This window comes from Salmo salar, chromosome ssa18, assembly GCF_905237065.1.
Source record: "Salmo salar chromosome ssa18, Ssal_v3.1, whole genome shotgun sequence".
Classification (NCBI taxonomy): Eukaryota; Metazoa; Chordata; class Actinopteri; order Salmoniformes; family Salmonidae; genus Salmo; species Salmo salar.
Window position 1 is genome coordinate 70,626,962 of NC_059459.1, and position 134,618 is coordinate 70,761,579.

The 134,618-nt window shown below is 43.0% G+C and overlaps 4 protein-coding genes across 6 annotated transcripts; 1 reads left to right on the forward strand and 3 right to left on the reverse strand.

The window, feature by feature from the left end:
- Positions 1–20,029: 20,029 nt before the first annotated feature.
- Positions 20,030–24,160, reverse strand: LOC106578006 (protein mono-ADP-ribosyltransferase PARP14). Its single transcript, XM_014156522.2, has 5 exons — positions 23,000–24,160; positions 22,473–22,709; positions 22,110–22,334; positions 21,873–21,938; positions 20,030–21,777 (listed from the first exon to the last, which is right to left on the reverse strand). Exons 1-5 carry the CDS (start codon positions 24,158–24,160, stop codon positions 21,751–21,753), a joined length of 1,716 nt encoding a protein of 571 aa, XP_014011997.2. The 3' UTR covers positions 20,030–21,750.
- Positions 24,161–24,311: 151 nt separating this feature from the next.
- LOC123728630 (E3 ubiquitin-protein ligase DTX3L) lies at positions 24,312–32,057 on the reverse strand. 2 transcript variants are annotated; one of them, XM_045700503.1, is made up of 3 exons: positions 31,736–32,057; positions 26,906–27,030; positions 24,312–24,845 (listed from the first exon to the last, which is right to left on the reverse strand). In XM_045700503.1, exons 1-3 carry the CDS (start codon positions 31,905–31,907, stop codon positions 24,312–24,314), a joined length of 831 nt encoding a protein of 276 aa, XP_045556459.1. In that variant the 5' UTR covers positions 31,908–32,057. The 2 variants fall into 2 exon arrangements, with proteins under 2 accessions (XP_045556459.1, XP_045556457.1); XM_045700501.1 differs by having other exon boundaries at positions 24,312–24,887; positions 31,736–32,052.
- Positions 32,058–46,462: 14,405 nt separating this feature from the next.
- On the forward strand, positions 46,463–68,252 carry LOC106577829 (protein mono-ADP-ribosyltransferase PARP14). The gene is made up of 7 exons (XM_014156191.2): positions 46,463–46,815; positions 56,478–56,602; positions 60,004–62,184; positions 62,308–62,544; positions 62,659–62,883; positions 64,107–64,173; positions 64,269–68,252. Exons 1-7 carry the CDS (start codon positions 46,644–46,646, stop codon positions 65,474–65,476), a joined length of 4,215 nt encoding a protein of 1,404 aa, XP_014011666.2. The 5' UTR covers positions 46,463–46,643; the 3' UTR covers positions 65,477–68,252.
- Positions 68,253–81,322: 13,070 nt separating this feature from the next.
- LOC106577830 (uncharacterized) lies at positions 81,323–96,963 on the reverse strand. Of its 2 annotated transcripts, none has more exons than XM_045700499.1 (5): positions 96,816–96,963; positions 91,347–91,471; positions 89,465–90,943; positions 83,465–83,531; positions 81,323–83,375 (listed from the first exon to the last, which is right to left on the reverse strand). In XM_045700499.1, exons 2-5 carry the CDS (start codon positions 91,428–91,430, stop codon positions 82,165–82,167), a joined length of 2,841 nt encoding a protein of 946 aa, XP_045556455.1. In that variant the 5' UTR covers positions 91,431–91,471; positions 96,816–96,963; the 3' UTR covers positions 81,323–82,164. The 2 variants fall into 2 exon arrangements, with proteins under 2 accessions (XP_045556455.1, XP_045556453.1); XM_045700497.1 differs by lacking the exon at positions 96,816–96,963 and adding an exon at positions 95,904–96,210.
- Positions 96,964–134,618: the final 37,655 nt, after the last annotated feature.

Sequence of the window (134,618 nt, forward strand, 5' to 3'; positions counted from 1 at the left end):
TATAAATGGGGCTTGAATGACTGTCAGTGAGTGACACTGAATGTACAACACATTATGAACACCTGCTCTTTCCATGGCATAGACTGACCAGGTGAATCCAGCTGAAAGCTATGATCCCTTATTGATGTCACTTGTTAAATCCACTTCAATCAGTGTAGTTGAAGGGGAGGAGACAGGTTAAATAATAATTTTTAAGCCTTGAGACATGGATTGTGTATGTGTGCCATTCAGAGGGTGAGTTGGCAAGACAAAATATTTGAATGCTGTATGGTAGTAAGTGACAGGCACACCGGTTTGTGTGAAGAACTACAATGCTGCTGGATTTTTCACGCTCAACAGTTTCCTGTGTGTATCAAAAATGGTCCACCACCCAAAGGACATCCAACCAGCTTGACACAACTGTGGGAAGCATTGGAGTCAACATGGGCCAGCATCCCTGTGGAATGCTTTGGACACCTTGTAGCGTCCACGCCCCTGATAGACTGAGGCTGTTCTGAGGGGAAAAGGGGGAAACTCAATATTAGGAAGATGTTCTTACTGTTTTGTACACTCAGTGTATAACAAGGGGAAAACTGCTGATACACAACCAAGTTTCCTCATATGTATCTATGTATGTACGGCACTGAGTAGAACATGTCCTGTACAAAGTATACAAATATGCCTCTAATAATACATGCAAGACTGCTAATAAAGTGGCAATAATTGTATTATATTCTCAAATATCGACAGTAGTTCTTTCTGACATACATTTCAATTTCAAGTTTTACTGTTACGGTAATACCACCCTGCATCCAACTGCTGGCTTGCTTCTGAAGCTAAGCAGGGTTGGTCCTGGATGGGAGATCAGATGCTGCTGGAAGTGGTGTTGGAGGGCCAGTAGGAGGCAGTCTTTCTTCTTGTCTAAAAAAAAGATCCCAGGGCAGTTATTGGTGACATTGCCCTGTGTAGGGTGCTGTCTTTCAGGTGGTATGTTAAATGGGTGTCATGAGTCTCTGTGGTCACTAAAGATCCCATGGCACATATTCTAAGAGTAGTGGTGTTAACCCTGGTATCCTGGCTAAATTCCCAATCTGGCCCTCATACCATCACAGTCACCTAATCATCCCCAGCTTACAATTGGCTCATTCATCTCCTCTCCCATGTAACTATTCCCCAGGTTGTTGCTGTTCTCAGCCAACTTACCTGGTAAAAAAAAGTATTTAATAACTACGGTGGTGGTTGATGCCATTTAACGTGAGGGAGGATGATAAAAAAATGTAAGAGCATGTCCTTATTTCTTTAACAGCATATTGGATCACTGTCATTCATATTCTATTCACCCAGCTCAATGTAACATCGATAGGTTTAGCCTACTACATGATACTGGACATTTCCCTATACCCATCATGAGGTTGCTACAACCTAGCCTATGAATGAACGTTTACAATGTGGGTGCACAGCTCGAGAGAAAATTTGAGTAATCAAGGTGACAGACATTGACACATTCAATACCACCTTGCACAGTCTTGCCTGTATCTAGCTGATGTAGGGTGTAATCATTAGTCCAACAGATGCAAGCCAGAGTTTCTATTGAACAAATTCAGGTATGTTTATCCCGTCCTGTTTGCTTCCGTATAAGAAATGCTTTTCAACAGAATTGGTGGAATGAATACACCCCTGATCACAAGCAAAGACAGTTCACTTTCACGCGCTCTCCTCCTCTCACCCTTTCCCTTTCTTTGGTGGACTTCAGAGCACATATCAGCTATCTGTGACCATGCGAACAAACATTTACATGCCAAACCTTCATATCATAACCACTAACCGGTACACACAGCCTACATCGTTGTAACCATATTAACTTCATAGTCAACATCGCTACTAGAACTAATGTGTAAGTAAACACCCTACAAGCATGCAGTGCAGTCAGCAGCAAGCAGTTTAGCAGTTACACTGGCAGGCCCCTGTGGCAATAAATTAATAAAACATAAAGTTTACCTTGACTTTGAAGAGTTCCAGTGTTGGATAGCCATAGCCAGCTAGCTAACAAGTAAGTCTGCCACTTCAGCTACATAAGAATTATAGTTCCTACGGCCTTCTAGAATAATGCTAATATTGTTTCTGTAACAGAACAAAATCAGGACAAACCTAAAAACCTATTTGAAATCCAGACCGGCTACAACCTACAAAGTAAAATGGGTGAGATTGTAAGAGGTACAGAGTAGTATTTCATTTACGTACATGCCTACATTCAAAGATACATTCTCTAATTAATATTACACTTTTGTGTCAAATAACCTGCATAAACTGAAAATATACTTAAATTATTGCCACCTTGAACAGTATGTATATATACAGTTCTATGATAATCATTACTGTATTGTACTAATACTGTACAAAACATTCCCAATCTGTTCATGGTTGTAATCAACTACAGCTTGTTTACATTTTATTTTAACCTGTCTTTGAGTAAATAACATACATTTTATGTTATGTATGTACTGTACGTAGCAAAATATATTGGTCCCACTTTACAGTATATTAAGTATCCAGAACTCTATGTATTTACATGGTATTGTAGCTAAGTCAGCAGGTACAGTCTAATTAAACAGTGTAGGTACACATCCTGAAATGCAGTCTGTTTGTGCTAACATTACACTCTTTGCCACTCCTTGCCATGTCAAACATAAACAAAATTGTTGGCATGACAACTGGTGGAAAGGAATGGAATGCTAGCACAGAACAGACTGAACATTTCTATTGTACACAGTGGTTTGCGAAAGTGTTCACCCCCATGGCATTGTTCCTATTTTGTTGCCTTACAACCTGGAATTAAAATAGACTTTTGGGGGGTTTGTATCATTTGATTTACACAACATGCCTACCACTTTGAAGATGCAAAATGTGTTTATTGTGAAGCAAACAAGAAATAAGACAAATTAACAGAAAACTTGAGCATGCATAACTATTCACCCTCCCAAAGTCAATACTTTGTAGAGCCACCTTTTGCAGCAGTTACAGCTGCAATTCTCTTGGGGTATTTCTCTGTAAGCTTGTCACATCTAGCCACTGGGATTTTTCCCCGTTCTTCAAGCCAAAACTGCTCCAGCTCCTTCCAGTTGGATGGGTTCCGCTGGTGTACAGCAATCTTTTAGTCATACCACAGATTCTCAATTGGATTGAGGTCTGGGCTTTGACTAGGCCATTCCAAGAAATGTAAATGTTTCCCCTTAAACCACTCAAGTGTTGCTTTAGCAGTATGCTTAGAGTCATTGTCCTGCTGGAAGGTGAACCTCCATCCCAGTCTCAAATCTCTGGAAGACAAACAGGTTTCCCTCAAGAATTTCCCTGTATTTAGAGCCATCCATCATTCCTTCAATTGTGACCAGTTTCCCAGTCCCTGCCAATGAAAAACATCCCCACAGCATGATGCTGTCACCACCATGCTTCACTGTGGGGATGGTTTCTCGGGGTGATGAGAGGTGTTGGGTTTGCACCAGACATAGCGTTTTCCTTGATGGCCAAAAAGCTAAATTTTAGTCTCATCTGACCAGAGTACCTTCTTCCATATGTTTGGGGAGTCTCCCACATGCCTTTTCGCAAACACCAAACGTATTTGCCTATTTTTTTCTTTAAGCAATGGCTTTTTTTCTGGCCACTCTTCCGTGAAGCCCAGCTCTGTGGAGTGTATGGCTTAAAGTGGTCCTATGGACAGATACACCAATTTCCACTGTGGATCTTTGCAGCTCCTTTGGGTTATCTTTGGTCTCTTTGTTGTCTCTCTGATTAATGTTCTCCTTGCCTAGTCCATGAATTTTGGTGGGTGGCCCCCTCTTGGCAGGTTTGTTGTGGTGCCATATTCTTTCCGGTTTTTATAATGGATTTAATGGTGCTCTGTGGGATTTTATAAGTTTCGGATATTTTTGTACTTTTCCACAACTTTGTCCCTGACCTATTTGGAGAGCTCCTTGGTCTTCATGGTGCCGCTTGCTTGGTGGTGCCGCTTGCTTAGTGGTGTTGCAGACTCTGGGGCCTTTCAGAACAAGTGTATATATACTGAGATCATGTGACAGATCATGTGACACTTAGACTACACACAGGTGGACTGTATTTAACTAATTATGTGACTTCTGAAGGTAATTGGTTGCACCAGATCTTATTTAGGGGCTTCATAGCAAAGGGGGTGAATACATACTGTATGCACGCACCACTTTTCCGTTTATAATTTTTTTGAATAGTTTTAAACAAGTTATTTATTTAATTTCACTTCACCGATTTGAACTATTTTGTGTACTTCCATTACTTGCAATCCAAATAAAAATCTATTTAAATTACAGGTTGTAATGTAACAAAATAGGAAAAACGCCAAGGGGGTGAATACTTTTACAAGGCACTGTACAGGTAACTGCCAAAATAATGGAAACACAGGTGTGGTTCCTGAGTTAATTATGCAATTAACATCCCATCATACTTAGGGTCTTGTTTAAAAATGCTTGTCAGGCCATTATGTTGGCTACATAACTATGCCACCTTAGGATGAGTGGTCAATTAATGGTTTGATGAGCATGAAAATTACGTAAACCATATGCCATGGCCGTCTCAGTCACCAGATCTTAACCCTATGGAACACTAATAGGAGAGTCTAGAGCGGCACTGGAGACAGTGTTTTCCACCACCATCACCAAAACACCAAGTGATTGAATTATCTTGGAAGAATGGTGTCGCATCCCTCCAATAGAGTTCCAGACAATTGTAGAATCTATGTGACGGTGCATTGAATCTGTTCTGGCTTGTGGTGGCCCAATGCCCTATTAAGACACTTTATGTTGGTGTTTCCTTTATTTTGGCAGTTACCTGTAGTTTTCGTTATACCTGTATATCTACAAGGTGTTGAACTGTAATAACTCTTCAGTCACACACTTGGCCCAAAACAGTACACACACGCACACACACACACGCACACAAGATCTATTCTAATCCATCACATCAATTCAATTCTGATTAAATAATAGACCTAGAGATGAACACATGCATGTGTAGGCAAGGGCAATTTCAGTGTAGGAAAGGATGAAACAGTGTGCCACCAGTAAGTACAGATAGTAACGTTAGTATAAACCCCCTCGCACGGTCCTCGCATCCGGACAACTTTCTCATGGCTTCTGGAGGGAAACGCTGTAGGAATGCTCAACCGGTGTCTCTTATTCAGCCGACAGAAACTTTCAACCGGTTCTCCCCATTAAGCGAGTCGGAGTCGGAGGCCGAGACTTCTCTGGTCTCTACTCCTCCCGTTGTGGGGTCTGCGACGCCGACGGCTCCCACCATTAGCTCTGACAAATTGAAAACCCTAGTCATTGGCGACTCCATTACCCGCAGTATTAGACTTAAAACTAATGATCCAGCGATCATACACTGTTTACCAGGGGGCAGGGCTACCGACGTTAAGGCTAATCTAAAGACGGTGCTGGCTAAAGCTGAAACTGGCGAGTGTAGAGAGTATAGAGATATTGTTATCCACGTCGGCACCAACGATGTTAGGATGAAACAGTCAGAGGTCACCAAGCGCAACATAGCTTCAGCGTGTAAATCAGCTAGAAAGATGTGTCGGCATTGATTAATTGTCTCTGGCCCCCTCCCAGTTAGGGGGAGTGATGAGCTCTACAGCAGAGTCTCACAACTCAATCGCTGGTTGAAAACTGTTTTCTGCCCCTCCCAAAAGATAGAATTTGTAGATAATTGGCCCTCTTTCTGGGACTCACCCACAAACAGGACCAAGCCTGGCCTGTTGAGGAGTGACGGACTCCATCCTAGCTGGAGGGGTGCTCTCATCTTATCTACGAACATAGACAGGGCTCTAACTCCTCTAGCTCCACAATGAAATAGGGTGCAGGCCAGGCAGCAGGCTGTTAGCCAGCCTGCCAGCTTAGTGGAGTCTGCCACTAGCACAGTCAGCGTAGTCAGCTCAGCTTTCCCCATTGAGACCGTGTCTGTGCCTCGATCTAGGTTGGGCAAAATTAAAAATGGCGGTGTTCGCTTTAGCAATCTCACTAGTATAAAGACCTCCTCCATTCCTGCCATTATTGAAAGAGATTGTGATACCTTACATCTCAAAATTGGGTTACTTAATGTTAGATCCCTCACTTCCAAGGCAGTTATAGTCAATGAACTAATCACTGATCATAATCTTGATGTGATTGGCCTGACTGAAACATGGCTTAAGCCTGATGAATTTACTGTGTTAAATGAGGCCTCACCCCCTGGTTACACTAGTGACCATACCCCCCGTGCATCCGGCAAAGGCGGAGGTGTTGCTAACATTTACGATAGCAAATTTCAATTTACAAAAAAAAAACAATGATGTTTTCGTCTTTTGAGCTTCTAGTCATGAAATCTATGCAGCCTACTCACTCACTTTTTATAGCTACTGTTTACAGGCCTCCTGGGCAATATGCAGTGTTCCTCACTGAGTTCCCTGAATTCCTATCGGATCTTGTAGTCATAGCAGATAATATTCAAATTTTTGGTGACTTTAACATTCACATGGAAAAGTCCACAGACCCACTCCAAAAGGCTTTCGGAGCCATCATCGACTCAGTGGGTTTTGTCCAACATGTCTCTGGACCTACTCACTGCCACAGTCATACTCTGGACCTAGTTTTGTCCCATGGAATAAATGTTGTGGATCTTAATGTTTTTCCTCATAATCCTGGATTATCGGACCACCATTTTATTGCGTTCGCAATCGCAACAAATAATCTGCTCAGACCCCAACCAAGGAGCATTAAAAGTCGTGCTATAAATTCTCAGACAACCCAAAGATTCCTTGATGCCATTCCAGACTCCCTCTGCCTACCCAAGGACGTCAGAGGACAAAAATCAGTTAACCACCTAACCGAGGAACTCAATTTAACCTTGCGCAATACCCTAGATGCAGTTGCACCCCTAAAAATTTAAAACATCTGTCATAAGAAACTAGCTCCCTGGTATACAGAAAATACACGAGCTCTGAAGCAAGCTTCCAGAAAATTGGAACGGAAATGGCGCCACACCAAACTGGAAGTCTTCCGACTAGCTTGGAAAGACAGTACCGTGCAGTATCGAAGAGCCCTCACTGCTGCTCGATCATCCTATTTTTCCAACTTAATTGAGGAAAATAAGAACAATCCGAAATTTCTTTTTGATACTGTCGCAAAGCTAACTAAAAAGCAGCCTTCACAAATGGAGGATGGCTTTCACTTCAGCAGTAATAAATTTATGAACTTCTTTGAGGAAAAGATCATGATCATTAGAAAGCAAATTACGGACTCCTCTTTAAATCTGGGTATTCCTCCAAAGCTCCATTGTCCTGAGTCTACACAACTCTGCCAGGACCTAGGATCAAGGGAGATACTAAAGTGTTTTAGTACTATATCTCTTGACACAATTATGAAAATAATCATGGCCTCCAAACCCTCAAGCTGCATACTGGACCCTATTCCAACTAAACTACTGAAAGAGCTGCTTCCTGTGCTTGGCCCTCCTATGTTGAACATAATAAACGGCTCTCTATCCACCGGATGTGTACCAAGCTCACTAAAAGTGGCAGTAATAAAGCCTCTCTTGAAAAAGCCGAATCTTGACCCAGAAATTATAAAAAACTATCGGCCTATATCGAATCTTCCATTCCTCTCAAAAATTTTAGAAAAAGCTGTTGCACAGCAACTCACTGCCTTACTGAAGACAAACAATGTATACGAAACGCTTCAGTCTGGTTTTAGACCCCATCATAGCACTGAGACTGCACTTGTGAAGGTGGTAAATGACCTTTTAATGACGTCAGACCGAGGCTCTGCATCTGTCCTCGTGCTCCTAGATCTTAGTGCCGCTTTTGATACCATCGATCACCACATTCTTTTGGAGAGATTGGAAACCCAAATTGGTCTACATGGACAAGTTCTGGCCTGGTTTAGATCTTATCTGTCGGAAAGATATCAGTTTGTCTCTGTGAATGGTTTGTCCTCTGACAATTCAATTGTAAATTTCGGTGTTCCTCAAGGTTCCGTTTTAGGAACACTATTGTTTTCACTATATATTTTACCTCTTGGGGATGTCATTCGAAAACATAATGTTAAATTTCACTGCTATGCGGATGACACACCGCTGTACATTTCAATGAAACATGGTGAAGCCCCAAAATTGCCCTCGCTAGAAGCCTGTGTTTCAGACATAAAGAAGTGGATGGCTGCAAACTTTCTACTTTTAAACTCGGACAAAACAGAGATGCTTGTTCTAGGTCCCAAGAAACAAAGAGATCTTCTGTTGAATCTGACAATTAATCTGGATGGTTGTACAGTCGTCTCAAATAAAACTGTGAAGGACCTCGGCGTTACTCTGGACCCTGATCTCTCTTTTGAAGAACATATCAAGACTGTTTCAAGGACAGCTTTTTTCCATCTACGTAACATTGCAAAAATCAGAAACTTTTTGTCAAAAAATGACGCAGAAAAATGTATCCATGCCTTTGTTACTTCTAGGCTGGACTACTGCAATGCTCTACTTTCCGGCTACCCGGATAAAGCACTAAACAAACTTCAGTTAGTGCTAAATACGGCTGCTAGAATCCTGACTAGAACCAAAAAAATGTAGCATATTACTCCAGTGCTAGCCTCCCTACACTGGCTTCCTGTTAAGGCAAGGGCTGATTTCAAGGTTTTACTGCTAACCTACAAAGCATTACATGGGCTTGCTCCTACCTATCTTTCCGATTTGGTCCTGCCGTACATACCTACACGTACGCTACGGTCACAAGACGCAGGCCTCCTAATTGTCCCTAGAATTTCTAAGCAAACGGCTGGAGGTAGGGCTTTCTCCTATAGAGCTCAATTTTTATGGAATGGTCTGCCTACCAATGTGAGAGACGCAGACTCAGTCTCAACCTTTAAGTCTTTACTGAAGACTTATCTCTTCAGTAGGTCCTATGATTAAGTATAGTCTGGCCCAGGAGTGTGAAGGTGAATGGAAAGGCTGGAGCAACGAACCGCCCTTGCTGTCTCTGCCTTGCCAGTTCCCCTCTTTCCACTGGGATTCTCTGCCTCTAACCCTTTTACAGGGGCTGAGTCACTGGCTTACTGGTGTTCTTCCATGCCATCCATGTGAGGGGTGCGTCACTTGAGTGGGTTGAGTCACTGACGTGGTCTTCCTGTCTGGGTTGGCGCCCCCCCTTGGCTTGTGCCATGGCGGAGATCGTTGTGGGCTATACTCGGCCTTGTCTTAGGACGGTAAGTTGGTGGTTGGAGACATCCCTCTAGTGGTGTGGGGGCTGTGCTTTGGCAAAGTGGGTGGGGTTATATCCTGCCTGTTTGGCCCTGTCCGGGGGTATCATCGGATGGGGCCACAGTGTCTTCTGATCCCTCCTGTCTCAGCCTCCAGTATTTATGCTGCAGTAGTTTATGTGTCGAGGGGCTAGGGTCAGTCTGTTACATCTGGAGTATTTCTCTTGTCTTATCCGGTGTCCTGTGTGAATTTAAATATGCTCTCTCTAATTCTCTCTTTCTGTCTTTCTCTCGGAGGACCTGAGCCCTAGGACCATGCCTCAGGACTACCTGGTATGATGACTCCTTGCTGTCCCCAGTCCACCTGGCCGTGCTGCTGCTCCAGTTTCAACTGTTCTGCCTGCGGCTATGGAACCTTGACCTGTTCACTGGACGTGCTTGTTGCACCCTCGACAACTACTATGATTATTATTATTTGACCATGCTGGTCATTTATGAACATTTTAACATCTTGACCATGTTCTGTTATAATATCCACCCTGCACAGCCAGAAGAGGACTGGCCACCCCTCATAGCCTGGTTCCTCTCTAGGTTTCCTCCTAGGTTTTTGGCCTTTCTAGGGAGTTTTTCCTAGGGAGTTTTTCCTAGCCACCGTGCTTCTTTCACATACATTGCTTGCTGTTTGGGGTTTTAGGCTGGGTTTCTGTACAGCACTTTGAGATATCAGCTGATGTACGAAGGGCTATATAAATACATTTGATTTGATTTGATTTAGTGCCTCCTACCACAGAAGTTATGGTAATTTTGAGGTAAACTTGGCACAGTGGCAGTCTAGTGTAATAATGGGTCGATCAGCTAACTTGAAGTCAGTGACTTGCTCCGTGTCTTTAGGCTAAAAACCTTACCTTATAACATGGAAGTTTACACATACCCTATTTTGTTCGAGGGCTAGAATTTGGACCCATCACAAAAACGGAAAATAAAAAATTACTTTGAAATTCGCCGTAAATCCAGCAGAGATTGCGTACCAGTAGAATCAATTGGTGACAATGTTTACAGGATGACATTTATTGACCGGACTGGTATAAACATATTTACGCTAAGTGATCAGGTACTGAGGTCCTTATTTTTACTATATAGCCTACTCTTAACGAAGTCGGTACAAAAGTTAGTCATTTTTTTCACTATATTCTATACTATATGGATACAATTTCAATATTTATTATTTTAATATACTTCAGTAAAACAATAACATTTAAACCAATGAGGATTTGTTAAATCAGAATGTTTTGGCTGAAGTTTCACTTTTACATAACCACATTGCACATAAGCAGACAGGCATGCAGGAATGCATTACTCATCAATACATTTATAAAGTCTACAGTATAAGGAAACATGTCGTTTTAATATCTTTTAAGATGAATTAAGGACTTTAAAGTTGTACATAGTTTACTTTACATACTGCTACAACTCCTCTAGCGTCATTATGCATAACATTTCCAGTCCAGGAGAGGGTAGTTCAGAACCTTAATCATGTGTTGGTGATGCATGCAGGGACATTTCTTTGAGAGGTAGCCTGGAGACTCCACCCACAACATCCTCCACAGACACAACTTTACATTTAGCTCTTATCCAGAGCAACTTCCAGGAGCAATTAAGGTTGAGTGCCATGCTCAAGGGCACATTGACAGATTGATCACTTATTCGGCTCGGGATTCAAACCAGCGACATTTCAGTTACTGGCCCAATGCTCTTAACTGCTAGGCTACCTGCTGCCAAAACAGCACATACAGTACATACTGCCATGACAACAACAACAACTCATTATGATGCTGTAACTCTTCCAGTCCAGGAGAGGGTACTTCAGAAAGCTCATCATGTGTTGGAGATGCCTGGAGGGCCTCTCTCCCTCACTCTGAGAGACAGCCTGGAGCCTCCACCCACAACAACCTCCCCAGGCAGCAGTCAGTCGGTGAGGCCAGACTATACAGACACACCTATACAGTACATGCAGAGTCACATAACCTGTTAGATAAGACTTTTATGTTCCATAACATGAGGTCAAAACACACAGACGTCAATGCACTGTTGTTGTATTTACATACCAGTAAACACAAAGTTTAGTCATATATCATGGATCTGTCTGTCAGGTAATAACTTTATTATCCCTTCAAATGACGTCAAAATAGTCTGATTTTATTGCATGTTTGATTTATGTGATATTATAATAAGTAACATAATTTAAAATATGAGGAATGACAAGAACATACAGTCTAACCTAAAACAGCTGTATTAAACTAAATGGACAAATGCCAAACCAGTTGCTAGATTTATCAGATAATCTAGACACAGCTGTACATTCAACCTACAATAATAAATGAATAATAAACGTAGATAAAGAGAGACATAATAATCATGAATTATTGAATTTGAATGGAATTCCCCAGGACTTACATCTTTTTTCTCTGACTCTAGAGTCACCAGTCCCTCCCATTCCATCCCTCCCTCCCTGTCCAGACATCGCCACCTGGTGTCCTAGAGCATGAACTCCATCTAGACTCCTACCTCCTACGATACCTGAAGGAGAGCCCTGGGGCTGGAAGAGACCTGCAACAGCAGCTGTCCTCTCTGGGCTGCTCTGTCCACCTCTATCCAGAGGATGGGAGGGCAGTGGTCAGAGATTCAGGCCAAGCTGGGTCATGTGGAGATGAGATCCGGTTTAGGGTGGGACCATGGAAGGTACAGGTAGAGAGACTGTTCAAACAGCTCCAGGAGCAGTACAAATGCCACTATGAGGTAGACCCACGTAAGCTCCAGACTCTGCTGCAGAGCAGTATCCTGGGTTCGGAGGATGGGAGGGTTTACTGCGAGGCAGGGGAAGTGTTTGCGGTGGTGGTTAGAGATGGGGCCGAGGTTCAGGCCAAGCTGAAGGAGCTGGAGGCCTTCAAGGTCAGGGTCTGAGCTTAGCGAAGCAGGAGAAGATCAGCATCACCTGTTAAGCTCCGTCTTCTAGGGGAAGTGATAGAGAAGGATCTAGCTGAAGTTGTTGTTCCAGGGGTGAGGGTGACGTGGGGATTCAGTTTAGCTGGTACTGGAGGGTTCAATAAGTGAAATCCGGAAAGCCAGACAGTTGGTTACAGATGAAATCTCTCTGGTGCTAGAGCGGGTGGTGCCTGAGGTTTCCCTCCACCTCCTGTACTTCCTGAGGGAGGAGTATGGGAGGCCTGGGGCCCTGGGCAGCCTTCTGGGGTTGGAAGACCAAGTAGAGGTGGAGCTTTGGAACAAAGAGCTCCATCTGTTCGCCCTCCTGGAAAATGGACCAGGCTGAGAGGGATCTGCTAGGGGGAGTTTGGGGAAGAGAAGATCGACGTGCCCAACTGTGCCCCTTGCTGGCTGAACTGAAGTCGAAGCTTGAGAAGAAGGTGATGGAGATGAACCAAAGCCAGGTACGGTCCTGGGTGTAGAGTGCAGTTGCTGGGCCACATGAAGGAGGTTCAGGAGCTGAGGGAGGAGATCGGGGCCTTTCTGATAGTCCAGTCCAGTGTGGAGGAGACAGTGTGTCTACCTTACCCGGAGATATCTGACCACCTACCAGAACTGCTGGAGAGGATTGGTGTGGAACACACTGGGGTGACCCTCTACCCCTCAGCCTCAGCCATCCACCCCACTGTGGTGCTCTGTGGACCCTCTGTCCGGGTGGCCCAGGTTAGGGACAGGTTGGGCCCCGCTCTGGCCTCCCTGGTACACTAGACAGTGACCATAGATCAGCGGGGCGCGCCACGCTACTTCCAGGGCCTGGGAAAGGTGTACATGGGGGTAGTGAGCGGTTCGCAACAGCTGCACAACCACGGTGGCATTGCCGGTGAAGTGGTTTGATTGTTGATTGTCCAGTAAAAAAATACATTCACCCTATTTCAATATGCATATATTATCATATCAAGCTCTTATTCCAAATTAAAAGGTTGAATGGTTCAGAGGTAACACAATAAATTATTCTAAAACGGTCCTGATTGAAGGCAGTCATATCAGTAACTCTGTGAAAGCAACAAATTGCTGCAAAACTCTGAATAAAGTGTATACTATGGCTGCGATTCAATCAAAGGTGTATGATCTACAACCACACTGCACTATCGTCAATGCACCTTTCAACACAACTTCCCTGACATTCATGGAGATCCATGGTAAACCCTGTGATGTCGGCCCAAGTGTCAATTATCTTTAAAGTCAAGTTCAGTGCGCTTTTCATCAATGAGCCATTGATTATATCCCGGCCAATGCTAGAAGATGTCATATTGTCACGCCTGCTTCCGCTCCCCCTCTATGGCGCTTGAGGGTGCCAGGCTGCCCTTCATTACGCACACTTGTCACCATCATTATGTGCATCTGCGCTCATTGGACACACCTGGACTCCTTCACATTTGTTGATTGCCCCTATATATCTGTCTGTTCCTCAGTTGGTTCCTCATGTCAGCATTACTGTCGAAATGTCATTTTGTTCCCCCTGTCCAGACGATTTTCAATTAGATTTAAGTAAAAACTGTAACTCAGCCACTCAGGAACATTCACTTTCTTCTTGGTAAGCAACTCCAGTGAAAATTTGGCCTTGTGTTTTAAGTTTTTGTCCTGCTGAAAGGTTAATTAATCTCCCAGTGTCTGGTGGAAAGCAGACTGAACCAGGTTTTCCTTTAGGATTTTGCATGTGCTTGGCCCCATTCCTATTTATTTTTTATCCTGAAAAACTCCCCAGTCCATTTCAATTGCATCCATGCCCATAACATGATGCTGCCACCACTATACTTGAAAATATGGAGAGTGGTACTCAGTAATAATTTATGTTGTATTGGATTTGCACCAAACATAACAATTTCTATTCAGGACAAAAAGTTAATTTCTTTGCCAAATGTTTTGCAGTATTACTTCAGTGCCTTATAGCAAACAGGATGCATATTTGTATTCTGTACAGGCGTCCTTCTTTTCACTCTGTCAATTAGGTTATATTTTGGAGTAACTACAATGTTGTTGATCCATCATCAGTTTTCTCCAATCACAGCCATTAAATTCTGTAACTGTTTTAAAGTCCCCATTAGCCTCATGATGAAATCCCTGAGCGGTTTCCTTCCTCTCCGGAAACTGAGTTAGGAAGGACGTCTGTATCTTTGAAGTGACTGGGTGTATTGATACACCATCCAAAGTGTAATTAATAACTTCACCATACGCAAAGGGATAAAAATATATATATATTTTTTTTACCAATCTACCTATAGGTACCCATCTTTGCGAGGCATTGGAAAACCTCCCTGATCTTTGTGGTTGAATTTGTTTGAAATTCACTAAACAATATTATTGCACACAGAGTAAGACCATGCAACTTATTATGTGACTTGTTAAGCAACATTTTACTGCTGAACTTATTTAGGTTTTCCTTTCGAGGTGGCTGGTAGCCTAGTCATTAGAGCATTGGGCCAGTAACTGAAAGGTTGTTAGGTCAAATCCTTGTGCTGACAAGGTAAAACAGTTCAGCTTAGACATTTTTATTAATAATAAAAATTTAAAAAAAACATACCTGGACTTTGAGATTGTGGGGTATTGTGTGTAGTCCAGTGAAAATAATTCTCAATTTTATACATTTTCAATTCAGGCTGTAACAACAAAAATCTGGAATAAGTCAACTGGTGTGAATACTTTCTAAAAGCACTGTACAGTGCTTTCAGAAAGTATTCAAAATGTGTATCTAAATGTACGCTTCTCAACAAATGTGCCATTGATGAAGTCCCGACCTATGTAATAAGATGTCATATACAGTGCATTCGGAAAGTATTCAGACCCATTCCACACTTTGTTACATTACAGACTTATTCTAAAATGTATTAAAACAAAAAGGTCCTCATCAATCTACACACAATACCAGGAATGAACAAGCAGAAACAGATTTTTAGAAATGTTTGCTAATTTATAAGAAGGAATTGTCCGTAGAGCTCCGAGACAGGATGTGTCGAGGCACAGATCTGGAAAAGGGTACCAGAAAATGTCTGCAGCATTGAAGGTCCCTAAGAACACAGTGGCCTCCATCATTCTTAAATGGAAGAAGTTTGGAACCACCACGACTTCCTAGAGCTGGCCACCCAGCCAAACGGAGCAATCAGGGGAGAAAGGCCTTGGTCAGGGAGGTGACCAAAAACCCAATGGTCACTCTCACAGAGCTCCAGAGTTCCTCTGTGGAGATGGGAGAACCTTCCAGAAGGACAACCATCTCTGCAGCACTCCACCAATCAGGCCTTTATGGTAGAGTGGCCAGACGGAAGCTACTCCTCAGTAAAAGGCACATGAAATCCCGCTTGGAGTTTGCCAAAAGGCACCTAAAGACCATGAAAATCAAGATTATCTGATCAGATGAAACCAAGATTGAACTCTTTGGACTGAATGCCAAGCATCACGTCTGGAGGAAACCTGGCACCATCCCAACGGTGAAGCATGGTGGTGGCAGCATCATGCTGTGGGGATGTTTTTCAGCGGCAGGGACTGGGAGACTAGTCAGGATTGAGGGAAAGTTGAACGGAGCAAAGTACAGAGAGATCCTTGATGGAAACCTGCTCCAGAGTGCTCAGGACCTCAGACTGGGGTGAAGGTTCACCTTCCAACAAGACAATGCAGGAGTGGCTTCAGGACAAGTCTCTGAATGTCCTTGAGTGGACCAGCCAGAGCCCGGACTTGAACATGTCAAACATCTCTGGAGAGACGTGCAAGTAGCTGTGCTGCGACGCTCCCCATCCAACCTGACAGAGCTTGAGAGGATCTGCAGAGAGCAATGGGAGAAACTCCCCAAATACAGGTGTGCCAAGCTTGTAGCCTCATACCCAAGAAGGCTCGAGGCTGTAATTGTTGCCAAAGGTGCTTCAACAAAGTACTGAGTAAAGGGTCTGAATACTTATGTAAAGGTGATATTTCAGTTTTGGATTTTGAATAAATGTGCAAACATTTATAAAAACAGTTTTTGCTTTGTCATTATGGGGTATTGTGTGTAGATGGATGAGGGAAAAAAACTATTTAATACATTTTAGAATAAGGCTGTAATGTAACAAAATGTGGGAAAAGTAAAGGGGTCTGAACACTTTCTGAAGGCACTGTATATGTGTATCTAAATGTGTGTGATCTGATACACAACACCACAGTGCAGTGGTTCTCAAACCACCCCCAGACATTTCACAATGTTGTTGTAGCACTGAACTATTGATTTGAAACTGAATTGAATGAATATTGCATTCAGTTTTAAAATTCAATTGCTATTTAATAAAAAACATTCAATATTTATATATTCAACCACCTGTTGTTTACCTATATGCATAGGCCCACTCCCCATGCCTTACCAGAGGCTGCTGTTCTATCCTGCTGATACAGTGTATAACCCACGACTCGGTGAAACATAAGATATTACAGTTTTTAATGTCCCCGTTGGTAGGATATGCGTGCTTTCAGTTCCAGCGACTGAACGTTACCTAGCAGGACGGAAAGCAAAGGCAGATTAGCCACTCATCGCCTGATCCTCACCACGCACCCTGATCTCTTTCCACAAAACCTATGTTTCCTTCTCCAGCGAATGACGGGGATCTGGACCTTGTCGGATGTCTGTAGTATATCCCTTCCGTCCGACTCATTGAAGAAAAACTTTTAGTCTAATCTGAGGTCATTAAACCCCTTCAACTCATCCAGAACGCCGCAGCCCGTCTGGTGTTCAACCTTCCCAAGTTCTCTCACATCACCCCGCTCCTCCGCACACTCCACTGGCTTCCAGTTGAAGCTCGCATCTGCTGCAAGACCATGGTGCTTGCCTACGGAGCTGTGAGGGGAACGGCATCTCCGTACCTTCAGGCTCTGATCAGTCCCTACACCCAAACAAGGGCACTGCGTTCATCCACCTCTGGCCTGCTGGCCCCCCTACCTCTGCGGAAGCACAGTTCCCGCTCAGCCCAGTCAAAACTGTTCGCTGTTCTGGCACCCCAATGGTGGAACAAGCTCCCTCACGCCAGGACAGCGGAGTCAATCACCACCTTCCGGAGACACCTGAAACCCCACCACTTTAAGGAATACCTGGGATAGGATAAAGTAATCCTTCTAACCCCCCCCCCCACCTAACCCCCCCCCCCAATTTGTAAGTCGCTCTGGATAAGAGCGTCTGCTAAATGACGTAAACGTAAAATGTAAGGTCAGTAACCGCAGTTCTGATGTCCAGAAGCTCTTTTCGGTCATAAGAGACGGTAGCAGCAACATTATCTTCAAAACAAGTTCAGAACAACGAAAAAAATATATAAAAATATCATGGTTGGTTAAGAGCCTTCTCTTGCCGTAAGCATCAACATCGACAACACGGAAATAGTAGATAGCATCTACTACAGCCAAGAGTAAAACTGAATATCATTTTACATTTAAGTCATTTAGCAGACGCTCTTATCCAGAGCGACTTACAGTAGTGAATGCATACATTTCATAAATTTTTCCCCTGTACTGGTCCCCCGTGGGAATCGAACCCACAACCCTGGCGTCGCAAACACCATGCTCTACCAACATGCTCTACCAACTGAGCCACACGGGACCTACCCTTGTAGTTGTAGAATTTCGAACCTGAGCACGGTGGAGCCTGGATTACTACATGTTTCCCATCAATGGAGCCAAGACAGTTGGGGAAATTCCACCTATCCAGGAACTCAGCAGCGATGGCCCTCCAGTCGTCCTCCTTGGGGACAGGCATGTATTCACCAACCAGACAGTCCCAAATGGCTTGTGCCACAGAGGGGACAATGCCTGCCACCGTGGACTGTCCAACACCGAAGCTGAATCCAATGGTCATGTAGGAGTCCCCTGTCGCCAAGAATCTAAAATATAATACAAAATAATTATCAATATTGTGTGTAACTTGAATTCCACCCACATATTATATGTACTCATATAGCTACCTCATTACTGTTTATTCTGCTCTACTAATTATGGGTTATCCTATGTTGAAAGCAGGACACCTTTGGAACCTTTTTCTCTAAGAGTGTATATGAGTCCAATAAGAATGTAATGAATGACTGTAACTATCTTGAACAACAATGGGTCCTGGAGAAGACTAGCCTACCTTCATCAGGGCAGAAGGCACCTCAACGTTCTTTTCATTTGGTAACATTGCATAATTAAACAAGGATTACAAACCAACTTTGGGAAAAGTTATAGTCCTAATTAACATTCTGTAAAAGTACATCTGATGTCAAATAGGGACTTTTAACTAGAGAGCCCTTTAGCTAGCTAGGTTGCACATAAAAACAATGTATCAAATATCAATCAATTATGGTATCAAAGGCTTTAAAAATGTACTTGAATTTAGCTTACCTGAGACAAATCGCCAGGCGTTCAACTGGGCTGATGGACTCCCGGTAGTTGGTATCCATCCGGGCGATCCTGGCTCCAACCACCTGGAGCAGGTGATCGAACTGGCTTCGGTCCAGACAAAAGTAACTTCGGGATTTCCTCTCCAAACAGTCGAAGCTTTTGAATGAGACAGTGGAACTCCCCTGCCTGCTTTCGGGACTTTAACCACCTCTGGACCCACACAGACCTGGGCTTTCGGCAGGGCTGGTCCCGGCCCAACAGCGCGATCAAGACCACCTTCCTCAACGTTGGTCTCATTGTTGAAAGAGCCTACTCTGCTATCTTGACTATTTATTATTGCATTTCGCTCCAAAACTGCATTTTAGAGGGAAATTATATTGTAAGTGTTGATGATTAGTTATTTGAGAAGGAGACCAAGTCAAGACGTTGGACCGGGTGATTCAGTTTATAGTAAGGCAGTTTATTATGAGACAAAGATATTTGGCAAAGCATGCACGGACTCCTTCGTTTAGCTCATAGGGAACTAACAGAAGAGAGCCCCGAAACATAGTGTGCATCTAATTTATACAATGAAATGACAGTGTGTTGACGTTGAGTCTAGTAGGTCCGCTCTCCTGACTGGTCGATGAGTGGAGGGACGGTCCATTCTCCAGGTGGTGTCGACTTCCCATTGGCCGTTGGCAGTGTCCTTTGTCCTCGGAGTCCAACACACCTAAGGTGTGTGTGTGTGTGTGTGTGTATTTCTGGTAATTCGTGTCTGGGTGCTTGCGATATTCATGGAATGTTGTTCTTTACACCAGTGGTCAGTTCGTGTGGCTAGGGTGCTTTCATGTCTTGACATTTTTGTGTGAGTGCTTAGTCCGCCATCAGTCTCTGGGTGTGGTCGTGATTGGTATCAGTTGGTTGCTTAATATGTCTCTGGAGTTTTGTTGTGTGCTGTTGTGAAACATGTTGTGCAAATGCCCTCCTTATATATCATTAGGTAAAACGTTAGATTATCTTTATTACAAATGCTCTCATAATTAATTTGTGGATGTCACCGAATAAATAATATACTTGGCAAATAAATGAATAAAAAATGTAAAGAAATTCTACAGTCAATCTGTTTTATTATGTTATCCCACTTTTTTTTTTACTGGATATGTGTGCAACAAAAATTCAACATTCACATGTTGCTACTTTCTGTCAAGTTTACGCATACCATTTGATGGATACGTTCGATAAATCCAACATATGCACCACACAGAACGCACTGCAACTGCCTCTGAAACACAATGCTGCAAGGCAAACGCAGCGTTCCATCGGAAATGAATGTACTTCTGGTGTTTCAAAACGCAATGATACAGTCGGTGTGTTCGAACCGTTAGGCTGGGTTTCTAGATAACACTTGTGACATCGACTGACGTAAAAATGGCTTTATAAATACATTTGATTGATGGATTGATGTTCTGAATTCTGTCGCTGTAGATTTCAAAAGTGCTGATTTTTTTTTTTATATTGACTACATCCATCCTAATTCGCTCATTGTTTTAATCGAAATTACGGATTGCATCTTATCCGCTCGTCGTACCCTTATGCCATAGTTTGTACATCTCAATTGTCAGTAGAAACCACTGGTAAGGATTCACTCCATGGTGCTGAAAAGAAAGCTCTGCTGTTGGGACAGCTTTATGTAGGCCTCAACCGTTTGTGGGCACCGTTTGTCATAGTGCTATGAATCTATTGTTTAGTGTTGTGTTGTGGCTTTGCTGGCATGCATCAAAACATTTTTTGGTTTGTTTGCCCCACCAAGATTGACATGCTAAAACGGCACTGATTTGGAGAACTGAACTTGAAAACAGAATCTAAATGCATCTGTGAAGTTGAATATATTAAACTTTGATTAACTTGAAATGATTGTTTATAAACTTGATACACAGACAATGAATGCAATAATTACCAGATTGAAACTGAAAATATAAATATTGAACTTGAATGTTCAATTAATTGACATTTTGAACTGAATTACATATTTATTCAATACAGTTTCAAATGATTAAACACAGGTTCAAATGATCAATTCAATTATTCAATTTGTACATTAAACATGAAAAAATATTAAACTCAAATTGAATATCCTAATATTCATGCAGTTTAACCATAACCCTGTTGTCTGCTTTTAACAAAACAGAAAGAAAAAGAAATGGGACAAAGAGCTATTCAACAGTGGAATATAACTGACTGATGTCTACATAGTTAGTCAGATGTTGATACATACTTTTCCACCTTTTATTTCAATGATTCCAAGTTTATCTGTTACTATAACCTTTCAAAAGGTTTTCTTCTTGCACATTCAGAACCTTAGCTTAAAGCCTCCAGTACTGTCTCTGCCTCCTCTGCTGCAGTAACTCCTACTGACCCTCCACTGACTGCTCCTGTTGTTGTGGATGTCCCAAAGACAACTCCTGCAGCTATGCCAACCAACATCTGTTAGTGTCCCTGAGAGTTTGATCAGGAGTTTCTTCCTCACCATTTCTTTAGCCTGTTTTCTCATCTCTTCCTCTGACATCTGGCCTTTTGACTCCTTCCTAAGACTCTCTATCTCTGCTTGTATTAATCTCTCTGCCTCTTGTAGCATCTCGTTGGTGTAGAACCCTCCTCCGTTATCTCTCACCATCTTCTCTATGGTGCTGAGTAACTCTGCTACTTGGCACTGATTGTCCCTGTACTGACCCTGCTGATTGGTGTTCCAGTATTTGTTGTCGATGACGTGACAGCGGCCTCCACATTTCTCCAAGCTTGTTCAGTTCAGCATTCTGTTGGTCACCATGAGTGAAGAGGACTGTGGCATATTTGAAGGCCTCTGGTGAAAAATAAGTCTCGATTTTCGCCACGGCTTCGTTCTCGTGGACTGTGTACCGTTCAACTTTCAGTACAATGAGAAAGGCATGTGGCCCCGGAGCACACTCTGTTATACATTTGACTATTTTAGGTTTCAGCTCCTCTTCAGGGATGTCAGTGTCAAAGAATCCAGGTGTGTCAATCAGGGTGATGTTTCTTCCTTTGATGTTCTTGGTATGAGCTTTACATATCTGTGTTGAGGAGGTGGAGGAACTGTCTGAGAGGAACACATCATCTTGTCCGAAGATGGTGTTTCCAGCACTGCTTTTACCTCCTCCGGTTATACCAAGCAGCACAACCCTGCTGTCTATAGGGAGGGTTCATAATTATAACTTCAAATGGATCAATCACATACTAATAATGTATTTGATTTAAAGGTGGGGGTGAAGTGTTGTAACTCACCTTGCTCTGGTCGAGCGCCCAATGTGAACCCTCTGAGATGCAAAGCATTCTGGGTAGTTTGAAAAGCTGCAATGAAGGAATGTAATTGTTATTATTAAAAAATATGTCATTATGGATGTATTACACAGTATTATATAACGGCTTCAGATAATCTGCAAGGTGATTCGCTTAAACATATTGAAGTTAATGGACATTTTGTTTAATTCTTTGAGACCTTCTTTAAAAGTCTCTGCTCACCTTGGTAGAATCTCTGTCATTGGGATGGACGACAATGCGGACAAGGAAGGGAGTTCTGCTCGCTCGGTTCTGTTCATACCTATGGATCTCTTCTAGCAGAACCTGCGTTGCCACATTGTGAGGGAACTGGAGAACCTCACCAGTTCCAACTACAGGGAAGGCAACGGAACGGAAGCCCCGGTTCTCACAAGAAGTCAGGATTTTCCTCACGCCCTGCATCAGAGCCTGAGACAGGACCAGAGGTCAAGGGTTAATGGAGGTTCAAAGGTCATAACACACACACACACACACACACACACACACACACACACACACACACACACACACACACACACACACACACACATACACACACACACACACCTGTACTGCAGGTCCTTGGGGGTTGTTGTCCCAGTGTGCACAGCTGAGGAAGAAGACACGGCCAGAGCTGAGACCAGACAGTCCCTCCACCAGAACGTTGTCACCAGGTGCAGTCCGTCCCCCTGATTCCCTCAGAAACGCTGTTCTCAGCGCCGGTCCAGCTGCCTCCAACAAGACATTACCCACTCGGGAGGAGAGAGGGTCACTACCAACCATGGGTGACACCAGAGCATCCACCTTCAGAGAGAAACAGACACAGACAGACAGACAGACAGACAGACAGACAGACAGACAGACAGACAGACAGACAGACAGACAGACAGACAGACAGACAGACAGACAGACAGACAGACAGACAGACAGACAGACAGACAGAGGGGGGGAAAAGACAAATAAATAAAGTAAAAGGGGAAGAGAAAAAGAAAGTGTAAAAGAGAAAGGGAACATTGAGTCAGTATGAAGTCAACCTAATTCACAGAATGTTGTTGAATCAAGGCTGTGGCCATGTCAGTGTGTCTCTATCTTACCTCCTGCTTCTCTATGGTTCCCTGGATGATCTCCACCTGGACACAGACCTGTGGAGCAGCTGTTCCCCTGGCGGAGGCAGCAGTGGTGTCTCTCTGAGGAGCATGTGTAGTGGTGGTGCTGGACTCTACCTCCCACCCAGAAAACTCCCTCTTATCCTGTAACAGCCTATCACAGGCCTCCTGCATGGCTCTCACTGCCTCTCCACTCACATCAATCAGAGTGACCTTGGTAAGGATGCGCTGTTCCCTCCCAAAGTCCCTCACAGCAGAGACTATGGCCTCAGAGCACACCTTCAGAGGAACGCCGAAAATCCCCGAGCTGATGCAGGGTATGGCCAGGGTCTGGAGCTCCAAGGTCTCTGCCAGATCCAGGGCTGCCTTTACTGTCTTCTCCAGCAGAGGGCGCTCATTCCCACCTACGCTGCCCCCTACTGGTCCCACTGCATGCAGCAGCATCTTACAAGGCAGATTCCCTCCTGTAGTCTCTACCACTGTACCTGTAGGTACTCTCCCTATCTGCCTAACCAGATCCCTGCTGGCCCGCTGTACCTCAGGCCCCCCCGCCCGGCTCAGAGCTGCAGCCACGCCCCCAGCGTGATCCAGATACTCATTGGCTGCGTTCACCAGTGCGTCTGCCCGTTCCTTGGTGATGTCACCCTGACAAACAACTACCTGCAGCCCCCCCCGGAGGTGATAGCTGGCGGCTGCGACCGTCCTGTTAGATCTTGGTCCGGCGCCTGCTTCACCGACTACGCCACCATGGTTCTGTTGAGGGCGTCCCACAACGCTTACACTGGACTGGTCTATTAGAAAGGCCAAAATCTCCTCCCTCAGCTCCTGAACCTGCTTCAGGTGGCCCAGCAGCTGCACTCTACACCCAGGACCATACCTGGCCACCACCCTGCGTCTGCTCTGGTTCATCTCCTTCACCTTTGTCTCAAGTTTGGACTTCAGTTCATCCAGGAAGGCACTGTTGGGCACGTCGATCTTCTCCTCCCCAAACTCCACTAGGAGATCCTTCTCAGCTTGGTCCAGTTTCCCAGAGGAGAAGGAGAACAGATGGAGCTCTGTCTCCCCCAGCTCTACCTCCACATGGTGTCCCAACCCCAGCAGACTGCTCAGGTTCCCAGGCCTCCCATACTCCTCCCTCAGGAAGGACATGAGGTGGAGGGACACCTCAGGCACCACCCGCTCCAGCACCAGAGAGATTTTATCTGTAACCAACTTTCTGGCTGTCCGGACTTCACTTGCTGAACCCTCCAGCACCAGCTGAGCTGAGTCACCACGCGTCACCTTCACCCCTGGAACAACCTCACCTAGATCCTTCTCTATCACTTTCGCCTAGAAGACGGAGCTTGGACTGTCCAAGTTGACAGGTGGTGCTGATCTTCTCCTGCTGCACGGAGCTCAGACCCTGAGCCTGGAAGGCCTCCAGCTCCTTCAGCTTGGCCTGGACCTCGGGCCCCTCCCCAACCACCACCGCAAACCCTTCCCCTGCCTCGCAGTAAACCCTCACATCCTCCGAACCCAGGGTACTGCTCTGCAGCAGAGTCTGGAGCTTACGTGGGTCTACCTCACAGTGGCATTTGTACTGCTCCTGGAGCTGTTTGAACAGTCTCTCTACCTGTGCCTTCCATGGTCCCACCCCAACCCCATCTCCACATGACTCAGCTTGACCTGAGCCTCTGACCACTGCCCTCCCATCCTCTGGATAGAGGTGGACAGAGCAGCCCAGAGAGGTCAGCTGCTGTTGCAGGTCTTTTCCAGCCCCAGGGCTCTCCATCAGGTATCGCAGGAGGTAGGAGTCTAGAGGGAGTTCATGCTCTAGGACACCAGGTGGCGATGTCTGGACAGGGAGGGAGGGATGGAATGGAAGGGACTGGTGACTCTAGAGTCAGAGAAAAAATGTGTCAGTCCTGGGGAATTCGACTGTTAATGATTATTATGTCTGTATTTATCTAAGTTTATTATTAATTTATTATTGTGGGTCAACCGTACAGCTGCATCCATTTGTCCATTTAGTTTAATACAGATTTGTTTGGCTAAAATGTATGTTCTTGTCATTTCTCATATTGTACATTTATACACTGCTCAAAAACATAAAGGGAACACTTAAACAACTCAATCACACTTCTGTGAAATCAAACTGTCCACTTAGGAAGCAACACTGATTGACAATACATTTCACATGCTGTTGTGCAAATGGAATAGACAACAGGTGGAAATTATAGGCAATTAGCAAGACACCCCCAATAAAGGAGTGGTTCTGCAGGTGGGGACCACAGACCACTTCTCAGTTCCTATGCTTCCTGGCTGATGTTTTGGTCACTTTTGAATGCTGGCGGTGCTTTCACTCTAGTGGTAGCATGAGACGGAGTCTACAACCCACACAAGTGGCTCAGGTAGTGCAGCTCATCCAGGATGGCACATCAATGCGAGCTGTGGCAAGAAGGTTTGCTGTGTCTGTCAGCGTAGTGTCCAGAGCATGGAGGCGCTACCAGGAGACAGGCCAGTACATCAGGAGACGTGGAGGAGGTCGTAGGAGGGCAACAACCCAGCAGCAGGACCGCTACCTCCGCCTTTGTGCAAGGAGGAGCAGAGCCTGCCAGAGCCCTGCAAAATGACCTCCAGCAGGCCACAAATGTGCATGTGTCTGCTCAAACGGTCAGAAACAGACTCCATGAGGGTGGTATGAGGGCCCGACGTCCACAGGTGGGGGTTGTGCTTACAGCCCAACACCGTGCAGGACGTTTGGCATTTGCCAGAGAACACCAAGATTGGCAAATTTGCCACTGGCGCCCTGTGCTCTTCACAGATGAAAGCAGGTTCACACTGAGCACGTGACAGATGTGACAGAGTCTGGAGATGCCGTGGAGAATGTTCTGCTGCCTGCAACATCCTCCAGCATGACCGGTTTGGCGGTGGGTCAGTCATGGTGTGGGGTGGCATTTCTTTGGGGGGGCCGCACAGCCCTCCATGTGCTCGCCAGAGGTAGCCTGACTGCCATTAGGTACCGAGATGAGATCCTCAGACCCCTTGTGAGACCATATGCTGGTGCGGTTGGCCCTGGGTTCGTCCTAATGCAAGACAATGCTAGACCTCATGTTGCTGGAGTGTGTCAGCAGTTCATGCAAGAGGAAGGCATTGATGCTATGGACTGGCCCGCCCGTTCCCCAGACCTGAATCCAATTGAGCACATCTGGGACATCATGTCTCGCTCCATCCACCAACGCCACGTTGCACCACAGACTGTCCATGAGTTGGCGGATGCTTAAGACCAGGTCTGGTAGGAGATCTCTCAGGAGACCATCCACCACCTCATCAGGAGCATGCCCAGGCATTGTAGTGAGGTCATACAGGCACGTGGAGGCCACACACACTACTGAGCCTCATTTTGACTGGTTTTAAGGACATTACATCAAAGTTGGATCAGCCTGTAGTGTGGTTTTCCACTTTAATTTTGAGTGTGACTCCAAATCCAGACCTCCATGGATTGATAAATTGGATTTCCATTGATTATTTTTGTGTGATTTTGTTGTCAGCACATTCAATTATGTAAAGAAAAAAGTATTTTTAATAAGATTATTTCTTTCATTCAGATCTAGGATGTGTTGTTTAAGTGTTCCCTTTATTTTTTTGAGCAGTATATTTTACTCGTCATAACATCACATAAATCAAACATGAAATAAAATCAATGCAGACTATTTTCACCTCATTTGAAGGGATAATAAAGTTATTACCTGACAGGCAGATCCACGATATGTGTTTACTGGGATGCAATTACAAGTCTAGTGAATTGACGTGTATTTTGACCTCAAATTATGGAAGATAAATGTATTATCTAACAAGTTATGTGACTAAGCATGCACTTTATAGGTGCAGCTGTACTGTATAGTCTGGCCTCACCTCCTGACTGCTGACTGGGGAAGTTGTTGTGGGTGGAGGCTCCAGGCTGTCTCTCAGAGTGAGGGAGAGAGTTCCTCCAGGCATCTCCAACACATGATGAGCTTTCTGAAGTACCCTCTCCTGGACTGGAAGAGTTACAGCATCATCATAAGTTATTGTTATTATAGTAGTAGTAGGGATAATATAAATAACAACCCTAAAATTGACAACATATTTTTATCTTAAAAGCGCCAAATGGGGTCATATTTTACCACATTGTATTGATTGTAAAGAGACACGGTCAAGCATTTACATCTTATTTTATTAAACTTTAGCAATTTACAGAAATTGTTTTATTTCCCCAAAATAAGATTATTTTTTTTTCAATCACTTTTGGTTACATTTGTTGTTAAAAAATAGATGCTTTTGTATGTTTTTCATGTTTTGAACAGTTATTTTGATACATTTCATCCATAGCAACATGAACATTGTTCTGTTATTCATATAAAAAGTGTCTGCGATACTCAACGGGCTGAGAAATTAGCGTTTGAGCAACAAAAAAATTACGGGTACAACCTACAGTAAGAACGGCCGGCGATATGGGCAACGGTGCCATCAGACTTTTGACTCTGACATTGTAATGCTAGGCTATCAACTCAATTCCAATTTAATCTGAAAGATGAGACTCAATTTGGTACAGAGACACTGACTGGAATCTAAAAATGCATTTACATTTTTTTTTAGGAGGCTGCCACACCCCATAGGTACCAAAACTGCTCCATATCTAAATATTTTCAGGGTACATACAGTACATGTACATCTGCCTCTAAGTCAAATCTGGTGCTTTTATCACAAAGTGCACTACTGAGTCAACATTTTCAGTTTAGCTGCACATTACTATTATTCCAAATACATTCTTTTTCATGGCTCCATAATAACACAGACATCATAGTAAAAATGCTTTTTGTTGGTAACTAGTTGCTTGACAAAGCCCCGAAATCTCAAAATGTTCAAAGGGTGAAAAGAATTTACCCCTTAATAATAATAATAATATTTTTTTCACTTTTGAATGCATTCATTTGTTTTGACAACACATCCTATTATTTTTTCCAATAGACCTATGAAAATGAATTATATACAGTGGGGGAAAAAAGTAGTTGATCCCCTGCTGATTTTGTACGTTTGCCCACTGACAAAGAAAGGATCAGTCTATAATTTTAATGGTAGGTTTATTTGAACAGTGAGAGAGAGTATAACAACAAAAATATGCAGAAAAACACATGTCAAAAATGTTATAAATTGATTTGCATTTTAATGAGGGAAATAAGTATTTGACCCCCCCTCTGGCATTCTCTCAACCAGCTTCACCTGGAATGCTTTTCCAATAGTCTTGATAGTCTTGAAGGAGTTCCCACATATGCTGAGCAATTGTTGGCTGCTTTTCCTTCACTCTGCGGTCCAACTCATCCCAAACCATCTCAATTTGTTTGAGTTTGGGTGATTATGGAGGCCAGGTCATCTGATGCAGTATTCCATCACTCTCATTCTTGATCAAATAGCCCTTACACAGCCTGGAGGTGTGTTGGGTCATTGTCCTGTTGAAAAACAAATGATAGTGCCACTAAGCGCAAACCAGATGGGATGGTGAATCTGTCTTGTTATGGTCTAATGCAGAATGCTGTGGTAGCTATGCTGATTAAGTGTGCCTTGAATTCCCCCCCAAAAAATCACAGACAGTGCCACCAGCAAAGTATCCCCACACCATCACACCTCCTCCTCCATGCTTCCCGGTGGGAACCACACATGCGGATATCATCCGTTCTCATACTCTGCATCTCACAAAGACACGGAGGTTGGACCCAAAAAACACATCAGACCAAAGGACAGATTTCCATCGGTCTAATGTCCATTGCTTGTCTTTCTTGACACAAGAAAGTCTCTTCTTCTTAGTGTCCTTTAGTAGTGGTTTCTTTGCAGCAATTCAACCATGAAGGCCTGATTCAGGCAGTCTCCTCTGAACAGTTGATGTTGAGATGTGTCTGTTACTTGAACTCTGCATTTATTTGGGCTGCAATTTCTGAGGCTGGTAACTCTAATGAATTTATCCTCTGCAGCAGAGGTAACTCTTAGGGCTGGGCGATATGGCCAAAATATCATATCATGGTATTTTTCACATTTTTGTCAGTATGACGGTATTTGATGGTATTCATTAATAAAAGTTCTAAATTTGCTTTATGAGTAGTGCGTGACCCTAGGGTGGCAACACATATATTCTAAATTATTTCAATGGATCTTTCTCCATTATAATTGTTTTATACTGTTCAATTCAACTTCAACTTAAAATAATTTCCTGCATTTCCATCAATTTCTGCATTTCCTGCAATCATTTGAGATCATTTCCACACTGCCACGATATGGGAAAAAATACTCGGCCTTATTTTTAACCAAATGTTGCAATTGCGATTTAGATCAAAACACTTGGGTGAACTTTTGGAATCATGGAAATAGCGCCCGGCCCTAGTAACTCTGGGTCTTACTTTCCTATGGCAGTCCTCATGATAATAAGTTTCATCATAGCACTTCATAGTTTTTGCGACTGCACTTTAAGATGTCTTAAAGTAATGATGGACTGTCGTTTCTCTTTGCTTATTTGAATAATATGGACTTGGTATTTTACCAAATCTTCTGTATACCACCCCTACCTTGTTACAACTCAACTGATTGGCTCAAATGCATTAAGAAAGGAAGAAATTCCACAAATTAACTTTTAACAAGGCACACCTGTTAATTGAAATGCATTCCAGGTGACAAACTCATGAAGCTGGTTGAGAGAATGTCAGAGTGTGCAAAGCTGTCATCAAGGAAAAGCGCAGCTACTTTGAAGAATCTCAAAAACAAAATATATTTGTATTTATTTAACAATTTCTGCCCTTCTAGAACGGTCAACTATAAGTGTGGTTGTTGTGAAGTGGAAATATCTAGGAGCAACAACAGCTCAGCCTCCAAGTGGTAGGCCACACAATCTCACAGAACGGGATTGACTGAGTGCTGAAGCGAGTAGCATGATAAAAACAATCACCTGTCCTCAGTTGCAACACTCACTGCCTCTGGAAGCAACGTCAGCACAAGAAATGTTCGTCTGGAGCTTCATGAAATAGGTTTCCATGGCCGAGCAGCCGCACACAAGCCTAACATCACCATGCGCAATGCCAAGCGTCGGCTGGAGTGGTGTAAAGCTTAACGTCATTGGACTCAGAAGCAGTATAAAAAAAGCATTCTCTGGCGTGATGAATCACGCTTCACCATCTGGCAGTCTGATGGACAAATCTGGGTCTGGCTGATGCCAAGAGAACGCTACCTTCCCCAATGTAAAGTGCCAACTGTAAAGTTAGGTGGAGGAGGAAAAATGGTCTAGGGCAGTTTTTCATTGTTCAAGCTTCTTAATTCCAGTGAAGGGAAATCTTTACGCTACAGCATACAATGACATTCTAGACGATTCTGTGCTTCCAACTTTGTGGCAACAATTTGGGGAAGGCCCTTTCCTGTTTCAGCATTACAATGCCTCCGTGCACAAAGCAAGGTCCATTCAGAAATGGTTTGTTGAGATCGATGTGGAAGAACTTGACTGGCCTGCACAGAGCCCTGACCTCAACCCAGTGTTGCCAACTCATTTTCAGGGTAAGTTTCTAGAGGCAGGTTGATTTGTTGCTAAAAGTTGCTAAATGACGTTGTGATGTCATTGTGTGACAACGTAAAACTGCGTCATTACGTAGAATACACAAAAACGTTACTCAAATTGACTGGCCATCTCGGCAAAAAATATGATTTGACATTGGTTCAGGTACAGACGCCCACTCTTTTCTGTACAATTTTGATTGAGACATGTTGATTGATGTTGTAAGTTCTGTTCAAGATCAAACATTCCTGACCAACTATATTCATTGGGTTTGTCCCGTCGAACCCGTACTACTGCTGCTGCAGTCAGCCAACAATGATTTGCAATTTTCTGAAATTGCTGCTGGCCTGCTGCTGCCTGTGCACGAGCTGAGCGCCTGCTACTGACGTCACTCACAATGCACTTTTGCAGGCAGGCACGTGTGTTGTGACTGGGTGTGTGACAGAGAAAATCGTTTTTGTGTCATTTGGAGGGAAAATGAGTGCATTTTAGCATTTGAGTCACTTTTCAAAAGTTGTTAAAAGTTCCAAATACATTTTTAAAAGTAGCTAAATTTGTTGCTAGGTGCTGTTTGAAAAGTTGCCAGAGTAGTCTGAAAAGTTGCTAAATCTAGCAACAAAACTGCTAAATTGGCATCACTGCCTCAACCCCATCGAACACCATTGGAATAATTGGAAGGCCGACTGTGAGCCTAATTTAAAGTGCAATATGTAACGTTTTGGGGGACACACCCAAATTCCCATAGAAATGCGAGATATAGAGATATCATTGCGTTTGATAGCAAGTTTAAGAAGAGGTTGATCTGTTCGATGTGTGCTATTTCTATGCGTCCCATTCTTTCATGTAGTTTTTTCTTCTTTTACTTTCAGTTTTGTGCGCCAGCTTCAAACAGATGAAAATAAAATATTTTTGTTTATGGAAAATATATTTCACGGCGGTTTAGATGGTACAAAGATTCTCTACACTATTCATGTTTGTTTTGTCACAAACTGAAATTAGGCTAACTATTAGAACTTTAACAAAAAAACGGTGGAGGGATTTCTGCATAGTCCAGCTTTAAATATGAAAGTGAAACTGTTACACAATTATCTACAGGAAAACATTTAAATATACTTTTTTACGTTTCACCTCTAGTTTCAAGTACAGTTCAAATAGCAAACTCAACATTTCTATACCTGTCCGGTCAATAAATGCGATCTTGTAAACGTTGTCACCAACTTTGTCTATCGGTCCGCAGTCTCCACCACCAGATTTACGGCGAACCTGAAAGTACTTTTCTATCTTCTTTTTCTGTGCTGGATCCAGACTGTGAACCTCGAAGAAAACGGGGTATTTGTAAACTTCCATATTGTAACTTAAAGTAGCCTATTCGCTTTCTTATAATAGCTACTGTACAAGCGCTCAAATCAGTTTGATTCGAACAGCACGACTGCTGTAAACTTGTCAACGTACGCACCTGACAGATGACGCGCGCGACTACCCCTTCTTGCAAAAGGAATACACTTTTTTTGTATTGTACTTGGGACCACAGACCTTGGACGCGATCAAGCGGATCACTTTTGTCAATTCACCGCCTTTCAAAGTGTCCCTTACAACAAAAAGATTGCAACTGCAGTAAAAGTACATTAACAGTCGACTGAGGTATTTTGGACACAGTAATTGCGGTATAACTGAAGTGTACTGCAGTTGAACTGCAGCTATACTCCACTCGAACTGCAGTTACACTGCAAAATAATTACAGTAAAAAAAGTGTTTAATGCTACACTCTAACTGCAATCTTTTTTTCGAAAGGGATGCTGCATTATGGGGATAAAAATGGTCAGACTTGCACCAACAGGTGGAATGAATGAACTTTACAGAAATCATGTGATCAAAGGTCATGAAGTTTTGACTACAGTTGACTGCAAGTTTCTGCAGTTGCTCTTCACCAACTTCATCCTGGGGCCATCACCTGCATTGTGGGGCTCTATTGCAGGGGTCTCCCTCCTGTAGGTTTCCACTCCAACCCCAGGTGTAGCTAACCGGGTTAAAACAAATTTCTCATCAATCTACACACAATACCCCATAATGACAAAGCGAAATATAAAATTAACCTTAACTACATAAGTATTCAGACCCTTTGCTATGAGACTCACAATTAAGCTCAGGTCCATCCTGTTTCCATTGATCATCCTTGACATGTTTCTAGAACTTGCTTGGAGTCCACCTGTGGTCAATTCAATTGATTAGACATTATTTGGAAAAGCACACACCTGTCTATATAAGGTCTCACAGTTGACAGTGCATGAAAAAACCAAGATGGTGCCGGAGAAGAAGGCTGACATTTAACGTGTGCCTATCCAATTGTGTTTTTTCGTTCGTTTCTTTGCGTTGTTTGTAACTTATTTTTGTACTTATTTTGTACATAATGTTGCTGCTACCGTCTCTTACGACCGAAAATAACTTCTGGGCATCAGAACTGCGATTACTCACCACGATCTGGCAAAATCCTGTTTTGTCCTTTAATGAGTTCGACGAGCTCAACGTGAATGACATACTGCTTTCCCGGGAACAGGCCCAGATCTCATAATTTGCGTAAAGAGAAGGCCGAGAAAAAGGGTCCGGAGGGCGGGCTGACTTCTGAGAATTCGTAGGCAATCGAATAAACTCCCACTGCCTTCCATTCTGCTAGCAAACGTGCAATCTTTGGAAAATAAAATCGATGACCTACGTGGAAGATTAAACTACCAACGGGACATTCAAAACTGTAATATCTTATGCTTCCCGGAGTCGTGGCTGAACGACGACATTATCAACAAACAGCTGGCTGGTTATACGCTGTATCGGCAGGATAGAACAGCGGCGTCTAGTAAGACAAGGGAGGCGGACTATGTATTTTTGTAAATAACAGCTGGTGCACGATATCTAACGAAGTCTCAAGGTTTTGCTCACCTGAGATAGAGTTTCTCATTATAAGCTGTAGACCAGACTATCTAACTAGAGAGTTTTCATCTGTATTTTTCGTAGCTGTCTACATATCACCACAGACTGAGGCTGGCACTAAGACCGCACTCAATGAGCTGTACTCCGCCATAAGCAAACAGGAAAACGCTCACCCAGAGGAGGCGCTCCTAGTGGCCGGGGACTTTAATGCAGGGAAAATTAAATCGGTCTTACCAAATTTCTATCAGCATGTTAAATGTGCAACCAGAGGGAAAAAACTCTGGACCACCTTTACTCCACACACAGAGATGAATAGAAAGCTCTCTCTCGCCCTCCATTTGGCAAATCTGACGATAATTCTATCCTCCTGATTCCTTTTTACAAGCAAAAATTAAAACAGGAAGTACCAGTAACTTGATCAATAAAAAAGTGGTCAGATGAAGCAGATGCTAAGCTACAGGACTGTTTTGCTAGCACAGACTGGAATATGTTCCGGGATTCCTCCAATGGCATTGAGGAGTACACCACATCTGTCATTGGCTTCATCAATAAGTGCATCGATGATGTCATCCCCACAGTGACCGTACACAAAGTACATACCCCAACCAGAAGCCATGGATTACAGGTAATATTAGCACTAAGCTATTTTTGGACCCTTGTCTTCACTGAAAACAGGTACTGACAGGAGTAGCAATATGAGTCTGTCAGATGTCGTCACGTTGATGGGGATGGTGATGGAGGCTTTGGTGGTCCACACAACGAAGAAGCAGGTGTCCCTTCCAGTGATGTGGAGCTGACCTTGGACCTGGTGCCAGTAAGGATGGTCTTCATGGAGGCTGTAAGACCCTCCCTCCTTGATATATAAACTCTTCGACTTAACTGCCTTTTCAATGGTAAGGTCTCTTGCTCCATAGGGACACTTGACCTCCACCACTGCTGTGGTGCCCACCAGGCCATTCGATGAGGCACCCAGGATCCCAGACCCCGTGACCCAAAGCCCTGACTCCTGCATATGCAGCCTCCTGCTGCTCCACCGACAGTGCCATGCCAGCCAGGATGCCTGCATGCCCCAGGTGCCCTTGTTTTTTAATAATGTCCGCTACAGACAGGGATGTCGGGGAGAGTAGCGGTTGTTCTGGCTCAGGTTCAATTAGACATGCTATTTCACTGAATCTGAAGATCCTCCTCTGTGGGCTCTCGGGACAGACGGTTGTAGTCTTCAGCCGGGTACAGGTCCTCCACTGACTGCACCTGGTTTGTCACGGCTGGCTTCCTCCACTTGTATTCCTCATCTGTACAGCTGATATTGTGAACCTCCAAAATAGGCTGCATGGCTACACTAATGAGCTCCACGGAGGCATTCACATGTGGTAGAGAGAATCCCCTGATCACCTATTGAGACTTGCCAAGAGGAACGATGTTAAGTGGCACATGCCCTTCAATGCCTGACTTTGAAAACCTTGAAATACATTTGTTGTAAGAAATGTGCTATATAAATAAAGTCCAATTAGATTGATGACATTACAACTGTAGAATATTTAATAAACTGTCATTTTCACATGAAGTGCAGTTTTTCCATAAAATCCCAAGTTATCAATTCAAAGTTCATCACTTGACATATCATTCATATAGGGGGAAGCATCCTATAAATTAATACTGTGAATAAATAAATACTGTGCCTATGAAGATGTCCCTGGTCATTAATCTACAACACAGGCTGGATGTCTAAACAAAGTCAATTCTGAATATCAATAGATATTTAGATTCATTCTACTAAATTACAACATTCTAGAACTGAGTTATCGAAGTCTGGTATCCGGCGTAATCTGGTTAATGGTTATATAATTTAGTAATAGTCTTTTTCCTTGTAGAATGTTGACAGCTGTATAGAACACATTGTGTTGCTAAGATGCTCAAACCTAACTTAATAGCTACACTCACCGACACAGGAGAAACTTTATCCCTCATGCTGGCCCTGAGCAAACCTCTAAGTTGTCTCTCACTATAGCTGCACTTCTCCACATGGCCAGACTTAGTGATCTTCTCTCCTTTTAATGACAGGTAAAGTAGGTTATATTAGACATTCAACAGACATTTGCCATTAAATCTCTTGTTCACAATAACTTTTTCATTGATTGTCATAGAAACATCAAAACAAGTGGTAATTATTCTAAAAACATCAGGGAAAGACACTCAAAGAAGAGACTGATATTTTAATTGGAGAAAGGGGAAGGATGGACATCAAGAAGAGGACAACAGACTGCAGAGAATATTTAAAACATTTCATGATTAATCCTGTCATCATGGCTTCACCCTATAATTAAAATTGTCAACCTAAGTTAGTTTTAGTTCTGTAAACCATTTATCAACAGTATCTACTGAATATCAATTGCTTAAACAGTAGGCTGCATTAAATCTGCATTAGGCAATACACTCACACAGCTAATTATCAAAGCTTTGTGAAAAAATAAGAGCACGCCAGTGGGACTTTTGACAATGTGCATCACAGTCCACAACATTAGCTTAGATGTACAGCTGAGGGATGGGGCTGGGGAAATGTCACCCCTTTTCCAGTGAATGAATGTTGAATGTCAATACTTCATCTTATAATCCACCTACGGGGCAGTTTTTCAAACATTTAAAACATGTATTTTTCTATATTTTCAATAAAGCACTAACTCAAGTTGAACTGGAAGAGGTGGCTGACTGGAAGAGGTGGCTGACTGGAAGATGTGGCTGACTGGAAGAGGTGGCTGACTGGAAGAGGTGGCTGACTGGAAGAAGTGGCTGCAGCTATGATCCATGTTGTGTCTACAACCGTCTCCAGAATCCCAGTGAAGGGTCCAGGCTGACCCACCCTCCAATTTTCCTGGTAGCCTAATGCAGAATAAGAACAATGCATCTCCCACTAGTGGCCAAGACATGAAAAGCAGAAAAGTCCCATGAGTCCGCCGGTGGGATTTGGACATATTTAGAGGAAACGGGGGTCTGAACGGAGAAGGGCCGGGTGTACTGGAGCGGGTCGAGAGCTTCAAGTTCCTCAGTGTCCACATCTCTAAGGACCTGTCATGGTCCAAACACACCAACACAGTCGGGAAGAAGCCACGACAATGCCTCTTCCCCGTAAGGAGGCTGAAAAAAACTTGCCATGGGCCCACAGATCCTCAAAAAGCTAAACAGCAGCACCACTGAGAGCATCTGGACTGGCTGCAGCACCGCTTGGTATGGCAACTGCTCGGCATTCGACCGCAAGGCGCTACAGAACTTGACGTGTCCTCTTCACGACTGTCTTGGTGTGTTTGGACCATGACAGTTTTTTGTTGATGCGGACACCAAGGAACTTGAAGGTCTCAACCTGATCCACTACAGCCCCCGTCGATGAGAATGGGGGCGTGCTCGGTCCTCCTTTTTCTGTAGTACACAATCATCTCCTTTGTCTTGATCATGTTTACACCCGTTGTTTACAAAGGATGTGACAATTACAGTTGGATTTTGATTTGATGATCATATGAAATTGTATTTCGTGCCTATCCATATGTAACATATTTTTTTGGTGAAAGATGTCTAGACTAGGTATTAGTGGAACTAGATGTTTGTGCTGGTTAACCACTGACTTGAACTATAGACTGAAAGGAACATGAGACAGATTTCCAGTTTAATAGTGTTTATCAGTCAGACGTTGCATTACGTCTGTTGGCAGGAGTAACAAAGATACAGCAGTGGCAATTATCACAAAAAATACATAAGGGAGAATAACAAGATCTCATGGCAAACATAGGAGTTAACAGTTGAAATGTTATCATGCACTAAAATGTTTAATTATTCTTTTTTAGAGGGCAGGAATACGACTCTTCATTTGAAAAGATAGAGTCAATGTCCGTGTGAAAAAATTATATTAGCATAATCATAAAATCCCCATCAGAATCTGTCGGTTTAAGCTAGAGATATCAGTTTTTTTGCATGGGCTAAGTCTCAATCCTTGCATCCGCCGATGTCAGCCTTCCGCATCTGCGGTGAAAGGTGGCAGAGCTACAGAGGTGTTTGTCAGACCAGGAGACATTATGAAATTTGGTCTTCTCACGAAAATGTCTCTCGCGTCTGAACAGTTTGGGCTACAAACTATTATGACCCCTCTATGGAAAGATGAGACACTCACAAACACAATATATATATAGATAGGACAGATACTTCAAAACAAACTTCCTTTTGGTTTATTTTTTGAATATATTTTTTCCATGTATGAATCTGTTATTCAATTTGTTTCTATGGGATAATAGCAGTATATTTCATCCCAAAAACGTTTAAAACTTTTTTTATACCTACGGGGTCGTAATTCTAAAAGCTAAATGATCCTTGGTATTACCAAATAATTCAATATGTTAGATTAGTAGAAACCCAGCCCCGGGCCCTTAGACTCTAGGGGGTTAATGTTCCTCATCAACCTAACAAACCAAATCCCCTTATAGATACCTTGGTCCAGTTAAACTTGTAACATGTGGGATACAGCATTCATGTTTGTGGAGTTATTTTGGCAGGGACAGGTCACTCAGTGTTGTCTCCATAAGTACATCGAAACAAAACAGTGGTCCGGGCACTGGACAGATAAAGGGACCTATTCATTATATATTTATGTACATCACTAATTGCACACCATTGTGCTCAGTAATTACACACCATTTGAAAGAGCGACAAGGCTCTCAGTAATTTTGCTGGTCTGTGACCCACTAGCACCGCCCCCGGTCAGAGGAGATGGGGAATGATTCAACCTCAGAGTTAAACACAGGGAAACTTTATTGACATACATAGGCAGACATGGAAAGTAGAATGGTAGTGGTTCTGTAACAGAGGCAATGAATATAACTTTTTATTTAATTTTATTGAACCTTTATTTAACTAGGCAAGTCAGTTAAGAACAAATTATTTTTACAATGACAGCCTACCCCGGCCGAACCCGGACGACGCTGGGCCAATTGTGTGCCGCCCTTTGGGACTCCCAATCACAGCCGGATGTGATAAAGCCTGGAATAAAACCAGGGACTGTAGTGACGCCTCTTGCACTGAGATGCAGTGCCTTAGACTGCTGTGCAACTCGGGAGCCCCCATACCAAATGAATACACCAGGGCAAGAATGCACAGATACAGAACCTTACAGAATAGTGCAGATTTCCTCACAAATGGTTTACTTCTTTGTAAAACAATGTTTGGAATTTAATCGAATATGTCGGTAGCCTACAGCAGACATATTTGTTTTCTCTTATCAGCAGAAGCCATTTCAAATCAAGTCAAACTTTATTTGTCACATGGGCCGAATACAACAAGTGTAGACTTTACTGTGAAATGCTTACTTACCAGCCCTTAACCAACAGTGCAGTTCAATAAGAAAATATTTACCAAGTAGTCTAAAATAAAAAGTAATAATAAAATGTAACACAATAAGAATAACAATAACGAGGCTATATACAGGGGGCACCAGTACCAAGTCAGTGTGTAGGGGTACAGGCTAGTTGAGGTAATCTGTACATGTAGGTGGGGGCGAAGTGACTATGCATAGGTAACAAACAAACAGCGAGTAGCAGCAGTGTACAAAAGGGAGGGGGGGTTCAATGTAAATTGTCCGGTGGCGATTTTATGAATTGTTCAGCAGTCTTGTGGCTTGGGGGTAGAAGCTGTTGAAGAGCCTTTCGGTACTAGACTTGACGCTCCAGTAACGCTCGCCGTGCGGTAGCAGAGAAAATAGTCTATAACTTAGGTAACTGGAGTCTCTGACAATTTTATGGGCTTTCCTCTGACACTGCCTATTATATAAGTCCTGGATGGCAGGAAGCTTGGCCCCAGTGACGTACTGGGCCATTCGCAGTACCCTCTGTTGCGCCTTACGGTCAGATTCTGAGCAGTTGCCATACCAGGCGGTGATGCAACCGGTCAGGATGCTCTCGATGGTGCAGCTGTAGAACCTTTTGAGGATCTGGGGACCATGACAAATCTTTTCAGTCTCCTGAGGGGGAAAAGGTTTTATCGTGCCCTCTTCACGACTGTCTTGGTATGTTTGGACCATGATAGTTTGTTGGTGATGTAGACACCAAGGAACTTGAAACTCTCGACCCTCTCCACTAAAGCCCCGTCGATGTTAATTGGGGTCCTGTTTGGCCCGCATTTTTCCTGTAGTCCAGGATCAGCTCCTTAGTCTTGCTCACATTGAGGGAGAGATTGTTGTCCTGGCACCACACTGCCAGTTCTCTGACCTCCTCCCTATAGGCCGTCTCATCGTTGTCGGTGATCAGGCCTACCACTGTTGTGTCGTCAGCAAACTTAATGATGGTGTTGGAGTCGTGTTTGGCCGTGTTTGGCCAGTGTTAAGGATCAGCGTAGCAGACGTGTTGTTGCCTACTCTTACCACCTGGGGCGGCCCGTCAGGAAGTCCAGGATCCAGTTGCAGAGGGAGGTGTTTAGTCCCAGAGTCCTTAGCTTAGTGATGAGCTTCGTGGGCACTATGGTGTGGAACGCTGAGCTGTATGAACAGCATTCTCACATAGGTGTTCCTTTTGTCCAGGTGAGAAAGAGCAGTTTGGAGTGCCATTGAGATTGCGTTATCTGTGGATCTGTTGGGGCGGTATGCGAATTGGAGTGGGTCTAGGGTGTCCGGGAGGATGCTGTTGATGTGAGCAATGACCAGCCTTTCAAAGCACTTCATGGCTACCGATGTGAGTGCCACGTGGCGGTAATCATTTAAGCAGGTTACCTTCGCTTCCTTGGGCACAGGGACTATGGTGGTCTGCTTGAAACGTAGGTATTACAGACTCGGTTAGGGAGAGGTTGAAAATGTCAGTGAAGTCACTTGACAGTTGGTCCGCGCATGCTTTGAGTACATGTCCTTGTAATCCGTCTGGCCCAGCGGCTTTGTGAATGTTGACTTCTTTAAAAGTTTTGTTCACATTGGCTACCGAGAGCGTTATCACACAGTCATCCAGAACAGCTGGTGCTCTCGTGCATGCTTCAGTGTTGCTTGCCTCGAAGTGAGCATAAAAGGCATTTAGCTCGTCTGGTAGGCTCGTGTCACTGGGCAGCTCGCGTTTGGGTTACCCTTTGTAGTCCATAATAGTTTTCAAGCCTTGCCACATCCAACGAGCATCAGAGCCGGTGTAGTAGGATTCAATCTTAATCCTGTATTGACTCTTTGCTTGTTTGATGGTTCGTCTGAGGGCATAGTGGGATTTCTTATAAGCGTCCGGATTAGTCTCCTGCTCCTTGAAAGCGGCAGCTCTAGCCTTTAGCTCGATGCAGATGTTGCCTGTAATCCATGGCTTCTGGTTGGGATATGTATGTACAGTCACTGTGGGGATGACGTCATCGATGCATTTATTGATGAAGCTGATGACTTATGTGGTGTACTAAATGCCTTTGGATGAATCCCGGAACATATTCCAGTCTGTGCTTGCAAAACAGTCCTGGAGTGTAGCATCCGCGTCATCTGACCACTTCCGTATTGAGCGAGTCACTGGTACTTCCTGCTTTAGTTTTTGCTTGTAAGCAGGAATCAGGTAGATAGAATTTTGGCCAGCTCCATGCACCAGGCCTCCTGTGCGCCCCTGTCCAGTCCGTCCTGTGTCGGCCCCATGCATCAGGCCTCCAGTGCGCCTTCACAGTCCAGAGCTTCCGGCAACGGTTCCCAGTCCAGAGCTTCCGGCGACAGTACCCCGTCCAGAGCTTCCGGCGACAGTACCCCGTCCAGAGCTTCCGGCGACAGTACCCCGTCCAGAGCTTCCGGCGACAGTACCCCGTCCAGAGCTTCTGGCGACAGTACCCCGTCCAGAGCTTCCGGCGACAGTACCCCGTCCAGAGCGTCCGGCGACAGTGCCCCGTCCAGTGTCCGGCGACAGTGCCCCATCTAGAGATGGCCTACAGTCCGGAACCGAGTGAGACGGCCTACAGTCCGGAACCGAGTGAGACGGCCTACAGTCCGGAACCGAGTGAGACGGCCTACAGTCCGGAACCGAGTGAGACGGCCTACAGTCCGGAACCGAGTGAGACGGCCTACAGTCCGGAGCTCCCAGAGTACAGTCCAGGGTCTACAGTGACATGCTTCAGGCCAAGGTATTTAGTAGGGGTGGACTGGTCAGGTGGGGTTATTTGTTATTATAGTTTGGTCAGGACGTGGCAGGGGGTGTTTGTTTTATATGGTTCGGGGTGTGTGTGTATGTAGAGGGGTGTTTGATTTATGTAGTCCGGGGTTTTGGTCATTGTTCTATGTTTGTATATTTCTATGTCTGTTCTAGGGTGTTTTAGTTTTGTGTTTACATAATTGGGATTAGGACCTTTAATTGGAGGCAGCTGTCTATAGTTGCCTCTGATTGAAGGTCCTATAATTAGGAATGTGTTTGTCATGGGATTGGTGGGTGGTTGTTCTTTGTACTGCTGTGTGAGCCTACAAGAATGTTTGTTCGTGTATTGTGTTGTTTATTAGTCGTGTTCACAAGAAAAGTTAAGATGAGCACTCAACCCGCTGCGCCTTGGTCCATTCACTACGACGATCGTGACAGTGGTAGGCATGTTGTGTAAATCAAATGATACAAACCCCCCGAAAAGCAATTGTAATTCCAGGTTGTAAGGCAACAAAATAGGAAAAATGTCAAGGGGGGTGAATGCTTTCGCAAGACACTGTAGCAAGTTTGTATGAAGGTCTGGTTATTAAATGGGTAAATAGTTAAATACTAATGTGCTTTAAAACGCTCTGGTGACAAACAAACTTTGCTGCCTTGTTTCTAATCGTCCACATGGCTGGGATAACCCTATTCAAGTAAGTAAATACATTTCGAAAATGTTTAAAAAAACAATGTATTATTAGCTAACTAGCTTCAGTGCAGGCTAACTCAAATTAGCTGCTAACGTAGCTAGCTATCTAGACAACTGTACATACTGTATAGATAGCTACGTAGCTAAGTGAATTAAATATCACCAGCTACCTAACTTCATATTAGCTAGCTATCTTGATTTATTTATCACTGTAAAAAAAACTCAAAATGCATTTGTAGGTAGCTAGCTAACAGCAATGGAGGAGGGGAAAGAATAGCAGCCCCAAATGTCAAAGTGAGAGAGTAGGCTATTCTGGATAGGGCAGGTACTGTTGTGTAGTTCCAGTCCCTAGAGGTGAGGACAGAGAATACTAAAATAATATTCAGTGCGGTCTAATTTGAATATAATGAAGTCTGTATCTTGTGAGGTTTTCTGTCATCAGATACAGAGAGCTATGAAAGCCTGTCTGCAGATGAAGAGGTCCCAATGAAGAGGAGTGGTTCTCAGTCCTGGTCATGGGGACTCAAAGGGGTGCACATTTTTGGTTTTGTCGTAGCACTGCACAGCTGATTCAAATGATCAACTCATCATCAAGCTTCAAGTGGTATTTATGTATTCATTTGTTACGCTATCCTTGATATGATCCTGTTATTGTCACATGCTACACATGCACATGTGTGTGCACATGCGTCCATCAATCCAATGTTATCATGATTTGTTAAGGGATATTATACTTAAGTAATCCACAATGACCTGGTGATGTAAAAGTCTAATAATGACATTATCTTCCATATTCCTACAGATACCTTGTAACTGGAGATTCCTTCAAAACAATTGCCTACAGTTACCGTGTAGGGCACTGCAAGGATGGGTGACCAGCGCCATCTGGGACTGCTTCCTGGAGGAATTCAGGCGTGTGAAGGCTACCTGTGTCCTGCATAACTTCATGAGGATGGACACGAGGACCAGGAGGGGATCTGCAGGTATGTTAACATGACCTTTATGAATTATGAAGCCTTCATGCGTGTTAAGTTTTTGTTTTATCACATAAATGATTCAATATTCACAAAAAGTTACATTACCTAATGAACACCATCTCACAGAACAAAAAGTATAAGATCTCCTAAGCCCGTGTTTACAACATATCTTATTTTCTGTGTTTATCCAAAAACCCTACAAACACAAACATTTTCCAAAGGCTTTGTCCAACAGACCATGGCGGAGTTAGTGCCTACAAAAATACGCCATTACTATGGCCCTCTTTTGAAACATTTCTCTAACCATAACCTGCCTCCAACATCGTTTTAGAGAATTTGCCTGTTCATCCAACTGGCCACACAACCGCAGACTACGTGTAACCATTCCAGCCCAGGACCTCCACATCCGGCTTCTTTACATGCAGGATCGTTTGAGGGTGGGATGCTGAGGAGTATTTCTGTGGGGAATAAAGCCATTTTGTGGGGAAAAGCTCATTCTGATTGGCTGGGCCTGGCTCCCCAGTGGGTGGACCTGGCTACACCCCTGCCCAGTCATGTGAAATCGATAGTTTAGGGCCTAATGAATTTATTTCAAGTGACTGATTTCCTTATATGAACTGTAACTCAGTAAAATCTTTGAAATTGTTTCATGTTGCGTTTACATTTTTGTTCAGTCTAATAAAAACCACATAAAGGCTTCATAATTCATAAAGGTCATTGTATTATTTATTATTTCATAGAACAAAACGTATAAGATCTTGTAAGCCTGTGTTAACCTCAGACCTTATTTTTAGTGTTTATTCCAAAACCCTACTCATTCCTAATACATTTTTGAGTAGGGATGGCTGAACAAACCAGAAGTAACTCATTTCCAGGTTTTAGGACTACAAGCTGGCAAGCTCTATATGGCGTGCTTCAAACTCAAAATACGTCCGGCTCCATAGGAATATGAGGATGATGTCAGCACTACCACTATCTACCTGTTTTAATGGGCGCGTTTGAGTGGTAAGTCTAAAGCAACCTACTGTAGATGAAAGTTAAGGAGGGTGACTGAAACGCCCACCATTTGGTGCAACACAAACCTGGTGGAAAGTGTGGTGAAAAAGAGAACACGGTATGTACTACTGAGTTTTGATGAAGAGTTTTTACCAGATAAAGTAAAGTTAAGGGGTCAGTTATCCCGTGAAAGCTTTTGTCCTGAACTCATTACGGTGTTTTAGGTGTCAAGCTTATGGTCATGTGGCAGCAGTGTGTAGGTGGGAGATTCCTAGATTCGAGAAGTATGCAGGAGGACATGAGACAAAGGAATGTGCAGCATCGATGGGAAAAATTGTGTGTGTAAACTGTAGGGGTACCCAGGGTGCTGGAGATCAGAGGTGTCCAGTGAGAGAAAGGCAGGTTGAGGTTGCCAGGATCAGAGTAGTGCATGACGTGTCTTATGCTGAAGCAGTGAAGAGGGTGGTAGAAGAAGATGGGCCCAGGGTGAGGGATGCTAAAAGGATCCTTGTCAGTAGACCAAGGTCAATAGAGAGTGCAGGGCCGGTTCCAGGCATAAGCAACATAAGCGATCGCTTATGGTAGTGCTTCCCAAACTCGGTCCTGGAGCACGCCCTGGGTGCACGGTTTTGTTTTTTTACCCTAGCACTACACAGCTGATTCAAATAACCAACTCATCAAGCTTTGATTATTTGAATCAACTGTGTAGTGCTAGGGCAAAAACCAAAACGTGCAACCCCTGGGGGCCCCAGGACCGAGTGTGGGAAAACCTGGCTTAGGGCCCCCTAATCAAAAGAATAGTATAATATACTAGGTGCAATTTCGAAATTTGGTAATGCATCAGCAGTTTTTCTCTTGTTATGTCAAGTCAATGACAGTCACTCAATTAACTGTCAGCTAACAGTTTTTAGATTGGTAGTTAGTCTAGACAGCTATCTAAACTTGTACATTTTTCTCTCCACCCCATCACAAAATGGGTAGAATTGCACACAATTAGCTGAAAAACAGCAACAAATGATCTGTAAATGTGTAGAATTGCAGGAAATTGACTTTAAATCAAATGATTCTCTCCACCGTCAAGAGGGGGGCCACTAAAATGTTTTGCAACAAGATGAGGGGCCCCCCCAACCAAATCTCGCTTAGGGCCCCCAAAAGCCTGCAGCCGCCTCTGAGAGAGTGATAGGAATAAAGTGATTCACTATTATTATTTATTTTGTCATGGCCATGATTGTCAACTGTACCGCAGGAATGGAACGTGAATCACAGAGGATAGATGTTGTGGTGACAACTGCAGAGACGTGCTTGGGTGTATGAGAGTTTACTGCACATGAGTTACAAGATGTTTTGAACGATAGTGTCCTGTCCTCCCAGGTGTAGGATCAGATCGGGCCAGAGTAGTGTAATAGTGATTTGGTTTTAATGGGTGTAGGGTTAGTTGGTAGGGCAATTCTTTATAATAGAGAATATTAAGCTAAAACACCAGTGGAGGCTGGTGGGAGGAGCTATATCATTGTAATGGCTGGAATGGATTAAATGGAATGGAGTAAACATGTGGTTTCCATATGTTTGATGCCGTCCCATTTATTCCATTCCAGCCATTACAATTAGCCCGTCCTCCTATAGCTCCTCCCACTACCCTCCAATGTGATACACAGCCAAAACATTAGGTGGCTGCATGCACCTACAACATTTGTTTGCGGACAGCCATAATACCAAAGAGAAGAAGAAGAACGTCGAGGAGTGAAGTCAGGGGAGGTGCATCTGTGACAGCCAAAAGTCGGACACAAATGTAGTTTTCCAACAGCAAAGCTCAGATCAACATGATCTGAGCTTTGCTTTATAATGTTGACCCCCAAATCGCACCCTCACAAACTGAAATCATATGAGCGTTGAAGGAATTATACAACAAACAAAGTGATGAGGCTGTTTGTATGTGGCTGCCGCTGCTATGCAAGTGGACTGTGTATGCAGGTGTTCAGGAGTGTGTTAATTCCGCCGATTCTGTTGAAAAATGTTTCTTAAACGGAAGGAAACAAAATGGGGATAGACCTGCATGAATTTGTCCAATAGAAACTCTTGTTTTGTTTGCAAAACATAACGTTTTTCAACTGTTTGGACTAATGATTACAACCTAGATCAGCTAGGTGAACACTTGACAAAACTGCTCCGCTTGAATGAGCCCAGGTCTATGTTGCCAAGTAGAATCCAAAAAGGTGTGTTCCTTTTGCGAGAGACGTGCTCGCTTCAGCCTACATTGATTGGCAAGTTCACCAGCAAAAAAAATAAATGACAGTAGGCCTGATGATCGGTAAACGGTTGTGGTGTTCGAATGAAACTGATTTGAGCCCGTGTACAGTAGCTATTATAAGAAAGCGAATAGGCTACTTTAAGTTACAATATGGAAGTTTACAAATACCCCGTTTTCTTCGAGGTTCACAGTCTGGATCCAGCACAGAAAGAGAAGATAGAAAAGTACTTTCAGGTTCGCCGTAAATCTGGTGGTGGAGACTGCGGACCGATAGACAAAGTTGGTGACAACGTTTACAAGATCGCATTTATTGACGAAGCAGGTATGAAAATGTTGAATTTGAACTGTACTTGAAACTAAATGTGAAACGTAAAAAAGTATCTTAAAATCTTTTCCTGTGGATAATTCTGGAACAGTTTCACTTACACATTTAAATTGGCTACATGCGTAAACATAACACACCCTGCTCACCCCATCCCCATTATCTCTGTCATATCATAACGTATAGTTCACCCAAATTACAAATGTACATACTGGTTTCCATACCCTGTAAGCAGTCTAAGCAGTTTCCACAATGTTTAATATTTGTGGCACAAATCCCATTCAAGTCATGTGACCGATATTAACCAGTTGGTTTTATAGTCACACATTATGACATTCAACAGACAAACAGACATTCATCAGACATTCAACAGATATTCGCCAAAATCAATTTCAAATTGTAAAAGTCAATAACGAATTAATTGATTGTCACAGAAACATAAAAATAGATATGGTTTATTCTATAAATGTCTAGCATACTTTTACAACCTTTGTTTTGAATAAAAAATCCAGTTTTGATTTGATGGAAATACATCAAATCTTTCAAACAAAATGTTATAGCTGTATAAATCAATAACTAATTCACCCTTTGTCACAGAATCATCATACTAGGTGTGATTGATTCTATAAATGTCTAGCATACTTTTACAACCTTTGTTTTGAGGAAAAATTCCAGTATAATTAAATAAACTTCAAAGCGCTGGCAGTCTTCTATCTCCCGAAACATGCGCATAAGGTGAAAATACATGCAAGCCATGCATACTTGCAGAGCTTGTGCACCTGTTTACATGGTTCTGTTCCTGCTTCAGGTGATAGAAATACTACCATCACTTTGATAAAGTGATTTAATTATACTTTCCTGTGGATATATTGTCTCGCATTCCTACTGTTGAAAGGACCAACAGCGGTAACACAATTTTTTGCCCAACGTAGAATTAGATGCAATTCAGTGTCGGGTTTCGCGGGAAGTGGAAACAGTGCCAGTGAAACTAAACGAAAGCATGGATTTCTGTCATGCCTTTACCATAGACTGCTTACAGGCTAGCGAAACCAATGTGTCATTTTGTAATTTGGGTGAACTACCCGTTTAAGGAAGCTGTTGCGCTATCACCTTAAACATTTTATTATATATATATACACACTGTATATAGTTCATGGGATTCGATAGGTCTATTGCAAAAAATAAATGTGATGTGTTGTCAAAACAATTCAATGCATGCAAGAGGCTGAATAAATAGTTTAAATATTATGGTATATTATTATCCCTTAAAGCACCAACAAGGGTCAAGTTTGACCCCAAGTATCACGTTCACTGTCCTCAAACTCCCTGTCATAGATCAGCCAAGGCGCAGCGTGCCGGTAATTCCACATATTTTTATTGAAGTGAAACCGAACAAAACAAGAAACAGGTAAAACAGAAAACATTGTGACGCAACTGAGGCGCACACAAAACACTCACAGAAAGAATAACTACACCTGGGGAAAAGGCTGCCTACGTATGATTCCTAATCAGAGACAATGATAGACAGCTGCCTCTGATTAGGAACCATACTCGGCCAAACACAAAGAAATACATGACATAGAATGGCCACCCCACATCACACCCTGAGCTAACCATAATAGAGGAAATAAAACGTCTCTCTCAGGTCAGGGCGTGAAAGTACCCCCTCCCCCCCACCCCCAAAGGTGCGGACTCCCGGTCGCAAACCTGAACCTATAGGGGAGGGTCCTGGTGGGCATCTACCCATGGTGGCGGGTCCGGTTCGGGGCGTAGCCCCCACTCCGCCCGCTGATCCCTCCGCTTTTGTGTCACCGGAGGAACCAGACCGCGGATCTTTGCCGGAAGCTCCGAACCGTGGATCGTCGTAGAAGGAACCGGACCGAGGGTCATCGCCGGAGGTTCTGGACTGCAGACCGCCGCTGAAGACTCCGGACTGCAAACCGTCGCTGAAGGCCCCGGACTTCGGACCGTCGCTGAAGGCTCCGGACTGCGAGCCGTCTCAGGAGGCTCCGTACTGCGGGCCGTCTCAGGAGGCTCCGGACTGGGGACCGTCGCTGCAGGCTCCGTGCCATGGATCGTCACTACAGTCTCCGGGCCATGGATCATCACTGGAGGCTTCGCGCCATGGATCATCCCTACAGGCTCCGGGCCAGGGATTATGACTGGAGGCTTCGTGCCATGGATCATCCCTACAGGCTCCGGGCCATGGATTATGACTGGAGGCTTCACGCCATGGATCATCCCTACAGGCTCCGGGCCATGGATTATGACTGGAGGCTTCGTGCCATGGATCATCCCTACAGGCTCCGGGCCATGGATTATCACAGGAGGCTTCTTACGTGGAGCCGGAATAGGTCTCACCGGACTGGGGAGACGCACTTGAGACTGGGTGCGCAGAGCAGGCACAGGGTATACTGGGCCGTGGAGGCACACTGGAGGTCTGGAGCTTAGGGCTGGCACAACCCGTCCTGGCTGTACGCTTACTTTAGCCCGGCAAGTGCGGGGCGCGGGCACAGGACGAACTGGGCTGTGCAGGCGCACTGGCGATACAGTGCGTAGAACTGGCGCAGGATATACTGGGCCGAGAAGGCGTACTGGAGACCAGGAGCGCTGAGCTGGCACAACCCTTCCTGGCTGGATGCCAACTCTAGCACGGCAACTGCGTGGCGCAGGCACAGAGCGCACCAGGCTGTGAATGCGAACTGGCGACACCGTGCGAATCACCGCATAACACGGTGCCTGACCAGTCCTACTTTCCCCACGGTAAGCATGGGGAGTTGGCTGAGGTCTCCACCCTGACTCTGCCAATCTCCCCGTGTGCCCCCCCCCCCACAATTTTTTTGGGGGGTGCTTCTCGTGCTTCCGTCGATGTTGATTCTCCCCAGTCCAGCTCGTCTTCCCAGTAAGCGCACGCTGCTTGGCTTTCTTGTGGTGGGTAACTCTGTCACGTTCACTGTCCTCAAACTCCCTGTCATAGAGCAGCCAAGGCGCAGCGTGCCGGTAATTCCACATAGTTTTATTGAAGTGAAACCGAACAAAACAAGAAACAGGTAAAACAGAAAACAACGTGACGCAACTGAGGCGCACACAAAACACTCACAGAAAGAATAATTACCCACAACTACAGGTGGGGAAAAGGCTGCCTAAGTATGATTCCTAATCAGAGACAACGATAGATAGCTGCCTCTGATTAGGAACCATACTCGGCCAAACACAAAGAAATACATGACATAGAATGGCCACCCCACATCACACCCTGAGCTAACCAAAATAGAGGAAATAAAACGTCTCTCTCAGGTCAGGGCGTGACACCAAGGGGTAAAAAAAGGGGTCATTTTTTAAACCCTTTTCTTTTATTCTTTGAAAATTTGTCAAGAAACTAGTTACTGAAAAAATAAAAAACATCATTTGCCATAATGTCTGTGTTAATATGGTGGCATGAAAAAAATTATATTTTGTATAATAGTGGTGTGCAGCAAAGCTGAAAATGTGGACTCAGTTCACTTTCTGACAAAAGCACCAAATGTGGCACAGATGTAGAATATATATATATATATATAGTATGCACCCTGAAAATATATAGATATTGACCCACTCCAGATTTGACCCCTGGGGGGTCATGGTAGCGTAACTCAAAAATAACACTTTTTTAAAATTCTAGTTCATTTCTCTGTACCAAGTTGAGTTTCATATTTCAGATACATTTGGAACTAAGTTAAAAAGCTATAAAGTCTGATGGCACCACCACCTATATAGCCTATAATGCCCAACTTAGGGTGTACCGGTACTTCAGATTAGCTCAATTACCATTTACCTAGCCTCTGAGTATCACAGAAACTGTCATTTAGATGCAGGGAGTAGGAAGCAGGTGCAGTTAGTGAGTTTAATAACAATGAGCGATAACAAAACAAGAGAAGCATCTGACATGGAAACAAACAATACTATCTAATGACAAGAGTGCTATATAAAGGGTAAGTAATCCAGGGAGTAATGAAGTCCAGGTGTGACTGATAATGAGATGCAGGTGTGCGTTGCCAGGACTGGTGGTTAGTAGACCAGCGATGTCGAGTGCCGGAGAGGGGGAGCAGGAGTAGATGTGACAGTCCCCCCCAACACGCGGCTCCAGCCGCAGGACGACGGCGGCCAGGAGGACAGCCCCGAGGGAGAGGAGCAGCCTGGTCTGGACGTGAAGGTGGAACTCTCGGATGATGTTGGGATCTAGAATGTCGTCCACTGGAACCCAACATCACTCCTCTGGATTGTACCCCTCCCAATCCACCAGGTACTGGAGCTGACCCCCATGATGTTGGGAGTCCAGGAGGGATCTGACGACATAGGCAGGGCTTCCCTCAATGTCCAGGGGAGGGGGGGATGGCATCAGCCAAAGGAACAGGAACCACCGGCCTGAGGGAAACATGAAAAGATGGTGAGATCCGGAAGTTAGTGGGGAGTTGTAATCTGTAAATGACATTGTTGACCCTTTGGAGGACCTTGAACGGCCCCACAAACCAGGGACTCAGCTCCTTACAGGCCAGGTGGAGTGGGAGGGTCCTGGCGGAGAGCCAGACACGATCACCAGGATGGACCACGGTAGCCTCACTGCAGTGGGCATCCGCGTGCTCTTTCTGACAGCGCGCTGGAGTCTCACGTTAGCATCGTTCCATACCTCTTCTGCGTGGCTGAACCACTCGTTTACCACAGGAGATTCGGTCTGGCTCGGAGTCCATGGAGCCAGGGCTGGCTGATAACCCAGAACACACTGGAAGGGAGTCAGCCCGATGGAGGAGTGTTGCAATGAATTCTGGGTGTATTCAGCCTTAGGAAGGTATCGGGCCCACTCCCCCTGCCGGTCCTGGCAGTGGCTCCTCATTAACCTCCCCAGCTCCTGGTTCATTCCTCTCCAGCTGCCCATTAGACTGACGCTGGTACCCGGAAGTGAGGCTGACCGTGACCCCCAGCTTCTCCATGAAAGGCTTCCATACACGTGATGTGAATTGGGGGCCACGATCTGAGACGATATCCTCTGTAAAGCCATAGTGCCGGAAGACCTGCTGAAACAGTGCCTCAGCGACCTGTAGAGCATTATGGCGACAAGAGAGAAGGATGAAAGAGCATGATTTAGAGAATCTGTCCACTATCACCAACATGGTGGTAAAACCATCAGAAGAGGGGAGATCAGTGACAAAGTCAATGGACAGATGAGACCAGGGACGCTGAGGCACAGGAAGGAGTTTCCCTGCTGGAGCGTTCCCGGGGGGATTTGGATTGGGCACATACGGAACAGGAGTTGACATAACGAGTTTGGCGGAAAGTGATGAGGATGGAATACTCACGCCAAACCCAGGAGACGGATGATCACGTCGCTGTCCCTCTGCTCTTGTTGATCCCCAGTTAGAATGTACCGGACACCATTGAAGTTGGTGCCCCTCCTGTCTGCAACAAGGACAGAGCCCCAGCTGTCTACGACGGCATCGCTCAGCCGCGGAGAGACGTGTGGCCCCCACCTCCATGGGTTCAGGCTCTGACTCAGAACGATCAACGGAGGAGGGAGAGAGGCGATCCGGGTTTCGACGCTCACGAAGAAGGTTATCCAGACAGAGGACCATCGTGATGAAGGGGTCCAAGGATAAGTTGTCATCTTAGCGTGCCAACTCCTTCTGGACCTCTTCGCGCAATCCTTTTATGAAGAGGTTGCGGAGCGCCGGCTCATTCCAGCCGCTGGATGCTGCCACTGTCTGAAAGGTGAGCACCTACTCTTCTGCGGTCTGGCCATCCTGACGTAGTTGGAGTAGGCGCTCACCCCCCTCTCTACCCTCCTGTGGCTGGTCGAAGACCACCCTAAACAGAGCCATGAACCCCTCATAGGAACCCAGCACCCAGCTTATCCTCTCCTCTCTCCCAGATGGCCGTGGCCCACTCCAACGCTCATCTGGTCAGCAGAGAAATAACCGTGGCAACCTTGGACCTCTCAGTGGTGGAGGCTCCCATCTGATGAGCGAAATAGAGGGAGAACTGGAGTAGGGAGGGGTACACGGCATTTCAATGGAGTTCCGTCCCATTTGTCCGGGAAGGACAATCTGGCATTGCTGAACAGGACGGACAGCTGGATGGGCTGGGGTGCTGGCTCGCTGGGTCGACTTGTGATAGAGAATCTCCACTGTTTGGACATGATGCCCCTTGAGTAATGTTGACTCGTTGAAGAGGACCTCATCCATAGCCGTTCCCAAATGAGCCAGCTGGTTGAGGTGTTGACAAAGTATAGTCGTGGCCAAAAGTTTTGAGAATGACACAAATATTAATTTTCACAAAGTCTGCTGCCTCAGTTTGTATGATGGCAATTTGCATATACTCCAGAATGTTATGAAGGGTGATCATATGAATTGCAATTAATTGCAAAGTCCCTCTTTGCCATGCAAATGAACCGAATCCCCCAAAAACATTTCCACTGCATTTCAGCCCTGCCACAAAAGAAGGCTTCAGGGCGCCCAAGAAAGTCCAGCAAGCGCCAGGACCGTCTCCTAAAGTTGATTCAGCTGCGGGATCGGGGCACCACCAGTACAGACCTTGCTCAGGAATGGCAGCAGGTAGGTGTGAGTGCATCTGCACACACATTGAGGTGAAGACTTTTAGAGGATGGCCTGGTGTCAAGAAGGGCAGCAAAGAAGCCACTTCTCTCCAGGAAAAACATCAGGGACAGACTGATATTCTGCAAAAGGTACAGGGATTGGACTGCTGAGGACTGGGGTAAAGTCATTTTCTCTGATGAATCCCCTTTCCGATTGTTTGGGGCATTCGGAAAAAAAGCTTGTTCGGAGAAGACAAGGTGAGCGCTACCATCAGTCCTGTGTCATGCCAACAGTAAAGCATCCTGAGACCATTCATGTGTGGGGTTGCTTCTCAGCCAAGGGAGTGGGCTCACTCACAATTTTGCCTAAGAACACAGCCATGAATAAAGAATGGGACCAACACATCCTCCGAGAGCAACTTCTCCCAACCATCCAGGAACAGTTTGGTGATGAACAATGCCTTTTCCTGCATGATGGAGCACCTTGCCATAAGGCAAAAGTGATAACTAAGTGGCTCGGGGAACAAAACATCGATATTTTGGGTCCATGGCGAGGAAACTCCTCAGACCTTAATCCTATTGAGAACTTGTGGTCAATCCTCAAGAAGCGGGTGGACAAACAAAATCCCACAAATTCTGACAAACTCCAAGCATTGATTATGCAAGAATGGGCTGCCATCAGTCAGGATGTGGCCCAGAAGTTAATTGACAGCATGCCAGGGCGGATTGCAGAGGTCTTGAAAAATGTATTTCTTTGTCATTCTCAACTTTTGGCCACGACTGTAGGTGTCCCTGTTCACCGACCATCTGGGAGATGTCTTGATTAACTGCTGCTTCCATTTGTGGAGGTAGTATTCTGTAACATAGATGCCAGGAGTCAGGAAGCAGGTGCAGTTAGTGAGTTTAATAACAACAAACATGGATCGATAATAAAAAATGAAAAGTGTCTGACATGGAAACACAAACAACAATACCTGATGACTGACAACAAGAGTGTGATATAAAGGGTAAGTAATCAAGGAAATAATGAAGTCCAGATGTGACTCATAATGAGATGCATGTGTAGCTCAGTTGCTAGAGCATGGCGCTTGCAACGCCAGGGTTGTGGGTACGATTCCCACGGGGGGCCAGTATTTAAAATGTAATAAAAATGTATCCATTTTCTGTAAGTCGCTCTGGATAAGAGCGTCTGCTAAATGACTAAAATGTGAAATGTCTGTAATAATGGTTGCCAGGATTGCGTAAAGGTGGGTTGCCAGGACCTGTGGTTAGTAGACTGACGCTGGAGAGGGGGAGTGGGAGTAGACGTAACAGAAACACAACACTTTGAATGAATAGCCAAACATTTTTCATAAGTTTCTATTGATTACATTTATAAAAATAACTGTTAACCCCTGTGCGACATCCAGCGAAAAATCATATCGCCATTAGCATAACAAAATGTAATAAAAAAAAAATATCATTTTTTTTTTTCAAATTATATCGTTTTATAGATACACCTCTCCTGAATCAAACCACGTTGTCCGATTTCAAATGTTTTACAGCAAAAGCAAAACATTGGATTATGTTAGAGGAGTATATCGTTAAAGTAGCCACATAGCCATTTTCCGACCAACCACATGCATCACAAATAACCAAAAAACAGCTAAATGCAGCACTAACCTTTGACAATCTTCATCAGATGACACACCTAGGACATCATGTTACACTATACATGCATTCTTTTGTTCGATAAAGTTCATATTTATATATAAAAACAGCATTTTACATCGGTGCGTAACGTTGACTAACTATTTTCCCTCAAATGCATCCGATGAAACAGAGCTACAATTTACTAAATTACTATTCGAAAACATTTTTAAAATGTAATATTGTCATTCTAAGATTTATAGATGAATATCCCTTGAAAGCACCTGTAATGCCAGATTTAAAATTAACTTTACTGGGTAATCATACTTTGCGATGAAAGGGGATGCGATACTCTGAAAAATAGGCTAACGTTACAGGTCAGCGCCATCTTGGAACAATCGCATATCACATCTAGTCTTCTATACTATTGTCAATAATCCCTTACCTTTGGTTGTCTTCATCAGAAAGCACTTCCAGGAATCCCAGGTCCACAACAAATGTATTTTCGTTCGAAAAAATTACTCCTTTATGTTCCAAGAGCTTGTTCTTGTTAGCGCGTCTGAAGGCTGATCCAAATGCTCCGTCGGCCGCCGGACAGCCATTTCGAGAACATGCATTTTTTTCCCATTTAGGTTCGTTCAAACATGTCAAACGTTGTATAACATAAATCTTCAGGGCGTTTTTCAACAAGAGAGCCAATAAGATTCAAGGAGGATGATTGCATTGTCTTTCAAAACGTTTCGAAAGGGGAGGGAAGCCAGGGCCGCCGGCGTCATAATGGTGATGGCCCTCCTCATGTGACCAATTTCAACAGCGTCTCATTCATTCAGTTTTCACAGTAGGAGACTCAATCCACTTTGTAAAGACTGGGGACATCTAGTGGAAGCAATAGGAAGTGCTCAATGAACCATAGCTCACGGTGTGATTTAATAGGCAACGTGATGAAGTTGAGTTCGCAATTCAGAATTCCACTTCCTGTTTCGATCTGTCTCGGGGTTTTGACTGCCATATGAGTTCTGTTATACTCACAGACACCATTCAAACAGTTTTAGAAACTTTAGGGTGTTTTCTATACACAAGTATTAATTATATGCATATCCTAGCTTCTGAGTTTGAGTAGTAGGCCGTTTAAAATGGGCACGATTTTTTTTCAAAATGCGCTGTGGCGCCCCCTATCCTAGGCGAACGTCAAGAGGTTAAAAGCATGCAAAACATACAAAAACCGATGTGTGAAAATGTGAAAGAAAATATGCTTGTGTTACAAAAGGTTAATTAAATTATACGTGTTACTGCTTGACAGACAGTGTCTCTATGCAATCATTACCAATTTGGGGTAAAAAATGACCCCATTTGGTGCTTTTAAGATAAACATTTGTTGGTGATTTTAGTTTTTTTTTTTTTACCACTACTACTATAACAACAGCAACTACAAGTACAACAACAACTCATCCCTCTGTAACTCTTCCAGTCCAGGAGAGGGTACTTCAGAAAGCTCATCATGTGTTGGAGATGCCTGGAGGACCTCTCTCCCTCACTCTGAGAGACAGCCTGGAGCCTCCACCCACAACAACCTCACCAGTCAGCAGTCAGTCGGTGAGGCCAGACAATACAGACACACCTATACAGTACATGCAGAGTCACATAACCTGTTAGATAAGACTTTTATGTTCCATAACATGAGGTCCAAATACACAGACGTCAGTGCACTGTTGTTGTATTTACATGCCAGTAAACACAAAGTTTAGTCAAATATCATGCATCTGTCTATCAGGTAATGACTTTATTATCCCTTCAAATGAGGTCAAAATGGTCTGCACTGATTTTATTGCATGTTTGATTTTACTTGATGTTATAATAAGTAAAACATGAATTGACAATATGAGGAATGACATTAAAATAAATTCTAACGAAAAAAAATCGGTACTAAACTAACAAAATGGACAAATGTCAAACCAGCTACTAGATTTATCAGATAATCCAGACGCAACTGTATGGTCGACATACAATGATAAACGTAGATAAAGCCAAACATAATAATCATTAACCTCTATGGGGCAGGCGGGATGAATTCGTCCCACCTACGTAACAGCCAGTTGAATCCTGTGGCGCGATTTTCAAATACCTTAAAAATCCTATTACTTCAATTTCTCAAACATATGACTATTTTACAGCTATTTAAAGACAAGACTCTCGTTAATCTAACCACACTGTCCGATTTCAAAAAGGCTTTACAACGAAAGCAAAACATTAGATTATGTCAGCAGAGTACCAAGCCAGAAATAATCAGACACCCATTTTTCAAGCTAGCATATAATGTCACAAAAACCCAGAAGACAGCTAAATGCAGCACTAACCGTTGATCTTCATCAGATGACACACCTAGGACATTATGTTATACAATACATGCATGTTTTGTTCAATCAAGTTCATATTTATATCAAAAAACAGCTTTTTACATTAGCATGTGACGTTCAGAACTAGCACTTCCGGGGAATTTGCTAACAATTTACTAAATTACTCACGATAAACGTTCACAAAAAGCATAACAATTATTTTAAGAATTATAGATACATTACTCCTCTATGCACTCGATATGTCCGATTTTAAAATCGCTTTTCGGTGAAAGCACATTTTGCAATATTCTAAGTACATAGCCCGGCATCACAGGGCTAGCTATTTAGACACCCAGCAGGTTTAGCACTCACCAATATCAGATTTACTATAAGAAAAATGGTCTTACCTTTCCTGTTCTTCGTCAGAATGCACTCCCAGGACTTCTACTTCAATAACAAATGTAGGTTTGGTCCAAAATAATGCATAGTTATGTTCCAACAGCGACGTTTAGTTCGTGCGTTCTAGACACTATCCCAATGCTAAATATCGGTCGCGCGCACGGCGCATTTCGTGACAAAAGATTTCTAAATATTTCATTACCGTACTTCGAAGCATGTCAACAGCTGTTTAAAATACATTTTTATGCCATTTTTCTCGTAAAAAAGCGATAATATTTCGACCGGGAATCTGCAATTAGATAAACAGCTGAAGGAAAATATATCACTGGGTCGAATCGGGCACGCGCCTAATTCCATTGTCCTCTGATGGGCCACTTGGCAAAGGCGATTATGTGTTTCAGCCTGAGGCTGCCTCGTCATCGTTCAGGTTTTTCCCGGGCTCTGAGAGCCTATTGGAGCCGTAGGAAATGTCACGTTACAGTTAAGATCCTGACTCTTCAATAAACAGAAGCAAGAACAACAACACCTTGTCAGACAGGCCACTTCCTGCATGAAACCTTCTCAGGTTTTTGCCTGCCAAATGAGTTCTGTTATACTCACAGACACCATTCAAACAGTTTTAGAAACTTTAGGGTGTTTTCTATCCATATGTAATAAGTATATGCATATTCTAGTTACTGGGTAGGAGTGGTAACCAGATTAAATCGGGTACGTTTTTTATCCGGCGGTGTAAATACTGCCCCCTAGCCCTAACAGGTTAAAACCTCTTAGGGCTAGGGGGCAGTATTTTCACGGCCGGATGAAAAACATACCCAATTTAAACAGGTTACTACTCTGTCCCAGAAACTAGAATATGCATATTATTAGTAGATTTGGATAGAAAACACTCTGATGTTTCAAAACTGTTTGAATGGTGTCTGTGAGTATAACAGAACTCATATTGCAGGCAAAAACCTGAGAAAAATCCAAGCAGGAACTGGGAAGTCTGGCGCTTGTAGTCCTTTCAAGTGATTGCCTTGACTGTATACAGTGACTTAGGGTTCATTTTGCACTTCCTAAAGCTTCCACTAGATGTCAGCAGTCTTTAGAATGGTGTTTGAAGATTCTATGGTGAATTTGAAGGGAATACCAGCTGTGGTAAACTGGTGTCCCATGATAAGGCATGGGATCAAGTCACGTGCAATGACTTGGGAGCGAGCTGAGTTCATATTCACTCCTAAAGACAACGGATAGGTCCGGTTGGAATTTTATTCAAGGTATATGATAAAAGCAACCTAAAGATTGATTCTATACATCGTTTGACATGTTTCTACAAACTGTAGTATAACTTTTTTGACTTTTCGTCTGGACTAAGTAAGCATGCGCGTAGTGGATTTGGATACTGAACCCAACGCGCAAACAAAATGGATCATTTGGAAATAAATATGAACTTTATCGAACTTTTATTGTGGAGCTGGGATTCCTGGGAGTGCCTTCTGATGAAGATAATCAAAGATAAGTGAATATTTATAATGTAATTTCTTAGTTTTATTGACTCCAAGATGGCGGGTTTCTAGTTGTTAGTGTCATCTGGGCTGTACTCAGATTATTGCAAATTGTGCTTTCGCCGTGAACCTTTTTTGAAATCGGACAAAGCGATTACATTTAGGAGAAGTGTATCTATAATTCTGTGCATAACACTTCTATATTGATCAATGTTTACAATGAGAATTTACGTACTATGTGTGCTCATTGTGCTGATTCACCGGGAGGTTTGGAGGGAAAACATTTCTCAACATTACGTGCCAATGTAAAATGCTGTTTTGGGATATAAATATGAACTTTATCGAGCAAAACATACATGTATTGTGTAACATAATTTCCTAGGAGTGTCATCTGATGAAGATCGTCAAAGGTTAGTGCTTCATTTAGCTGTGTTTTGGGTTTTTGTGTTGCATCTAGTTGCTTGGAAAATGGCTGTGTGGTGTTTCTTGTGAAGTTTATGTCCTAACATAATCAAATTTTATGCTTTCGCCATAAAGCCTTTTTGAAATCGGACAATGTGGTTAGATTAACAAGAAGTTTATCTTTAAAATGGTGTAAAATAGTTGATTGTTTGAGAAAATGGAATTATAAGATTTTAGCTGTTTTAAATTTGGCGCTCTGATTTTCCACTGGCTGTTGTCAAACTCAATCCCGTTAACGGGATGAGAACGGGAAGGGGTCCCATAGAGGTTAACAGTGGAATTACCCAGGACTTACACCTTTTTTCTCTGACTCTAGAGTCACCAGTCCCTCCCATTTCATCCCTCCCTCCCTGTCCAGACATCGCCACCTGGTGGCCTAGAGCATGAACTCCATCTAGACTCCTACCTCCTGCGATACCTGATGGAGAGCCCTGGGGCTGGAAGAGACCTGCAACAGCAGCTGTCCTCTCTGGGCTGCTCTGTCCACCTCTATCCAGAGGACGGGAGGGCAGTGGTCAGAGATTCAGGCCAAGCTGGGTTATGTGGAGATGGGATCGGGTTTGGGGTGGGACCATGGAAGGCAGAGGTAGAGAGACTGTTCAAACAGCTCCAGGAGCAGTACAAATGCCACTATGAGGTAGACCCACGTAAGCTCCAGACTCTGTTGCGGAGCAGTACCCTGGGTTCGGAGGATGTGGGGGTTTACTGCGAGGCAGGGGAAGGGTTTGCGGTGGTAGTTGGGGAGGGGCCCGAGGTCCAGGCCAAGCTGAAGGAGCTGGAGGCCTTCCAGGCTCAGGGTCTGAGCTCCGGGAAGCAGGAGAATATCAGCACAAACTGTCGTCTGGGACAGTCCAAACTCCGTCTTCTAGGGAAAGTGATAGAGAAGGATCTAGGTGAGGCTGTTCCAGGGGTGAGGGTGACGCGCAGTAACTCAGCTCAGCTGGTGCTGGAGGGTTCAGCAAGTGAAGTCCGGACAGCCAGACAGTTAGTTACAAATAAGATCTCTCTGGTGCTGGAGCAGGTGGTGCCTAAGGTGTCCCCCCACCTTCTGTCCTTCCTGAGGGATGAGTATGGGAGGCCTGGGAACCTGAGCAGTCTGCTGGGGTTGGGACTCCATGTGGAGGTAGAGTTGGGGGATAGAGAGCTCCGTCTGTTCTCCCTCTCCTCTGGGAAATTGGACCAGGCTGAGAAGGATCTGCTGGGGGAGTTTGGGGAGGAGAAGATTGATGTGCCCAACTGTGCCGCCCTGCCATCTGGACTGAAATCCAAGCTTGAGAAGAAGGTCAAGGAGATGAACCAGAGCAGACGCAGGGTGGTAGCAAGGTATGGTCCTGGGTGTAGAGTGCAGTTGCTGGGCCACATGAAGGAGGTTCAGGAGCTGAGGGAGGAGATCAGGGCCTTTCTGATAGACCAGTCCAGTGTGGAGGAGACAGTGTGTCTCCCTTACCCGGAGATTGCTGACCACCTACCAGAACTGCTGGAGAGGATCGGTGTGGAACACACTGGGGTGACCCTCTACCACTTAGCCTCAGCCATCCACCCCACTGTGGTGCTCTGTGGACCCTCTGTCCGGGTGACCCAGGTTAAGGAGAGGTTGGGCCCCGCTCTGGCCTCCTTGGTCCACCAGACTGTGACCATAGATCAGCCGGGGGCGCAACGCTACATCCAGGGCCTGGGAAGTGAGTACCTGGGAGTGGTGGGCCGCTCTCAACACTGCCTCATGCCGCTGCACAACCACGGTGGTACTGCCGGCGAAGCTAGCACCGGCCCGAAACTGGAGGAGATGATCACATCCACCAGCTATCGCCTCCAGCGGGGGCTGCAGGTAGTGGTGCGTCAAGGTGACATCACCAAGGAACGGGCAGATGCACTGGTGAGCGCAGCCAATGAGGACCTGGATCACGCTGGTGGCGTGGCTGCAGCTCTAAGCCGTGTGGGGGGGCCTAGGGTACAGCAGGCCAGCAGGGATCTGGTTAGGCAGATAGGGAGAGTACCCACAGGTACAGTGGTAGAGACCACAGGAGGGAATCTGCCTTGTAAGATGCTGCTGCACGCGGTAGGACCTGTAGGTGGCAGCGTAGGTGGGAATGAGCGCCCTCTGCTGGAGAAGACAGTAAAGGCAGCCCTGGATCTGGCAGAGACCCTGGAGCTCCAGACTCTGGCCATGCCTTGCATCAGCTCGGGGATATTCGGCGTTCCTCTGAAGGTGTGTTCTGAGGCCATAGTCTCTGCTGTGAGGGACTTTGGGAGGGAACAGCGCATCCTTACCAAGGTCACTCTGATTGATGTGAGTGGAGAGGCAGTGAGAGCCATGCAGGAGGCCTGTGATAGGCTGTTACAGGGTAAGAGGGAGTTTCCTGGGTGGGAGGTAGAGTCCAGCACCACCACTACACATGCTCCTCAGAGAGACACCACTGCTGCCTCCGCCAGGGGAACAGCTGCTCCAGAGGTCTGTGTCCAGGTGGAGATCATCCAGGGAACCATAGAGAAGCAGCAGGTGAGAGAGATACACACTGACATGACCACAGCCTTGATTCAACAACACTCTGTGAATTATGTTGATTTCATACTGACTCAATGTTCTCTTTCTTTTTCTCTTTCCATCGCTCTCTCTCTGAAGGTGGATGCGCTGGTGTCCCCCATGGTTGGTAGTGACCCTCTCTCCTCCCGAGTGGGTAATGTCTTGTTGGATGCAGCTGGACCGGCGCTGATGACAGCATTTCTGAGGGAATCAGGGGAACAGATTGCACCTGGTGACAAGGTTCTGGTGGAGGGACTGTCTGGTCTCAGCTCTGGCCGTGTCTTCTTCCTCAGCTGTGCACACTGGGACAACAACCCCCAAGGACCAGCAGTACAGGTGTGTGTGTGTGTGTGTGTGTGTGTGTGTGTGTGTGTGTGTGTGTGTGTGTGTGTGTGTGTGTGTTGTGACCTTTGAACTTCCATTAACCCTTGACCTCTGGTCCTCTCTCAGGCTCTGAGGCAGGGTGTGAGGAAAATTCTGACCTCTTGTGAGAACCGAGGCTTCCGTTCCGTTGCCTTCCCTGTAGTTGGAACTGGTGTGGTTCTCCAGTTCCCTGACAACGTGGTAGCACAGGTTCTGCTAGAAGAGATCCGTAGGTATGAGCAGAACCGAGCGAGCAGAACCCCATTCCTTGTCCGCATCATTGTCCATCCAAATGACAGAGATTCTACCAAGGTGAGCAGGGACTTTTGAAGAAGGTCTCACTCAATGCATTGGGGAAAAAATCCTTTAACCTCTATGGGCTAGGTGGGACTCTTGCGTCCCACCTACGTAACAGCCACTGCCAGCCTGTGGCGCGATTTTCAAAACCTTAAAAATCCTATTACTTCAATTTCTCAAACATATGATATGACTATTTTACAGCCATTTAAAGACAAGACTCTCGTTAATCTAACCACACTGTCCGATTTCAAAAAGGCTTTACAACGAAAGCAAAACATTAGATTATGTCAGCAGAGTACCAAGCCAGAAATAATCAGACACCCATTTTTCAAGCCAGCATATAATGTCACCAAAACCCAGAAGACAGCTAAATGCAGCACTCACCTTTGATGATCTTCATCAGATGACAACCCTAGGACATTATGTTATACAATACATGCATGTTTTGTTCAATCAAGTTCATATTTATATCAAAAACCAGCTTTTTACATTAGCATGTGACGTTCAGAACTAGCATACCCCCCCACAAACTTCCGGGGAATTCGCTAACATTTTACTAAATTACTCACGATAAACGTTCACAAAAAGCATAACAATTATTTTAAGAATTATAGATACAGACCTCCTCTATGCACTCGATATGTCCGATTTTAAAATAGCTTTTTGGTGAAAGCACATTTTGCAATATTCTAAGTACATAGCCCAGGCATCACGGGCTCGCTATTTAGACACCCGGCAAGTTTAGCACTCACCATAATCATATTTACTATTATAAAAGTTTGATTACCTTTTGTTGTCTTCGTCAGAATGCACACCCAGGACTGCTACTTCAATAACAAATGTTGGTTTGGTCCAAAATAATCCATCGTTATATCCGAATAGCGGCCAGACAGGCCACTTCCTGTAAAGGAATCTCTCAGGTTTTGACCTGCCATTTGAGTTCTGTTATACTCACAGACACCATTCAAACAGTTTTAGAAAATGTAGGGTGTTTTCTATCCATATGTAATAAGTATATGCATATTCTAGTTACTGGGTAGGAGTGGTAACCAGATTAAATCGGGTATGTTTTTTATCCAGCCGTGTCAATACTGCCCCCTAGCCCTAACAGGTTAACTTCAATGTTTCAGCCAAGCCATTTTATAATACTGTCATACATCCATAATTACAGATTATTTTCAATAATAACAGTTACAGTCCTTCATTGCAGTTGTATTGTTTGTTCTAATCCACAGGCTTTTCAGACTGCCCAGAATGCTTTGCATCTCAGAGGGTTCGTATTAGGTACTCGACCAGAGCAAGGTGAGTTACAACACTTCACCCCCACCTTTAAATCAAATACATTATTAGTATGTGATTGATCCATTTGAAGTTATAATTATGAACCCTCCCTATAGACATCAGGATTGTGCTGCTGGGGAAAACCGGAGGAGGTAAAAGCAGTGCTGGAAACACCATCTTCGGACAAGATGATGTGTTCCTCTCAGACAGTTCCTCCACCTCCTCAACACAGATATGTAAAGCTCATACCAAGAACATCAAAGGAAGAAACATCACCCTGATTGACACACCTGGATTCTTTGACACTGACATCCCTGAAGAGGAGCTGAAACCTAAAATAGTCAAATGTATAACAGAGTGTGCTCCGGGGCCACATGCCTTTCTCATTGTACTGAAAGTTGAACGGTACACAGTCCACGAGAACGAAGCCATAGCGAAAATCGAGACATATTTTTCACCAGAGGCCTTCAAATATGCCACAGTCCTCTTCACTCATGGTGACCAGCTCAATGGTTTGACCATTGAGAAGTTTGTCCAACAGAATGCTGAACTGAACAAGCTTGTGGAGAAATGTGGAGGCCGCTATCACGTGATCGACAACAAATACTGGAACACCAATCAGCAGGGTCAGTACAGGGACAATCAGTACCAAGTAGCAGAGTTACTCAACACCATAGAGAAGATGGTGAGAGATAACGGAGGAGGGTTCTACACCAACGAGATGCTACAAGAGGCAGAGAGATTAATACAAGCAGAGATAGAGAGTCTTAGGAAGGAGTCAAAAGGCCAGATGTCAGAGGAAGAGATGAGAAAACAAGCCAAGGAAAGAGCGAGGAGGAAACTCCTGATCAAATTGTCAGGGATAGCAACAGGTGCAGTGGTAGGAGCTCTACTTGGGGTAACACTGGTGATAATGATTCCACTCACACTCGCTACACAACCATTGATCAATTTAGTCAAAAGTAATATAGCAGCTTCAATGACAATAGGGCCAGCAGCCGTGGCGGAGGTAGCATTACCAGTACTTACAGTAGAGTCAGGGCTGGGAGTGGGTTCAGGGATAGGCATAGGTGCAGGGGTAGGCATAGCTGCAGGAGTTGTCGTTGGGATGGCCGCAACAGCAGGAGCAATAAGAGGAGGGATAGTAGGAGCTACTGCAGCAGAGGAGGCAGAGACAGTACAGGAGGCAGCAGGGAAAGCAGCCAATGCTGTCTACCATGAAGCTAAGGGTCTTTATGACCAAGCAGGACACCTTTTGAAAGGTTACAGTAACAGATCAGATACAACTGGATTCATGCATAAGAATCATACGTGGAATAATTGAAAGAGTGATGGCAAAGTGTGTTTCAACATCTGACTAACTATGTAGACATCAGTCAGTTATATTCCACTGTTGAATAGCTCTTTGTCCCATTTCTTTTTCTTTCTGTTTTGTAAAAAGCAGATTACTGGGTTGTACATTCAGGGTTATACATAGGTGTGTTCAAACTTTTGTCTGGTATTAAACTGCATTGGGTTCTGGACCATGACCATCCATAGGCTTATGGTTCACACATGCGGTTGAGGGAGCAGGTTACCATTTATTGGGTTACCATTTATTTATCACAAAGCAGAAAACATTTTCATACGTTTCAGTAACTCTAAGTAGATGCTATATACCTGAAACTATTGAGTGATGGCAACGTGTGTTTTAACATCTGACTAATAACTATGTAGACACCAGTCAGTTCTATACCACTGTAGAATAGCTGCTTGTCCAAAATATGTAGCTGCTTGTCCAAATGTAAAAAAAAAAAAATACTTAGCATACATTTTTCATTTTTATAGTTTTGTAAAAATCAAGGGATATATATTGCAAATAGTTCTGTGGCAGTCATGAAAATGTGTCAGCTGGTTATTGACATGCAAAAGTCTGATTTTATAGTTTGAAGAATATAATTGAATGTCACAGGCGTCGAAATGAGTAGACCAAGGCGCAGTGTGTAAAGTGCTCGTATTTCCTTTATTTATGATAACACTTAAACAAAATAACAAAAACCACAGCCAACAGTTCCGTCAGGTACATAGACGAAACGGAAAACATCTACCCACAAAACCCAAAGGAAAAACAGGCTGCCTAAGTATGGCTTCCAATCAGAGACAACGATAAACACCTGCCTCTGATTGGAAACCATACCCGGCCAAAACATAGAAATAGAAATCTAGAAAAAGCCCACATATAAACGGAAAACCCCAAACCACCCAAAACAACCACCTGTCACGGCCTGACCACTCTACTATGGAAAATGTCCTCTTACAATGGTCAGGACGTGACATTGAACTTGATAGGATGTTTTTCCCATGTCAGATCGTGTGCGTATATGAAGTGGCTATATGTTGGGAGTAAAAGTGAACATTTCAAACAATACCAATAGAGTTATATGGTTAGAACCTTAGAATGTCTTAGAAATCAAAACGTATATTGGCGCATGATGCGACTATAGGCAATTGATGATTTGAGAAAGTCGCAAAAAAACTTGGCGCTTTGTTCCTTGCCTGATCACATTTTCTCCCATCAGACTAATCTCAGTTTAATCTTGTTTTTACCCAAATGTAAAATAACTTTAGATTTAGAATAGCTCTTTATCAAATGGGCAGGAACAGGGGCAGAGGGGAAATAAATGTAATCTGTATGCTCTGGGGGCCACTTCCCGCTATTCCGGTTATTTCACTCCACACAACAACCACTGTTTAGGGGCATGCAGCCTCTTGCTGCGCGACAGGTGATATTCCGCCCAAACTCAGAATACTAAGGGCACTCCAACCCTGTTCCTGCAGCTATCCAGTGCTTCATTTGGGGAACCAAGTTAAATCTGTTAAGAACATTGATAGTAACATGTTTTAACAACGAAATATATTTAATTAAACTGTTTACAGCCTCCCTCTCTGCGCGCTCAAGAACGGAATGATGGGGAGACGGAAACGCACGGTGGTGAGATATTCTGTAGCTAATCGTAATGCGTAAGCCTATTAATTATGAAAAAAAAAACGATTACTAGGATATTCAAAATCCTGTACACATTCCCTTTAATTGTTGGCTAACTCTGAATTCGTATAGGACCAATTATGTACCAAATACATCTTAAATCTGTTTTAAAATGTTATTCTGCCATGCACAATATGTGGTAGGCTATGTATAACGGCACAATCATTATTTTAATTCAGGTTTTTTTTTCAGGCTTGGGCTCAGATATAGGCTTATATGTATGCATAAGCTCTAATAGCATAAGGTTGTTGTTTAATTAATCATCACCTTAGATGGCGCTGTCCATTTCATTGTGTTGGGCTTTGAAACAACATCCATGTTTTCCATTGAGTTTCAACCTGTCGTTGAACTTCTTTCTTCAAAGTAATCAATCACAGTGAGATGAGTTTTAAAAGCACATACTGTTTTGATGATTTTGATTGTACTTGCATTGATGTCAGAGTGATTAGAGGAACAATAGACCGATCTGATTATGGTTAGCGAGGTACTACCAACGCATTTCTATTGGTACTACCAACGCATTTCCAGAGTGCATAAAAGGATATTACCATGACTCAAAGGTCACATGGAATTTTACTGCGGTCATGACTGATGACATGGTCATATGGTCACCTCAACAGCCCTAGAATATGATTAAACTGCATAGTATTTATTTGTGGGCCATGACAATCCATAGGCTTATGGTTTAAACAGCTGGAGGAGGAACACATGGGTTTTTATACTCTGACTTCATTGGAATGATTATTACACCGAAGCAAATAAAATATGACCCATTCATTGGACACAGAGAGTAAATGTTCTTAACATTTAATTATTTAATTTGTAGTAATGCATTTTCTGTAAAACATGCATATTTCAATTAGATATATTGATTGTTTGAACTGAAACTAGGTAATGTTCTGAATGTGAGAGAGCTTCTGCGAATAATTCCAATTCATGTCATCTATATTTTGAATCGTGAGCTTTGAAAATACAAAAGGTGGGGGGACTTTCTTATAACCAACTAGAAAACAGTGAGTGTGTGTGTGTGTGTGTGTGTGTGTGTGTGTGTGTGTGTGTGTGTATGTATATATAAGCAACATGGTCTCATTACAATACGTCAAAATAGTGACATTTAACCATTGTAGTTACATTGTAGTATCACCTATGCTTAATGTACATGTATGTCAGGAGGGAGAGAACGTAGGGTTGTTTAGGCATTGATTTTATGTTTTAAAAAGTGAAATATTACAAAAAAGTATTTAGAAGAAAAAAAATATTGCACAAACATTGATTTCCTTAAAATGTTCTTGACCTTCTCTCAATATTTTCTAAACATTACTATTTGTAGTAATTATCAAAAACGGGAAACATGCATATTAACCATAAATATGTCAGTAGGATTTTGACCTATTTTGTAAAATAAAATTATCCAAATGTAAATAAGGTTGAGTGAGATTTCATTGGTATGACATACACTTTAAGAATTTTAAATATACTTAAACTGTTTAATTACACCCATCATTTCTAGAAAATATTTATGTAATGCCTTTGTTAGTTATTGGATTGACCAAATCTGTAACAAACAGTCAACAACCATAATTATCAATACCCATGAATTATTACTTACGGGAAAAAAACATCTTAAAAAATACAAATATTATAATACAACAAAAACATAATTGTAATTATAGAAGCACTACACTTAAAAATTGACCCAATAAATTACAAAAATATAACTGTCACGACTTCCGCCGAAGTCGGTGCCTCTCCTTGTTCGGGCAGCGGTCGGCGTCGCCGGTCTTCTAGCCATCATCGATCTACTTTTCATTTTCCATTTGTTTTGTCTTGTCTTCCGACACACCTGGTTTCAATTCCATCATTACATGTTGTGTATTTAGCCCTCTGTTCCCCCATGTTCTTGTCCGGAATTGTTTATTGTAAATGCTTGTGCACGTTATGTCTGGTGTGCGACGGGTTTTGTACCCATTGATTGATTGTTCCGTTTCCGGTAGTTTTTATTATTAAACTGCGGCGTTGTAAACACAGTTTTTGCTCTCCTGCGCCTGACTGCTCTGCCGCCAGTACGCACCCCTTACAATAACTCTGTTCTCAATAATATTTCTCAAACATATGACCGTAATTTAATGTAAGTGATCAGTAATATTTAATCAAACATAATTACTATAATTTACCACCTGAAAATGATAAAACATATTTATCAAATATACTGTAATTTACAGTATGTGTATAAGATAAAAAATATTTATGAAATAAACTGTAGCCTATATCATTACTGTAATTTACATAATGAAAATATTCAAATCAGTTCTGGAAATCATCAATTACAACAGACTAAAATGTTTGGATATTAAAAGTAGAGTAAGACTTACTTGAAGGGGTCTATACATATAGTACTACGTATACTCAGAGACTGTTGCACCCGTATGATGACAAGATGGTACAGTCCAGAGCCATGCATTTAGAAAGTTGGGACATTGAGGCTCTGCATTATGAGCATTTACATGACACTACAACATTCTATGGAAGCCATGTTAACGCCCCTTTAGGAATATTTTGAAATGTACACTACCGTTCAAAAGTTTGGGGTCACTTAGAAATGTCCCTATTTTCCATAAAAACATACAGTTTGAGTTGCCAAATGAATAGGCAATATAGTCAAGACATTGACAAGGTTATAAATAATGATTTTTAATTGAAATAATAATTGTGTCCTTCAAACTTTTATTTTGTCAAAGAATCCTCCATTTGCAGCAATTACAGCCTTGCAGACCTTAGTTGTCAATTTGTTGATGTAATCTGAAGAGATTTCACCCCATGCTTCCTGAAGAACCTCCCATAAAATTGGATTGGCTTGATGGGCACGTCTTACGTACCATAGAGTCAAGCTGCTCCCACAACAGCTCAATAGGGTTGAGATCCGGTGACTGTGCTGGCTACTCCATTATAGACAGAATACCAGCTGACTGCTTCTTCCCTGAATAGTTCTTGCATAGTTTGGAGCTGTGTTTTAGGTCATTGTCCTGTTGTAGGAGGAAATTGGCTCCAATTAAGCGCCGTCCACAGGGTATGGCATGGCGTTGCAAAATGGAGTGATAGCTTTCCTTCTTCAAGATCCCTTTTACCCTGTACAAATCTCCCACTTTACCACCACCAAAGCACCCCCAGACCATCACATTGCCTCCACCATGCTTGACAGATGGCGTCAAGCCCTCCTCCAGCATCTCTTCATTTTTTCTGCGTCTCACGAATGTTCTTCTTTGTGACCTGAACACCTCAAACTTAGATTTGTCTGTCCGTAACACTTTTTTCCAATCTTCCTCTGCTGATGCTCCAGATACTCAACAATTCTAAAGAAGGCCAGTTTTATTGCTTATTTAATCAGAAATACAGTTTTGAGCTGTGCTAACATAATTGCAAAAGGTTTTCTAATGATCAATTAGCCTTTTAAAATGCTAAACTTGGGTTAGCTAACACAACGTGCCTTTGCAACACAGGAGTGATGGTTGCTGATAATGGGCCTCTGTACGCCTATGTAGATATTCCATATAAAATCTGTCGTTTCCAGCTACAATAGTCATGTACAACATTAACAATGTCTACACTGCATTTCTGATCAATTTGATGTTATTTTAATGGACAAAAAATAGATTCTTTCAAAAACCAGGAAATGTATAAGTGACCCCAAACTTTTGAACGGTAGTGTATATGAAACTGAATGCCTGGAATCAGACATATATTTGAAATTCATCAGGATGGTACGTTCCAGGGGCCTCATTTATCAATCATGTGTACACTTTAAAAAGAAAAGGTTCCTGGAGTATCCTTTAGGGGTTCTTCAAATTAAAACTGTTGGGGAACCCCTATAAGCTCTGAAGGACCCTTTAAATGGGTTCTTCAAATAACCCCTTTTAATGGATCCTCGAAGAACCTTTTGAAGAACCTATAAGCCGAAATCTGTATGTAAACCATGCATGGGATCATTTCCACCTCACACAACAAGTGTAAGATTTATCGATATGAATGTTTGCTTGAGAGTGTGCGTAATTGTCCGCATAATCACAGTGCCAAGTGGTGGAATAGGAAACTGCTTGTCAATTGTAGAATAGAGGAATTATACGCTGAGTGTACAAAACATTAGGAATACCTTCCTAATATTGAGTTGCATCCCCTTTTGCCCTCAGAACAGTCTTAATTGGTCGGGGCATGGACTCTACAATGTGTCCCAAGCGTTCCACAGGGATGCTGGCCCATGTTGCCTCCAATGTTTAACACAGTTGTGTCAAAATGGTTGAATGTCCTTTGGGTGGTGGACCATTGTTGATACACACGCAGTGGCAACCCACAGTGGCGATTTTAGCTTGTAAATCTTGGTGGGGCAAAAAAAAGTGTAATGCATGCCAGCAAAGCCACAATACTAAACAATACATTAATTGCACTATAACGGTGACAAACGGTGCCCACAAATTGTTAGGGCCTACATAAAGCTGTCCCAACAACAGTCCCAACATCTTACCACTGCTACACCTGGCTATCAGTGGAGCCTTGTCTGTCAGCGAAACAGTTAATTCAGCCTCATTTACTGCCTTTAAAAAAACATAACTGATATGGCTGACTTGCTAAACAAATATGGTTTCTAATGACAGTTGATATGTACAAACTATGGCATAAGGGGACGGCAAGCGGATAAGAGGCAATCCGTAATTTCGATTAAGACAATGAGTGAGCTAGGACGGACGTAGCGTTAGTCAAAATAACAATCTATTTAGCACTTTTGAAATTTACAACGACAGAATTCAGAACATGGCCATTCTTACAGTGTTCTCCCTGTACACCAAGTTAGAACCGTAGGATAATTAAAGGGGGCATAAAGCAGACAATGAAAACTCTCACAATATTCGATGATTACATTTCTCTAAAAACAGGTTATAGGCTACAGTCGAATAGTCACAACACTATGCACAATGAAGAGGGGTAAATAGACGAAATTATTAGGATGAGGCACATGGGCTACTAACATCGTACTACACACCATAAAATTAGTATTACTTTCTTAGCTACTTTTACATGATTTATGAAGTAGCATAAAAAAAAATGTAAACTCACATTGTTGTGCTCGGCTCACTTGAACAGAAAGGTGGCACAGCAGACCTCCGAGTAAACAGTTGTTTTGAGCGCGGCACAAGACATGCTTCATTGACAGCATGAAACTTGGAAAAGAGCCCCTTAATCCCAGATTTGGGACCACACAGCCACTGTCATTGATTCCTTCCAAACCACTCATTGAAGTTGCGATTTCCAACTTGTTGTGTAATGTTTAACCTCTCTAGGGTAGGTGGCACCAAATCGTCCCACCTACGTAACAGCCAGTGTAATCCCGTGGCGCGTTATTCAAAAACCTAAAAAATGCAAAAACTTCAATTTTTCAAACATATTACTATTTTACACCATTTTAAAGACAAGACTCTTGTTAATCTAACCACACTGTCCGATTTCAAAAAGGCTTTACAACGAAAGCAAAACATTAGATTATGTCAGCAGAGTACCCAGCCAGAAATAATCAGACACCCATTTTTTAAGCTAGCATATAATGTCACATAAACCCAAACCACAGCTAAATGCAGCACTAACCTTTGATGATCTTCATCAGATGACAACCCTAGGACATTATGTTATACAATACATGCATGTTTTGTTCAATCAAGTTCATATTTTTATCAAAAACCAGCTTTTTACTTTAGCATGTGACTAGCATTCCCACCGAACACTGCCGGTGAATTTACTAAATTACTCACGATAAACGTTCACAAAAAGCATAACAATTTGTTATGAGAATTTTGTTCCCAATGTTCATAAACTGAACTTCAATTAAACTACTCAGTCTGCACCCCAGAGTTTGTAAGGTTCTGGTTAAATGACACAGACGGAGGCCCAGCCTACAATAATCAACCAAGTTTATTCACGAGAGCTCTGAATATCATACAATGTACACAGCCTTTTATACCTAACATTTGGTCATATCATATGTCATACCCCTTACAGATGCCTCCTCCTCTTCTTTAACACTGTCAATGCTTATTTACAAGTCTTCTCCATCACATACATTGCTTATCATATCCTGCCCCATGTTACATAATCTACTGTAAGCCTAAAGGTTTCTCCCCTCCCTGGGTGGGGAGACCTTCTTCCTGTTATTAGTTTCACAGTGGTCACAAGTTGTCTGCTGTCTGTTAACAGTTCCCCTTTTTCCTTGAATGTCTTGCTTACATTGCTAAATCCTTAAGCTTAAAATTTTCTTACACACACACACACACAGTACCTTCATCTTATAATCACTCGGTTATACATTTTCAGGGTGAAATCATTTAGTCAAACCTTTAATCATAAAGTTTTCATTACACAATTATTTTAAGAATTATAGATACAGAACTCCTCTATGCACTCGATATGTCCGATTTTAAAATAGCTTTTCGGTGAAAGCACATTTTGCAATATTCTCAGTAGATAGCCCGGCATCACAGGGCTAGCTATTTAGACACCCAGCAAGTTTAGCACTCACCAAAGTCAGATTTACTATGAGAAAAATGTTATTACCTTTGCTGTCTTCGTCAGAATGCACTCCCAGGACTTCTACTTCAATAACAAATGTTGGTTTGGTTCAAAATAATCCATAGTTATATCCAAGCAGCGGCGTTTTGTTCGTGCGTTCAAGACACTATCCGAAAGGGTAAATAAGGGTGACGAGCATGGCGCAATTCGTGACAAAAAAAATCTAAATATTCCATTACCGTACTTCGAAGCATGTCAACCGCTGTTTAAAATCAATTTTTATGCCATTTTTCTCATAAAAAAGCGATAATATTCCGCCTGGGAATCTGCGTTTAGGTAAACAGACGACTCGGGCACGCGCCTAAGCCCATAGTACTCTGATCGGCCACTTGCCAAAAGCGATAATGTGTTTCAGCCAGAGGCTGCCTCGATATCGTTCAGCTTTTTCCCGGGCTCTGAGAGCCTATGGGAGCCGTAGGAATTGTCACGTTAAAGCAAAGATCCTCAGTCTTCAATAAAAAGAGCCAAGATGAAACACAACTTGTCAGACAGGCCACTTCCTGCATGGAATCTTCTCAGGTTTTGGCCTGCCATTTGAGTTCTGTTATACTCACAGACACCATTCAAACAGTTTTAGAAACTTTAGGCTGTATTGACACGGCTGGATAAAAAAACATACCCGATTTAATCTGGTTACCACTCCTACCCAGTAACTAGAATATGCATATACTTATTACATATGGATAGAAAACACCCTACATTTTCTAAAACTGTTTGAATGGTGTCTGTGAGTATAACAGAACTCATTTGGCAGGCAAAACCCTGAGACATTTTCTGACAGGAAGTGGATACCTGATGTGTTGTATTACCTTTAAACCTATCCCATTGAAAAACACAGGGGCTGAGGAATATTTTGGCACTTCCTATTGCTTCCACTAGATGTCACCAGCCTTTACAAAGTGTTTTGAGTCTTCTGGAGGGAGATCTGACCGAACAAGAGCCATGGAACGATGATGGCCCATTAGACACCTGGCGCGAGTTCATGTTGGGTACCCTCGTTCCAATACGTTATAAAAGAGTATGCATTCGTCCACCTTGAATATTATTCATGTTCTGGTTAAAAAAGGCCCTAATGATTTATGCTATACAACGTTTGACATGTTTGAACGAACGTAAATATATTTTTTCCCCTCGTTCATGACGAGAAGTCCGGCTGGCTTAGATCATGTGCTAACAAGACGGAGATTTTTGGACATGAATGATGAGCTTTTTTGAACAAAACTACATTCGTTATGGACCTGTGATACCTGGAAGTGACATCTGATGAAGAGAATCAAAGGTAATGGATTATTTACATAGTATTTTCGATTTTAGATCTCCCCAACATGACGTCTAGTCTGTATCGCAACGCGTATTTTTCTGGGCGCAGTGCTCAGATTATTGCAAAGTGTGATTTCCCAGTAAGGTTATTTTTAAATCTGGCAAGTTGATTGCGTTCAAGAGATGTAAATCTATAATTCTTTAAATGACAATATAATATTTTACCAATGTTTTCTAATTTTAATTATTTAATTTGTGACGCTGACTTGACTGCCGGTTATTGGAGGGAAACGATTTCCTCAACATCAATGCCATAGTAAAACGCTGTTTTTGGATATAAATATGAACTTGATAGAACTAAAAATGCATGCATTGTCTAACATAATGTCCTAGGAGTGTCATCTGATGGAGATTGTAAAAGGTTAGTGCATCATTTTAGCTGGTTTTATGGTTTTGGTGACCCTGTCTTTGAATTGACAAAACATTACACACAACTCTTGTAAATGTACTGTCCTAACATACTCTAAATTTATGCTTTCGCCGTAAAACCTTTTTGAAATCGTAAAACGTGGTTAGATTAAGGAGATGTTTATCTTTCAAAGGGTGTAAAATAGTTGTATGTTTGAAAAATTTGAATTTTGACATTTATTTGGATTCAAATTTGCCGCTCTTGAAATGCACCTGCTGTTGATGGAGTGCACCACGGGTGGGACGCTAGCGTCCCACCTAGCCCATAGAGGTTAACTGCCTCCTACACCAACTCAGAAGCTAGAATATGCATATTATTGTTCAGGTTTGGATAGAGAACACCCTAAAGTTTCTAAAACTGTTTGAATGGTGTCTGTGAGTATAACAGAACTCCTATGGCAGGCAAAAACCTGACAAGGTTTCATGCAGGAAGTGGCCTGTCTGACAAGGAGTCGTGCGTCTTGCATCTGTTTATTGAAAAGTAAGGATCTTAGCTGTAACGTGACAATTCCCAGGGCTCCAATAGGCTCTCAGAACCCGGGAAAAACCTGAACGATGACGAGGCAGCCTCTGGCTGAAACAGATTATCGCCTTATCCAAGTGGCCGATCAGTGGACCATTGAATGAGGCGCGTGCACGATTCGCCCCCGTGGAGAAATTTCATTCGGCTGTTTAGCTTATTGCAGATTCCCGGTCGGAATATTATCGCTTTTCTACGAGATAAATGGCATAAAAATTGGTTTTAAACAGCGGTTGACATGCTTCGAAGTACGGTAATGGAATATTTAGACATTTTTTGTCACGCCATGCGCCATGCGCACGACCGTTATTTACCATTCATATAGTGTCTAGAACGCACGAACAAAACAGAGGATATTTGGATATAACGATGGATTATTTGGGACCAAACCTACATTTGTTATTGAAGTAGAAGTCCTGGGAGTGCATTCTGACGAAGAACAGGAAAGGTAAGAACATTTTTCTTATAGGAAATATGATTTTGGTGAAGGCTAATCTTGCCGGGTGTCTAAATAGCTAGCCGTGATGGCTGGGCTATGTACTTAGAATATTGCAAAATGTGCTTCATCCGAAAAGCTATTTTAAAATCGGACATATCGAGTGCATAGAGGAGTAATGTATCTATAATTCTTTAAATAATTGTTATGCTTTTTGTGAACGTTTATCGTGAGTAATTTAGCAAACTGTTAGTAAATTCCCGGAAGTTTGCGGGGGTATGCTTTTTCTGAACGTCACATGCTAATGTAAAAAGCTGTTTTTTGATATAAATATGAACTTGATTGAACAGACATGCATGTATTGTATAACATAATGTCCTAGGTGTGTCATCTGATGAAGATCATAAAAGGTTAGTGCTGCATTTAGCTGTGGTTTGGGTTTTTGTGACATTATATGCTAGCTTGAAAAATGGGTGTCTGATTATTTCTGGCTGGGCACTCTCCTGACATAATCTAATGTTTTGCTTTCGTTGTAAAGCCTTTTTGAAATCGGACAGTGTGGTTAGATTAAGGAGAGTCTTGTCTTTAAATAGCTGTAAAATAGTCATATGTTTGAGAAATTGAAGTAATAGTATTTCAAACGATTCAAAAAATCGCGCCACTGAATTCAGGTGGCTGTTACGTAGGTGGGACGAATTCGTCCCACCTGCGCCAGAGAGGTTAATGAATGTCGCTTTGAAATATCCATTCTAACCGAGAGAGAGAGAGAGAGAGAGAGAGAGAGAGAGAGAGAGAACACGAGGACGAAACTTTCCAACAGAACCAAACTCTCCAATAAAGATCCCGACGACACACTGAGCGTAAATATATATATTGATTGCAATTGTTCCCGAATGAGTGAGCGTTCATGTGCAAAGGATTAGCATATCAATTGTTAATATTTATCAACTCTGTTGTGCCTCCTCAGCTGACCCTTATCACCCTTTGTTTAACAAGCCGCCATGCTGGTTTAGCCCACTAGGGCACATTCCTCTACCATTTCTTTGTAACGATACCTACTGTTTTGTATGCTTTCTGTGAATTACTTAGTTTAGTAAATAAATGATTTTAAGACAATTGATGTCTGGATGACTTAGTGAAGGCTGGGTTCGTGCAGATAACCAACAATTTACGACGTTTGGAATGAGACTGACGAGGTAAAGACACATCATTAATAAACATAAACATGTCTTCAAGTTAATGATGCCAAAGACATGACACTGCTCTTCTGGGACCAGGCCCAAATCCCCGTCATTCATAAGAAGAGGTCAGCGAGCAGGATACCTGACGAGTGGATAATCCGCCTTTACCCGCCATTCTACTGGCAAACGTGCAATCACTGGAGAATAAACTGGATGAACTCCATTCGAGACTATCCAATCAGCGGGACATAAAAAACGGTAATATCTTATGTTTCACCGAGTCATGGCTGAACAAGAACATGGATAATATACAGTTAGCTGGGTTTCCGTGCATCGGCAAGACAGAGCAGCCACCTCCGGTAAGATTGGGGGGTGGGGTGTGTCTCTGTCAACAGCAGCTGGTGCCTGATCTCTAATATTAAGGAAGTCTCAAGGTTTTGCTCGATTGACATAGAGTACCTGATGGTAAGCTTTTGACCACACTATTTACCGAAAGAGTGTTTTCATCTATATTAGCTGTCTATTTACCACCACAAACCGATGCTGTCACTAAGGCTGCACTCAACGAGCTGTATAGGGCCCTAAGCAAACAAGAGCATGCTCCTAGTGGCTTGGGATTTTAACTCAAGAAAACTGATATCTGTTTTACCTCATTTCTACCAGTGTGCAACTTGAAGAAAACTCCAGATCACCTTTACACGGAGACTCATACAAAGCTCCATTTGGCAAATCTGACCATAACTCTATCCTCCTGATTCCTGCTTACCAGAAAAAACTTAAACAGGAAGTACCAGTGACGCGCTCAATACGGAAGTGGTCAGATGGGGCCGATGCTAAGCTACTGGACTGTTTCGCTGGCACAGACTGGAACACACACACACACACACACACACACACACACACACACACGCATATGTTTTGGGATTCATCCGATGTCATTGAGTAGTTTAACACATCAGTCACTGGCTTCATTAACAAGTGCATTGACAACATTGTCCCCACATTGACCGTACGTGCGTATCCCAACCAGAAGTCCAGCCGCACAGGCAACATATGTACTGAGCTAAAGGCTAGAGCTGCCGCTGTTAAGGAGCATGACTCTAACCCGGAAGCTTATAAGAAATCCTACTACACCCTCCAACGAACCATCAAACAGCAAAGCATCAATACAGGACTAAGATCAAATCCGACTACTCAGGCTCTGACGCTCGTCAGATGTGGCAGGGCTTGCAAACTATCATGGATTACAAAGGGAAACCCAGTCGTGAGCTGCCCATTGACGTGAGCCTACCAAACGAGCTAAATGCCTTCTATGCTCACTTCGAGGCAAGTAACACAGCACCAGCTGTTCCGTACGACTGTGTAATCACGCTCTCCGTAGCCGATGTGAGGAAGACAGGTTAACATTCACAAGACTGCAGGGCCAGACAGATTACCAGGATGTGTACTCAAAGCATGCGCTAACCAGCTGACAAGTGTCTTCACTGACATTTTCAACCTCTCCCTGACCCAGTCTGTAATACCTACATGTTTCAAACAGACCACCATAGTCCCTGTGCTCAAGAACGCCAAGGTAACCTGTCTGAATGCTTACCATCCCATAGCACTCACATCTGTAGCCATGAAATGCTCTGAAAGGCTGGTCATGATTCACATCAACACCATCATCCCAGAAACCCTGGACCACTCCTATTCACATACCACCCCAACAGATCCACAGATGATCTCACATACACAAATCTATTACAGAGTACGCCCATCCCAAAGACGACTTTCTAACCCTGGACCATACCATCCTGACATCCTTCTAACACTGGACTGTACCATTCTGACCACCATACCATTCTGACATCCTTCTAACCCTGGACCGTACTATCCTGACCACATTCTAACCCTGGACCGTTCCATCTTGTCATCATACGGTCCAAAGGTCTTTAAGTATACAAATTATTATATAGTAATATATGTATAACACATCAAGTCTCACTCTATTTTTAAAATCCAAACACTTAACTCTGTTGTAAATGGATGATTTCCCGTACTGTAAATTAGTAAATTACAGTATATATTTGATAAATATGGTTTATTATGTGGTAAATTACAGTAATTTTATGTATTAATTGGGTCAGTCTTCAAGTCTGGTAATTCGATAAATACAATTATGATGTTAGTGTTGATCTTTGTATGTATTAAAATTCTGTCTTTTTTAACAATGTTTTTTTCTGTAAGTAATAATTCATGTGTATTGATCGTTATGTTGGTTGTTAGTTTGTTGATTTGGTAAATCAAATAACTAACACATGCATTACATAATTATTGTGTGTATGTTATACCAATAAAATCTCACTTAACCTTACTTTCTTCATTTTAAAAAATGGATCAACATCCTAATGACACATTTGACATATTACACGTTTTCCATTTTTATAAATAGGAATGTTAAGAAAATGTTTTTTTTCTTTTTCAAATCCTTACTTGTAATATTTAAAAAAAAATTACAACACCAATGACTAAACAACCCTAAGTTATTTTCCTCCGTACTCTTAGATGACATACACTGAGTCTACAAAACATTAAGAACACCTGCTCTTTCTGTGACATAGACTGCCTGGGTGAATCTAGGTGAAAGCTATGATCCCTTATTGATGACACTTGTTAAATCCATTTCCATCAGTGTAGATGAAGGGGAGGAGACAGGTTAAATAAGTATCTTTAAGCCTTGAGGCAATTGAGACATGGATTGTGTATGTGTTCCATTTTGCGAGTGAATGGGCAAGACAAAAAATTGAAGTGCCTTTGAACTGGGTATTGTAGTAGGTGCCAGACACACTGGTTTGTGTCAAGAACTGCAGCGCTGCTCGGTTTTTCACGCTCAGCAGTTTCCCGTGAATGGTCCTGTCACGTCCTGACCAGTATAAGGGGTTATTTGTTATTGTAGTTTGGTCAGGGCGTGGCAGGGGTGTGTTTGTTTTGTGTTGTCGGGGGTTTTTGGGTATTGTTCTATGTTTTGTATTTCTATGTTCTTTCTATGTTGTGTATTTCTTTGTGTTGGCCTGGTATGGCTCTTTATCAGGAACAGCTGTACATCGTTGTTGCTGATTGGGAGCCATACTTAGGTAGCCCTTTTTCCACCTGTCTTTTGTGGGAAGTTGTTTTTGCACTGCTATGGTTAGCCTGCAGAACTGTTTAGATGTCGTTCGTTTTTTTCGTTTTCTTGTTTTGTGTAGTGTTCTAAATAAAGTAAATATGAGCATTAAGTACCCGCTGCATTTTGGTCTACTCACTACGACGGCCGTGACAGGTCCACCACCCAAAGGACATCTAGTCAACTTGACACAACTGTGGGAAGCTTTGGAGTCAATATGGGCCGGCCTTCCTGTGGAATGCTTTCGACACCTTGTAGAGTCCATGCCCCGACGAATTGAGGGATGCAACTCAGTATTAGGAAGGTGTGCCTAATGTTTGATATACTCAGTGTATATGTACCATAATAGTATAAGCATAGGTCATACTACAATGTAACTACAATGATTAAATGTCACTATTTTTACATATTGTAATGAGACTATGTTGCTTAGATATACCACTCACTGTTACCCAGTTTGTCATAAGCAAGTTTTTTTCCCCCCCTTTATCATTTTCAAAACTCAAAATTAAAGATATAGAGTACATTTGCCTTTTGCAGGTTTAAAGATACATACATTGGAATTCTTTGCAGAAGCTCGAGCACATTCAGTGCATTACATAGTTTCAGTTCAAACAATCAGCACATCTCATTTAAAATGGTATGCATGTTCTGGAGAAAAGACAATGCTGCCAATTCTAATAAATGTTAAGAACATTACTCTCTGTGTCCAATGATTGCTTTGTTGTAATAATCATCAATGAAGTCAACAAGTAAAAAACCCATGTTGCTTGATGCAGGTTGACATTTATTGGTATGAATCTTGGCTTCGAAGCAGTGCTGAGGGGTCTCCGCTAGATGGGCCAGCCGCAAAATTAAAACTGGCTATATTGTAATAAATTTAAGGTTAAGGTTAAACTTAGGGTTAGGTGTAAAATCCGATTGTATGACTTTGTGCCTCATACAAATAAAAAATGATCAAATTCAAATACATTTTCTGTTGACACTGAAATCACTCCATGTGTATGTGGTTAAGGGTATAGTTAATATTAGAATCCGATTTGATGACTGTGGCTGTGCCAGCAAGTGACAAACCTGCAAATCTGCCTCCAGTACATGAGTCATCCCAATAAATGGTAACCTGCTCCCTCAACCGCATGTGTGAACCATAAGCCTATGGATGGTCATGGTCCAGAACCCAATGCAGTTTAATACCAGACAAAAGTTTGAACACACCTATGTATAACCCTGAATGTACAACCCAGTAATCTGCTTTTTACAAAACAGAAAGAAAAAGAAATGGGACAAAGAGCTATTCAACAGTGGAATATAACTGACTGATGTCTACATAGTTAGTCAGATGTTGAAACACACTTTGCCATCACTCTTTCAATTATTCCACGTATGATTCTTATGCATGAATCCAGTTGTATCTGATCTGTTACTGTAACCTTTCAAAAGGTGTCCTGCTTGGTCATAAAGACCCTTAGCTTCATGGTAGACAGCATTGGCTGCTTTCCCTGCTGCCTCCTGTACTGTCTCTGCCTCCTCTGCTGCAGTAGCTCCTACTATCCCTCCTCTTATTGCTCCTGCTGTAGCAGCGGTCCCAGCAACAACTCCTGCAGCTATGCCTACCCCTGCACCTATGCCTATCTCTGAACCCACTCCAATAAGCGCCGCTGTCTCTCCTGCAATGACTGGTCCTTCTGCATTCGCCATGACTGTTGGCACTGTTTTCATTGAAGCTGCCATCCGACGTTCGACTAAATTAATCAGTGGTTTTGTAGCGAGTGTGAGTGGGATCCCTGTCACCAGTGCCACCCCAAGAAAAGCTCCTACCACAACACCTGTCGTAATCCCTGACAGTTTGATCAGGAGTTTCTTCCACACTCTTTCTTTAGCCTGCTTTCTCATCTCTTCCTGTGTCATCTTTCCCTTTGACTCCTTCCTAAGACTCTCTATCTCTGCTTGTATTAATCTCTCTGCCTCTTGGAGCATTTCGTTGGTGTAGAACCCTCCTCCGTTATCTCTCACCATCTTCTCTATGGTGTTGAGTAACTCTGCTACTTGGTACTGATTCCTGTACTGACCCTGCTGATTGGTGTTCCAGTATTTGTTGTCGATCACGTGACAGCGGCCTCCACATTTCTCCACAAGCTTGTTCAGTTCATCATTCTGTTGGACAAACTTCTCAATGGTCAAACCATTGAGCTGGTCACCATGAGTGAAGAGGACTGTGGCATATTTGAAGGCCTCTGGTGAAAAATACGTCTCGATTTTCGCTACGGCTTCGTTCTCGTGGACTGTGTACCGTTCCACTTTCAGTACAATGAGAAAGGCATGTGGCCCCGGAGCACACTCTGTTATACATTTGACTATTTTAGGTTTCAGCTCCTCTTCAGGGATGTCAGTGTCAAAGAATCCAGGTGTGTCAATCAGGGTGATGTTTCTCCCTTTGATGTTCTTGGTCTGAGCTTCACATGTCTGTGTTGCGGAGATGGAGGAACTGTCTGAGAGGAACACATCATCTTGTCCGAAGATTGTGTTTCCAGCACTGCTTTTACCTCCTCCGGTTTTCCCCAGCAGCACAATCCTGATGTCTATAGGGAGGGTTCATAATTATAACTTCAAATGGATCAATCACATAGTAATAATGTATTTGATTTAAAGGTGAAGTGTTGTAACTCACCTTGCACTGGTCGAGCGCCCAATTCGAACCCTCTGAGATGTAAAGCATTCTGGGCAGTCTGAAAAGCCTGTAGATTAGAACAAACAATACAACTGCAATGAAGGACTGTAATTGATATTATTAAACAAATCTGTAATTATGCATGTATTACACAGTATTATATAACGGCTTCAGAGAATCTGCAATGTGATTGCCTGAAACATACTGAAGTAGTGTTGTCACTATACCAACATTTTACAAATGATTGTCACGTCCTGACCAGTAGAGGGTTAGTTGGGTCAGGACGTGGCAGAAGGGAGTGTGTATTTTTTATTGTTTCATTGATTTTGGCCGTGTGACTTCCAATCAAGCACAGCTGTAGAGGGTTGTGGTTGATTGGGAGTCACACATAAGTTGCCTACGTTTCCTTTGTGTTTCGTGGGTAATTGTTCTTGTCATTGTGGTAGTACCTGACAGGACTGTGGTGGCTGTCAGTTTGTTGTTTTTGTGAAATGCATAGTGTTCGTAAATTAAATATGACGAACCCTAACTCCGCCGCATTTTGGTCCACTCATTCCATAGACAGCCGTTACAGAATTACCCACCAAACCCGGACCAAGCGGCGGAAGAGGAAGGAGCAGCAGGAGTATAGCGTTATGGACCAATGGACTTGGGAACAGATCCTGGACGGAGAGGGACCATGGACTCAGGCTGGGGAATATCGCCTCCCCCAGTGGGAGATTGAAGCGGCGAGAGCGGAGAGGCGCTATTACGAGGAGAGAGAGCGCAACGAGCGCGAGAGGCAGCCCCAATAATTTTTTTGGGGGGGGCACACGGGACAGTCGGTGGAGCTGAGGTCGGAACCAGAGCCAGTCGGGATGAATTTGGAGGTGAGCGAGGGATATGAGACAGAGACTGTGACGGGATTAATGGGGAAATTAGGAGAGAGAGAGATGAGAGAGCTGCTAGTATGGTGCATTAAGTACGGCATTCGCCCTAATGAGCGTGTCGTGGGAATGATGTCACCTGAGGCAGCTCTCCATACTCGTCCTGAGGTGCGTGCTGGTTGTCTGGTAAAGACTGTGCCTGCGCCCAGAAACAGGCCTCCTGCATGTCTTCCTATCCTGGTCAAGCCTGTGTCTCCTCCACGGACCAGTACTCCAATGGGTCTCCCTATCTTGGTCAAGCCCGTTCCTCCTCCACGGACCAGTCCTCCAGTGGGTCTCCCTATCCTGGTCAAGCCCGTGTCTCCTCCGCAGACCACTCCTCCAGTGGGTCTCTCCACCCTGGTCTCTCCTGTGCCACCTCCTCAAACCAGGCCTCCAGCGGGTCTTCCCAGACTGGTGAGTCCAGGGCCTGCGCCCAGAGCCAGGGCTCCGTTATGTCTCTCCAGCCTGGTGAATCCTGAGCCGGAACTGCCACAGTCACCAGAGCTGCCCGCCAGTCAACAGTCACCAGAGCTGCCCGCCAGTCAACAGTCGTCAGAGCTGCCCGCCAGTCAACAGTCGTCAGAGCTGCCCGCCAGTCAACAGTCGTCAGAGCTGCCCGCCAGTCAACAGTCGTCAGAGCTGCCCGCCAGTCAACAGTCGTCAGAGCTGCCCGCCAGTCAACAGTCGTCAGAGCTGCCCGCCAGTAAACAGTCGTCAGACTGCCCTGAACTGCCGGAGTGGCCAGACTGCCCTGAACTGCCGGAGTGGCCAGACTGCCCTGAACTGCCGGAGTGGCCAGACTGCCCTGAACTGCCGGAGTGGCCAGACTGCCCTGAACTGCCCGAGTGGCCAGACTTCCCTGAACTGCCGGAATGGCCAGACTGCCCGGAGCTGCCGGAGTGGCCAGACTGCCCGGAGCTGCCAGAGGTGCCCGCCTGCCAGGATCTGCCAGGGTGCCCTGCCTGTCCTCCGGCCCAGCCCGAGTGGCCCTCCTGCCCTCCGGTACAGCCCGAGGGGCCCTCCTGCCCAGCCCGAGGGGCCCTCCTGCTCTCCGGCCCAGCCCGAGGGGCCCTCCTGCCCTCCGGCACAGCCCGAGGGGCCCTCCTGCCCTCCGGCCCAGCCCGAGGGGCCCTCCTGCTCTCCGGCCCAGCCCGAGGGGCCCTCCTGCTCTCCGGCCCAGCCCGAGGGGCCCTCCTGCCCTCCGGCCCAGCCCGAGGGGCCCTCCTGCCCTCCGGCCCAGCCCGAGGGGCCCTCCTGCCCTCCGGCCCAGCCCGAGGGGCCCTCCTGCCCTCCGGCCCAGCCCGAGGGGCCCTCCGGCCCAGCCCGAGGGGCCCTCCTGCCCTCCGGCCCAGCCCGAGTGGCCCTCCAGTCCTCCGGCCCAGCCCGAGTGGTCTGTCTGCCAGGGTCAGCCCGAGTGGCCCGTCTGCCCGGCGCAGCTATCGGCGCCACCAAAGTGGGCGACGCCGAAGGTGGAGCGAGGTCCACGTCCTGCACCTGAGCCACCTCCAGGATAGGTGGGTTGGGGAGGGAGGGTGTAGCACAGTGCCGTCGGTGACGGCAGCCACCCTCCCTTCCCTCCCTTATTGTTTAGGTGTTCCCGGGTCTGCACCTTGGGGGGGGTACTGTCACGTCCTGACCAGTAGAGGGTGTAGTTGGGTCAGGACGTGGCAGAAGGGAGTGTGTATTTTTTATTGTTTCATTGATTTTGGCCGTGTGACTTCCAATCAAGCACAGCTGTAGAGGGTTGTGGTTGATTGGGAGTCACACATAAGTTGCCTACGTTTCCTTTGTGTTTCGTGGGTAATTGTTCTTGTCATTGTGGTAGTACCTGACAGGACTGTGGTGGCTGTCAGTTTGTTGTTTTTGTGAAATGCATAGTGTTCGTAAATTAAATATGACGAACCCTAACTCCGCCGCATTTTGGTCCACTTCTTCCATAGACAGCCGTTACAATGATACGATACCAGGCCAAGTATCAGTGGCCTAGGATTCTGTTCACCCAGTCCCTCGGACACTTGTTCACATTTTCTAAACGTTCTCCAAAAACCTGTCACTGAAATTCACACTCTACTCAATTCAACCCATTAAATGTAACTTCACACTGTTCAGTGTATAATAGAATACTGCATAGAATGGCAGATTTGCTCACATTTGCCGAGGCCTAGCTGTGATTTGACTGGAGGAATGGCAGGAACATGCACATGCATAATGATCTGTCATTATGTCAGTAAGGGGAAAACACTGCATGAAACCTTCTTTACTCTTCAGTTTACACAGACACACACACACTTTCCCACCCTTCCTTACACTCTCTCGGTCTACCTCACTCTCAGAAACACACACATCATTCTCTCTCTCTCTCTCTCCCACACATACACACACGGCTCCCAACTTCTACAAAGTTATGCAACAAACAGAATAGCAGGTTGTTTGCTGGCTAGGTAACATGACTGAACAACGTTGTTTGTTATCAAACCAATAATTAGCGACCTGGGATTAGTTTAAAATGGCCCACAACATGTTTTTTTTTCAAATTATATAAAATCCTTGTGAAATCCGATAGAAAGAAAAAAGTAATTTCTGGTAATATGGGTCATATTTTCGTTAACCGCTTAGGCTAGAGACAAGCCATTTTATTTGCTGTAAAGCTGCAATCATGCCTGTTTCGAAGTGGTGCTCCATTTTCCCTCTCTGCCACTCGGAGGCTGCATGACAGTGAAGTTGCAAAGTCTACTCAGACTGGTCTCTGCTATTGGTTATAATAGGCAATGCAATTATACAATGTAACAACCATGCTCGCTTTGCACGCTGCTCCAATGTAATAAGTGTACAAATCTAACAACAGAAGACTCACCTGGGTCTTGATCCCCGCTCGCGGTCACGGCTAGGTTATCCTGTTGGGGCTACAGGTTAGCAATGAACCCCGAGTCGGGATTGCTAACAAGGCTGGAAATTCAAAACATCAAAAATCTAATAATTTCAATTTCTCAAACAATCAACTATTTTACACAATTTAAAAGATAAACATCTCCTTAATCTAACCACATTGTTCGATTTTCAAAGAGGCTTTACGGCAAAAGCATAAAGTTAGATTATGTTAGGACAGTACATAGCCACAAAAGTACAAACATCCATTTTCAATTCAAGGTCAGGCGTCACCAAAAGCAGAACCAGCTAGAATTATGTACTAACCTTTGTCAATCTCCATCAGATGACACTCCTAGGACATTATGTTATACAATACATGCATTTTTTGTTCCATCAAGTTCATATTTATATCCAAAAACAGCATTTTACAGTAGCGTGAAATTCAGATTTTTTTCTTCTCTGAAATGCTTCCGGTGAACATAACAAAATTACTTTTCGAAAACATTGGTAAATTATAATATTGTCATTCAAAGAATAATATATTATCATCTCGTAATTGCTACCGAATGGCCAGATCTCAAAATAACTTTACTGGGAAATCACATTTTGCAATAAACTGGGTGCTATGCTAAGAACAATAAACTATGCTATACAGTTAGCATCATCTAAAATCGATAATAACATTGTAAATATCCCCTTACCTTTGATTATCTCCATCAGAAGGCAGGCATCCCAGGTCCGGAACAAATGTGGTTTCTTTTGACAAAGTTCATAATTTATGTCCAAATAACACCAAGTACTTAGCGTTCATTATGCTCCCACAAAACGTGGTGGGGGGAGTGTAAAATCACGCCGAAAAGCTAAAAAAACCTAGTAAATAATCTATTTACGTTCGTTCAAACATATCAAATGTTGTTTAGCATTAATCTTTTGGTCCATTTTTAACGTTAAACATCAGTAATATTTTCACACAACCTATCCTATGTCTAGATAAACAATGATGACAAACTCACGCTTCTCAGATTTATGCGCAGGCGCAAAAAAATGAAGTGATGACATGTCAACTTCCTTGGATTCTAATTTGCTCTCTGTTTATCATAGACGCTTCAAACAACTTTATAAAGATCGTTGACATCTAGTGGAAGCCGTAGGTGTTGCGAAATGAATCCTTTCTCACTATGGTATCTATAAAACAATGACACTAAATAGTACAGTCACAAAATTCAAATTTTTTTAATCTGTTTTTCACAGGTTTTTGCCTGCAATATGAGTTTTGTTATACTTACAGACACCATTCAAACTGTTTTAGAAAATTCAGAGTGTTTTCTATCCGAATGTGTTAATAATATGCATATCCTAGCTTCTGAGTTGGTGTAGGAGGCAGTTAAAAATGGGCACATATTTTTTTCAAAATGTCTCAATACTGCCCCCGAGCCCCAACAGGTTATATATTTTTTAAACTGACGGAGGAATAGACGCGCAAGAAGTGTGGACAGAGAGAAGAAGGTGAGTGAGGGCTGGTAGGGGATGCTGAGAGAAGCAGGTGAGTGAGCACTGGTAGGGGATGCTGAGAGAAGCAGGTGAGTGAGGGCTGGTAGGGGATGAGGCTGGCTGATTACAGCTAACACACTGATATGCGCATGAAAGTGAAATGGATATAATTGGACCAGCACATATAAGAGACTAGTGGCTGTTGCTTCAATTCAACTGAATGTATAAACAAAACAAACTTTATAAACATTTTATACAGGCGCCAGCTGGTTCTTTAGATCGGTAGGGCTGAAAAAGTCAGTAGTATCGTATGAAACAGCACGAAGTTCTACTAAAACATTGGAATCATAAGAATCATGACAGAGGGAGACTGACAGACAGAGAAGGGGAGAGAGAGAGACAGAGAGGGGGAGAAAGAGAGACAGAGAGGGGGAGAGAGAGAGAGAGAGAGAGAGAGAGAGAGAGAGAGAGAGAGAGAGAGGGGGACGGACGGACGGACGGACGGACAGACGGAGAGGGGGAGAGAGAGAGACAGAGACAGAGAGGGGGAGAGAGAGGGAGAGAGAGAGAGACAGAGAGGGGGAAAGAAAGAGATAAAGAAAGAAAGGGGTAAGAGAAAACGGAAGAGAAAGTGTAAAAGAGAAAGGGAACATTGAGTCAGTATGAAGTCAACCTAATTCACAGAATGTTGTTGAATCAAGGCTGTGGCCATGTCAGTGTGTCTCTCTCTTACCTCCTGCTTCTCTATGGTTCCCTGGATGATCTCCACCTGGACACAGACCTCTGGAGCGGCTGTTCCCCTGGCGGAGGCAGCAGTGGTATCTCTCTGAGGAGCATCTGTAGTGGTGGTGGTGGTGCTGGACTCTAACTCCCACCTAGAAAACTCCATCTTACCCTGTAACAGCCTATCACAGGCCTCCTGCATGGCTCTCACTGCCTCTCCACTCACATCAATCAGAGTGACCTTGGTAAGGATGCGCTGTTCCCTCCCAAAGTCCCTCACTGCAGAGACTATGGCCTCAGAACACACCTTCAGAGGAACGCCAAATATCCCCGAGCTGATGCAGGGCATGGCCAGGGTCTGAAGTTCGAGGGTCTCTGCCAGATCCAGGGCTGCCTTTACTGTCTTCTCCAGCAGAGGGCGCTCATTTCCACTGACGCTGCCACCTACTGGTCCTACCGCGTGCAGCAGCATCTTACAAGGCAGATTCCCTCCTGTGGTCTCTACCACTGTACCTGTGGGTACTCTCCCTATCTGCCTAATCAGATCCCTGCTGGCCCGCTGTACCTCAGGCCCCCCCGCCCGGCTCAGAGCTGCAGCCACGCCCCCAGCATGATCCAGATCCTCATTGGCTGCATTCACCAGTGCGTCTGCCCGTTCCTTAGTGATGTCACCCTGACAAACAACTACCTGCAGCCCCCCCTGGAGGTGATAGCTGGTGGCTGTGACGGTCTCCTTACGTCTTGGTCCGGCGCCTGCTTCACCGACTACGCCACCATGGTTCTGTTGAGGACGTCCCACAACGCTTACACTGGACTGGTCTCTCAGAAAGGCCCTGATCTCCTCCCTCAGCTCCTGAACCTGCTTCAGGTGGCCCAGCAGCTGCAATCTAAACTCAGGACCATACTTGGCTACCACCCTGCGTCTGCTCTGGTTCATCTCCTTCACCTTTTTCTCAAGTTTGGACTTCAGTTCAGCCTGGAGGGCAGCACAGTTGGGCAAGTTGATCGTCTCCTCCCCAAACTCCCCCAGCAGATCCTTCTCAGCCTGGTCCAGTTTCCCAGAGGAGAGGGAGAACAGACGGAGCTCTGTGTCCCCCAGCTCTACCTCCACATGGAGTCCCAACCCCAGCAGACTGCTCAGGTTCCCAGGCCTCCCATACTCCTCCCTCAGGAAGGACAGAAGGTGGAGGGACACCTCAGGCACCACCTTCTCCAGCACCAGAGAGATTTTATCTGTAACCAACTGTCTGGCTGTCCGGACTTCACTTGCTGAACCCTCCAGCACCAGCTGAGCTGAGTCACCGCGTGTCACCTTCACCCCTGGAACAACCTCACCTAGATCCTTCTCTATCACTTTCCCTAGAAGACGGAGCTTGGCCTCTCCCAGACGACAGATGGTGTTGATCTTCTGCTTCCCTAAGCTCAGACAATGAAGTACATGTTCTTGACCACAAGGTGGTAATGTTTCCACTTGGAGCAAGTGGTGAATCTAGAGTTGAAAAACAATTGCAGGGTATTTGCAGGGTAATTCTACTGTAATACTGATTACAGTACTTTATTATTTTTCTACTTAAATAGGTTAATGGATTTATTATTGCATCCAGCTGCTTTCTGGGAAATCTGATGTTTTTCCATTTTAGTGACTGGGGTGGTATTTTTCATTTTACTTTAACATGATTTTATTTAGTTAAAATGACTTTTTCCTCAATATTACAAAACCACACATTTATAACTCACAAAGTGGCAAACATTCAAGTGTGGGCTAACAGTGCAAACTCAACAACAGTGCATTGACATCGGTGTATTTTGACCTCTTGTTGTGGTAGATAAACATCATATCTAACAGGATGTGGGACTCAGGGTATAGGTGTGTCTGTATAGTCTGGCCTCACCTCCTGACTGCTGACTGGGGAGGTTGTTGTGGGTGGAGACTCCAGGCTGCCTCTCAGAGTGAGGGAGAGAGGTCCTCCAGGCATCTCCAACACATGATGAGCTTTCTGAAGTACCCTCTCCTGGACTGGAAGAGTTACACAGTCAAAATGAGTTGTTGTTGTTTTTGTTGTTATTGTAATGTAGTAGTAGTAGTAGTAGTAGTAGTAGTAGTAGTAGTAGTAGTAGTAGTAGTAGTAGTAGTTGTAATAACAACAATAATAATAACAATAATAATAATGATATGCTTTACTGTATTTATTCATCATTTTGCATTTAGTCCATATCTTGAAGATTTAGAGGCATAGGAGATAGGCACCTGAGAAATGGCGATAATGGAGCAGCTGCATCCCCACTTTAAAAAATAGGGGGGCAAACATATGTTTTGCACCCCCACTATCTTAACAGAAATGTATTATGATCCATTGGGTAATTTGTCCTTTTCAATGAATAGTCATGTTTTGAGCTAGTCTGTATTAAACGATATACAGTACCAGTCAAAGGTTTGGACACCTACTCATTCAAGGGTTTTTCTTTATTTTTGACTATTTTCTACATTGTAGAATAATAGTGAAGACATCAAAACTATGAAATAACACATATGGAACATTTTAGATTTTAGATTCTTCAAAGCAGCCACACTTTGCCTTGATGACAGCCTTGCACACACAGGCTTAGGAGATCTTATTTATTTTTCATCAGCTAACGTCACTTTTGTGAATCTTTAAGCATTTATGTAATAAAAAAAAGCTAATAAAGCACAATAAAGGCTTCATAAATATTATCTCATACTATAGAACAAAACTTATAAGGTATCTTAAGCCTGTGTTAACCTCAGACCTTATTTCAACATTCTTTGCCCATTTATTTTCCAAGTAGGAATGGCTGAAAGAACCAGAGGTAACTCATTTCCGGGTTTTGGGATTACAATCTGTTGAGGTCTATGAGTAGCTATCAAGTAGATAATGAGAAATAATTAGTAGGCTTAACTTTAATATACAGTGCATTTGGAAAGTATTCAGACCCTTTGACTTTTCCCACATTTTGCCACGTTACAGCCTTATTCTAAAATGGATAAAAAAAAAAGAATAATCCTCATCAATCTACACACAGTAACCCATAATGTCAAAAGTAAAAGCAGGTTTTTTAGAAATTTTAGCTAATCTATTACAAATTAAAAACAGAAATACCTTATTTATATAAGTATTCAGACCCTTTGTCATGAGACTCAAAATTGAGCTCAGGTACATTAATTTCCATTGAAACTGGCTCTAACCAGAATAGAAAGAGGAGTGGGAGGCCCCTGTGTACAACTGAGCAAGAGGACAAGTACATTAGAGTGTCTAGTTTGAGAAACAGACGCCTCAGAAGTCCTCAACTTGCAGCTTCATTAAGATGGGCAACATAACACAGACACTGGACAGGGGAACTCTGCCTAGAAGGCCAGCATCCTGGAGTCACCTCTTCACGGTTGACGTTGAGACTGGTGTTTTGCAGGTACTATTTAATGAAGGTGCCAGTTGAGGACTTGTGAGGCATCTGTTTCTCAAACTAGACACTCTAATGTACTTGTCCTCTTGCAGTGTGTGTGTGTGTGTGTGTGTGTGTGTGTGTGTGTGTGTGTGTGTGTGTGTGTGTGTGTGTGTGTGTGTGCGTGCGTGTGTGTGTGTGTGTGTTCACGCAGGCTACCTGCTGTTTGTGTCTGTTATTGAAAGTGTGTTGATATTACTTGAAAATGTATTGGCTGGAACAGATTATGATGATGACTTAGCGTAAAATAATTATTTTCAAGATTACTGGTTCCATGACCCTCTCCCAGGAAACGGTCAGCTCGAAAAGGAGCAAACAAGAAGAAAGAAAACATCAGAGGACCACTAGCGGTTCTGGGGGGGGGGCAGTGCCCCTGTGACAACAACTTTGGACTCCCTTGTGGAGTATGAAATAGTTTTTACATAACTAATTTTTGCTATCGTTCTTTTTTTACATATGTTATTAGACAGTGGCAACGCATATCTCAGGTCCACAATATCAGATGACAGATTAAGCAATTTAGGTGAATTAAGTATTGAGTCAAGGAGGGCAAAGGCCTTGAGTCTAGATGAATTTGCTGATCTTTTTGCAAAAAACCCCACAAAAACCGGAGAATACAGTTGATGTGACCTGATACTGAATATGTAATGCAAATGAAAATTATAATGGAAATGCAAATCAATTGTTGAATGATTATGAACATGGTCTTTTGCCTGCTAATGCCTGCAATGCAGTGAAGAAAACAATATGACAACAATACCGTCTAATGTAACTGGCCCCTCTAACAGTACAACCTGCCCCAGCTTGGCCCCCCGAGTTTAAATGGTCTAGAACCGCCACTGCAGAGGACATCTTCATTATTTCCTTGATAGTGTCACGTCCTGACCAGTAGAGGGAGTATTTGTTACTGTAGTTTGGTCAGGACGTGGCAGAGGGTATTTGTTTTATGTGGTCCAGGGGTTGTGTGTATTGTAGAGGGGTGTTTTATTTATGTGTTCCAGGGTTTTGGGTGTATGTTCTGGTAATTGGTATTCTAGGGTTTTCTGGTTTGTGTATTTCTTTGTTGTCTGTGTGGCTCTCGATCAGGAACAGCTGTACTTCGTTGTTCCTGATTGAGAGTCATATATAAGGAGCTTGTTTTGTGGGTAGTTGTCTTTAGCACTGCTGTTGTTATTATAGCCTGTTAAACTGTCTTCTGTCGTTTTTTGGTGTTCACTTTATTTAATAAATAATCAAGATGAGCATCCACATTCCTGCTGCGTTTTGGTCTTCTCTACCCAACGACAACCATGGCAGATAGTCAGCAAATCTGCAGAGAAAACCTTTTAAAGTTCCTAATACTTTTTGTTAGATGAATATAACATTGTTTTAATGTTATTGCTGGGGCTTCAACAGCATAAAAACGTTAATGGGGTATTTAAGAAATAATTAGCAGTAGGCTGTATCAATATAAATACAGGAACTGCCTTTCACCACATATTAAAAATTTTTTTTAAAAAATATATTTTCTGCATTCAGAATTTCTATGGATAACTGACTGCAGTGATACAGTTCTATAAGGATCATGGTGTGGCCCCAAGGAAGAAGTGTGGTCGTTGTTTCGCCAGCAAACGGGTGAACTTCCTACGAGGACATTCAGCGAATTGTCCACTATGTCAACAACTCCGCTGATCTCCACACGATGTCGTTCCCAGGACTCTGGATTTAAGAGGGCAGACTGACATATGAGACCAAGGTCCCCTGTGTGGTTAACAACAAAACTTTGATGCATGATCATGGTTTTTTTCCTAAATCTTGATAATTACATTTGTCTCAAATTATTCCATCTTAGATGTTTTGCATATGCCATTGTGCAATGATTTTGTCCAATAAACAAACTGTAATCATGTTGTCTGATATTGATATATTTATCTTTCATCACTGTTTCAGATCAATGTAGTGCTGGCAACAGCATCTCCTGCAAAATCTGGACGCAGCTGCTCCCAAATATCGTAATTGGAAAACCAATGACCGACCACTACTGGTACTGCCAGCAAAACAACAACGCCATCTACAGCAACTCCACCTCTTCCTGACCATGTAAAATCTGTGAAGCTGCGATAAAAATAAAATAAAAATATTGGGCAAAACGATATTGTTCGTCAAATGTTCGATTTCATTTACTCATTGGCATGGGTTATTTTGGCCACATTCTTAAGTTTGGCCCGTCAATTGATGACTGTGGGTGGGATTGTCAGGGGAGAAGCAGGGTATTTGTTAGTTACAGAATTGGTAGGGTTTCACACCTGACAACTAACCACTATGGGTGGGGTTTTAGGGGAATGGAGTAGAATAGTAATCTAGTCATTAAAACAATTTTTTAAATGTTATATATTGTGGAAAAACCTAAGAAAAATAGTTGTGTGTTCTGTTCATAAATATGGATTCCCCCTGTGAATAAACAGTATAGAATTGTAATAAATGGTTTTTAAAACGCTAAAACAATTTGCACCCCCACATTCAGACAAAGTCAGGCGCCTACGGCATAAACTAGGGGAGTTGTGATAAAATCAATAAAGTCCTATACATCTATAAAGTTATTAAAAGTTATTAAAACAACATGTCTCTTCATTTTTAGATTGATAAAGTACTGTAGAATTAATCAATACAGTCTAATGAAATGCCTAAGCAATGCATCGTGCATGTCTGTCTGCATGTGTGTAACCTGTCTATGTGAAAGTGAAACTGAAGACTATACCATATTTATTTGTTGCATATGTCTGACAAACATTCTGATTTAACAAATCCTCCTAGAAAGTTTAAATATTATTGTTTTATGCAAGTGTAGGGCTATTCAAATAATACATATTAAACAAATAGGCCATAGAATAAAACATGTATTTATGAAATGCAATTGTGAACCGGCTTTCACTTATCAACCAACTTTCGAGTAAGTTATATGGTAAAAAAGGCACTCAATATCCGATCACTTCACCGAAACATTTGCATACCTTTCTGGTCAATAAACGCGATCTTGTAAACGTTGTCACCAACTGATTGTACTGGTCCACAATCTGCGCCACCGGATTTACGGCGAATTTCAAAGTACTTTTTAATCTTCTCTTTCTGTGATGTGTCCAGAGTCTGGCACTCGAAGAAAACAGGGTATTCCATATTATAAAGTAGCCTGACTATTACTTGTCGTTTAGAAAGAGCAAGTCAGTCGACCAAGGAGAATAACGATATAAAAAAATAGGGGAGCGTTGTCATAAGTATTTTATTGCTTTGGGCGGGTTGTGTTTTTCTTTACTGGACACAAGGGTGGTTTTCGTCAGTGGTGTTTTTGGCTGGTTTACATGCAGTCTAACTTTCTATCCTGCCCTCTATCCATATCTGCAAAAGGCTAATTGTCATGTGTTATATAGACCAGAAAGGTGTGACATTTTATAGGCAAAGTGATCGGATATTGAATGCCTTTTCTTTTTACCATATATCCTACTCGGTTCATATGTGGAAGTTGGTTCATAAGTGAAAGTCAGCTCATAATTGAAAGTTGCTTTTTCAATATATGTTTTAATTCTATGGCCTATTTGATTAATATTTATTATACACTTGGATGATACAATAATATTTCAACTTTCTAAGAGGATTGTTAAATCAGAATGTATGTCAGACATATGCAACACATAAATATGGTATAGGCTTAAGTTTCACTTTCACATAGTATGCAGACGGTTATGAACGAATGCATTCCTTAGGCTTTTCATTATATTAATTCATTCTACAGTACTTTGTCAATCTAAAAATTATGAAACGTTGTTTTATGATAGGCTAACTAGCAATCATACCACACATAAAAGCATTCAAAGCTGCATCCATTTTTATATGAATAGGCGGAAAGGGGGCTACCTAAATGAACTCACCCCATGCGGTATAAATGTGCGCAACCGCGACATTCAAACTAGGCTGCAAAGAAAACTAATGGGACTGTAGCGACTGTGTTGACTTTAAACTATGGGGTGTGAACTACATTTCTATTCAAGCGTTGATCGACATGGTAATGGCTCTATAGTATTGGAGACAAGTTGAGAACTGACCCTCCGTTACATCGTGACGTGTCATGCCGTAACGTACAGCACGCATAAAGCAACTATTTCTGTCTTACAATCTCTCTCCACCAGGTGTAGCACTTCTCTCACCGTTTAAAAACAAGAAGGGGACAGTGACGGGGGTAAGGGGGGATACCTAGTCATTTTTTGCATCATCACTGCAAGCGATCATGACTCTCAAAAGCCGCTGTTTACTTCTGAAGATCACTTTAGCACCGCCCTAAAAACCCGATTCCAATTCAACACAAACCTTCAAATAGGTTTGTAATGACACATTATATAAACTCTTTATAGTGTTTTATTTACCTTTTAGAGGCAATAAGGTGGTAAGTTGGAAGTTGCCCCCCGTTACTCAGTAACCAAAGTCTTATCTACGTTCACATGCCATATCTGTGATCATAATCAACTTTCTACAGAAAGGGGATATTTTCAATACATTGGCCCAACACGTGAAAAATCACGAGACTGTCACTTGTATGTTTCAGGATTTCTCATACAAAACCAACATTTATGAGAATTTCAAAACTCATAAATATAGAACGCCAATGCTGTGAATTATTTTAAACCTGGCATTGTAGAAACAAAGACCCTTATTCATACTGACAAATAATCTTTTAACAGTGTTCCTGCTGACACTTTGGATGGGGAGGATATATCATGTAATGAAGTGAATTTCGATACTGGATTTGACAAAGAAGGCTCCGAGGACTTATCAAAAGATATTGAGGTTAAAAGTTCCTCGGTCCTTGTTAAGTTAAAATATGTTTTTATTGTATATAGTGCAGCTGTTGATGAGCTCCTGCAGGAGTTTCAGTATTTGATCAGTTCTGTATCTCTGCCTATTACACAAAATACTATAACCCAAATGTTACCAGATCACAGTTGTCAAGTTGACAAATCAGTTGTTCAAAAGCTAGCCAATGACCTCTGCAAGTCAACCCCCATTGAATTAACACTAGGAGATAGAGGTCCACTCTCTACTGCTTGGAAAAGGGTACTATAAGAGCCTCTTAAGTGTTGTAGAACCAGTAGAATATATACATCATACAAAAAATATGAAGTTCTTCCAATATATTCAATTTTGAAGTCCTTGCAGCAAATTCTTAATTGTCAGACTATTCTAGATAAGGCTGTCAATTTCAATGCCATAGACAAACAGACAAAGAGTAATGTGCATGTATACAAATCCGTCTGATGGTGTTTTCTTAGAAGAAAATTAATTGTTGTCAAAGCAGGACAGTATCTCGTTGATACTGTACGTTGATGGTTTTGCAATCCCCTCAGTAGTTCAAGAAAGAAACACAAAATGTGTGGATTCTATTGGATTTGGGGCAATTTCTCACCAGGTTGTCAGTCCGCTTCGTTGTCCATATATTTGCCTGCTTTAATCAAAATAAATGATTTGAAGTTCTATGGTTATGAGAAATTGTTAGGACCTCTCCCTCAGATGGCCTGCATGAATCTCCTTAGTTCTTAGACAGAAAGCTACAGTTCTAACTTTGGTCTGAAATTCTAACTTCTCTGCTGTGCAGAATCTGAATGTGTATGTCCCTGTGAAATTCTCAACAAAACCTGCAATACCATGCGCACTAAGGTTGTCAGCGACAACACACTGAACTGTGCCTTTTACCATTCTGCCCAACTTTGAGACAAAAATGGCATGCTGTAGTAAAATAACAAGATCACTTATTAGCTTAAGGAAAATGAACTGACCAGCTATTATGATGTGAAAAAAGTTTGTGTTATGTCAAAGCAACTTTTCTATTTCGATGTGAGCACTGGTTTCCCCCCTGATTGTAAGGATCGACGCTGGGGACAGGAAGCAGGTACAGGGAGAACATTTAATAGACGGACATGAACCAGGACCGGACCAACGTCTGGACAGGGACAAAATAACGACATCCATGCTGACACAGGGATGGAACAGAGGAAACAGACAGATAAAGAGGAGGCAATCAAATAATGATGGAGTTCAGGTGGGTCCAATGAGGAGCAGGTGCGCCTAACGAAGGGAACAGGTGTGTGTAATGATAGGCAGTCTGTCGCTCTTGAGCGCCAGAGAGGGAGAGCGGGAGCAGGCGTGCCACTGATATTGTTCACGATCTCTTTGAAGGAATCATACCTCATGAGCTTTCACTGTGCTGTAGTGTATGTATCACAAAAAAGTACTTCACATTAGCAACTTTGAATGAGGCGATACAAACTTTTCCTTTTAAGTGGACTGACAAAAGGACATAGTGGACCTTGTTGTTATACCTATTCATACTGAGGAATCCTATCCGTATATTGACTTTAAGATCTCAGAGCAAAGATTTAAAGAGGTTTTCCCTGACTCTAACCTTAAGCCTAAACACCATTTGTTGGAGCATTATCCACAGTTGATCCAACAGTTTAGCCCTCTAGTTGCACTATGGACAATGCGTTCTGAAGCCAAACATAGTCCCTTTAAGAGAGTTGTGTGACACACCCGCTGCTTCAAAAATGTGCTTCTTTCAGTCTCAGATAGACATCACTCTCAGATGGCACACCATTTGCACATGTGAAGCCTTCCCAAACCACCTTTGGAAGTAACAAATGTGTCAACACTTCCCATTGATGTTTTAAAAGAGGAAATGTCACTTGCTCTGAGGTGGAACTACTCATATGTGGACAGAGTATGCCTGGCTAAAAGTGTGACAGATAATGGATTGAAGTACAGGAATGGGATCATCTTGGCACATGGTTCACTGGGGGGACAGCCAGAGTTGAGTGAAATCATCCAAATGATAATATTGCAAGAGAAGTTGTAATTGTTACTTTGCTATAATCAATGACGTTATGAGTTTAATGCTAAATTGATAGATGTACTGTAACAATCAAAGAACAACTAACTGTGTCTGTGCTCTGTTTCTGTCTGTGCTCTGTTTCTTGCGGGCTTCGCTGGATTAAAGGTTGTCTTCAGGGAGAACAACACTGAAAAACGAACCTTCCAGAATGGCATACCGGAGTTGCTAGATGACCTGCTCGAAATGATAACGAGTGACTTGGGGTTGAAAGGCAACATTAGGCTGCAATACATGGACAAAGATTTTGACAACGAGTACTTCAATATGACTTCTACCTCTGAACTTCAGGATTTGGGGACAGTGACGGTGATCCAGCAGCACACCAACTCACCTTTGACCAGTACCCCTGTTGAGACTGCATCTCACTCAGCTTCACATGGCTCTGACGACTGCATTTCCATAGCATTGGATGGCACGCTGATCCTCTCATCCTTCGAGTCTGTGTTGTCCCGAACCGAACAGTGGCCAAAGAACTTTCCGATTCCATGCATCTCATATGACAGTGAGATCCAACTCGAGAGGGCAAATGCTGAATACCAGGTTAGCCAAACAACGCTGACTGACAGCTCCAAGCTGAAATCTGAAATACTGGAGGAAAAAGGCCTACCCAGAAGAAGTAGACTTAAAGGGTCTTATTCTGGTGACATGAGGATTGATGCTTGGCTAGCATTTAACAAATAAAAATGATCTCGCAATTTTGTCTTTAATAATCTCATCATATTGTAGGTTATACCTGCACCGTATCTGCGAGCTGTTTGCTATGAGCATGTGCCAATACCAGAGTGGGCACATATTATTTTGCTTTGTATTTTATTTATTTGAGTAGGGACAGATGCAATAACATTGACACATTGCAATTTACAACAATAACATGTTAGCTTGTGCTAATTTACAGTGCCTGTCCTTAGATAGACGGTAACATAACAAGAACATTCTGAAAAGCAACACACACACAAAAAATACATACATACACATATTCATATAAGTACACATGCATACAGTCGTGGCCAAAAGTTTTGAGAATGACACAAATATTAATTTCCACAAACTTTGCTGCTTCAGTGTCTTTAGATATTTTTGTCAGATGTTACTATGGAATACTGAAGTATAATTACAAGCATTTCATGAGTGTCAAAGGCTTTTATTGACAATTACATGAAGTTGATGCAAAGAGTCAATATTTGCAGTGTTGACCCTTCTTTTTCAAGACCTCTGCAATCCACCCTGAAATGCTGTCAATTAACTTCTGGGCCACATCCTAACTGATGGCAGCCCATTCTTGCATAATCAATGCTTGGAGTTTGTCAGAATTTGTGGGATTTTGTTTGTCCACCCGCTTCTTGAGGAATGACCACAAGTTCTCAATGGGATTAAGGTCTGGGGAGTTTCCTGGCCATGGACGCAAAATATCGATGTTATGTTCCCCGAGCCACTTAGTTTCACTTTTGCCTTATGGCAAGGTGCTCCATCATGCTTGAAAAGGCATTGTTCGTCACCAAACTGTTCCTGGATGGTTGGGAGAAGTTGCTCTCGGAGGATGTGTTGGTACCATTCTATATTCGTGGCTGTGTTCTTTGGCAAAATTGTGAGTGAGCCCACTCCCTTGGCTGAGAAGCAACCCCACACATGAATGGTCTCAGGATGCTTTACTGTTGGCATGACACAGGACTGATGGTAGCGCTCACCTTGTCTTCTCCGGACAAGCTTTTTTCCGGATGCCCCAAACAATCGGAAAGGGGATTCATCAGAGAAAATGACTTTACCCCAGTCCTCAGCAATCCAATCCCTGTACCTTTTGCAGAATATCAGTCTGTCCCTGATGTTTTTCCTGGAGAGAAGTGGCTTCTTTGCTGCCCTTCTTGACACCAGGCCATCCTCCAAAAGTCTTCGCCTCACTGTGCGTGCAGATGCACTCACACCTGCCTGCTGCCATTCCTGAGCAAGCTCTGTACTGGTGGTACCCCGATCCCGCAGCTGAATCAACTTTAGGAGATGGTCCTGGCGCTTGCTGGACTTTCTTGGGCACCCTGAAGCCTTCTTCACAACAATTGAACCACTCTCCTTGAAGTTCTTGATGATCCGATAAATGGTTGATTTTAGGTGCAATCTTACTGGCAGCAATATCCTTGCCTGTGAAGACCTTTTTGTGCAAAGCAATGATGACGGCATGTGTTTCCTTGCAGGTAACCTTTGTTGACAGAGGAAGAACAATGATTCCAAGCACCACCCTCCTTTTGAAGCTTCCAATCTGTTATTCGAACTCAATCAACATGATAGAGTGATCTCCAGCCTTGTCCTCGTCAACACTCACAACTGTGTTAACGAGAGAATCACTGACATAATGTCAGCTGGTCCTTTTGTGGCCGGGCTGAAATGCAGTGGAAATGTTTTTTGGGGATTCAGGTAATTTGCATGGCAAAGACGGACTTTGCAATTAATTGCAATTCATCTGATCACTCTTCATAACATTCTGGAGTATATGCAAATTGCCATCATACAAACTGAGGCAGCAGACTTTGTGAAAATTAATATTTGTGACATTCTCAAAACTTTTGGCCACGACTGTACATGCACGCCTACATATACATAAATAACAACAAACAAAAACAGCAACTAAGAAGAAACATACATTTGCTATATAACACAAAGAAAAATTGTGAAAAAAACATCAGTACACACCTTTTGAGTTGAAAATATAATGGAAACCCATTTAACTTGCATCTTTTTATTTAACCAGCAACAAGTCAATTTGATGGAAACAAGACTCTGAGGGGAAAATCTGCATGTTGAATCTACATTTTTGAATACGCACATAGAAATCGGTCACCAATTGGATGGAAACCTAGCTATTGACACCCAAAAGACTGGCAAGTGCTCTAGTCCAGTGTCACTTTGATTGCCTGCACCTCATGGTTCACCAGCAGCCCCAAACGTCTAAAGAATAAACTACAGACCAGCCAGAACGAGCTTGTAAGAATTGTGCTTAAACTCTCCCTTCATATTCATCTGGATGTCAAGCATATGTTTTGTCTGTATCTCTGTAATGTGTCTGTATTTATGTAATTGTATATGTATTTATGTACAAAAATAGGAACCACAATGGAAATATGTCCCCAACTTTATTTTGCAATCCCAGTCACTTTAAAACATCTTTGTACTGTGTGTATATATACCGAACAAAAATATAAACGCAGCATGTAACAATTTCAACGATTTTACTTACAGTGCATATAAGGAAATCAGTAAATTGAAATTAATTCATTAGGCCCTAATCTATGGAGTTCACATGACTGGGCAGAGGCACAACCATGGATGGGCCTGGGAGGGCATAGGCCCACCCACTTGGGAGCCAGACCCACCCAATGGGGAGCCAGGCACAGCCAATCAGAATGAGTTTCTCCCCACAAAAGGGCTTTATTAGAAACAGACAGACTCCTCAATTTCATCAGCTGTCCGGGTGGTTGATCTCAGTTGATCAAGCAGGAAAAGAAGCTGGATGTGGAGGTCCTGGGCTGGCGTGGTTACACGTGGTCTGCGGTTGTGAGGCCGGTTGGACGTACTGCCGGTTGGACATACTGTATATAATATATATATATATATTTTTTACTGACAAATAAAATCAATCAATCCAAGCTGTGCAGTGGCCATTTGATGAATTGAAAGAGACATCTGTTATAAAACACCAACACGTTTAATGACATTCGGATATTGTCAAGCCAAGCCTTTGATTTCTGTTTGTCGAGATTGATATAGTATATTTATTGTGGTTTTGCAAACCATGATATTGAAGTGCCAGAACCTTCTATGCTTTATTTATTGGTTGTGTGGTGCATTGGCACAGAAACCTTTTGGTACATAATTATAAATATGGCATCAAAATTTTGAAAATCTGATTTCCCCCAAGCTGGTCATTGTTTGTAGCCGGATCTGATCATAGTGTAATGAAACAGTCTGGGAGAGTGAGCTTGTCTGCGGTGGTCGGGCGAACCCTCAACCTTATGGCCCATAGCCCTGCATGGCATCGAATGTGCCACAAAAGCATGCTGTAGTGGCAAAATCGAGATCCACGGGAGTGCGTCGGGGGCATCTGCCCCCCCCCCCTTGAGTAATTTTTTTAATACGTTACGATGATTTGGACATGATTTGGCACTAAAATGAAAAGGGGGGACCTTACAACAAATCTTCATAGTAGTGACGATTTTAACAGTGAAATGTGCAACAGGCCTTTCGTTTACAGGTTGGGACATCCGTTTTGGGGAAAATCTGGGAAATTCTATATCCATTCTAATGCGTATGCTCTTTCTCAATAGAAATTGCGCAAACCAAGAGCAAGTCCTGTTGCTCTTGGTACCTCTTCCTTTGAATTCGAGGGCAAAACAGCCATATCTAAAGCCTAGCACTTTGGCTGGCCTTGGTGGGTGAGCTTGAATTGCTTTTCCACTGCCTCCAGAATGATATCATGTTACTGTGCTGCTAGCTTAGCTAATGTTGCTAGCTAGCTAGACATTGTGAAAATGTCCTTGTCTACAACTAGCTAGATAACTAGCTAGCTAGCAAGATATTGAATAAATAATTTAATTCACCCTCAGTATGTTGTAACAAACGTTATTCCATACTCCCGATTGCCATGGCCACAGCTAGCTAAATGTTTAGCTTACTAGCTAACTAAATATATAGTGTTGTCGCTAGCATAACGCGTTAGCTAGCTTGGTTCCTAACATTTCTTGCCTTGGCATTGGCTACCAGCTAGCAGGCTAACCAAACCCACCAGATGGCAGGTTTGACAGAATGCAACTAGCTAGCTATCTTTCAATCCCTGCTAACTCACGTTAGCTAGCTATCTTGTTTCAACTCTGATTTGCAAGTTAACGTTAGCTGGCTCGCATTCGAGGGCTGACTGTTCTCAAACGTTTATTGTGTAGTGCAAAAATAAATGAAGGATCCAACTATGTTGATATTTTGTGTCATGTCTGACAACTGCAGTAGATTATTACTTGTCCATATGCTAGCTAACAGCAAGAAACCCAAATGAGCTAAATGTGAACGCACCCATCAGATATCAGCTTCCAATTAGCTATCTAACGTTAGCTATATTATAGCTTTAAAGCAATACTGTTAATTTTTTGATAAAGCATTACAGTGCATTCGGAAAGCATTCAGACACCTTGACTATTACATTACAGCCTTATTCTAAAACAGATTAAATTGTTAGTTTTTTTTCTCAACGATCTACACACAATACTCCATAATGACAAAGTTAAAACAGGTTTTTAGAAATGTGTACAAATCTATATATATATATAAAAAAGGAAATATTACACTTACATAAGTATTCAGACCCTTTACTCAGTACTTTGTTGAAGCACCTTTGGCAGCGATTACATCCTCAAATCTTCTTGGGTATGATGCTACAAACCTGGCACACCTTTATTTGGGGAGTTTCTCCCATTCTTCGCTGCAGATCCTCTCAAGCTTTATCAGGTTGGATGGTGAGTGGACAGCTATTTTCAGTTCTCTCCAGAGATGTTCGTTCATACAGCGCATTTGGAAAGTATTCAGACCCCTTGACTTTTTCCACATTTTGTTACTTTACAGCCTTATTCTAAATTGATTAAATCGTTTTTCCCCCTCATCAATCTACACACAATACCCCATAATGACAAAGCGAAAACAGGTTGGATGGAGAGTATCGCTGCACAGCTATTTTCAGGTCTCTCCAGAGATGTTCGATTGGTTTCAAGTCTGGGCTCTGGCTGGGCCACTCAAGGATATTCAGAGACTTGTCCCGAAGCTACTCCCGCCTTGTCTTGGCTGTGTGCTTAGGGTCATTGTCCTGTTGGAAGATGAACCTTCGCCCCAGTCTGAGGTTATGTGCGCTCTGGAGCAGGTTTTCATCAAGGATCTCTCTGTACTTTGCTCCGCTCATCTTTCCCTCGATCCTGACTAGTCTCCCAGTACCTGCAGCTGAAAAATAAAGCTGCCACCACCATGCTTCACCGTAGGGATTCCTCTAGATGTGACGCTTGGCATTCAGGCCAAAAGAGTTCAATCTTCGTCAGAGCAGAGAATCGTGTTTCTCATGGTCTGAGAGTCTTTAGGTGCCTTTTGGCAAACTCCAAGCAGGCTGTCATGTGCATTTTACTGAGGGGTGGCTTCCGTCTGGCCACTCTACCATAAAGGCCTGATTGGTGGAGTGCTGCATAGATGGTTGTCCTTCTGGAAGGTTATCCCATCTCCTCAGATGAAGTCTGGAGCACTCCCAGAGTGACCATTGGGTTCTTGGTCACCTCCTTGACCAAGGCCCTTCTCTCCCGATTGCTCAGCTCAGCTCTAGGAAAAGTCTCGGTGGTTCCAAACTTCTTCAATTTAAGAATGATGAAGGCTACTGTGTTCTTGGGGACCTTCAATGCTGCAGAAAAGATTTGGTACCCTTACCCAGATCTGTCTCAACATAATCCTGTCTCGGAGCTCTATGGACAATTCCTTCAACCTCATGGCTTTATTTTTGCTCTGACATGCACTGTCAACTGTAGGACCTGTCCAACTGTAGGACCTGACCATGTCCAATCAATTGAATTTACCACAGGTGGACTCCAATGAAGTTGTAGAAACATCTCAAGAATGATCAATGGAAACAGGATGCACCTGAGCTCAATTTCGAGTCTCATAGCAAAGGGTCTGAATACTTATGTAAAAACGTTATTTTATTTTGTTTATAAATCAGCAAAATAATCTAAAAACCTGTTTTCAAGGGGTCTGAATACTTTCCGAATGCACTATAATGTATTTGATTGTATATACATTATATACATAGTCTTAGCAATACACTGTACATGCTAGAACGCACCAATAGGATCTCGCTAGCTCGTGCTTGGCTCAGCCCACCTTCTTGGTTGTTCTGTCCACAATGATTAATTTGCTCCCATTGGAAAGGACAGGCTGTGGTCTATGTTGGGTTATGAAAATCTTTTGTAGTGGGTGGGTGGAAAGGAGTGGGTTTGTCAAAAGTGCTCTGCTATATTTTTTTATTCTATTTTTTACCATGCTGCAACTACCATCCATTGAGCTACCGTACCTCGAGAGTTTGGACTTCTGTTTTTAAGCAAAGGATGAGCCTGAGTCGTATTTCACTGTTAGTTTACACAAGTAATTGTACGTTTTCAGTTATAAAACTGAATATTGTTTATTTTTTCATGAAAAGTGTTGATGCTGGGTGTACTGTCGCTTCATGCGTTGTATGTGTGATATTGGCTACTAGGTAGCTACAGTACTTCCCACGCCAATATTACTTATTTCTTGTGTAGGCTGCTATCCTACTTGAAATAATATAATGGGAGAGAAAAAAATGGCCACGTAGTTACCGCTGGCGACATGACCATGATACCGAGTAGGAAGCACTTGAATTCAGAAAGGCATAACACCAGAGCACTGGTCGCTGGCTGACTATCGACTCGTAGTGGAGCCCAATCAGCTACGCAAACGGTCTTGAGTGTCAACAAATCTGCCCAATTAGCTGATTCAGAGGACAGAGTGGAATGTGTTGCTGTTTTTAAGCTAATTACCTGCAATTCTACACATTTTGCATGAGCCTGAGATTTTTTTTACATTTTTAATGGTAATTCAAGCTCAAATGTACTGTAGGTGTGTTGACTGTGAAAAAGGCACTGGATTATGAGCTGTCTTGTTTGCTAAATAAACAAATAAAATAAGCAGTGGTATGGTGCATATAGCCATAGGAGCACAGTGACATATGCCTCAATTCAGTCATATTTCTGGCTTATTCGGGGTGTGGCTTTCAGTTAGTTTTCTTTGGCAACCATCCCGTGAGAGTGAATGTCATTCCAGTTCATCTGTTCAGTTATATTTAATCAAATCTGACTAAGCCAGTGCACTGCTATGAATTCTACCTGATGGTGTTTGCATGTTTAGGTAAAAAAAATAAAAAGATGTCCCATTTGGACACTGACAAGTAAAGAGCAGTAAAAAAAAGGGAATGAAAGAGATTATAATTGCTCAATCTGCTTTTAATTTGTTTTACAATTGGAAATAAGTAATGAGTTGTGTTGTCAAAACAAACACAACCTACAGTCAGGAAGCCGGCAATTTTGGTGGGCAGCACACAACAAATATACCCTGTTATCTTGTGGTATTACTTTGTCTTTGTAAATTAAAGATAATGCTAATGTCTCCAGTCATGTAAAGTGTCATAGAATTGTATGACATGTGTTTATAAAAGGCCATATTTTTCACGGATCCTGCTAATAACGATTCCTCTAGCTGAGCAAAGAAAGGAGAAGAAACAACATTTTTCAGAACATACATTTTTGTGAACAGTGAGTAAGTTATATTATGAATTAGAGGTCGACCGATTAATAATGACAATTACAACAATACTGAATGAACAATGAACACTTTTATTTTAACTTAAAATAATACATAAACAAAATCTATTTAGTCTCAAATAAATAATGTTATTGTTGTCATATCGTTTTCTTCACTGCATTGCAGGCATTAGCAGACAAAAGACCATGTTCATAATCATTAGTGTTCCGCGTTGCCACTGTCTAATAACGGACGTAAAAAAAGAACGATCGTAAAAATGTGTTATGTCATTTTTTTTCATACTCCATATCTAGGGGGGCCCCTGGCTGGCAAATGCAGTAAAGTGATGTTTGAATGAATGCTTACATGCCTGCTGCTGCCTAACACCGCTCAGTCAGACTGCTCTATCAAATATCAAATCATAGACTTAATTATAATATAATAAACACAGAAATACGAGCCTTTGGCCATTAATATGGTCAAATCCGGAAACTATCATTTCGATAACAAAACGTTTATTCTTTCAGTGAAATACAGAACCTTTCAGTATTTTATCGAATGGGTGGCAACCCTAAGTCTAAGTATTGCTGTTACATTGCACAACCTTCAATGTTATGTCATAATTATGTAAAATTCTGGCAAATTAATTACGGTCTTTGTCAGGAGGAAATGGTCTTCAAACAGTTCGCAACGAGCCAGGCGGCCCAAACTGTTGCATATACCCTGACTCTGCTTGCAGTGAACGCAAGAGAAGTGACACAATTTCCCTAGTTAATATTGCCTGCTAACATGAATTTCTTTTAACTAAATATGCAGGTTTAAAAAAATATACTTCTGTGTATTGATTTTAAGAAAGGCATTGATGTTTATGGTTAGGTACATTTGTGCAACGATTGTGCTTTTTTCACGAATATACGGTTTTGTTAAATCATCACCCGTTTGGCGAAGTTGAAGTAGGCTGTGATTCAATGATAAATTAACAGCACCGCATTGATTATATGCAATGCAGGACGAGCTAGTTAACCTCGTAATATCATCAACCATGTGTAGTTAACTAGGGATAAGGGGCAATATTTTCACGTCCGGATGAAAAACGTGCCCAGAGTAAACTGCCTGCTACTCATGCCCAGAAACTAGGATATGCATATAATTAGTAGATTTGGATAGAAAACACTCTGAATATGAATATACTTATTACATATGGATAGAAAACACCCTAAAGTTTCGAAAACTGTTTGAATGATGTCTGTGAGTACAACAGAACTCATATGGCAGGTAAAAACCTGAGAACAATCCAACCAGGAAGTGGGAAATCTGAGGCATGTAGTTTTTCAAGTGATTCCCTATCCTACATACAGTGTTAACGGGGTCATGTTGCACTTCCTAAGACTTCCACTAGATGTCAACAGTCTTTATAACCTTGTTTCATGCTTTTACTGTGAATGGGGAGAGAATAAGAGCTTCTGGAGTCAGGTGCCCCAGGATAAGGCATGAGTTCCGTCACACGTGTACTGCCATGGGAGCGAGCTGATTTCATCTTCATTCCTAAAGAGAAAGGAGTTGTCCGGTTGGAATTTTATTGAAGATTTATGATAAAAACAACCTAAAGATTGAATCTATTCAACGTTTGACATGTTTCTACAAACTGTAGTATAACTTTTTTAAACTTTTCTTCTGGACTTAGTAAGTGCGCGCCTTGTGCATTGGATAGTGAACCTAACACGCGAACAAAATGTAAAGGTATTTGGACATAAAGATGAACTTTATCGAACAAAACAAACATTTATTGTGGACCTGGGATTCCTGGGAGTGCATTCTGATGAAGATCATCAAAGGTAAGTGTATATTTATAATACTATTTCTGACTTCTGTTGACTCCAAAATGGCGGATATGTTGTATGGCTTGGTTTTGTGTCTGAGCGCTGTACTCAGATTATTGCAAAGTGTGCTTTTGCCGTGAAGCTTTTTTGAAATCTGACACAGCGGTTGCATTAAGGAGAAGTGTATCTATAATTTTTTAAATAACAGTTGTATATTTTATCAACGTTTATGATGAGTATTTCTGTAAATTGATGTGCTCATTCACCGGAAGTTTTGGGAGGCAAAACATTTCTGAACATTACACGCCAATGTAAAATGGGGGTTTTGGATATAAATATGAACTTTATCAAGCAAAACATACATGTATTGTGTAACATGAAGTCCTATGAGTGCCATTTGATGAAGATCATCAAAGGTTAGTGCTTCATTTTAGCTGTATTTCTGGTTTTTGTGACGCCTCTCCTTGCTTGGAAAATGGCTGTGTGGTTTTTCTTGTCCTAGGTGCTGTCCTAACATAGCCTAATGCTATGGTTTCGCCGTAAAGCCTTTTTGAAATCGGACACTGTGGTTAGATTAATGAGAAGTTGATCTTTAAAATGGTGTGTAATACTTCTATGTTTGAGAAATTTGAATTATGCGATTTTGTTGTTTTGAATTTGGCGCCCTGCTAATTCACTGGCTGTTGTCAAATCAATCCCGTTAACGGGATTCAAACGGGAAGGGGTCACTAAGTTAACTGGTGATTATGTGAAGATTGATTGTTTTTTATATGTTAAGTTTAATGCTAGCTAGCAACTTACCTTGGCTCCTTGCAGCCACAAAGTCCTTTTGACGCTGCACTCGCGTAACAGGTGGTCAGCCTGCCACGCAGTTTGCTCGTGGATTGCAACATAATCGGCCATAATCGGCATCGAAAAAGGATGATTACCGATTGTTATGAAAACTTGAAATCGGCCCTAATTAATCGCCCATGCCGATTAATTGGTCAACCTCTATTATGAATTGGCCTGACAATCCAATCTCAGCTACTCATCACATTAGGAATAATAAGTAATGTTACATTACATTAGTCTGCAAATGCGATGATACAGTGCCTTCAGAAAGTATTCACACCCCTTTACTTTTTTGTTGTGTTTAAATTGATTAAATTTAGTTTTTTTTTGGTCACTGGTCTACACACAATACACACAAAATGAAAAGCTGAAATGTCTTAAGTCAAGTATTCAACCTCATTTTTATGTCAAGCCTAAATAAGTTCACTTTTCTACTGTTGTATTACAAAAGTACAAGTCGTGGCCCGAAAATCGTAATCACCTGGATAAAAGAAGGACAACAATATGACAATGCCCACACCCAAAAGTGCATGAGTAGTCACCCAATAGTCATGTTCTTGATTGTATATTTGTCCACCACTTGCAGGTCTTCTATCCCTGATTCCCTCAACCCTGATCTTATTCTTCTCTCTCTGAATCAATGACTACCTGTCCACTCCAAACGTCTTGGAGAGAGTACAGAGGTTTCTAATTGTTTCTAATCTTGGTAAAGGCCAGTTGCTAGATGCATAATATGCATATCTGTAGTTTTTTTGTGTTTTATTCAACATAATAGCAAAGTCTACTCAGTAAATATCTGTAAACCATTGGTTTGGGGTATAAATATACACTATAGACTAAAATATTATGCAACGTTTGTATTGATCATATTGAACAATATGTGACTCACCACCTGGATTCGGTCTTATGTAGCAAAATGTGAAATGTTGTATATCATACACTGCATTTGAGGAACAATGGGAAAGTAAATCTGCTTTGAAAGTTGATCAACTTGTAATCTCACTTTTGAGAAAATGGCCTTTGAATGTTTTGGTGTCTAGTGAAGAGCTCTTCTTTGTCTACACCCATTCAGCATCGTTCACGCCCTCTTAAGCTTTAGCCCCACCCATCTCATTTTGCTCACTTGACGCTCTGGATAACATGAAAACAACCTAATCAACTCTGCTGGCAACAATATCTTTACGCTTTTTTGCAGACGTTTACTGACACCGGCCATATTCAATGGATGTTGTACACACGTCACGTCACGTTAGCTAACGAGCCAGCCAGCTAACATTAGCTAGTTAAACAACAATGAAAAAAGTGCCAACAATGCCACAGTGCTGGGAGCTAACCAACCAGGTTCAGTGTTAGCTAGCTAACATTAGGCTCTAAATAGAAAAGCAAACGGCTCTGGGAAACTATTAATAACATCAGCTAGGGAGCCAGCCAGCTAACGTTAGCTAGCTAGCTAACAGTACACTTTAGCTTGAAATGAAACCACTTTCTGTCAAAATTTAAAATGTGTAGTATCTGAAAAAGTCTAGCGTTAGCTGGCTACAATCTTACCTGTATACATCATCATGCATGATGGACGTGTCTCCCTGTCAGGAATGCCATGCCACGGTTGCCCTTAGTTTGAAGATGTAATCCAGAGACAGGTGTTTTCTCCATCTCTTTAGCTATCATACTCTAATTCCACTGATTTCCAAAATGTATCCTCCAGAAAGTGGAGAGCAACATTTATGCAGCTCCACTACACAATACATTTTTTTAAAAGCCACGTTCGACCGGATTACCAACACAGACTGACGAGCTCAAATCTACAGAAGCCTTTTATATGGCAGACCAATCCTCTCTGCTCTCTTGGCATGTCCAGCCCACTCATTATCTCAGCCAATCTTGGCAAGTGGGAAGGTTGGTCACTTTTTCTGTGGCTTATCCAACAAGGCTCATAATTTAACAATTGTATTTGTATTTACAGATGGCAGACAAGGTTGTTATTAAGACACATGAAAGTTCACATGTTCGAGAAGGCATTTCTGATAAAAACGTATTTTGATTAAAAAAAAGTTTATGTTCAAAGGCTCTCCTGTGAAGTTGTGACTTGCGGCATACACCTAATTTCCAGAATCGGTCACATATTTCTTTATTGCCATTCTGTAAAGAGGGAGTGATTTTTGTGCTACTATACCCATAAAGCCCACCTGCGATAAATGTAAAACAGACAAAATGGCATATATGTACAGTATAACAATGCAAATTTCATATAACAGTAAAATAAGACAAAATGCATTTAAAAATGTGAGCTGTGAATGCCCAAAATCTATTATCTTGTTGTAGTTCACCAAGTTATGTTGCTACTGTGTGACTGAGACAGGCAGGCACGAGGGCTAGCATGAAAACCCATCTTTTCAGTTGGCAAGGACCAGTAATTAATGCACATTAAATATGCTATTATGTGCATATATCAGCAAATCTATAATCTATTAATTTGACGTAAAGTATGATTATTTATCTGAGAAGGTACAAAAAAGATCTAGAAAATGTGTTTATCCGAGGGTCACCAAAGTTTTTTTGCAGCTTTGAAATTGGTGGGAACTTAAACTTTACTGTCAATAGCTTAATAATAAAGCATCAGATTGGCTTAGAATAAAACACTGTTATGGATATAACAACCAGATGAATTGGTTTAAATATTAAACAGCATAAGATTTGTATTTCAAAAAAATATATAATCAAAGATGGAGGTGGGCTTAATGGGTATGTGGGCTTAATAGGTACAGTATACCTACCCTACATCGACCATGATCCTTTGCTTGTTACGGCCATTTTCACCATGATCCGTAGAGATTTTTTGGTGCCATTCAGCCTTATTCAGCAATATGGCGGTGGTATAATGTGGTCCAGGTTCCAGGGACATCACTGGAAATAAAATCCAATATGGTTGCAAGCGCAATGCCATATATGGACATGTGTGTGACATCCGAAATCAGTAGCTCTACTCTCATTGATTCTAAGATTTGTTTACTTTTTCCCAATGTACCTCACGACACAGCCATCAAGACATCATGGATGAGATCAATAGATAATCAGAAATGGGTACAGATAAATAGCTGCTTAGCTAGTTAGTTTGTCAAAAAATAAATATTTAAATCATTTTAAAAATCTGAATGCGATGCACACAAGTTCTATTCACAAAACAATCAGCTGGCGATTGTTTAGCTAACACTAGCTAGCAAGATGAGTGATGCATATTTCATGTGTTAAAAAGGGCAAAGAGTGTTAGAAGTGGTTTTATATTATATATACATATGGTTTTATATTATATATACACATGATGTATTTATAATTAAAACCACTTCTAACTCTCTTTGCCCTGTTTAACACATGAAATATGCATATATATAATACTGCACGTATACCTAGCTACCTGTCTGTATCTATTTTGCAGGCAAGATCAGAGCTCAAGCTAGCTCATTTTGTGACCTAGCTAGCAAAAACAAAAAAAAAATGTGTGTACCAATACCAATTCTAAATACAAGAACAACACAACAGGACATTTTCCTTAATCCCACATGGTCTATCAAAGGTCAAGATAGAGCTAGCAGCATATTGCCTACACCTATCCAATACTTCCAGATCTACACAACAAGTTTTATAACGGCTACAGGTTTATTTGGGTTTCAGGGATTAGTGCATATGGACCAAGACCCTGGGCTCTGAGTCCTGACTCAGATCAACAGTGCATTTATGTGGTCTAATGGCCAACACCAAAATAACAACAGACTGCTATTAAGTATAGTAGGGCTGCCTATACTAGGGTTAGTAGGGATCAGGCTTTCCTGGCCTGTCATGGCATGTAGGGCATTGGTCACTCACCGTCTTCCTGTAAAACCACATAGTGTGCAGGCTTCTGTCCCAGCTAACACTATGAGGCAGGGGCGCAACTTTCACTGGGGACGGGGGGCATTCTGAAAATGCATTTTTGTTCCCCCCCATTTTATCATTGGAATGTGATACAAAATGAAGAAACGGTGTGCTTTAGGACCATGCGGACACCTCCGAGCGGTCGGGTAGGCTGTTTGGAGTGTTTATCCGACTGGATAAAAAAAATATATATACTGCTCAAAAAATTAAAAGGAACACTTAAACAACACATCCTAGATCTGAATGAAAGAAATAATCTTATTAAATACTTTTTTCTTTACATAGTTGAATGTGCTGACAACAAAATCACACAAAAATAATCAATGGAAATCCAATTTATCAACCCATGGAGGTCTGGATTTGGAGTCACACTCAAAATTAAAGTGGAAAACCACACTACAGGCTGATCCAACTTTGTAATGTCCTTAAAACAAGTCAAAATGAGGCTCAGTAGTGTGTGTGGCCTCCACGTGCCTGTATGACCTCCCTACAACGCCTGGGCATGCTCCTGATGAGGTGGCAGATGGTCTCCTGAGGGATCTCCTCCCAGACCTGGACTAAAGCATCCACCAACTCCTGGACAGTCTGTGGTGCAATGTGGCGTTGGTGGATGGAGCGAGACATGATGTCCCAGATGTGCTCAATTGGATTCAGGTCTGGGGAACGGGCGGGCCAGTCCATAGCATCAATGCCTTCCTCTTGCAGGAACTGCTGACACACTCCAGCCACATGAGGTCTAGCATTGTCTTGCATTAGGAGGAACCCAGGGCCAACCGCACCAGCATATGGTCTCACAAGGGGTCTGAGGATCTCATCTTGGTACCTAATGGCAGTCAGGCTACCTCTGGCGAGCACATGGAGGGCTGTGCAGCCCCCGACAGAAATGCCACCACACACCATGACTGACCCACCGCCAAACCGGTCATGCTGGAGGATGTTGCAGGCAGCAGAACGTTCTCCACTGCGTCTCCAGACTCTGTCACGTCTGTCACGTGCTCAGTGTGAACCTGCTTTCATCTGTGAAGAGCACAGGGCGCCAGTGGCAAATTTGCCAATCTTGGTGTTCTCTGGCAAATGCCAAATGTCCTGCACAGTGTTGAGCTGTAAGCACAACCCCCACCTGTGGACGTCGGGCCCTCATACCACCCTCATTGAGTCTGTTTCTGACCGTTTGAGCAGACACATGCACATTTGTGGCCTGCTGGAGGTCATTTTGCAGGGCTCTGGCAGTGCTTCTCTTGCTCCTCCTTGCACAAAGGCGGAGGTAGCGGTCCTGCTGCTGGGTTGTTGCCCTCCTACAGCCTCCTCCACGTCTCCTGATGTACTGGCCTGTCTCCTGGTAGCGCCTCCATGCTCTGGACACTACGCTGACAGACACAGCAAACCTTCTTGCCACAGCTCGCATTGGTGTGCCATCCTGGATGAGCTGCACTACCTGAGCCACTTGTGTGGGTTGTAGACTCCGTCTCATGCTACCACTAGAGTGAAAGCACCGCCAGCATTCAAAATTGACCAAAACATCAGCCAGGAAGCATAGGAACTGAGAAGTGGTCTGTGGTCCCCACCTGCAGAACCACTCCTTTATTGGGGGTGTCTTGCTAATTGCCTATAATTTCCACCTGTTGTCTATTCCATTTGCACAACAGCATGTGACATTTATTGTCAATCAGTGTTGCTTCCTAAGTGGACAGTTTGATTTCACAGAAGTGTGATTGACTTGGAGTTACATTGTGTTGTTTAAGTGTTCCCATTATTTTTTGAGCAGTGTATATACTTATGTCCCCCCTCACTTCTGAAACCAAAGTTGCGCCTCTGCTATGATGACTAATACACTGGAGGGTTTGTAAGGGTTGGGCTTGACCTCATTGCTTACCCCAAGACTAACTTGTTCAATAGTATCTTCTGTCCTGTTTCAATTAGACATGCTATGCATGTTGGAGCAAAAACCAAGCCATGAGGTCGAAGGAATTGTCCGTCGCGCTCCGAGACAGGATTGTGTCGAGGCACAGATCTTGAGAAGGATAAATAAAAATGTCTGCTACATTGAAGGTCCACAAGAACACAGTGGCTGTATCATTCTTAAATGGAAGTAGTTTGGAATGACAACCATCTCTGCAGCACTCCACCAATCAGGCCATTATGGTAGTGTGGCCAGACGGAAGCCACTCCTCAGTAAAAGGCATATGACAGCCTGCTTGGAGTTTGCCAAAAGGCACCTAAAGACTCTCAGACCATGAGAAACACGATTCTCTGGTCTGATGAAGATTGAACTCTGTGACCTGAAAGCCAAGCGTCACATCTGGAGGAAACCTGGCACCATCCCCACGGTGAAGCATGGTGGTGGCAGCATCATGCCGTGGGGATGTTTTTCAGTGGCAGGGACTGGGAGACTAGTCATTATCGAGGGAAAGATGAACGGAGTAAAGTACAGAGAGATCCTTGATGAAAACCTGCTCCAGAGCGCTCAGGACATCAGACTGGGGCGAAGTTTCACCTTCTAACAGGACAACGACCCTAATCACACAGCCAAGACAATGCAGGAGTGGCTTCAGGACAAGTCTCTGAATGTCATTGAGTTGCCAAGCCAGATTCCAGACTTGAACCCATTTGAATGTGCGGGTTAAGGATTGCGTGTGCTGACATGTAGCTGCCGTTCCATGGTACAAGGATATTCCAGCATGCTCGCTTCTGTTTTCAATGCAATTGTCCAGTCATGGTTGAGGTGAGATTGTAGTGCCATGCAGGGGCGGTGTATTTACCAATTGAGCCACAGAGAAACACAAAGAGTTTGTGGTTACCTTTGTCCACGTGCTGGTGCACCTCAGGTCATCATGGATCACAGTAGTTTAATACCAAATGTTTTTTGCAGAGTGCGTCAATTTTGGTACAGGGGTTCCAAAGGGGGTGGGTTGTTTGTAAAGGAAAATTGCAGGACTTTGCACTTGTTTGGGTTGAGCTGCATGGAATGCCTATCCAACTAAGGTCACATATTGTCTAGACCATGTTGAAGGCCGGAAAGCTGCCCAACTCTGATGCACTCTGCAATGTTTATGTCATCAATATATTTCCACTTGTGATCGTGCGCTGTCGATGAAGTGCGCTGTCGATGTCTGAAGTGCGCTGTCGATGAAGGCCAGGAAGATAAGGGGATAAGGAACTGACTTCTAGCTGAATCAAGCACTTTGTTATCACTGTAAGGTCAACTTGGTTGAAGGATTTGGCAAACTCTGCTATTATTATAGTGCATATATAATGGTCTTACTTGCATCAGTGGATTTTATTTCATGTCTAGGAGGCTGACCAAGACATTTGTCTTCAACCTGCCCTTTTTGCATCCAAGCTGTCTTGGGTCAAGCTTGTGTCCGAGGTCTTCCAGCATCCAATCGGTGGCAAAACTGTCAGCAACCTTAGCTCCAGTATTCCGGAATTGTTCCAGTGTTCTACAGCTGTAATGCCGGTAGAACCATTCAGACTGGGTTGATGATGATGGTCCTTTAGATGTTGATGTACTGTACGAACAGCACCACCAGCAGGTAGAGGAAGAGCAGGAACTCCAAAAGCAGGCTGCTGTCCAATGAGAGGTCAGGGCTCTGGGAGTGACATACAGGCAGTGGGCTTAGTGTCAATGTGTTTTGTGGTGCAGTGTGAATAAGCCTAGGTGTCTGTAGCCTGGTCATAGATTTGTGCTCTTGCCAACTCCATTGCTGTCATTGTCAAGCCAAAACATTTAGCATCACCATGAGGGACAAAGAGTTACCATGAGGGTACAAACAGACTGGGACTCAGGGTCTGCAGCAGCAAGGAATGTGTACGTGCGTGAATGTGAGGGAGGGAGGGAGAGAGAGAGCTTGTTGTGGCGAGAGCATGTTGTGGCGAGAGCATGTTGTGGCGAGCACAGAACAGTGGAAGATATCTCTCCTCTGTGTGTGCCATACCTTCTTGCATCTCAGGGGAAATATTTCAGACAAGATATTGTTATGAGAATTTTGTTCCCAATGTTCATAAACTGAACTTCAATTAAACTACTCAGTCTGCACCCCAGAGTTTGTAAGGTTCTGGTTAAATGACACAGACGGAGGCCCAGCCTACAATAGTCAACCAAGTTTATTTACTAGAGCAGCATTTGGGGGCAGCATTGACACGGCTGGATAAAAAACATACCCGATTTAATCTGGTTACCACTCCTACCCAGTAACTAGAATATGCATATACTTATTACATATGGATAGAAAACACCCTAAATTTTCTAAAACTGTTTGAATGGTGTCTGTGAGTATAACAGAACTCAAATGGCAGGTCAAAACCTGAGAGATTCCTTTACAGGAAGTGGCCTGTCTGACCATTTGTTGAACTTCTTTTCCATCTCTATCATTTACTAAGGATCTCTGCTCTAACGTGACACTTCCCATGTCGTCCATAGGCTCTCAGAGCCCGGGAAAAAACAGAATGTCGTCATTCCAGCCCCAGGCTGAAACACATTATCGCCTTTCTCAAGTGGCCGATCAAGAGACACTGGCTTATGCGCGTGACCCCGACCGCCCCGCCTTTGGGATTTTTTCCTCTGTTTGCCGAAAAGGAGATTCCCTGTCGGAATATTATCGCTTTTCTATGAGAAAAGTGTCGTAAAAATTGATTTTAAACAGCGGTTGACATGCTTCGAAGTACAATAATGGAATACTTAGAATTTTATTGTCACGAATTGCGCCAAGCGCGTGACACTTCTTTACTATTTCGGATAGTGTCTGGAACGCATCGAACAAAACGCCGCTATTCGGATATAACGATGGATTATTTTGGACCAAACCAACATTTGTTATTGAAGTAGCAGTCCTGGGTGTGTATTCTGACGAAGACAACAAAAGGTAATGAAACTTTTATAATAGTAAATATGATTATGGTGAGTGCTAAACTTGCCGGGTGTCTAAATAGCGAGCCCGTGATGCCTGGGCTATGTACTTAGAATATTGCAAAATGTGCTTTCACCAAAAGCTATTTTAAAATCGGACATATCGAGTGCATAGAGGAGGTCTGTATCTATAATTCTTAAAATAATTGTTATGCTTTTTGTGAACGTTTATCGTGAGTAATTTAGTAAAATGTTAGCGAATTCCCCGGAAGTTTGCGGGGGTATGCTAGTTCTGAACGTCACATGCTAATGTAAAAAGCTGGTTTTTGATATAAATATGAACTTGATTGAACAAAACATGCATGTATTGTATAACATAATGTCCTAGGGTTGTCATCTGATGAAGATCATCAAAGGTGAGTGCTGCATTTAGCTGTCTTCTGGGTTTTGGTGACATTATATGCTGGCTTGAAAAATGGGTGTCTGATTATTTCTGGCTTGGTACTCTGCTGACATAATCTAATGTTTTGCTTTCGTTGTAAAGCCTTTTTGAAATCGGACAGTGTGGTTAGATTAACGAGAGTCTTGTCTTTAAATGGCTGTAAAATAGTCATATGTTTGAGAAATTGAAGTAATAGGATTTTTAAGGTTTTGAAAATCGCGCCACAGGATAGCAGTGGCTGTTACGTAGGTGGGACGAATTCGTCCCGCCTAGCCTAGAGAGGTTAACCTCTATTACTCAACAGCCACTTTAAGCCTGTGGCGCGATTTTCAAAACCTTAAAAATCCTATTACTTCAATTTCTCAAACATATGACTATTTTACAGCTATTTAACCTGTTAGGGCTAGGGGGCAGTATTTGCATGGCTGGATAATTTTTTTTTACCCGATTTAATCTGGTTACTAATCCTACCCAGTAACTAGAATATGCATATACTTATTATATATGGATAGAAAACACCCTAAATTTTCTAAAACTGTTTGAATGGTGTCTGTGAGTATAACAGAACTCATTTGGCAGGCAAAACCCTGAGACATTTTCTGACAGGAAGTGGATACCTGATGTGTTGTATTGCCTTTAAACCTATCCCATTGAAAAACACAGGGGCTGAGGAATATTTTGGCACTTCCTATTGCTTCCACTAGATGTCACCAGCCTTTACAAAGTGTTTTGAGTCTTCTGGAGGGAGATCTGACCGAACAAGAGCCATGGAACGATGATGTCCCATTAGACACCTGGCGCGCGAGTTCATGTTGGGTACCCTCGTTCCAATACGTTATAAAAGAGTATGCATTCGTCCACCTTGAATATTATTCATGTTCTGGTTAAAAAAGGCCCTAATGATTTATGCTATACAACGTTTGACATGTTTGAACGAACGTAAATATATTTTTTCCCCTCGTTCATGACGAGAAGTCCGGCTGGCTTAGATCATGTGCTAACAAGACGGAGATTTTTGGACATAAATGATGAGCTTTTTTGAACAAAACTACATTCGTTATGGACCTGTGATACCTGGAAGTGACATCTGATGAAGAGAATCAAAGGTAATGGATTATTTACATAGTATTTTCGATTTTAAATCTCCCCAACATGACGTCTAGTCTGTATCGCAACGCGTATTTTTCTGGGCGCAGTGCTCAGATTATTGCAAAGTGTGATTTCCCAGTAAGGTTATTTTTAAATCTGGCAAGTTGATTGCGTTCAAGAGATGTAAATCTATAATTCTTTAATATACTACTTGAATAATTTGACCCACGCTTGCTTTACAACATTAAAACCCATTCAGTCTGTAAATAGTCTCTCAAAGTGCTTGATAGGAAGCCCCATAGCCCTCGTCACTGTTACATTCTCAAAAAGCATGAACTCCTGAATTGAAAGAAAGTATCTTAGGCAATACACTGATGCATGTCTTGTATACAGGATTCTAAATGTTCAGGCTTCCCCTCCACTCAGAACTTTTGTTAGACGGAAAACCCAAACCTTATGGCCGCAGATCCACAAGGTCCGCCGTGAGAGATGACTGTATAATTACCCTTAACCTCTTATGGCTAGGGGGCAGTATTTTCACGGCTTAAAGGAGTTCTGTATCTATAATTCTTAAAATAATTGTTATGTTTTTTGTGAACGTTTATCGTGAGTAATTTAGTAAATTCTCCGGATGTTTGCGGGGGGTATGCTAGTTCTGAACGTCACATGCTAATGTAAAAAGCTGTTTTTTGATATAAATATGAACTTGATTGAACAAAACATGCATGCATTGTATAACATAATGTCCTAGGGTTGTCATCTGATGAAGATCATCAAAGGTTAGTGCTGCATTTAGCTGTGGTTTTGTTTTTTGTGACATTATATGCTAGCTTGAAAAATGGGTGTCTGATTATTTCTGGCTTGGTACTCTGCTGACATAATCTAATGTTTTGCTTTCGCTGTAAAGCCTTTTTGAAATCGGACAGTGTGGTTAGATAAAGGAGAGTCTTGTCTTTAAAATCTTGTGAAATAGTCATATGTTTGAAAAATTGAAGTTTTTGTATTTTTGAGGAATTTGTAATTTGCGCCACGCCTATCATTGGATATTGGAGCAGGTGTTCCGCTAGCGGAACGTCTAGATGTAAGATTAAGTCAATCTGCTTTCAGTGTAAGAGCTTCCCCTTTCTGGAATACCCTGCCATTAGACACACACAACTGTGATTAATGTGCACTGTCCTTTTAAAATAAAAATTAACTCAACCTGCAATCCACTTTACTGACCTGACATTGTTCCATGTAATGGAAACAGATTATAATGTTAGAATACATGAACTTCCTGCTCAAATTCACTATTTTTACCTAAACAATAAAACCCATAAACAACAATCAGAAACTATCACAAAACTTTTACGATCCAACTATTCAGACCTGAATTCCTTACAGCTAAATATAGTCCAGCGCGCACAACCAACTCTCCTCTTCTTACCAGTTGGCCAAAATATAACCTCTACTCAAACAACGTTCTGCCTTTCCTCTATTGTAAGAGTAAAATCAAACTTTTCAACTTTCTCTTCTCTTTCAGCTTCACACTTATGAAATGTCCAAGACTTAAAAATAACATAAATCGCCAAACTTACTTTTCAACTTTATTAGTAACTTCCTTTTTCTTTTCATCCTCTGCTCGCTTCCTCGTTGTCTCTGTCCTTCTCAGAATTTAGGAATAATTACTATTGTGACTTTTGATAAGTTATTAGGTCTCACACATATACGAGTTACTGCTTCTTATGACTTTTAACTGGTCAATAAACCTCTCACACGCACATAATTTTTCCCCCTGCTGATATCCTTCTTCAAACATTCTCTCTCTCTTTCTCTACACTTGCCTTCTTGCCTTCTTCTCCGGACTTCAGACAGCCACACCCTGGCTATGTCTAACCCTCGACATGCTGTTTCCCTGTCTTGTCCCCACATACCTTATGTATATTTCTTATCATTAGTCCCAACTTTTCTACGTCCAAACTTCCATCAAATTCATACTTCCTTCTCCACATTGGACCGAAATAATTTTTCTTTTATCTTTTAATTCCATATAATGCTCATCTCCAGTTAATTCCTGCACCTCCTTTGAGGATTTGCCACCCATGGTTACTTAATTACTATATTTATTTATTTTCTTATATGTATTCTCACTTTCTATGGGTGTAACCTCCTTCCTCCTGTTTGGAATAATCAGACCTATTTTGCACGCCTCCGGTAGATCTCGATTATCCCCTCTAAAATGTATTTCGACAGGCGATCTATATTCATTGTAACGGCTGTCTACGGAAGAAGTGGACCAAAATGCGGCGGAGTTAGGGTTCGTTATTTTTAATGTTACGAACACTATGCAATTAACAAAACAACAAAACTGACAGCCAACACAGTCCTGTCAGGTGCAACAACAGTGACAAGCACAATTACCCACACCACACAACGGAAACGTAGGCAACTTATGTGTGACTCCCAATCAACCACAACCCTCTACAGCTGTGCTTGATTGGAAGTCACACGGCCAAAATTAAATGAAACAATAAAACACTTACTCCCTTCTGCCACGTCCTGACCCAACTACACCCTCTACTGGTCAGGACGTGACAGTACCCCCCCATCAAGGTGCAGACCCCGGGATGCACCTAAAAAAAAGCAAAACACAAAAAAAATCCCCAACAAAAAGGAACACCTAAACAATAAGGGAGGGAAGGGAGGGTGGCTGCCGTCACCGACGGCACTGTGCTACACCCTCCCTCCCCAACCCACCTATCCTGGAGGTGGCTCAGGTGCAGGACGTGGACCTCGCTCCACCTTCGGCGTCGCCCACTCTGTTGGCGCCCGATCGCTGCGCCGGGCAGACGGGCCACTCGGGCTGACCCTGGCAGACGGACCACTCGGGCTGGGCCGGAAGGCATGCGGGCCACTCGGGCTGGGCCGGAAGGCATGCGGGCCACTCGGGCTGGGCCGGAAGGCATGCGGGCCACTCGGGCTGGGCCGGAAGGCATGCGGGCCACTCGGGCTGGGCCGGAAGGCATGCGGGCCACTCGGGCTGGGCCGGAAGGCATGCGGGCCACTCGGGCTGGACCGGAGGGCAGGAGGACCACTCGGGCTGATCCTGACAGGCCGGGCACCCTGGCAGATCAGGGCAGGCGGGCACCTCTGGCAGAACAGGGCAGTCCGGCCACTCCGGCAGAACAGGGCAGTCCGGCCACTCCGGCAGAACAGGGCAGTCCGGCCACTCCGGCAGAACAGGGCAGTCCGGCCACTCCGGCAGAACAGGGCAGTCCGGCCACTCCGGCAGAACAGGGCAGTCCGGCCACTCCGGCAGTTCAGGGCAGTCCGGCCACTCCGGCAGTTCAGGGCAGTCCGGCCACTCCGGCAGTTCAGGGCAGTCCGGCCACTCCGGCAGTTCAGGGCAGTCCGGCCACTCCGGCAGTTCAGGGCAGTCCGGCCACTCTGGCAGTTCAGGGCAGTCCGGCCACTCCGGCAGTTCAGGGCAGTCCGGCCACTCCGGCAGTTCAGGGCAGTCTGGCCACTCCGGCAGTTCAGGGCAGTCTGGCCACTCCGGCAGTTCAGGGCAGTCTGACCTCTCTGGCGACTGTTGACTGGTGGGCAGCTCTGACGACTGTTGACTGGCGGGCAGCTCTGACGACTGTTGACTGGCGGGCAGCTCTGACGACTGTTGACTGGCGGGCAGCTCTGACGACTGTTGACTGGCGGGCAGCTCTGACGACTGTTGACTGGCGGGCAGCTCCGACTCAGGATTCACCAGGCTGGGGAGACATAACGGAGGCCTGGCTTGAGGAGGTGGCACAGGAGAGACCAGGGTGGAGAGACCCACTGGAGGACCGGTCTGTGGAGGAGACACGGGTTTGACCAGGATAGGGAGACCCACTGGAGTACTGGTCCGTGGAGGAGGCACGGGCTTGACCAGGATAGGGAGACCCACTGGAGTACTGGTCCGTGGAGGAGGCACGGGCTTGACCAGGATAGGGAGACCCACTGGAGTACTGGTCCGTGGAGGAGGCACGGGCTTGACCAGGATAGAGAGACCCACTGGAGTACTGGTCCGTGGAGGAGGCACGGGCTTGACCAGGATAGGAAGACATGCAGGAGGCTTGGTTCTGGGCGTAGGTACAGGATGTGCAGGGCTGGGAAGACATGGAGGAGGCCTGTTTCTGGGCGCAGGCACAGTCTTTACCAGACAACCAGCACGCACCTCAGGACGAGTATGGAGAGCTGCCTCAGGTGACATCATACCCACGACACGCTCATTAGGGCGAATGCCGTACTTTATGCACCACACTAGCAGCTCTCTCATCTCTCTCTCTCCTAATTTTCCCATTAACCCCGTCACAGTCTCTGTCTCATAGCCCTCGCTCACCTCCAATGTCATCCCGACTGGCTCTGGTTCCGACCTCAGCTCCACCGACTGTCCCGTGTGCCCCCCCCAAAAAAAATATTGGGGCTGCCTCTCGCGCTCGTTGCGCTCTCTCTCCTCGTAGTATCGCCTCTCCGCTCTCGCCGCTTCAATCTCCCACTGCGGGAGGCGATAATCCCCAGCCTGAGTCCATGGTCCCTCTCCGTCCAGGATCTGTTCCCATGTCCATAACGCAGTAGTCCTGCTGCTCCTTCCTCTTCCGCCGCTTGGTCCTGGTTTGGTGGGTAATTCTGTAACGGCTGTCTACGGAAGAAGTGGACCAAAATTCGGCGGAGTTAGGGTTCGTCATTTTTAATGTTACGAACACTATGCAATTAACAAAACAACAAAACTGACAGCCAACACAGTCCTGTCAGGTGCAACAACAGTGACAAGCACAATTACCCACACCACACAACGGAAACGTAGGCAACTTATGTGTGACTCCCAATCAACCACAACCCTCTACAGCTGTGCTTGATTGGAAGTCACACGGCCAAAATTAAATGAAACAATAAAACACTTACTCCCTTCTGCCACGTCCTGACCCAACTACACCCTCTACTGGTCAGGACGTGACATTCATACAAATTATGTCCCTGACCTACTTTCTTATAATTCAAAAAATATATATATCTCACCTTCTATATTATGTTTTCCACCTAATATATTATTGACCAGTTATCGTTTAAGTCTCAATATTAGCTCCAATTCTCACAATCTATGTGTGTGTTTCTATAATCTGTTATTATAGTTAAATCTCACAATCTATGTGTGTGCTCTACTGTTATCATACTTAATCTACAATTGAAGAATAGTTATTCGTATGGATCCTGACACATTATTTATATCTCACACGTATACGGCCATAAATAATGCTTATTTTTAGTTCCTTGCGACTTTTGACTGGTCAATATATCTATTTCACACACAAATAATGATCTTCTTATTCTATGTGCTTTTTAAAACTCTGATTCAATTATTTCTATGTGTATCTCTTACCTACTGGTAATTTACTCTAGGAACTCAGAATACTTACTTTTATGACTTTTGATAGATTATTGGGTCTCACATGTGTCCAACAATAAGCTATTACTCAGAGGTTTTAAGGCCCTGGTCAACAGCCCATTTTTGCGTTGTTACTTATGGCTTTTGACTGGTCAATATATCTATCTCACACGCAATTATCCTCCTACCCCTGTGGAAACTTCCCAATGTGTCTTCTTCTACCTACTGTTAATTTCCTCTAGGATCTTAGAATAATTACTTTTATGACTTTTGATAGATCTATTAGGTCTCACATGTATATGGCTTTTGACCCATATATCTATCTCACACGCAATCATCCTCTTACCCCTGTGGAAATTTCCCAATGTGTCTATGTGCTGCTATGTGTATCTCTTTCTTGAAACTTTATCTATAGAGGTGACTTTTGATCGGACATTAGGTTGCATACGTCTACGACTATAAGCAATTTTCCAGGGGTCGTAAAGCCCTAGTTAACCTCTTGGGGCTAGGTGGGACGCTAGCGTGCCACCCGTGGTGCACTCCAACAACAGCAGGTGCATTTCAAGAGCGGCAAATTTGAATCCAAATAAATGTCAAAATTCAAATTTTTCAAAAATACAACTATTTTACACCATTTGAAAGATAAACATCTCCGTAATCTAACCACGTTTTACGATTTCAAAAAGGTTTTACGGCGAAAGCATAAATTTAGAGTATGTTAGGACAGTACATTTACAAGAGTTGTGTGTAATGTTTTGTCAAGTCAAAGACAGGGTCACCAAAACCATAAAACCAGCTAAAATGATGCACTAACCTTTTCCTATCTCCATCAGATGACACTCCTAGGACATTATGTTAGACAATGCATGCATTTTTAGTTCTATCAAGTTCATATTTATATCCAAAAACAGCGTTTTACTATGGCATTGATGTTGAGGAAATCGTTTCCCTCCAATAACCGGCAGTCAAGTCAGCGTCACAAATTAAATAATTAAAATTAGAAAACATTGGTAAAATATTATATTGTCATTTAAAGAATTATAGATTTACATCTCTTGAACTCAATCAACTTGCCAGATTTAAAAATAACCTTACTGGGAAATCACACTTTGCAATAATCTGAGCACTGCGCCCAGAAAAATACGCGTTGCGATACAGACTAGACGTCATTTTGGGGAGATCTAAAATCGAAAATACTATGTAAATAATCCATTACCTTTGATTCTCTTCATCAGATGTCACTTCCAGGTATCACAGGTCCATAACGAATGTAGTTTTGTTCAAAAAAGCTCATCATTTATGTCCAAAAATCTCCATCTCGTTAGCACATGATGTAAGCCAGCCGGACTTCTCGTCATGAACGAGGGGAAAAAAATATTTCCGTTCGTTCAAACATGTCAAACGTTGTATAGCATAAATCATTAGGGCCTTTTTTAACCAGAACATGAATAATATTCAAGGTGGACGAATGCATACTCTTTTATAACGTATTGGAATGAGGGTACCCAACATGAACTCGCGCCAGGTGTCTAATGGGACATCATCGTTCCATGGCTCTTGTTCGGTCAGATCTCCCTCCAGAAGACTCAAAACACTTTGTAAAGGCTGGTGACATCTAGTGGAAGCAATAGGAAGTGCCAAAATATTCCTAAGCCCCTGTGTTTTTCAATGGGATAGGTTTAAAGTCAATACAACACATCAGGTATCCACTTCCTGTCAGAAAATGTCTCAGGGTTTTGCCTGCCAAATGAGTTCTGTTATACTCACAGACACCATTCAAACAGTTTTAGAAACTTTAGAGTGTTTTCTATCCATATATAATAAGTATATGCATATTCTAGTTACTGGGTAGGATTAGTAACCAGATTAAATCAGGTGCTCTTGAAATGCACCTGCTGTTGATGGAGTGCACCACGGGTGGCACGCTAGCGTCCCACCTAGCCCCAAGAGGTTAAATAGCTGTAAAATAGTCATATGTTTGAGAAATTGAAGTAATAGCATTTCAAAGATTTTGAAAATTGCGCCACAGGATTCAACTGGCTGTTACGTAGGTGGGACGAATTCGTCCCGCCTAGCCCAGAGAGGTTAAATGACACAGACGGAGGCCCAGCCTACAATAGTCAACCAAGTTTATTCACGAGAGCTCTGAATATCATACAATGTACACAGCGTTTTATACCTAACATTTGGTCATATCATATGTCATACCCCTTACAGATGCCTCCTCCTCTTCTTTAACACTGTCAATGCTTATTTACAAGTCTTCTCCATCACATACATTGCTTATCATATCCTGCCCCATGTTACATAATCTACTGTAAGCCTAAAGGTTTCTCCCCTCCCTGGGTGGGGAGACCTTCTTCCTGTTATTAGTTTCACAGTGGTCACAAGTTGTCTGCTGTCTGTTAACAGTTCCCCTTTTTCCTTGAATGTCTTGCTTACATTGCTAAATCCTTAAGCTTAAACTTTTCCTACACACACACATTAGTACCTTCATCTTATAATCACTCGGTTATACATTTTCAGGATGAAATCATTTAGTCAAACCTTTAATCATAAAGTTTTCATTACAGATATACAATCTCTAATCCCCCTCAGTCACATCAATGATTTATCTAACTAACCTAACCTCTATTACGTTAGAAAAGATGGGAGAGAAGATTAACAGGCAGGTATCTTGCATCACAGTAAGGACGGGAAGAAATAAGATATGACCGTCTTATGGTAGTTGAAGACTGATAGTCAAAAGGGGTCTGATCAAATAGGCTTATACATTTAATTTCCCATGGAGCCTTGTGTAAAGAACTAAAGTATGTGTGTCTGTGTGATGTTAAGCCTGCTTGTTATAGTATAGTACTGTACACTGTCCGTGTGTGTGTGTGTGTGTGTGTGTGTGTGTGTGTGTGTGTGTGTGTGTGTGTGTGTGTGTGTGTGTGTGTGTGTGTGTGTGTGTGTGTGTGTGTGTGTGTGTGTGTGTGTCTTTCGCTGTCTGTCGTCCCCCTCATCCATTCCTCACCTGTTCCTGGGTCCGTTGCCATTACCGAGGCTGCCACCTACCAGTGTCTGATGGGAGGGCAGAGCAGAACGGCTCAGCTGCTATCTACTCAGCCCGCTCCGGCCCCGGGCATGGCCTGGCATGGGCACCACCTCAACACCCACAGCCACTCCTCCAGTGCAGGCTCCTCTGGCCTCTGCCTCCCCGCCTAGACCAGCACCCAACACCCAGAGACCACAAGTACCACCTCACAGCCAGGCCACTTGGGAAATATGAATAGAAGACAGCATTGTCAATACAATAACAACAGGCCATACAGAGACAGACAGAGAAGAAGTCGAATAAAGGACAGGGTAATGTTCAGAAGGCACAACATAGAAGAAAGCACAGTCAAACAGGAGGCAGAATACCATCTGAACTTAAACGCTTGTTTGTTTTTTCCGTTGCAACACGTTTTGTTATGGTGTGTGCTCAAATTAACACAACCCATCTTCAATAAAGAACATGCTCAAATCAACAGAGAACAGCATTAAGAGGGTTGAGTTCAGGTGGATGACAATGTACACATTGAACATAGTAGTATGCCTAATGTTACAAATAGAGATAATCAGATTATTTACTAGACCTACTGTACTTGTCAGAGAGACACATAAGATAATATCTAGAGAATTCATTCACTTTGACAATGTTGTTCTCTACAGAACACAGCCCAGGCTCATACACTTTACAATAACAGACAGGTCAGTGACTACACCTAGATAGAACAAGAGATAACCAAACCAGATTCTCCTAATCACTTTGTGTGCGTGTTTGTGTATGGACAATGGAAGTATATACAGTGCATTCGGAAAGTATTCAGATGCCTTCCATTTTCCCCCATTTTGTTACGTTACAGAAAAAGTCAAGCGGTCTGAATACTTTCCAAATGCACTGTATGTTTATTTCTATGAGATAATATCAGTATGTTAACATGACCTTTATGAATTATGAAGCCTTCATGCGTGTTATGTTTTTGTTTTATCACATAAATGATTCAATATTCACAAAAAGTTACATTACCTAATGAACACCATCTCATAGAACAAAAAGTATAAGATCTCCTAAGCCCGTGTTTACAACATATCTTATTTTCTGTGTTTATCCAAAAACCCTACAAACACAAACATTTTCCAAAGGCTTTGTCCAACAGACCATGGCAGAGTTATTGCCTACAAAACGACGCCATTACTATGGCCCTCTTTTGAAGCATTTATGTAACACGCTGAACAAAAATATGAATGCAACATGTAAAGTGTTGGTTCCATTTTCATAAAATTTTCCATGCGCACAAAAAGCGTATTTTTTACAAAAATTTGGTGCACAAATTTGTTTAAATCCCCGCTAGTGAGCATTTCTCCTTTGCCAAGATAATCCATCCACCTGACAGGTGTAGCATATCAAGAAGATGATCAAACAGCATGATCATTACACAGGTGCACCTTGTGCTGGGGACAATAAAAGGCCACTTTAAAAAGTGCAGTTTTGTCACACAACACAATGACACAGATGTCTCAAGTTTTGAGGAAGTGTGCAGTTGGTATGCTAACTGCAGGAATGTCCACCAGAGCTGTTGCCAGATAATTGAATGTAATTGAACATTTCTCTAACCATAACCTGCCTCCAACGTCGTTTTAGAGAATTTGCCAGTTCATCCAACTGGCCACACAATCGCAGACTACGTGTAACCATTCCAGCCCAGGACCTCCACATCCGGCTTCTTTACATGCAAGATCATTTGAGGGTGGGATGCTGAGGAGTATTTCTGTGTGTAATAAAGCCATCTTGTGGGGAAAAGCTCATTCTGATTGGCTGGGCCTGGCTCCCCAGTGGGTGGACCTAGCTGCCAAGTTGGTGGGCCTATGCCCTCCAAGGCCCACCCATGGCTACACCCCTGCCCAGTCATATGAAATCAATAGTTTAGGGCCTAATGAATTTATTTCAAGTGACTGATTTCCTTATATGAACTGTAACTCAGTGTCATGACATTGCCCTCTTTGAGTACAGGGAGGACAGTTGACCCCCTCCCCCTTGCACCATCCCCCAACCTACCTCCCCCACCCAGGCCCTGTGTGAAGGGGTGGTAAAATTCTAGAGGAGAATCTCCTTCCGCATGGCCCAGTTGAGACACAGAGGGGTTTCATAGAGAGACACAGGAAATTCTTCCAATTCACAGAATTGGAGAACCGAACAACATTTATGTTCTGGAGAAGGTATAAAAGATTGCCGAAGAATCCAGCTACAAACTGGTCCGCTTGGTACAATTTTGTCATACTCAGAAGAGACAATATAGCCATATTACCATAATACTGTTTATATAATAGCCTCAGTTATGGGACATGCATCTAAATTGTTGTATAAAATGTATTAATAAGGATAAAGCTATTTGTAATACGTTGAGATGCTATGTACTGATGTTAACCTGTTTAGGATAGGGGGCAGTATTGACACGGCTGGATAAAAAACATACCAGATTTAATCTGGTTACCACTCCTACCCAGTAACTAGAATATGCATATACTTATTACATATGGATAGAAAACACCCTACATTTTCTAAAACTGTTTGAATGGTGTCTGTGAGTATAACAGAACTCAAATGGCAGGTCAAAACCTGAGAGATTCCTTTACAGGAAGTGGCCTGTCTGACCATTTCTTGAACTTGTTTTCCATCTCTATCATTTACTAAGGATCTCTGCTCTAACGTGACACTTCCCACGTCGTCCATAGGCGCTCAGAGCCCGGGAAAAAACAGAATGTCATCATTCCAGCCCCAGGCTGAAACACATTATCGCCTTTCTCAAGTGGCCGATCAAGGGACACTGGCTTATGCGCGTGACCCCGACCGCCCCCGCCTTTGGGATTTTTTCCTCTGTTTGCCGAAAAGGAGATTCCCTGTCGGAATATTATCGCTTTTCTACGAGAAAAATGTCATAAAAATGAATTTTAAACAGCGGTTGACATGCTTCGAAGTACGGTAATGGAATATTTAGAATTTTATTGTCACGAATTGCGCCATGCGCGCGACACCTCTTTACTATTTCGGATAGTGTCTGGAACGCACGAACAAAACGCCGCTATTCGGATATAACGATGGATTATTTTGGACCAAACCAACATTTGTTATTGAAGTAGCAGTCCTGGGTGTGTATTCTGACGAAGACAACAAAAGGTAATCAAACTTTTATAATAGTAAATATGATTATGGTGAGTGCTAAACTTGCCGGGTGTCTAAATAGCGAGCCCGTGATGCCTGGGCTATGTACTTAGAATATTGCAAAATGTGCTTTCACCAAAAAGCTATTTTAAAATCGGACATATCGAGTGCATAGAGGAGTTCTGTATCTATAATTCTTAAAATAATTGTTATGCTTTTTGTGAACGTTTATCGTGAGTAATTTAGTAAATTGTTAGTAAATTCCCCGGAAGTTTGCGGGGGGTATGCTAGTTCTGAACGTCACATGCTAATGTAAAAAGCTGGTTTTTGATATAAATATGAACTTGATTGAACAAAACATGCATGTATTGTATAACATAATGTCCTAGGGTTGTCATCTGATGAAGATCATCAAAGGTTAGTGCTGCATTTAGCTGTGGTTTGGGTTTTTGTGACATTATATGCTAGCTTGAAAAATGGGTGTCTGATTATTTCTGGCTGTGTACTCTGCTGACATAATCTAATGTTTTGCTTTCGTTGTAAAGCCTTTTTGAAATCGGACAGTGTGGTTAGATGAACGAGAGTCTTGTCTTTAAAATGCTGTAAAATAGTCATATGTTTGAGAAATTGAAGTAATAGTATTTCTAAGGTATTTGAAAATCGCGCCATGGGATTCAACTGGCTGTTGCGTAGGTGGGACGAATTCGTCCCGCCTAGGCCAGAGAGTATATACTAGGTGCAATTTCGAAATTTGGTAATGCATCAGCAGTTTTTCTCTTGTTATGTCAAGTCACTGACAGTCACTCAATTAACTGTCAGCTAACAGTTTTTAGATTGGTAGTTAGTCTAGACAGCTATCTAAACTTGTACATTTTTCTCTCCACCCCATCACAAAATGGGTAGAATTGCACACAATTAGCTGAAAAACAGCAACAAATTATCTGTAAATGTGTAGAATTGCAGGAAATTGACTTTAAATCAAATGATTCTCTCCACCGTCAAGAGGGGGGCCACTAAAATGTTTTGCAACAAGATGAGGGGCCCCCCCAACCAAATCTCGCTTAGGGCCCCCAAAAGCCTACAGCCGCCTCTGAGAGAGTGATAGGAATAAAGTGATTCACTATTAGTTATTTTGTCATGGCCATGATTGTCAACTGTACCGCAGGAATGGAACGTAAATCACAGAGGATAGATGTTGTGGTGACAACTGCAGAGACGTGCTTGGGTGTATGAGAGTTTACTGCAGATGAGTTACAAGATGTTTTGAACGATAGTGTCCTGTCCTCCCAGGTGTAGGATCAGATCGGGCCAGAGTAGTGTAATAGTGATTTGGTTTTAATGGGTGTAGGGTTAGTTGGTAGGGCAATTCTTTCATAGTGTATTGAATTGGTAGAGCATGGTGTTTGCAACGCCAGGGTTGTGGGTTCGATTCCCACGGGGGACCAGCAAAAAAAATGTATGAAATTGTATGAAATGTATGCATTCACTACTGTAAGTCGCTCTGGATAAGAGCGTCTGCTAAATGACTAAAATGTAAATGTAATGAATAGTAAGCTAAAACACCAGTGTAGGCTGGTGGGAGGAGCTATAGGAGGACGGCTCATTGTAATGGCTGGAATGGATTAAATGGAATGGAGTAAACATGTGGTTTCCATATGTTTGATGCCGTCCCATTTATTCCAGCCATTACAATTAGCCCGTCCTCCTATAGCTCCTCCCACTAGCCTCCAATGTGATACACAGCCAAAACATTAGGTGGCTGCATGCACCTACAACATTTGTTTGCGGACAGCCATAATACCAAAGAAGAAGAAGAAGAAGAAGAAGAAGAAGAAGAAGAGCGTCGAGGAGTGAAGTCAGGGGAGGTGCATCTGTGACAGCCAAAAGTCGGACACAAATGTAGTTTTTCAACAGCAAAGCTCAGATCAACATGATCTGAGCTTTG

Coding starts and splice junctions, on each gene's coding strand:
- LOC106578006 (XM_014156522.2), bottom strand. CDS start 24,160: ATGTCCTTCCTGAGGGAGGAGTATGGGAGGCCTGGGAACCTGAGCAGT. Junction 21,939..22,109: donor ATGACAGAGATTCTACCAAG/GTGAGCAGAGAC, acceptor CCTTCATTGCAG/CTTTTCAAACTACCCAGAAT. Junction 21,778..21,872: donor GGGCGCTCGACCAGAGCAAG/GTGAGTTACAAC, acceptor CCCTCCCTATAG/ACAGCAGGGTTGTGCTGCTT.
- LOC123728630 (XM_045700501.1), bottom strand. CDS start 31,907: ATGGAAGTTTACAAATACCCCGTTTTCTTCGAGGTTCACAGTCTGGAT. Junction 27,031..31,735: donor CGCATTTATTGACCGGACAG/GTATAGAAATGT, acceptor TAACTCTTCCAG/TCCAGGAGAGGGTACTTCAG. Junction 24,888..26,905: donor CCCCAGTCAGCAGTCAGGAG/GTGAGGCCAGAC, acceptor CTCTGACTCTAG/AGTCACCAGTCCCTTCCATT.
- LOC106577829 (XM_014156191.2), top strand. CDS start 46,644: ATGGAAGTTTACAAATACCCCGTTTTCTTCGAGGTTCACAGTCTGGAT. Junction 56,603..60,003: donor CACCAGTCAGCAGTCAGTCG/GTGAGGCCAGAC, acceptor CTCTGACTCTAG/AGTCACCAGTCCCTCCCATT. Junction 64,174..64,268: donor AGGTACTCGACCAGAGCAAG/GTGAGTTACAAC, acceptor CCCTCCCTATAG/ACATCAGGATTGTGCTGCTG.
- LOC106577830 (XM_045700497.1), bottom strand. CDS start 96,066: ATGGAATACCCTGTTTTCTTCGAGTGCCAGACTCTGGACACATCACAG. Junction 83,532..89,464: donor GAACCATAGAGAAGCAGGAG/GTAAGAGAGAGA, acceptor TCTAATCTACAG/GCTTTTCAGACTGCCCAGAA. Junction 83,376..83,464: donor GGGCGCTCGACCAGTGCAAG/GTGAGTTACAAC, acceptor CCCTCCCTATAG/ACATCAGGATTGTGCTGCTG.